At 35.5% G+C, this 144179-nt stretch overlaps 1 protein-coding gene across 1 annotated transcript in view; it reads left to right on the forward strand.

Annotated features, from left to right (window-relative positions):
- Positions 1-5447, forward strand: part of DCDC1 (doublecortin domain containing 1) — a 119926-nt gene extending 114479 nt beyond the window's left edge. Inside the window, 1 exon segment of the mRNA XM_033006914.1 lies at positions 5382-5447. The gene's annotated coding sequence lies outside the window, so the exon portion shown is untranslated.
- Positions 5448-144179: the final 138732 nt, after the last annotated feature.

Below are 144179 nucleotides of genomic sequence, written 5' to 3' on the forward strand. Positions count from 1 at the left end.
GCTTCTGACTGAAAAGTTCTGTTCTATTTAGGAAAAAAAGGTATTTCCAGAAATCTTTCTCTTCCTTAATGAATGTGGTTTGGGTTCAAATGTTGTTAAATATTAATGGGAAATGTAATAATTTGGAACTCAATTTAAAAATTCTAATATCTTCAGTATCATATAGAGCTAGAAAAACTGCTCAGATTGAGGTAGCTTTTCTGATTTAGTTTGAATTATTATAAAAATATATTCATTCCTTTTCACTTCAAAAAGTCTTAACACGACTCATTTCCCATTCCTTTTATCCAATAGAATAAGCTGCAGAAGACTTGTTACTTCTTTTACACATCTTTATTTACTGCATTAAATTCTTATTCATGGTGTTAGTTTCAGAAATCAAGTGTTTTTTCCTTGTGAAATCATGCTATTTGAAGTGTAAATGCCATTTTATCTGCTAATTTATTTTGGGGTTTTTTTGGTAAAATGAGATATAACTCTTTGAATTACTCATTTTGTAACAAGGACAAACCCAGTATCTATCAACAGTGGATTCGTTTAGGAAATAATGGCTCCATCTACTGTAAAGTATGGCACTATATCTGCATTTGCTGAATGGTGGATTCATGTGGGTTTTTTTGTCTGGCTTTTGTCAGTGTTCCCTTTTTCTATATGAAACTTTCAATGAATGATATTTGCTATTTTGGTGCTCTGATATCACTACATGATTTCCTGTTCGTGTTATTTTTATAAATATTTTCTATTTAGTGACTAAATAGAAACATACTGTGTTTTATTATAATCTCTAAAAGTAATGGAACCAGTTCATGATTTTACTTGTGATTTTTTACTTTTATTTTGTTTTTAATGTTTCGTGTCTTGAATTGTCGTGCACATTTATTTCAGTTACATAACAAAAATAGATCTTCAATCAGTATAGTAACCTGTGATAACTAGAAGTCAGTGTTTAGAATGCTAAAAGAAGTCTAAAGAACAACTGGCATCTAAAATGAGCTGTATGCTTCACTACTCCTATATAAATTTGTTAACAGAAGTTTGAAACACATTCTGGGATAGAAATTAAGTCCCTTAAGCTCAAGCTTGGTATGTTACTAACATATTCTATTAACATTTAACAGGCACAAAATACAAAGAATTTGTTTACAGAACAAACATGACAAAAACATTAGTAAATAGTGGGAAGTTCTTTGATTAAAGAAGTTAGAGGCATCATGGTTTTATTGCGAATCATGCAGCACCTTTGTGCAAAATTAATGAGCTGTGGGGAGAATTTTAAAATACAGTCCTTGATGGTGTTATGGATGAATCTTAATGAGTCTTAATAAAATCCTCTGTCAAAGCTGGTGTCCTAAAAGCTAGCACTGAATAACATTTATTTTTTTTTTCTCTTCACATCTAAGAAGAAATACCAAATTTAGAAACACCTCTGCCTCGAATGCAGTAGAAAAAGTAATTGCAACAGAAGTTTTTTTCAAAGTAATATTGAATTAGTGTTTGGTTATGCTTACTCTTGCATAACTAAAGAAAATGGCTCTCTTAAAATATATTGTTGATTAAAACAAAACATATTAAAAAATATATTGCTGGGAGGTTCCTTTCTAGTAAATTGGGTCAGATCAAGTGTTTGAATTACAACAAAAATCTGGACAGTGCAAGGGCAATGGTCTTCAGTGCACAGTGTTGACAGAGGAGCTGTTCTTTGTTCGTGTTTATTGTGGCCAGGGATCTTGGTCAGTGGCTTGTCTGAAGTCTGATGTTTTGTAGATCAGCTGATTTGTGCAAGTTATTATCAGGAATCCATAGACAGCAGTGGAAGGGTAGTAGAGTACTCACAAAAGTGTGGTTTTATCCCCAGCAGCCTTATTCTCTTCAAACAAGTAAGAAAGAGGTGGCTTTGCATTAACATAGTCCAGGGGGTTATATCTAGTGATATGTGCCTGTGAAGATTCTTTAAATGGTACCTTCTTCTGAAAATTTGAACCTTTTGAAGACATTCACTGAAGTGTTGGGAACATCTACAGTATTATATTCTGTTAACCTTGGGAAAATTGCAGAGAGCCATTGTCCAGCAGGCAGGCAATACCAGGTGTGCCTCTCTAGCACCAACCGTTCTTTTTCATCCTCTCATCTGGACATTAGCTTAGGTTCTATTACTCACACAACTCCAACAGTCTGATGAAATTGAGACTGTGTTCCCATTGTTTTGTCTGTTATCTGGAATTATTTTAGAACAATTCAGATCATCATTAAATAAAAATACAGTTGTCAGCTGTACTATTCTTTATTTTATTATGCATACTGACTATTATTTAAATAAAAAAATATTACAGTTTATATATAATGAAGAGAGAGGTTTCTAAAGTTTCTGAGAGTTAATAACTATAACACTGTTTGGTTCTAGCTTCTATTTCTTTTTATCAGGAAAAATGCCAGTAGTTAGTAGTAAATCTTTTTGGAAAATGCTATATTTCTCTCTAAATTTCCTATCACATTCACTTTATCTGTAGTGTCATGTTAATTTAAGTTGCAGCATATGTGGGCCAACAAAAACTGACACAAAGGAAAGCAGCATAATACAGTTTAATGATATGTGACACATTCAGATTGAGAAGGAAACTCACTTTGGAATTACAAACTCAGTAGTACTTACTGTGTTTGCCGTTAACATACTCTCCTCCATACATACACTCTCCCCTACGCAATCAAGGTATGGTTTACTTATGCCAGAGAATACTAGCTTGTTCTGAAAAAAATAGTAGAATCATTAAGTATTTTTTAAGATGTTGATTCACAATTCAATCCTGACTTTTCTCTCCTGATTCCCAAGGTGTTTTTATGCAGAAACAACAAATTAGTCATATTTTTTTCCCTTAGATATTTAGTTAATAGAGTAATATTTAATTATATCCATATTTGTGATAGGTCAGGTTCTGTACTCTTATTCATGTAAACTGTATGGATAATTTAAAAGTATAAGTCAATAAAAATATAAGTAAATTTTAAAAAGTGTAAGTAAATAAAAGTATAAGTCAATTATCAAGTCTATAAAATAACCAAGATAACCTAATGGTGCTCTTTAACACGCTATGAGTTTTGAACACATATTTCACAATAGGCTTCAGAATGAGTGGTGTGCACTGAAAGCAAAATATATCCTAGACATGGTGGAATGCATTTCAGACTAGAAATAAAACTTTCCAAAGTATTGTATTTGCTTAAGGGTTGAACTAGTTGGGAAATGTTTTTCTCATTCTGGCAAGGTTTGAGGCTTTTGTCGCATTCTGCTCTGGGAGTTTGTTTTTTTTTCTTTACATTCCTGAAGAGAGGTTCCCTGAATACCTACTGAAGTTGTTTAGCATAAAGGAAATGCAGACCAGTAGCCCTTGAGCTGAATCAAGCAGGGACAGGGACTCCCACACCAGCTCCCACGCTGCCTGGGGTTCTGGCACAAGTGTGCCACACAGTGAACTGGATTTGAGTACAAATATGGGTAATAACTATAATTTTGCTGTGTTCATTTTAACTTGTCTGTTCTCTGCTTGTATTCATTGCATGGCTGACAAACCCTTTTTTTCTGGCACAGAAGCAAGGATGGTATGGGGTCAGGCAGAAAAGGTGAAAAGTGAGAGAGAAAGAAACCAGATTCATTTTTCATAGCAGCACAGGTAAATAAAGTGAGCGTGAAGTGCTTGCAGAGGAAGAAATTGTTATTTAAAGAAAAGGAATCTTAGCTCGTTATTCATGCAGCCAAGTCTGAAAAACATACCAGAAATCTAAGTTAGTGTATTACATTAGAATTAAAATGCAGATAGAACTATGAAGTAGGAAATAAAGTTTCATAATATATTGTCTATACAAGGTGGTAAACAGCAGGAGAGTTAGTATTATTGATTGGTGAAGAGTTTTTCCTTAAGAAATAAAAGCACTGCACTGTTTGTTGTATTCTTGCTGTTGAATAGATTTATTTTAAAGTAAAATATAAGCAGTCCTAAATTGAAAATTTCTGCACTCATAGGAAAAGTCTGACAGAAGGATAAAGAATGGATGCAACTGAAGCTAAACCCACAGCTTTATTGTTAGGAATGCCTAGTAAAATTCAAGATCAAAGCAACATAATATTTTAATAATATAAAGTATTCTTAAGATATGAGCAAAACAGTTTTCTCAGAACTTGAGGATAGGTTTCCATTTTGGTGTTTTGCTTTCTACTTGAGCTTAGAAGTTTCACTGAATTTGTGGGGTGTACATGCAGAATTGGCTTTGGAAAATATGCCCAAGTGCTTAAATATTGAAGTGTTAACTGCCTTATAAATGAAATTGCTTATGTTTATTCACTGCTGAGTGATGGAACAGAGAAAGATGGCTCTTCTTGTACTCATGAGACACTTAATTCTGTAACCATAAGGTTTTAATAGATCACTGATTTCAATTTGTTAAGTGTTAACTGTCCAAGTATTTGAATAGCTCCTATTTTTGGTTGAGTTTAGTGTAGTCAATATATATACATTTTTTATTAGTGCAGGTGCTCACAGAACTTTATAATTTTCCTTATCAATAAAAAATATTTAATGTAAAGGAAGATTCTGCCCTTTTCATCATGATGACAGTGGACTGACTACTGCTTGAATTGAAGTAGCACCTGAGAAGCTGCCATGCAGTCATTTCACAGACTGAACTAAAGAAATAAAATTGATCATGTTACCATGGTACAAGGTCTGGGTATTATGAGGCTAAGTAGCTGAGATATTAATGTCTCAATTCAACAGAATGTAATTGTTGAGTTGTGATTGTTGTCTTTTCTCCCCTGTTCCTCCCCCCCGCCCCCCAAAAAAACCCTCACATGAAACATTTTGCCTTGTAAACAAGGATCAAAAGAGTATTAAGACAAATTGACTTCATTAATGAATTATAGCAATAAAATTTTCTTTCGTTTCAAAACCATCAGGAAGGCTTTTTCTGTATGTGATGTGTCTTGATTTCAGAATAGACTGTTTTAAATTCTTTTAATATATTACATGGAAATGCCTACCTAAATGTCACATATACTTAATCACATATTGCCTAAAGACAAGGATACAAAATTTTGATTCTTCTTATTTTAAGAATTTTCATTTTGAGAGCTGTAGTCTTTATTCTTAAAAAATATTTTAATATTGTATATCAGTTTGTTTTTCACTTTAGTGCATATGAAAAGGTCACTATCTAACACTGACTTAGAAAACTTTGTGAAATACAATGTTATTTACATGCAACAACTTTTGTGATATTGTATACCTCAATAACCACTTTTCCCATCATTCCTTGTGTTTAGACCATTGTGATTCTGCTGATGTAGCTGATGTTTTTCTTCATTATTCCTCTGCCTTTGTCCTTTCCTACAGGCTTACCCTGAGTTTGTCCTGACCTACCTAGAGGAACTAAATGAAAGAGAGGAGGTGACCCAAACAGAAAACCGCATTCACCATGGGGCCTGGACAGCAGCTCATCAGAAGATAGACAGCAGCTCAGCAGAAGAGGTCACAGTATTAAGCCAGAGGCAGGTCAGAGACAGTCCTTTCAGAAACACATTTTGAAAAGAGAAATATCAATGTGGAAGTCAACTTATTTCCTTAAATAAATAACCTCATATGATGTCTGAATTTAATAAGATATATATTAGACAAATAATAGTTATATACAGGATTTTAATTATTTAATATTTATTCATATTTGTGTCTCAGAACAGTTGACATTTTTAGCCCATGTAGAAGAAATTTTTGAAATTCCTTATTTCCTATGTGGAAAAACTCAAGGAAGGAAGAGAAACAAGCAAAAACTCACTAGATGTCTAGATTTGTGCTTCTTGATGCAGCTTGACATAGCTATTTGTATTTCTGACATTTTCTGCTAATCAACAGCCTTATTTGAAAAAGTTGACACACATTATTTTAATTAGCAATATATAAATTACATGGTTGTACTTCTGTCTCTTAGGTTCTGCAAAAAAATGTCAGCAACCCCAATCAGAAACAACTTTCAGGACCTTTGGACGCCCATTTAATGCCTGCAGATCCCCTAGGGGAGACTACACAGCTGACAGTGGCACTCGTGAGGAAACTAGAAGAGAAACATCCTAAGGCCTCAGCTCAAAGGTAAGCCACTGACAGAACTGATATTTATTGTTCAATGACATTAGATGTTTTCCTTCAGTTTCATGTAAGATTGATTTCCTGAATATTATTGAAATATCTCAGAAACCCTCTGGCTGATAAGAGATTTTGACCAAAATTAATGAAAAGTGGTGACATTTATGTGCTTTTCTATTTATTTTGAAGATTGATGTGGATGATGTTTGGTAGTAATTGTAAATTTAATTTTTATCTACAACTCTCATGTCACGCAAATTACATCAAGAAATAGGACTTGTATCAACATTGTTACACATCTCATGCCACAAGACTTAAGTTTAAATGGTAAAGGTTTTGTTAGAAACCTGAAAGTCATGCTGAGTCGAAATATGAAATGATGCAGTTGCTTTCAATATAGGACTGTGTTCTAGTTTCAGTAAAAGATAAATAGTAGTGTTCTTAATTGCTTGTGCTTACAGCAGGCAGAAGACTCTGCCTTTCTTTAGATAACTGAGTCTCTTTTACAAATGGCATTTGGCTAGTTATTTTTGAGATCTTGGGTATTTTTAGATCAAAACATTTTTAAAATGGACCTCCCGTTCAGGTAAAAGACCATGAGACATCACTTGCTATTAAAATGAATGTTGAACTAGTTGTTGTTGTTACTACTGGCAGTAAGCTGATAACAGTAATTTACAGGTGACTGTGAGCAACAACCGGTTTTGGTTTATCTAGGTTATTGTAAGTTTTCCTTGTAAGTATTGCCCTTAGAGAACCCATAGATTTGCTCCTCTGGTCCTCCTTCAAGGACTAGTATTTCTGGTATTTCATTTATTGTCTTGCAAATATTTAGTCTCTGAGTATCCAAAATATTTCTCAAATGTATCTGAAGACTATGACGTGACTGAGATATCTGAAAGTATTGGCTATCAATAATTTTTGGGTAGGTAGATGTAAGTTATCTGTATATTGGGTAATTTTGTTTTTTGATATATCAAGTAACTTTATAGTTTTGTTAATCATAAATGATTTAACTACTGGTAAACATTGGTGTACGTTTACAACATAATCAATATTATCTTTGGTATTTAATTTATATTGGCTCTTTCCAAAGAGGCCTTCTGCAATGTAAGGTGAAGGTTTATACAAGTTCATTTTCTCTACATTGTTTTGAATGTGAACTGTTATGCTCTAAATATGCAATGTGATGTCAGGATCACTACAAAACATTTCACTTAATTTAAGTACAATGGGATAAGTAAAATTTCTTCAACTAAATGTCCAAGCTTTTAGCTTCAGATAGCAGTATATAAATGTCAAGGTAAAAATCTCTTCTTGTATAACACAGACATTTTGATTTAGAAAGCTATCTGCAGTCAAGATAACCTTTAAACACTGAATGCTTGACTTTCTATGTCTTTGTGTGTCTCTTCCCACCAAAAGTGGAGTAATGCTGTCTAAAACATTTTCCTGAACTAGAATTAAATATAGAAAAAATACATTTTAATACTAAAATAGCAATATTTTACTGTCAGAAATATTTGGCATTAAATAACAATGGCAACTAATCCAAAACTTCTGCAGTTACCTCTGTTATGGGAGGTACTAAGTAATTTAAATTCTCTTTTGCTGCAATTTTTCACTAGACTGTGATAAATACTAATGTATTCTGTTAAATAGCTGCCACATTCCACTCCGTAGCTTGTAGAATGCTTTCAATGACTGAAAGGTAATGTAAGAAATAGGAGATTTTATTTATCCTTTGTGATTTGAAAAGCTGTTCCATTTCCAAATAGCAATAAAATTTGCCTTCCTTTACAAAATAACATGAAAAACTGTCATAAGCACAAATGAGGTATGAATTATGTGTTAGTAGAGGAAACTATATCTCTGTGTCCTAGAATTGTTCTTTCAGGAGTTGGTCCAGCTATATGGGTAGATAAAGTAAAGATTATTATCACTGTTCTTCTGAAGAAGTTCAACTGTTTCTTATAAAACTTTTTTTGGTTAACTTCCCTGCTCAATACACTTGTAGATTTTTGTAAAACTTTGTCTTGCTGAAAAGGGAAGGGAAGTGTGTCTCTAAAAGGAGATTCAACTGCCCAAATACCGGTGTTTAGGTTAATTTTTAGGCATTGAGCAGTGTATCACCAGTTTTCCAGCTGTTTCAGATTACTGCAAGTCTCTTGCCAGTCCTTGCAGTATCTGTGAGAACTTTGCAGATCCTTTGGGTACATTAGCAGTCTCAAATACTAGCAACTGACTGTTTTTAAGCTATTGACTTCTGACCTAAATGTTTCCTTTCTCAGCTTAGTGTTTTGGAGGAATCTGCATTTCAGAGCTGTCATTCTTGGTGTTTTTCTGGTTTGGCTTCTGAGAGTCACACTTAAATGTTGAGCTACAACAGCATGAAGTCAGCTTCATGTTGAAAGAAAACCTTATTCTACAGGATGTTGCAAGGGAAGACCCTTATGTAAAGGGCTGTTTTAGAAATGTGGTTAATTAGATCACAATTTTGCAATAGTTTTCATGAAATTAAACTTTTTGTCCTTATTTATTTTTGCTGGTTGAAGGTTGCAGTCAGCCCCTTTCTTACATGCACATTGTTTAGCAGTTGCACATTATCCTATAATATGTGATAGTAAAGGTGACAAGGAAATGAGCAAGTGTGTCCTGTCTTAGTGCTCTCAGCCAGTCCTTTGTGTATATTTGGGGACATCTTACTCAAGTGTTGTTTCCAGTGTTGTTTCTTCAATGCATTTCATACTTTTACCAATTTACATGATATGTGATACCTATAAGATACAAAAATCTGAACCTCATCTCTGATTTATCTGACTGAATCCCTGAGTTTCTGTATGAAAGGTGAAAAACTTACCCATTCCAGCAAATACCACTGAGGAAAAAATCCTTTCTAAATGAAAAGTATTGTCCCAAACAGACCAAAATCCAATCATAATCTAGTTGCTAGACATGGAGGGTTCAAGTTGCTGAGAAGACATGGCCTTTAGGATATGGATGAGTAGAGAGGTAAGCTGTATGACTGTGATTTATGTATTTCAATTAGTACACACAAACTAGTGACTTAACTAAGTAACTAAAAGCCATCAATTTTCTTCCCATCCTTATTCTCATCCTCCCTGTTCATGGGTGGGAAACAGCAAATTCATTATCTCCTTTCAGTCAAATTTTTTTTTTTGAATGGAGACTTGTAAAAAGACATTACATAGTATTATTTTTGCCTGGGTCAAGATAATAATTTAATGATTTGAGTGTTACCTTGTGGAAATGTAACTCCTGAAACTTCTGACATCATTTTATATGACTTCTTTCATTCTTATGATCTTACTTGTTGGGCCCAACTAAGAAAATGAGAGTGCTCTTGTATCATCACTGTAACAGATTTGTGCTGTCCTAGCAGTACATTCAGTGTGTGAATTGTTCCTTTAAAAGGCACTAGTCACATTTCTAAAACTATTCACCTGTTTTAATGCACTTTTGGTTTTGGGCCTTATCGGATCAATTTGCTTCCATAAATAAGCTTGATTTCACAAGTTTCTGAATATTTTGTCTCCAATCCAGTTATGCATTTATGTGTGTTCTAAGTTAAGTACATGCTAGGTACGAGCATTCTTGGATCTTAGTCAGAATGCTTATGACCTTGTCATATTTAATACTAAGAAAGATACATCTAGGACAGTTGGTCTTATTTTAATTTCTTTGAATCACTTGGACAAATTCAGTTATTACATTTTTGTAAGACTTATTAGTGTAGGAAGAATGACTAAGGAATACCCCTAAGGAGATGGAAATGTTCTCCCAGTTCCATCAATGACATAGCTATGAATTGCTACATTTGTTTGAAACAACTAAGGAAGTGCCTGATCTTGATTCTTTATACACTGTTCATTCATTTTAAATTCCAAGTGGGTAAAACATAGGTAAAAGTCATAATCTACATCTGAATTGTAAATTGATTAATCCATGAAGACAGATGAGAATGTATTAAAAATATTAATTCAAGGCTAGATTATTTTAAAAATCTATTCATACATGTTCTACAAAAAAATAACCCAAAAAAAAACAAAAAAAACCCAACCAAAACAGTTTAGACTGTGTTTTCTGCATTTAAAAAGTCTGTATTCATCTTAAGTACCGCCTCAGATTTCTATTTGTGAAAATTCCTCTATGAGAAAACCATCTTCTCAGAGTTGCAACGATTTTCCATGATATATCTGCCATGTAACTGTTCTAAACATTAAAGCTTTGAATTGGTGACAAATTAGCTTTCATTATCTGCTCTAGTCACATCCTGACAAAATTATTCTGATAGCTGTATCTGCTACAGATACAAATCTAGTTCTCTACTCATCACAGAGAGGAAATGTTATATATCCATCTGAAAATGAAAAGAAGGTATAATACACATTCCATTCCATTTTCAGAAAGCATTTGAAGATATTTGTTTATATTAGTATACCAATTTGAGCGGTTTACCTTTATTTAAGTGGAATAAGAACTGGGGGGAGGTGGGGAAGACTGTAGCAGCCGACAAAGCATGGTGACCCAGCTTGTCACCCAGTGACCTGTGAGAAGGAAATAATGAACTGTGAGTAGCTGTCATCCTAACTGTTTCTGACAGTTTGGCTATGGGCACATCTGTGTTAGTTGCATGGAAAGGCCTTTGTTGTTTTCCCACTAGTGACTTTGCAGACCGCTGTGGGGTTTGCTGGCTGCCCTACTCTTACACTTCCCCTCCTTTTCTAGTAGTAAGAGCAGCTGCTGCTGATAGAGCTGACATTTCTTTTAATGATTTACTTGGCATTTATACCATTAAAACCAAGAAATGGAATTGAAATAGAACTTTTGGTTATTGTAAATTAAAATATTGTCTATATTCATATAAGATCTGTTGTAAGTATGCCTATGAACATTCTGTCGTACTATGTAACTTGGAGCAGTGTTCAATGTCTGTTGGCACCCTTCAGTCCTAATACCTTGTCATACTGAACTATTTTGAGTGAATTATTGAGTCTACTGGTAATAACATTTTAAATAATCCAGTGTACAATGAAACTGAAGAATTTCATGATTAAATGATATATACAAAACAAACAATAACCCCCCGTCACTTATTTAGTATTATAGAAAGCAATTGCTTCCTTTTCCAGATTGACCAAAGTATGCATGTCTTTTCTGGTGTAGTAGTGCTAAATCTTGGATAACTTTGCTCACACTATTATTAGCGTTTTCAGCTAGGATACTGTTAAATATAGACATGCCTGCTCTCATATTAGAGTTCTTAGCTGATTTGTGGAAGATGATTGTTAAGAAAAACTTGAAATCATGACTTGACTTATGGAAAATGAATGACTAACACAGTAACTTATAAAGTGTAAAGCTATCTATTTTAACAAAGTGTAAATATTTTACCCAGTTGGTATAACTTATTGCTTTTATGTTATAATATGCATGGAGTAGGTTATTACAAATTACTTTGCAGGAGTTGAATATTAAAGACTTCAATCACTAGACTGAAAGTACAGCATGCTGAAGCTGAAATCTTTTTTTGTGCTAATTGTTTTCCTGATGTAGGTTTTGGGGAGCTTAAATTTGACTTCTCATATTTACAGATTTTTGCTCATTCTCTTAAGCTGCTTCATGTTCTAGGTTTAAGCTATACCCAATGGCATTCACATGTAAGGGAAAATAAATTTTTATTTTAACTCTGCGGACACAGATTTATAAATTGGTTCCTTTTGAGGTTTGTAGTAGAGCATGCAATATGATTGAGAATGCAAATCAGTCTCTTACCTAATTGTGTGGCAATGGAGTCATTAGTTATACATAGTATATGGGTCCCATTGCTCCATTTTTGCTATATCACTAGTGCAATCCTCTGTCCTTACTTATTTAAAAGTGGTGCAAAGGCACATTGTGTGAACAGATGTGCAGATACAGCATGATTCTCTAATGTGTCATTTATAGTTCAGGGGAGCATTGTAGGTACCTTCTGAATCTGTGTTTACATGTATGTGTAGCATGAAATAAGTAAAAAAAACAAACAAACAAACAAACAAAAAAACCCCCAAACCCAACACTTCCTTGAATATTGGTGCTGTTGTTTAATCACAATGAGATCCTACTTTCCTGACAATGTAGAAAAAGGTTGTGTACTCTGAGTAGATATGCAATCTCTTTATATACATAAAGCAAACTAGGGTTAGATAGAAATCATGCCAGCATAGAGGAGGTCACCTGCATGGGTTTGTTTAGTAATGATTAGTGGAATTGAGGTGCTCCAAAGGGATGCTCCAGTTCCTTGCCTGGTACCTGATCGACCAGTGTGTCTCAGCTGTTAAAAATTCTCTTATGCCTCCATGTAGTGTGTGTCTCCTAGATATGATGAAAGGATCAGTAAGCCCTGCACCCCATCCCAGTTTAACTCAGCAGGGCAACACACTTCACAAACTGAGAAGTGCAGTAACACTTGCAACTGAACTAGTTATTTAATACCATTTTTTACTATGGTTGGGTAAATATGCAGGCCAGTCCACAGAAAGCTTGCAATTTACGGAATTTCTCTATACTGTATGAAGTTGTTAATCAGTTCCATACCTCTGCATTAAGCTATTCAGCTCTAAAAACATTTGTGAAAGGAAGGTGGATGTATTGACGAAAACCTGAAATGATACATTGCTTTTACTTTCACCAGGAAATGAGAGCCATGTCACTAAGCTTTTTTTTCAAGCTCACTGAAGTTTGTTAATGCCATAAAGAAACTTAAAAATCATTAATGCCATAAAGAAACTTAATTATTGATTGCAGCCATGGAGTTGCACAGAAACATCCACTAGATTCTAGAGCTTGCTTATTCTTTGCAGAAACATTGCCCTGCTATCATATTTTTATATATACATCTCTGTATGCATACAAGGCACCTTTGCTCAGTTAAAAGCAGTATTTTTCTCACTAAACTATTGTTTACAAAATAGTAATTGTATATTAATGCATGTTACAAAGTTGCAGAGATGGTGTGCCTCAGCTTTTTTCAATAAAATGTTTACTGTTTTTATTTGTGTCACTTGCAAAAGCAGAATACATACACTGTAAGGGATGTCTTCTTCACTGAGTGTCAAGGCAAAAGAAAAGGTCTGTGGATCTTAGGACTCTACCTGAGACGTTCAGGGATTCAAATACCTCATTGGAGAAGTGACTAATTTGTTTTTTTTTTTTTTAATTGGAGAAAATGGTTTAAAGTTCATCAGTCCTCTGGGTATGTAAATTCTCCATAAAAAGTTTTAATGAGAACCAATTTTTTAAAAAATCCATCCCTTATGGGTTATCTGTTTTCTTTTCTAACGTGAAATTCAGAACAGTTAATTTGCTAGGTAACTTGCAGTATCTTGAAAAGTATCTTCATTTGGTTAGTACAATCTTGGCTGCTTGATTGTAGATTTTCAGGTTTTCTCTGGTTGTGATGAATTTCTAAACTTGACTTTAGAGAGAAATTTACTGCATGAAATACACTGATTGACCCAGAGGAAGGACACTGCCTATGTGTAGAGTGCAGCACAGCCAGAAAATACAGGGACCCTTGTTGGGAATTAACGGGCTCTTTACAACTCCCCTTGGGTTTGAGTGTGTTCACTATTTTTGTTGCAATTTAAGACTGAAGGGTTCTGTTAAATTTGTCGTATGTCTGTCAAAAACTTTATTTCAGCAAGCAATTGAATAGTAAATGCACATTTTGACAGAATTTCATTTGGAAGCTATATTCGTTTGGGCTGAGAGTTCAATAGACTTATGAAAACAAAAACCCCTGTATTTTAATATGTCATAATATGAGCAATAAATTGTTATATACATAATGAATTTTAAGGCATAATTAATGGAAGTTTTATTTGTGGTTAGGTGGACACTCACTCATATGCCTTTGTTGCTTGCAATCATTGTCTTAACAGAACACTCATAATTAACCATCAGCTGTTTTAAAAGTGATAAATTGATCTTAAATTCCCAAGATAATATATCAACTAACTCTTTGATCAGTCAGTTTTGAAGAACTTAAAGAAAATGAAAGATGAAAGTTTTCAATGAAGGATTTATAATTCAATTTATAATTAAAATTGAAATTTGCAATTTCTAGATAAGATATGATTTACTTAAATTGTATGAAGTGCTCTTCTTTTAAACTAACTTAAAATATGCAAAGAAATTCTTAAAAAAAAAGAAGTAAGTTTTTATAGGTAGATTATCCTTGAAAGCATAAACCTATCTTCTTCCAGTTTCATGTATTTATCATGTGCTTATTATCAATTGATAATAAAAACAAACTGAATGAGTTAATGAACTTGAATAAGCAAGACCACAGCAGGAACTGAGTCACTGACAGCATAACTATGGTTAGCAAAGGTTGCAGCTTTTTTAATGCTTAACATATTGGAAGAAGAGACAAAAGGGAAAAAAAAAAAAAAGGCTTCCTAGACAGCCAACATGTGTTAGGTATAAATCGAGCCACTGTTGTAATCCTCACCAATTTGTCAAAATTGAAGGGGACATGCTGTTTTACCTTGGGTGATTATAGAATAGAACTAAGCCCAGAAACAATCTAACCATGGTCTGGTCCTGTCTTATGTGAGTTGCAGCCTCTTAGCCCATGCCAGTCAGGTTTCATTATTTTGTTTTGTTTTTTTTTTTTTTTTTTACCTCACCCCATTTTTGGATTTGAGACACTTCATTAATCAATAACAGCAATATCAAGTTATTTAGTTTCATTTAAAGGAATCCTGTTTTAACAAAAACAAAAAACAAACAAACAACAACAACCAAAAAAACCCAACAACCAAACCCAAAAACCTCTTCCAAAGATATAGACAGGACATAGAAAATACCGGAGAATTTTAATTATGAAGAAAGATGGGATCTACAGAATACAAAAGAACTAAATAAATAGTAAAGAAACTTAAAGGCAGTGCACAAACACTCTCCAGAGGATTTTTTTTTTTTTTTTTGTCACAACTGGCAGTTTTTGAGTTGTTTTTCTGGTTAGGGGTGTGTTTCATGGATTGTTTTTGCTGGTTTTGTGTAGTTTTTGGGGTATGGATTTGGGGTGTTTTGTAGTTCGAGGTTTTTTCAAAATATATTTTTCTGGGTAGAGTGATATACAAGAGTGAAGAAAGAAACAGAATAATGTTTCTTCTTAGCTTTTATTTTGAAGTAATCATATCTCATAATCCAAATATAATTAAATAAATGAAGGTAAAAGGTGAGAATTTTTCCTAAATTACAGGACAAAGTAACTGATATTAGGTTGAATAGTAGTTACTAATCCTTGTTCCTTCCTAAAAGTATGTCTATCTGGAAGTCACAGTGAAACTATTGTAGCCAATGAATTGGGCTGAATTTCGTTTGACATCAGCTATTAAATACAAGATCTGGGGTGGTGTGGGTTTTGGTTTTTTGGTTGGTTTCTTTTTCTGGTTTTATGTGAAAATCCTGAAGACTTAAGGTTATCAAAGGTTAGAGAATGTGTCAGCAACTCTGAAATGGAGATAATCTGATAGATTTGTAATAGAGTATGTGACAAAAGAATTTTATGAGAAAGCTTCATGCCAGTAATCCTCATGTCAGTGAAAAGTCTTAGGATATTAAAATTGAGAAATGTTGTTTTACTTACTCACTTATCTTATTATCCTGAGCTTACAACCCCCCTGACAAAGATAAAACTGACAAATGCACAACCAACCTTCCCACTTCCAAAGACAAGAAAATTAGCTCTATGTGCTGTTAGAGTGCAACTCCAGGCTTTTGCAACAATAATAGAGATTAATTTGTGATTGTGTGTTGCCCCCTGCTCCTCTAGCCATCTGTAGATGATGAAAATGGTTGCGAATGGCAAGAAACAGGGAGGCTAGTAGGGAGGAAAACCAATGACAGACTGAGATTTCCCTCCTTGCTATGAGTGGTCTATTCCATTCATATTTATAAAATGGCAGCAATTAGAGATAAGAAAGATGTAATAGGTCATATTAAAGATCTTTCAACAAGGACAGGGTTGTTTCCTACAGTATCTTTCTTCTTGTGCATTACCTAACTCCTTTTTAAAGGACTGAAGGAATGAGACTTCTGTCACTTCCCTTGGGGGTGTCTTTTCTACGGTATAATAGTTGTCCTCTCTGTTAGGAATATTTTTTCTGACATTCAACCAAAAAATATTGTCTGCTCAATTTACTCCCATCACTCCCTTTGTATTAATTAGGCTTGCACCTTTCCCATATTTTTGATAAGAATTTATCCCACTTGATACAATGGTGAAGCCTGGTTAAGTCATACATGGTTACTTTGCTAGCCTATTTAAATGAGAAATTAATCTTTCTAAATTCCTCACATTACTTTGACTCACCTCAGTTCTAAAGGAATCTTACACTTTGTTGCAAAGGGGCTTACCAGGAAGAAGTTTGTTTTCTGAAATACTGTAACCAGTTCTTTTTCTGCTTTCCAGGTTGCATGCTTTCCTAGAGGCTGTTTTACACTATGAGCCCATTTGAGGGGCAATTCTGGCATTTAAGAGCCTTGAGAAAAAGTGTTGGTTTTTTTTTTTTTTTTTTTTTTTTTTTTTTTTTTTTTTTTTTTTATTAAGCTTATGCTCAGGTTTTCAAATGTGCTTGGAAAATGTAGGATCCAAAATTCAGTACTCAGAAGTGGCTTGAACACACTTATGCACAACTTCAATAAGCTTTCAATGGGGCCAATTTAGGGTCTTAAATATGTTATATTTATAGTGAAAGATAAATGGTAAGCACTGGCAAATACTTATACCACCTCCTATTAAAAACATTGCAGTGTTTTTAATAGGACTGGGGCAATATATTATTTTTCTAGTGCAGTGTAATAGCATCTTTATCTTAACAGAAAAAAAATCCAGTTAATCTGAAGTTTGTTCTAAACACATCCTGTGTTTCTATCATTGTTACTTCCTATGAGAGTGTACTGTACCTACTAGGGCAGTATTCCTAGTGCAAACACACTTCTAACAACTAACTTAAGCTTTGTGTCAACATAGCAGTGCATTTTTTCTGCTTCCCCAACCCTCAAGTAAAAAGTTACACTGATGAAAACATATTTACTGTTTTAATTTCAATGTCGTTTTGTTTATCAAATGTCCTGCCTTTTCTAGTTTTTGAATGATTTACTCTGCTGGCAAAACTTTGTAGTGTAGATGTGGTCTTATCACAGGGATCACTTTTCTTGGTGCAGTGGATAGAGAGGTCTGAGTAGCACTTGTCTGATGGTGACCACATATTGAGTCATGGTATTAACCATAATGTTTTTTCACACAAAACCACTCAGAAAATATTAAGTCAGTGAATAGGTTCTTGATAGTTTTGATTTTCAAAACTGTAAAAATCTGTCAGTACTACCTAGAATAAAATTGAGAATCAAATGGTGAGTTTATTTTCCTTCTATAGAATAATATTAGATTTTCACCAATCTTAAGGATTTCAACATTTCTTTTTTGTTGTTGACCAACATCATTACAGCTGTTTATAAATGTATTAAAGGTTAAACTCTGCTTTCAGATGTACTTTTATTTGACTGTTAGAATATGGAGTTGTATTTAGAAGTTAATGTGGTATTTTTAGAAATAAAAGCATCCAAAAGCTCAATACTAAAGGATTTCCCCATTTACAAAATTAGTTATTAAAATAAATAAGTGCATATATGTGATGGAATTTCTGGGTGTATAGGTGAATGTGTATATATAAAAGTTCCAGGCCTGTAAACATTTGTCACCATAGGTGGCTTGATTGGGGGGGTAGGGGGGTAATGTGTGTATGGACCAAAAAAAAAACCCACCCCCCAACCAAAAACCTCCCTGGAGATGCTCAGAGTCCTGCAGAATCTGGTCCTTCAGCTGCTGATTCCCTGTATGTCGCCATTTTGGAGGCAATAACACAGGGACTAGATTTTGCAAGTCTGTACAAAAGGAATGTGCATCTACAGACTCATCTTTATAAACAAGCAAGGATTTATGAATTTAAATTGTAATCTTCTAATCCAGATTTTTCAATCTGGTTACTCACTTCCAAGGTTTTCTGGGATGTATGGGGGAGTGCACATTTCACAGGGTGTAACTTCTGTATTTACAACTTTGAAACAACTCCCACTTGAAAAAAAAAAAAAAAAAAAAAAAAAAAACCCAAACCAAAAACAAACAAACAAACAAACAGACAAACAAACAAAAAACCCACAAACAACAAAAAACAACAACAAAAACAAAAAACAAAACTGAAATGTCTCATTAAAGACAGCCAGTAGAGCATTTTCAAAATATCGTTATAACACCTGAAGAGGTCTGTAAACTTTGCAGGAAACATAGAAAATACAGATTCAAATTATAGAAGATTTTTCCCTGGTAAGTAGTATATGCCTCAGTTTCTGTTGATCAGATTAGTTTTTGTTCTTTTTCCTTTTAACATTTTACCCTCTACATCTAATCATTAAAGTTTCCCCTGAACTGTCACGTGCCACTCCTTCTCCTGTCTGCTTCATATCTTTCCCAAAATATATCAGCATGAATGATTACTGGTATTATTTCCTACTTAGTGCATTTCATCCATCTTTTTTCTTCTTTCATCTTAATATTATGGACTTCAAAATAATGCTAGTTGTTTGCTTTCAAATAAGCTTTGTTCTTAATGTAGTAGTGCTCACTGAATTAATTTACTTTAAGATATCTTTCACCAGACTTTAAAAATAATTTTCTTACAAATTGAAACACTTGTTCACTAATAACCCACTGCCAACATGAAGACAGTAAGTTAAAAATTTCAAAATGACAGCTAAAAGTCGCTTCTAATCTGGTTTCAAAAAAGCAAAAAGAGAAGTTACTTAATCTTTACTAGGTATTAAAACTTGAATTGTATTCAGCGAAGCCACATAACTTTAAGATACAGATTTTATATTCCAATATATTCTAGTATGAATTGCTGAGACAAGAAACTGAGAACAAAAATATTTTTCATTTGCCAGACCTCCACAAATCTTCAAGACGGATGTAACCCAAATTTTTATTAGCTAAATAACCAAACTAGCAGATCTTTAACTTTCTTTCTGAAATCTATGGCAGTAATTTTTAAAATACATTTCTCACAGTGCAGCTTTTATTCCTTTTTCACGTGACTTTGCCAATAGGGACCTCTGTTCAGTGTTTCATCCAAAGAAGACACCTTTGACTATGGTTGTTCTTCCCTTGCAAGCACTGTGTCTCTGTGTCATCTCTGAATTAGAGCCCAAGCTTTTACGTTGTCCTTCAACCCCCGACCTTCTGGCCTGAAGGCAAGAATATTACAGCTATGCAGGAAATAGAGAGCACACAAAGCTGAAACAATGTGGAACCAATAAAAACTAAGCATTTCTGTATATTTTCCTCTTAAAAAAAAAAAAAAAAAAAAAAGGTAAGACCCTCTTTCTTTTCTCTTGAAGCTTGAGTCTGACTATAGGCAGCTTTGGCTTATTCACTGACCCAGGAACAAGTCCCATCATCCTCTTAGTACCCTGAATGTGAGATAACCATACCATGACAGTCTCTTGAACTACAGTGTATACATATGTTTTGAGACAAATGAAGATAATGTATTTGGATTTTTGACAGGATGGTAGTGTTTTTTCATGGTGACAATTATGATTATTCCAGCCCATTAAAAAGAATTAAAAAAAAAAAAAATGTGGTACACATAATGAATCTGCAGTAGAAATCATTCAAAAGAATGTTAGTAGTATGTGTTAGAACATATATCTTTCAATTTGCTTCATATTGTTGAAATGAACCATTACAAGGATTTATCAGCATAATGAAGCTTGCATGGAGTTTTAAAAGCCCAAGAAAAGTTTTGCTCTGTGACTTTGTTCAAAAAGTGTAATACTTTAATAGCTACAACATGTCAAGTTATTCCACAGGTTAATTAGGCATTTGTTAAGAAGCGTTCATTTGTTCTGAAACCTGTAACAGCTTGTTCCATCTTCTTATATTGCTCCTATTTCTTATATTGAAACATACAGCGAACAGTCAGGCAGTCATCCTTTAGTCCCTTCTCTATGCTCATCTAGATTTTTATCATACTCCTTGCCTTCTCTTTCCAAAATGAAGAATCGTATTCTACTCTGTTCTTTGCTTAGAAACCACTAAACACCTTTGATCGTATTTGTTTGTGCCTTTTCACATTTTTTTTTCTGGTTTTTCTCTACATTCTTTTTCATATGGCAAGAACCAGAACTGCTTTTGTTTTTTCAAGATGTTCATTTTTCATGGATTTAATAGCAGCATAGCAATGTTTTTATTTTTGTTCAATACTCCTTTTCTATAATGCTTAAAATATGATTTGCTGTCCTGACACAGATATGCTGTGCAGATGAGATTTACACAGGGCCTTCTTTTATTGCACTATCTTGTTCTTCAGCAGGCAACTGGAGTTAATTACAAAAGCTGTAGAGAGCACAGTAAGGTAATATTCTACAGAAGCATAAGACTCAGCAAAGAACAAAAAACTTATTTTAGTTTTTTTCCCCTTTATGTATGAAGATTTGTTTTAATAAGGATGATAAAATTTGGTAAACACTGCAGAAGAAGTACCTCTGCAGCGTCTGGTTAAACTACAACTGTGATGGCTGTGATATGCAGAGGTGTGCTAATGAAAGCTAGAAGGGGAGTAGTATGAGACACTGTTGTAAGTATTCCCTTCTATTTGCAGCCTCCCAGAGACTGCTCCAATGTTTAGTGTTTTGGAAATACTTCAGTCAGTTGAGCAGTAGCAAATTTACAGGACTAGCAGAGTAATCTCCTGGAATCCAAATCCTGTAGCACATCGAAAGTGCCAGAAGAATTATAAGATATGTAAGTTAGGAAGCAATATTAAATAATCAAAATATCTAAACTAAACTTATTATTGGTGTCTTTTCACTGATTGGAAAGGATTTGTCTTGCTATAAATTAATAAGGTTAAAATCAGTTATATAAAACAAAGGAGCTGAAGGCTGGAATTCAGAACAGCCAACCGTTGTTTAACTGTGTGGTCTTATTTTCCAGAACATTCATTTTTCATTGATTGTTGATGTAAAATGTCACCTACATATGAACCTTGAAAGAATTTAGTGTTACCTTAATAAAATTAAACCCCAAGACCACAGTTTGTCTTTCTGCTTTAGCCTAGTCTGGTACTGCAAAACAGTTGTAAAGGTGGCTCCCAACATTACTGGAACACTGAATGCTTCCATCAAGACTGCTCTGGCATTTTACCTTTGTTCTGTGATATCACTTGACTGAATTCAAGGGACCAGGCTTAGTTCTTGATTAAAACAGAGGAGTGGCAGTAAGATGGAAAAGCATGAGGCCTTTTAATTTCCATTCTAACTCTCTGTGTCTCCCTTTCAGCATGAAGCAACTGTAAACAAGTTAATAATACCAGATGTTTAAACATTTCTTATAGCTTTAAATTAGGGTTAATGTAACAAGATATTTTCTTCTTCTAAACCCAATTCAGTTCCTGGTGCATTCCCTTGTTTCTTCCCTGATTTTTGTATCAAGTGTACTTATTTTGGACTTTGACATTTATTTGTGATAGAACAATTTTTTTCTTAGAACACTTATTTCATAATCTGAAATAATTTTTACTCATCCTCCCTCTAATCCCATCACTTAGAGGAATGGGAGGTTGGATGAAAGAGAAGCAGGGAAAATAAGGCAGCATCCCTTTCACAGGTCCTGATTTTTAATATAGAGAGAAATTTCACAAGAGAAGATTGATTCCTTGCTAGATTATGTATTTTCAAAAATGAGATCCATCTGTCATGTAATGAAGACATTTATCAAATACTTTATTAAGCTTTGCCAATAATTAAATGCAAAAGAACACAGTAACATGAAAACAAGGAATGTTTCTTTATAGATGTTTATATAGTAAAGATCAGAATAATGTAATTATTTGAGGAAGAAAAGCAATATATTTAGTGGTCTCTGTAGTTTTGTACCTAGATACATATATTTGCAATAAATAGTGGAATTTATTGTAGTTCCAAATTCTTATTAATTTCTTAAATTAATTTCTGAGAAGACATTCCTTTCACATTTGGCTTAAATGTGCTTTTTAAAGAACCTTATATATAAGTTTTTTTAAAAAGTTCAGATATGTTCAAAAAACCTAAGTTTAGGGTTTGAATAGATGCAGCACTTTTATGTATACTTAAAATGAAACAATTTTTTTAAAATTACTTCTGAGACAATGAAAAAAAACCCTCTAATGCTTAATTGTTTTTTTTTTGTTTGTTTATATTTAAAGAACTGCTCTATTTTCCACTGTAGTGTGTTCTTCATTCAGACAGATAATTTTCTGTAATGCCACAATACCTTGCACAGATTCTGTCCATTTAGTTTAAATGAGAATTCTATGTATCATATAATCTTCTTATTTAAAATGTTGATGGAAATGGTTTGCTCAACTGTTATGACCTTTATCCTTATGAAATGTATAGTGTCTAAATGATTAATCTGAAGCCACATCCATTCTGCATATTTTCTATTGTACATTGTAGCAATGTAAATGCCTGAAGAGATATGTGTTCCTCTACCAATCATCATTTTTAATGTAAAATATATAACATGTACACTGTAAGATCATTTTTTTAGTGCACATATTCTTTTTTTTTTCCCCCTAGGAAAAAAATTAAAAACGTTAGTTTGTTACCTCATTTTCCTTAAGAATTCATTAACATCTTATTACTTTCAAGTCTAGTTTGAAATAATGTATAGTCAACATATACAGATACTATTTTTGTGCAAAACAGAAAAGTAAAATAGGTTAGAAGGAAAATTACCTAGGGAATACTCTGTGTTTATTTTGTTCCAGCGTGTTTGAATATTTAGATTACAATGATAGTTCTGGATTTAATGGCAGCTTCATAAAAATAATTGTGTAAGTAGGTTGGATTCTAGGAAAATCCTTTTCTTCCCATAATCAAGGTTATCTTGCATGTGAAAAATCTTCTTAACCTTGCTATTGATCTGTGGGCTTTACCTTGCAAGATTCTCAGCAATTTTCTCAAACATAATAAACCTTTTATTCATCCAGTTAACTGAAATACATTAATGTTTGATTTTTAGGGAGACTTTTCATATGCACTCATTTGCTTTGCTGAATGATGCCTCTTTTCTCAGTATCAAGCCCTCTGTGTAGGACTGCTGTCTGATTTGTCAGAGTACAGAATTGCAGTGTAGAAGGAGACTACAAATAGAGGGAACTTCTAACTGTAGAAAACAGCGCCTAGATCTGCTGCTTCTCTCCTTCATTTGCCTTTGCCCATGCACCTTCATCTGCCTAATTTATAAGTCAGAGGAACCCCCCCCCCAAAATTATACATTTATGTTCAATGTTTGATGGATTTAATTCTGTATTCATAGCAGAATGTCTGCTGTAAGCAGAATGTCTGCTGTAGGACTGAGATTATTCTAACTTCCGATTTGTAAAAGCAAGTTTAAAACCTGCCTTTTCCCTAAGTACTGGTAGAGCTAGTTTTTGGTATATCCACAAGAGAAGGTAACAAGAACTTTTCTGTTAACTGACACACAACAAATATGATCAGTAATCCATTTGTAAGAGAGGCAGCATCCCTATATTTTCCTTACTCATAATGAGCCCACTGGTATGTCAAATGAATATGGAAGTAGGAAGGAGGGAATTGCATTTTACACTTTTAATACATAACACATCATCATACTGAGTTATAATTTTGTTTTGCTTAAGCTCATAAAAACCCAGGTAAAAACAACTGCATTCAGAAGTAGTTTCCTGTGTTTTAACAGACTCCAAGGGGGAAATCTCTAATTTAGTTTCTTCCCCCCTCAAGCAAGCGCACAGCCTTTTATGTTATGCCCATTAATGTTCGGTAATAAGTTAGTCTTCAAATATCAATAAGATGATGTGATCTTGATGGAAGTTAAATGTCCCTAAATCCTATGAATTGATCTGCAGGAGCTGTTTTCCACATGAGCGGTGCCTTCACCCAGGCACACATCCGCAGAGCAGCGGAGGTCAGGGTGACGAAGGAGGAGCGGGCTTGGCAGCACACATGCACTCTATTCCTGACAGTGTCTTGCTTCAGCAAAGGGAAGTGAAGCGCGTATACCATGCTCAGTGGCATTTCCAAATGCAGCTCAGCTGGGGGCCTTTGCTTATTGCATCAGTGGCACATACTGCGAAAAAAAGGAAATACATAATTTTGTCAAAGTAGTAGATCACAATCTCCCCCTCCTCCTTCAAAATCATCACCAGCACACACTAATAGCTCTAATAGATACAGATTTTATGCATATTTCAGTCACAGCAGTATTTCTAATGAATATGTGAAAGGGTCCTTAATTTATGTCTACCAACTGTGTGGTGCCCTTCTTTTGGGTAATGTCATCATCCTAATGGTGTTTCTATTATACTCAAAGGTAGTAAATGAGGCTTATTGCAGGAAGGTAATTGATTTTCACTGAGTGAAAATGTAAATAGCCATAAGAAATACTATGAAAGACAAGCAGTTCAGCATTGCCAGAAAAAGAATTATTCATATACATTACTTATTGGTGTTAGTACCTGTAAAATGTTTCTTATTATAGGAAACCCACAATGACTGTATTTCACATTATTTTATTTCAAATTGAAGTAAAAAATGGAGAATTGAGATGAATTTTGTCTTTACCAGTTTGACTGTGCATTTTATGAAAATTACCATCCTGTTCAGTAAGGTTGCTTCATTTTGTCAGGTTTCTCTCAAGTGGAAGTGAATAAAATTCCTGATATAGACATGTAAAGAAAAATGGTTCTTTGGGATTTCAGTAGTAAAAAGTACTCAGTTAATGCACCCTCTTTGTGGATTGTCAGTGTGAGCTTTCCTTTGCATCTTGAAGAGTTATTTAGGATGGTGCAGTTTACTCAGACCTCAGGATTCCAGAAGAATGCATGAGTTAAAAAGAAAACATGCCTTTAATGTTCTGGCTGCATCACAGTCACAGTTTTAGGGAATTGTTTTAGGTCAGCAAAAGTAGCCACCTGTGGTTACAGTCTTTCTGTGTATTTTGCAAAGTGTGTAGGGTTTTGTTCCATGCACAATATTGTCTTCCCATTATTTTTGCTATCCACAGTGTGCTCCTGATTGCCAAAGTGATACCTGCTACAAAGGGCAAAACTGACTAGATGCACATTTATCTCCTTCCAATACTGCACTGAGAGTTTAAAGTTGTGTGCTTCTTATGATCAGGGACTGATGGCAATAGGTTATTTTTCTCCCATGAATAAACTGATTTTCGAAGTTTCCAGTGAGTAAATGGCCAGGAAATCCTGCACCTTTTAATCCTTGCTGGCTCTATACATTATCTCCGAAGACTTAGTTTTGTCCCAGCATAATTGCTTGGAGCTTTTTGTCATGTAAATATTATTTTAATAACAAAAACTCACTCTACAAATAATTTGTTCAGAATTCGAACGTTTTTGGCTTCGTAACTAATGAGTATTTTTTCTTCCACAGTTTTCTTGGAGGAAAATAAAAAGCCCAACAGAAATTTCATTTAAACCATGGAGTTGAGAATGTTCCAACTTTTAATATGGAATAACAGTACTGGTGTTAAAGATGAATGTAAGAGATCTCATTTTGAAAAGGTCTTAGACAGTTACAGGTGAAATTGTTGTTAGTTCTTTTAGATTTAATTGGCCTCTGCATTCAGTATTTTTCTGCAGATCTGTCTTAGATGTTCTGTCTGGTATATATATAAACACAGGTCAAGCTTTGGAATGTGTGTAAGTGCAAAACAAATCAGAAAGGTCTCTAATTTTACAATAACAAAGCAGAAACTATGTTTTGTTTTGGTTTAATGTCAAGTACCTGCCTCCAGTGTTACGCAACCCATTGCTCGAGTCTTACTAATACCTACAGGTTTTTTTAAAATAACTCTATTATTCTTACAAACAACTTTTCACTTTCTAATGCAAAATAGAATTACATTTTGACTTTCAGAAACACCTTGTAGACTTAACAGTATTGCAGTCTTAACTCTATATAGATGCAAATCATAGTTCAGTATCTTAGATGTACAGAGTATGTGTCCATTAGTGCCTGTTTCAATTTTATATTAATCCATGAAGTTTGAAAACAAAATAAAAATATCACTCATCAATGTTGCTTTGATTTTCATATGTGGTGTTACCAAAGCAGCAGGTCTGGTGCTTTTTAGAAGTATTTTTACAGTAAGTCTAGTTTTTGTTTCTGAAATCCATCTGCATATATTCTGATACATTTGTTTATGGTGCACTTAATAAACTTTTAATTTGTAGGTTTCCATATTAAAAAAAAATAAAAGCTTTTTACAAAAATAAAAGGATGCAGGGAAACAAATCTGAACTGCATGTTCTGTCTCCATAGTTTTGGTAGTATGGCCTACTCAGGCAGGTCTCTGATAATAAAGCTATGGAGGGATTGAATACACAACAAAAGAAGAACTTCTGTGCAGAAATATTCCACTAGTCAGCAGAGAAAAATTACTTAGATAAGCAGATATTCAGCAAAATGCTATATTTGTCCAGTCATTGCATAAATATATAGCTGTGTTATATAGCCCATAGGTATTATTGCAGCCTAACAATGAAGTTCAACATCCTATATATTTTTTCTTAAAACTGAAAGAGTAACTGGTAGTGTGTAATTCTATAGGAGATGATTGAATCTGGAAACTTGAATACCAGTAAATTGAGAGTATTTGAAACTTGAATCCAAATGCTTTTAAAAAATCATGCCATTTTGTTGTTTGACACTAATTTACTACCCAGCATGTATTAGCAATGACTGAAATTAGCTCCCAGTGAATTGTAGTTAAGCTATTTTATGCCATCTCCAAGGAGTTTCTGACGGCAGCACTATCTGTTGTGGAGTTGTTGGTTGTATTGGTTTTTGGGGTTTTTTTGTGTTTTTTTTTGTTTTGTTTTTTAATTCAATTCTCTGAGAATTTAGAGCTCATGGATGGTGAAGTTGACAACCTTGTAGACTTCCAGATTCACAATACCAATACAGTATCATTAGTGGCATTTTCACTGTTACAGGTCTTAGCCCTGACCTAGAGATGCATATCTAGTCTCTAACCTGGTACTAATTCTTACAGTTCCACGCAACTTGACTAATTCAATGAACTGGTAGTTTACACCAGATGAGGGTTTGGCCACCACTTCAATGTGGAAGTGGGCTTTACAAGGTGATGGGTGAAATCATAGCCAGACCAAGATCAACACAAGTTAGCCTCTGAATTTTGTGGGACCAAGATTTCACCCCTCACATCCTTCCTACTTAACTGTTAGCAGTAACAATGTCAAGAGTGCCAAGTCTGATGGCAAGTTTCATTGATACAAGTCTTCACTAGAAATTGCACTGAATCTATTTATCTCACCAAATCTATCTTTTTAGACTTAACTGACTTTTCTTGGGTAGTATCAAAGTAGTTCTTATGTATTAAAGAGTACATGAAATAAAATAACAAGAACTAGACTGTTGCTAAGTTGGTAGTTGCGTGCTTACTTTCTGTAATGGTTTTTGCTTGGTTGTTTTTTTTTTTTTTTTTTTTTTTTTGTTTGTTTGGGGTTTTTTGTTGTGGTTTTTTTTTTTTTTTAGCCTTCGGCTTCAGAAGTATAAGATTTCTATAAAATCTACATACGTTATCATACACTAGATGATACTTAGCATGCACATGTTTTGAACCATATTGTGTACTATAATTGAATACTTCTCTAATGGATATGGAAAATACACATATCTCCTGAAAAAGAGGGATGATCCTTTGAGCTTTGGACTTGCTGGGTTTTTATTTCAGGAATTTGAATCTGAAACAGTACAGTATAAAATCACAAAAGTTCTGTGTTTTCAGATCAGGACCTTTATTGAGCAAATGAATTTGTGGTGGTAAGATAAAGGCAGTATTTGACCTTCTCCACCATTCTCCACCCCTTATAAAGAAAATAAATTATGGTGCCTAGTTAGTATTCATAAGAAGTCACCAAAGAGATGATTTGTCTTAGAATAAATACAATTGAATTAGAAATGCACAGTACTGATACCCTGACCTCAAGTAAATGGGTTCCTTATTTATAAAAGTGTACTTAAATATATTCATCTGTTAGTCTATTATGTCCATATATTAAGTAAATATGTAATTCAATTCCAAACTTAATTGAAAGGTTTTATATAAGATGATGAAAGCGGAATGGCAGTTTATTCAGACTTTTGAAGAAACTGAGTACTCTGAAAATTGATACATATTTGCATTTTTAAATATGGAATATGTCTGCTTTTTATAGAGTAGGTCTATTATTTTTAGGACTTCACTTTAAAAATGAATGCAGATTATTTTAAACTTTTGTAAGGAATTTATGTTAAGCTTTGGCAGTGCTGTTTCTTTAATATTGTTCTGCAGTTAACATTTCTAAGCTCTGAAAAACTGATAAAGTAGTTGAAGTAAGTAAATAAGTAATAAAAAGCACATCAAAGTAGTTATGATGAGACAGCCAGATGGCAGAGAATTGCAGTTCTTTCTGTAATTTTATCAAAATTACTATTGTCATGGCATGTTAGTTTTCATAAGAATTTGTACAGTCACTGATCTTATACAGACAAATTAATTTCAGGTTCTTTCATGTGTAGTCACATAACAGCTATACTTGAGCACGCACAAAGGAAAATTAAATAATCATAGTCACATAAACTTGAAAAGCGGCACAATTTAAGTTTGCTATTCCATAACGTCTTGGGATCAGTGATCATTTTTCTTATGGTAGACTCAATTTGATCTACAGCAGCTCTGCCATTATATAGTTTCTGCTGCATTTAATCTTCATTATGAAAAGATATAGTATCATCTAATAGGGTGGAATTAGTAGTAATGCACAAGCATTGTAATAATTCCTAGGAGTTATATAATTTCATGGGGTTTCATACTTTTCCCTCTCTCATAAAGCTACTGGGATGAAAATAATTGAACCATTTAAGTTTCATAAATATGTTATCATTACATGTTCTCTTCTTCGGTAAAGGATATCCTGTACCCTATAAATGCTTGAAGAGGAGAAAATACCGAGAATTGCATATGGTGAGTGTGTAATCTTATTTTGATCCAAATCCCAGTTAGGATAATGACAGGCTTGAACCTGTTTGTTTCCCCACCACCACACAGCCCAAAGGAGGAAGCCCCATGGCAGACCACAAGGGGATTCCTATCCTGAAGCTGGTCTCCTTCAGCAACTTCTTCCTACTGTTTCTATTGTTACATGTTTCTGTGTGAATCCCCCTCCATTAAGAAATGATGGGTGAAATAGGTGTGTAGGCACATAGCATTTAATCTAGTTTTAGATTCTTGTAGTCTGACTACAGTAGATGTCTGTTGTATCCTTAGTCATTTTAAAGCAGTTTAACTAAAGACTGCCAGTTTTTGGAGTTGCTAGTCCTGAGGCTTTGGGACTAACTTCTTATAGACTCATATTTCTCTGTGTTTCGACATGATGTCCTCAATAAAAAAAGCTGAAAAACCTCATGGACAAATAATCAGGCTGACCGTGATAGACCTTTACGGTGCTGGAAGCTTGTCATCTTTCTTTGTAGTGCGAAGAAAAACAACAGAAGTAGAGAAAACTGGAATCTCAGTTACATTTTTATTTTGGTGAAGTTTTATTTACTACAATTATTAATAATTTTTAAGTGAATTATCCAACATATATTCTTATTGTAGTAGAATTACTAAATGAAGATTTTTGACTGTTTCTTTAAACATCTGTGCCAAAGTCAGGTTTTTATGCACATACTCTTTATTTTTATTGCTTTCTAACAAGTATAAAAACATCTCAGTGCAAGATTCTGTTGTTTGATGTGATGGTCATAGCATTTGACCCAAAAGGTAGCACCAATTAATTAAAATTGGTGGTGTCTCAGTATAGATTATGCTGTGCTGACAGCATGAAGATACAAATGTATCTGCCTCAGAAATCCAAATGTTTTTTGTGCTGGCTTTTTTGACTGGATTTTTGGGTAACTTGTATTCCCATTGTTTCAAAGGCATTCTTTATCTACAGAGTTCATAGGTGTTTTTTTGAGGCTTTACTGCACAAAGGGAAATGATTAAGAGCATCAGCAGGTCTCTTAGGGAATGATAATTTAAAAAAAAAAAACCTAAAAAGTAAACATGAAATACTAAGTAAAAACAAAAATGTGATTATCAAAAAATTACTCCTCATGGCATTAATATTTGAAATGTGCAAGAAATATTTCTATATACATACATATTTGAAGACATAAGAATATATACATGTATATGAATACATACCTTTAAAATTTTATTCACATATATATAAATGAGTAAATGCTTTGCTGTTATTCTAAGTTTAAAATCAGTGTAAGGATGAAAATTTAATGCTGCTCTTTGATCAGGTTTCTTTTTCCATCCCTGTGCAGCTCCCCAGTTATAAAAACTTCTATCTATGCAAAGAGTCAAATTAGGTTCTGAGATTTGTGCCTGTGGTTCTCACTGATGTCAAAATACTCTAACTATAAGATGGTATTTTAATCACTGAAATTTGTTAAGTTCTAGTGACTGTTTAGTGAATGTGTCATCACAAGAATGTGGCAAAAAATGATGGAAGCATATTGGAAGATCAGATTATTTCTACATAAACAGTTTGTTATTGACACATTTGAGAGAGTACATTTGGCATGGAAATTAATTATTCATATAATTCTAAGAGAAATTGCAATTTGGTGGGCAGGTTGTTTCATTTTAGTCCATGACCGACTTAATTTGTGAAACTCTGCAAGTGACTGAAGTTCTGCTGGACCACTATAATGCTCCAGAGCTGGCCTGAGTTGCTCCCTAGAGTACCAAACTGCAAGAAGATTATGTAAGTAGGCCTAGACTAAAGCTAAAGAATTGGCTACTGAGTGGACTTTCACACTGCTACAGGATGAAATAGCTTTTATAGAAAGCAGCTTTATTTGTCATGGGCCTTGTCCAGTTTTTATTCTGCTTGTGGTGTTTATTTAACATGAATATGGTTTCCAGTCTACAGATCACCTGCAACTTATGTGTGCAGAGAGAGAAAAATTATTTGCTACTATTTTTAAAGCCCACAAGTAAACTCAGAATGAAAATGAATGTTAATGTAATTCTTCCTGAATATAAATTCCAGCAATATATTGATTTTTATGAGCTGATGGTAAGTTTTCTTGAGATTGTAACCAATAAATAGAAAGCTGAAATTCTACTGTAAAATGAAGCTGTGTTCAGCCACATAATAATCTCACATATATTTATGCAAACCAAAAACAACCCCAAAAACCAAACAAAAGAAAAAAAAAAAAACCAAACAAAAAATCCCACCCCACTCTAACAAGAATGACAACAATCTGATTAGATTATTTTAATTTAAAATAGCAACAATAAAGAAGCCTACCAACATGATGGAAACAAATCCCTGCTTGAGAAATCTACCACAAGATAGAGTAGTTGAAAACTAGCATTGAAACACCTGGAGGGAGGGAAGATGGAAAGAGAAAAAGGAAAAATTAAACAAGTAATAACATGAGCAGCTGGAGACAAAAAGAGAAACAAAATAACAGTTGATGAAAGAAAAGAAAAAAAAAAAAAAAGAAGCATTTTGTTGAAAACCTATTATTACCAAGAAACAACTTTCAATGTGGCTGAAAATCATGTTTAACAACAAAACCAAGTCTTAATTCATTAAATACCTAAAAGCCATGAATTGTTTTTCTTGCAGGTAAGTGAAAACAGTTTTAATCATATAGTGTTTCCCTGTTGTGTAAAATTGAAATAACATTTATTTCAAACAAATGCTTACATTTAGCTGTTGCTTGATAGGTAAGTTATTGGTGGTAATGAAAAATAAGCAACAGTGAAAAAATAATCTAGGCATATGGGATAGTGTCCCCAACACCCAGCATGTTCCTGGATACTGATTCAATAAACTTTTACTTGTATAGTCACAACAATTATACAGCATGTTTTACTCAATTAATTTAGCTATACTTTAAACAATTAATGATTGAGTTCATAAGTATGACCTAAAAAAATTAGATATAAGATCTGTAATGTAATTCACCTTTACTGTCTCTCAAGTACTGAATATTGAGGAAGTCAAGGTAGATCTGTGTTTGAACAGCAGTTCACCTGCAGGAAAGACATTACAGGACTATGGTTTATATATCATAGGATCACAGAATGGTTTTTGTTGGAAGGGACCTTTAAGATCATCTAGTTCCAACTCCCCTGCCATGGATGGGGACACCTTCCACCAGACCAGGTTGCTCAAAGCCCCGTCCAACCTGGCCTTGAACTCTGCCAGGGAGGGGGCAGCCACAGCTGCTCTGGGCACCCTGTGCCGGTGCCTCACCACCCTCACAGGAAAGAATTTCTTCCTTATATCTAATCTGAATCTACCGTCTTGCTGTTTAAAGCCATTACTCCTTGTCCTATCCCCACAATCCCTGATAAAGAGTCCTTCCACACCTTTCCTCTAGCCCCCTTTAAGTACTGGGAGGCTGCTAGAAGGTCTCCCTGGAGCCTTCTCTTCTCCAGGCTGAACACCCCCAGCTCTCTCAGCCTGGCCTCACAGGGGAGCTGCTCCAGCCCCCTGATCAACTTCATCACCTCCTCTGGAGCCACCTGAGCAGGTCCGTGTTCTTCTGACGTTGGGGCCCCAGAGCTGGACCCAGCACTGCAGGGGTTGTCTCAGGAGAGCAGAGCAGGGGGGGAGAATCCCCTCCCCGGACCTGCTGGCCACACTGCTCTTGATGCAGCCCAGGACACAGTTGGCTTTCTGGGCTGTGAGTGCACGTTGCTGGCTCACAGTCAGTTTCCATCCACCGACACCCCCAAGTCCTTCTCCGCAGGGCTGCTCTCAATCCACTCATCACCCAGCCTGGATTTGTGCTTGGGATTGCCCTGATCCATGTGCAGGACCTTGCACTTGGCCTTGTTGAACTTCATGAGGTTTGCACAGGCCCACCTCTCCAGCCTGTCCAGGTCCCTCGGGATGGCATCCCTGCCCTCCAGCGTGTCCCCGCACCACACAGCTTGGTGTCATCGGCAAACTTGCTGTGGGTGCACTCTTTCTGTTTCCTTTGTACTGGTATATACATTTAGTAGTTTGACTACTACTACTAAAGCCTGGTAAAATTACTTTTATATTCCACTGCTCTTTTATATTCTCTACATTGCCATGCTGTTGCTCTGAGACTGAGGATACGTATGCTTTTACCTTCTTTAAGGGTAAGATTGCAGTACATCATCATTCCATTTGAAATTAGTTGAAATGAACTTAGCAATAGGGTAGAATATATCTAATGTACTTTAGGAGATCTGAAGCAGATATTTCCTTCTATTTCCCATTGAGTGGCTCCTCATGGAGAATCCATGTCCAGTTTTGAAAATTTCTCAGGGAAGCTTCTTGGTGGTTCTTCTCATTTGATTAATTACAAAAAAAAAAAAAATTCTTAGTGCTTTTCTCCCTTTATAAGTAATTGTGAGTCCTAAGTATGCCTCAAAGTGAGTGGAATGTATCTTCTGTAATTGAAATGTATTATGCAGTTCTATTCATTAGCTTAGTTGCTTTGGATTTTTGTTTCAGAGTGTGTTCTGAATAAGTAAGGGGATCTGGGTTATTGCAGATACCTGACTAGGTACTGTCTGAATAGCAGGAAAATATCTCCTAGAAAACATGTAGCTTAAAGAGGCAAAATTCTTCCAAAACATGTATTTTAAAAAAACAAGCAAACAAAAAAACCCAAACCCCAAACCAAACAATTTAAAAAACCCCCAACAAAACCCAACCCAGTCATAAGGTAAATCTAATTAATTTCTAATAGAAGTAATTGAGGTGCAAAACTGGTGATAAACAAGCACGTGTTGTCTTCCTCATACAAAAGCTATGTTCTGTAAATGTTGCACTGCTCATGTTTCTAGACAGGCAGGCTTTGTGGCCATCATTTATGGAAATGGCTTTGTATCTCAGTTGTCTGGCCCTCAGCTATTCCTCCTGGCATTTTTGAGAGCAGCAGGGCAACTGTCAATGATAATCAAACTTTCATCAGGAGAGGCCATATAGAGAATCTCGTGCTCACAAAAGGAACAGCCAGCCTCTGCCAATGGATGGTGCCCTGAAGGAGAGAACATGCGAAGGAGCAGCAAATAATGTTGGTGATAGTGAAGCAAGCTGTGGAAGGTATGTTTTAACAGTATTGCTTTTTGGCTTGTTCTGTGTTAGAAAAGTGTATAAGCAGTCTTTATGCACAACATACACTTCTATATGATTTTTTTTTGCCTTTTATATATAAATATGTATTTTTCTTTACCAATTTGAAGGCTAAAAAGTAATTATAAAAGTATTTTGGGTTTTTTTGTTGTTGTTGGGTTTGTTTGTTGTTTGTTTTTGTTTTTTTTTTACATAAAGGACCTCACTTAGAAAAACAACCAAGTCAAATAGCTATTTTATGTCAAAATGACTGCTGCTTTGTCTAGATGTATATAGTCACAGTACACAATACTGATTATTAATTACTGGAATAACCAGTTCCCAGTGTGGTAGAGCTTTAAGCAGGAGCCAGAGATCACAGCAATGGACAGTGAGATGTAGAGAGGCAATCCTCACTGCCTTTGTGCATTACACTTTATTGGCCTTGTGGCCAGCTACAGAGTGCTTGCTTGTTTTCCCTGGGGGAAAAATATTTTTAGATATATTAAATGAAGCATACTAGTTGTGTTGTTTTTTTTTAAAGGACCAGAAGTACACATAGCATTTTACAAATGTGTACCAAAGTAAAGTTCCTACTCTTGTAAGAACCTGATACACAAAAAAATCCTTTAACTGTATGGGCTAACTATCAGCAACTATCTGGAAACATCAGGGAGAGAAAAAAAAAAAAACAAAACAAAAAAAACAAACAAACAAAAAAAACCCACAACTTTCTTTCATTAGCTACATTAAAATAACACATTCCACTATGTATGTATTTATCTGTAACAGGACCAAAAGACTCTTCTGGCCTGTGTGCTGGTTTGTTGGGTTTTTTTCCACAAATAATAATTTTTAAAACTAATTCTGTAGGCTACACATGAAATTGGCCATTATACTCCTTGCAACAAGGTTTTTTCACCAAATTAAGAGACGATTCATGTACATTTTCCTCTACAGAGACAACACCCTGAGTGAATCATTTATGAGGAGACATGTGCCATCCTTAAATGAGATCTTGATGCACGGATATCCACATAAGAGTACATATAGAGTACACTTTTAAATTAAATTTTAGACTCTCATGAGTACCTGTGCTGATCCATTTGTGCTGCTTTATAGCTTGTGTGACAGCATGACTTCTGGGCTCTTCTGGAGAATTTGGACAACTGTTTAATTCACTGCTCCTGAAGTTCCGAATCAGTTGTATAGGCACTAGGATTCTTTAGTATTTCTAACTTCAAAACTATGATGTGACTTTTTTGAAAGCACCAGAGGCATGTTAAATTCTCTGTGATGTGCAATGTCCTCTTAATTTAGAGTTGTGGTATAGCTGCAACAAAGCGCCTCTACTGCCATGATGGTATGCAGTAATGACAATTTCTAAGGAGTCCTTCAGAAATATTTAGGCCATACTGCAAAATCTATACCATGTATTTTTTTGTGCTCTTACAAATTGTTTTTAACTAAATTACCTTATTGTTTTCATAAAGTAATCATACTTTATTAATAGAAGGCATCTACCATTCCTTCCAATGCTTTCTTATTGATTTTGCAGTGAATACTAATTGTTTCATCGGATGTTTTAATTAAGAAAATAAAATATGCAACTACTTCTGGAAAATCTACAGGATTTAGTCCAAACAGATTCCAAAAAGTTTCTCTTACAGTTTTTAGCCCTTCTGGGTCAACAAAATAGACAAAAGATCAAGAAAGTGGAGAAACATTACTGTCAAAATATCTTTGAGCTAGACTTTAATGCAGGTACAAAACAAATAAAATGGTGATGAGGCTACAATTTTGGAAGTATTTTGTAAATTTAAGTATCAGGACTACATGCATGTTCATCCTGTAAATGGGAAATTTCTTCCAAGACTAACCTACCTATTTTGCTGCCAAAACCAAGTTACAGAGCCATTAAGTTATTTCTTAGACCTCTTTTATTTCTGTTTTGCAAAGAGACAGCTAGATGCTTATTAAAGTATACCTTTCTCTCTTTGTGGTTTCTCTTAAAATTCCTGCTATGATAAATATATATCCTTTGTAGTATATTTCTATATTGAAAGTAAATTTTAAAAATATATTTTAAAGTGAAAATTATTTTCAAGCTTGTTAACAACTTTTGTCTGTTGCACATGAGAACAAAGGAGGCTGCATTGCAGACAAGCCTCTTCTTGGAGATCAGTCTTGGATATCTTGATTCTGATTTTGTAGTTCAGATAACTGAATTTGACAAAGGAAAATGTCTGTGGTTCTTATAAAATACAGTCTTCATACTGAGCCTCTAGTAACCTGGTTCCTTCTTTCATTAAAACCTGCTCAGTCTATAGGAGCAGTAATCAGTGAAAACTGACTGTGAGCCAGCAATGTGCGCTCACAGCCCAGAGAGCCAACTGTGTCCTGGGCTGCATCAAGAGAAGTGTGGCCAGCAGGTCCAGGGAGGGGATTCTCCCCCCCTGCTCTGCTCTCCTGAGACAACCCCTGCAGTGCTGGGTCCAGACCTGGGGCCCCCAACATCAGAAGAACACGGACCTGCTCAGGTGGCTCCAGAGGAGGTGATGAAGTTGATCAGGGGGCTGGAGCAGCTCCCCTGTGAGGCCAGGCTGAGAGAGTTGGGGGTGTTCAGCCTGGAGAAGAGAAGGCTCCAGGGAGACCTTCTAGCAGCCTCCCAGTACTTAAAGGGGGCTAGAGGAAAGGTGTGGAAGGACTCTTTATCAGGGATTGTGGGGATAGGACAAGGAGTAATGGCTTTAAACAGCAAGAGGGTAGATTTAGATCAGATGTAAGGAAGAAATTTCCTGTGAGTGTGGTGAGGCACCGGCACAGGGTGCCCAGAGCAGCTGTGGCTGCCCCCTCCCTGGCAGGGTTCAAGGCCAGGTTGGACGGGGCTGGGAGCAACCTGGTCTAGTGAAAGGTGTCCCTGCCTGTGACAGGGGTTTGGAACTAAATGATCTTAAAGGTCCCTTCTAACCCAAACCATTCTATGTCTCTGCATTCAAGTGCTCATGATATAATGATTTCCCAGAGACCAGGCAGCTCATCTGATTATAGAAAGAGATTATGATTATTATTGTAAGTAATCCAACCATTCATTTAATCTGAAAGGTCCAAAACCTAAATGATCTCAAGTTTAGGGTCTTTCTGGAAACTGTATACCAAGTTTGAGGTACTAGAGTTCTCGAATCATCAAGGTGTTGGTTAATTTTTTTAAGTCTGGCTTTTCTTTGTCTCTTTCTCTTAATACAAAAACAGTGAAGTTTTTGTTTTTCCCAGTCTCTTTTGTAAAGGACATCTCATCCCCCAATTATCAGACTGCTTGTTGATTTCCTTAGCAGAGATCCAAAGTGTTTGTCAGAAGAAATAGGGAAATAACTTGACAGAATATACTTCTGTTGTAAATGATGCTTTTTCTCTTCTGGGTTCTTCAGTCTTCTTTTAAAGAAAGAGAAATGGGCTGTAGGTCTTTCGTAACCTCAGGCAGGACACTCAACTCTACACATGATGTGCATGACTGGCCCCAAATTCCACCTGCTTTTAAATTGTTCATAAATTGTATGACACTCCTGTTACTGTATCAGTGAGCCTAGATATTAACTTTGAAGGAGCTGACTAAAGTAGCAGTAGTATGTTAAACCTCCATATAGTAAGCACAGTGTTGCTAACTATACTTTTAAGGACAAATTATTACGGCTAACAAGGAATTTGATTTTCCATAAAATACTTAAGCTTAGAACAGAAAAACATCCCAACAATAAAAATTAATTACTCTGTGCAGTATGAGGGCTAATAAACCAAATTTATTGTAGAACTATGTAATTGTAGACTACTGCTGGTAATATAGTTCTACTAGCTCTAATCCATAGAAATATTAGTCAGAGTGTATTGTAAAAATTAAGTAATTTAGTAAATTATGTAAGTTATAGCATTGTTCCAGTGTGGAAGGTACTACATCCCAAGCCACATAAATTTGATTATGACTAAAGCCAATATCTTACACAGAAATTAGTGTGCTAGACAGCAAAGAATGCTATAAAATTGACTGACTCTGAGAAGACACTCAAACATATTTTCCATATTCCATACCACTAGGTTTTTAGCATAATGTCAAGTAAAATGTGTTGCAATGGTAAAGGCAGAGATCAATGCTGCAAATCCACAGTATTAAACAATCATCATTTTTCCTAAAAATGTTAGAGGGAGGAATGGAAATGTAAAGGAAATCTGGAGTCCAAAATAACTTTAACACAGGTATTTCTTTACTTTCTTCTCCTGATTACAGTCCTCTCACCTTTGGTGATTATCAGTGTGTATATCACATTCTGATAAAAAGAATATTTAGAAATTAATGCCTCATTCACCTTCAGTATCTTAATGATACCACAGAGTAAGCAAGCATGCTTCCATTTAATTTTTAACATTGGAAAATAGTGGTCTTCAGCAAAAGTAAGTGGTATTTGTAATGCTAGTCAGTAAAGCCCCAAAACTTCCGTAGGGGTTTTCACGGGCCATTGGGAGCAAATGCCCAGCTTGCAGGTCAAAATCCACAGCACTGCTAGAATCTATGTACATAAAATATGACGTGCTCCATTGAACACTGTATTTCTCCTGTCTTGTTTTGACATTACTCACAGTGAAACAGCCAAATCAATCTAGATCAATTCAATCCTTTCTGGGTGGAAGAAAAGAAACCTGTTCAAATCTGTTACTTTGCAGAGACTTGTAACACTCAAAAATGTATATAATTTCTTTTAACTTGGAGATCATGGTTATTGTAGACGAAGGGCAAAATTTCTCTTTCAAACTAATAACCAGATTTTCTGCTAGGACTCAGCTGGTTCATTTCCTAGGAAATTTTGTCTTGCAGTGAAAATGAAGTTGGCAATTAAAGCCAGGTTTTATCTTTTTGCTAACTTTCCTTTTTGGGGTGAAGCAACTTCTCTAAAGCTTCCACACAGTCATGTGAAGGCGCTTCATGCCACAACTATGTGTTGGGAAACTGACACTTCACATCTATGAGCAAGTTGGAAGTGTTTAGGAAATGAAGAATGATTAGAAAAAACTGGGACAGTCTTCTGTTTGCCCACAGATAAACAGTAGAGGTTTCCTAATACCTCCAAAGAGAAAACAAGCATAGAAGAACTTGCTAACCATTGCGCATTGAGCTGTCAACTTCAATGTACCTTTGAAATACTGGCTGTTTCTTAAAGGGGAAGATGGGAAACAGAAAGTGTGTAGTTTCATTCGCGTAGACTTTGTCAGAAAGTGCAGCTGTGATATGATTTCTGTCAGAAACAATCTGCTTGAAATTTTTCTGTTTTTACTTTTGAACATGGAGTTGCTTGTCTGTATTCTAACCCTAGGTGATGGGATCTGCTGCCTTGTCAGATAACATTTGAGTTCACTCACTACCTGCTTGTTGACTAGCACACAGACTCACTGTGGTGGCAGGGAAAGCCTTAAGGCTACTCAGCATCTGTCTCTTCCTGTAATTAGTTGCAGCCCTGTGTACAGAGCAAAACAGAGATTTTTTTTTTTTACTTTTTTTTTTCTGTGAAAGAGTAATGCACACAGACGAGTTTTTAAACCACAAAAGAGTTTGCTAGTGTTTGTCATTCTTCTTTTTCAAGAATAGTTTTCTACCTACTGATAATAAAGAATTGATATCCTTTTTTTTAACTTACAGCAAGGACATAGATTTTTTTGAGGGGAAAATTAACCCCAATTGTAAATCTGAATAACTAATATTTCTGCTCTTATATCTGACGGAGTCCACGTTCATGGGAGAGCATTGGTGATTATGCTTCCTTAGACTCCTGCTCAAGTGATTTTGTTGCCCCATGCAAGAGTATGCTTTCCTTAGTAGTCTGAGGATTTGCATTCTTTAAGCAACCACCACATTCTGCCCTCACTGAATGCTACTCTGGAGAGGCCTTCTTGAAGCAAACTTCAAGAAAAAAACTTATTAGAAGAAAATGACAGTTTTGAATACTTGAATGTCTATGTCACATACTGAGAAGACAAATATATTAAGTTAGCAAGTAAATATATGTATGTATTCCTGGGAGTGATTTTGATCTTCATATAGTGTCACAATTATTTCCTCACAGCGCTGTTACTTGTTGTAGTTTGGTGTGAGAGCAAGAGATATACTCTGGATTTTTAAAAGGATTTGATCTGCTGCTGTAGGTCGGAATCTCTTGCAACATCATATTTTCTTTTTCTACTGTAAAAAATTACCAAGAATAAAAGCTGGGCATTGTGATAATGCTTACAAATTACCAAAAAGGTAAACAAGTATCTTGGTGTAACACACATAAATCATCATTCAGGACATAAAGCAGTAAACTAGTAAAGATGGGAACAAACTTTCTGGAGGGGCAAATCATTCTGTAATTGCTTGTAGTTGAATTTCTTCTACAGCAACCACCATCAGCGATGGGACTTGATGGATCTAAGTGTTGCTATGGCAGTCCCTAAATATCATAATTTTAAAGACCTTATCGTCATCAGTAACAGTAATGAGGTTTACGCCATGAAAAATAAAATTCTTCCATATTGCCCTGTTTCCCTTTTCAGGTTAAACCTACATGAGCAATAATTTGGATACTTTCTTTCTCTTACTTTTCATTCTTATTTAAATGGACACAATGACATTGGGTTTGCATAGGTAATGCCAAAGGAACTGTGGTATTTTAGAAATCTGTTCTCCAGATTAAAATCAGTTATAAAGATATTTCTAACTTTTCTTATCTAGTATTTTTTTTTATCTTAGTGCTGAAGTGAGCTAGACTTTTCATTTAGAATTTTGAGGTGAGTTAAGCTAGATTTTTGTTGTGCTGCAGCAAAAACAAACATATTAGATCTCTAGATGGCACTATGTAAATATCAGATTAAATAATTAATTATACAAGAGTAATAAAATGAAGAAATTTGATGTCCTTTTCAGTCAGCAGTTGACATTTGCTAAGTTTCTTAGAACTTAATAAGTGTTTTCAAAAGGTGGTTTAGGCACATGGGAGGCAAGACTCACTTCAAGCCAGTGGGAAATTTAGGAGAATTTTAATCTGTACTGACTTCTCACTGTGTTCTGAATTGTGGCACTAGCAGCAGACGGGTTAGATGAATATGGCTTTGTGATTAGACAAAAAAGATTCCACATAACTGGTTGTGATCCCTTGCCTCTCCTGTACTGCTAAACAGACAGGAGATTCACACAAGATGTTCTGGGAGAATTGTTCCCACTGTGTGGAACCCTGAGAGTTACTGAAGTAGTAGCATATTTTTCTTTCTTTTGATTGTGTTATTAGGTAAAGCCAAATTAAAAAAACAAAACAAAAGAAAACAAAACAAAAAAACCAATAATTTAATCCAGATTACTTTGGCAATGAGTGAATGTTTATTCCTCTAATTCAGATCTGTTAAATATATGAAGTTGATTTAGTGGTCTTAATACAGCGTGCACAGGACAAGCAGAAGAAACAGAGCTCTCAGCAGCATAACAGAAATAGTTCTGACTGACATGTATGATCACTGTCTTCAGAGAAGGAACAATATTGTTTGTTCAACCTGCTCATCTTCCTGTCCAATGCCTGTATCCTAGTTTAGTTTCTGTGGCCTTATCCTGTGAAGCTCACACACTTGGGAGTTTCCTACACAGACTTATTAGATTTCATTGTTAAGACACTTTTTTTTCCTGACATTCCTTATTTCAAGTTGTTGTTCATCACATCTCATATAGCACTCAGATAATTCTTTGTGTTTGTTATAGTCTGAAAGAACTGCTAGATTTATGGCCACTCTTGTCATCTTGGTTTAAAAGTCTCTAAGGAGGATGAAAATGATTGAATAGGCAGGGAAAATGAATTCTGTTTTACTGTCTTCTGATCTGAAGAGACACATGGACAAATGTTTTATTATACAGAACTGCCCATCCTGTACAATTTTATGCAACTGCATTTTTTTTTTTTTTTTTTTTTTCAGATTATATAGTACCAGGTAGAGAGAAATCCAGTGAAATACAGCATCAGAGCATTGATTATTAGCATGAGATGGGTGAGGATCTCGACATTTTGGAAAGCAGAACATTAGGGCAATACTATCAACATTGAGAAATTTTGAGGAACTACAAAGAAGCACCAAGACTTTTCTTTTCACCCCATTCAGTTGGTACACCTTAAAAAATTTTCAAATATTCTTATTTTAAATGTGCACTTGTATTCTAACATTTGATCACAAATTATATTTAAATTAATCATGTAGGCTATTTAAAAATTTTTAATATTTCTATATTTTTAGGCTTTTTAGTTTGAATATATAGCCTCCTTAGGTAAAGAGATTTTTTCATAGCTTGTAATGAAGATCTTCATTTATCAAGTCAGTACCTGTAATGTAAATGTTATTCATAGTATAGGTAGCCCACTGGGCAATTACTTTATAGAAACCAAAACTTTAAATGTTATATGTACTAAGTAGTGGTTTATCAAGAGAATTGAATCCAAATTTGGTTTTTATGTGTGTGGAGTTGTTAGTACTTTGTAGATGTATTAAATTAACCATGATCCTAAACATCTCTTGATTTGGTGTAAATATAAGACATGCTACTTAATACAAGCTTTGGATTAGACAAATTGCAATAATGTTCTGTATTCTGTTGTCCAATAACTAATTGGAGATATTAGGTTATTTCCTATTCTTGGTAATACAGGTTTCCAGGGGAAATACAGCACTGATGCCAAGATTGATTCCACGTGTATTCTGAAGGGTTACAGAAACAGTGTATGGCCACTGAAATGTAGTCTGAATGTATCAGTTTGAGTATGAATAATTTTATAATAACCGGGAACCTCCTACTTCTGTGATAACCAGGGTCCATTTCATAAAAAACAATGCCAGTGACTGACAGGAACAAGAAGATTGGCATTGCTGGAGTGCAGTACTAAAGACATATCTAGTCTAGAGACTGTAATAAGTATATTTGTTTCTATGGATCTTGCTCTTAGAATAACTTTTCCTAGTATTTGTTGCTGAGAAGCAACAAATGGGTTCAGAAGTTCATCCTGAACTACAGTGTGATTTAAATTCAGTTAGCAAGAACTGAGTAAAAGAAGGGTAAAGAGAGCAGAGCTAAAAAATCCAAAAGAGTGAAAAACAGGATCTAGGACCAAGTAAAACAGAAGATGAGTACAAGGAGACAATATTTATGAAAAAAAAAAAAAAACAAACAAACAAAAAATAACCCCAAACCACTAAATAAACCCAATATATATATAACTCCTGCAATACTGTGTCCTATTCATCACGGCAGCCTAGCTCTTCAAGGATGCTGTGTCAGTAATAGGGACATTCCTTTGGCTCACTAAATGGAAAAAGAGGAAATATTAAAATTTCCTCTGTTGTGTGTAGTTTACTCTGGACTAGTTAAATGATTCTCTCTCTTTTTTTTTTTTTTTTTTTTTTAAAATGTGACTTTCTTTAGAGGTCATTCTACCAATATTTTGTAGTACTTTCTGGGAAAAATGATTATATGTGATTATATAATTAGAAGTAAATATGTAGAAAATGATAAATGTCTACATTCCTTTCCAATATCACTCCATTTTTAAATATAGTCACAGAGCTCCTTGCTATGTATTAGCATCTGTCTCCCTCATTTCAAAGAAAATATTTCTGTCATATTATGAATATTAATTTTATCTTCCTGATATTTTGACAGTAATACTTAGCTTTCAATAGAACTTTTCACTCTACAATTGCAAAGGACTTTACAAAGCAAGTACTTTCTTTTTACAGAGGGGAAAACAGAGGCATAGATATGTTAAATGATTTGTCAAAGGCTAGCAAGAAACAATCTGTATTTCTTAACTTGGAGCCTAGCAGTGAGTATAGATGTCTGCATAGAGAAGCCTGAATTTAAATTATGCTGAATTTCTCTTTCTAATATATCAAATTGTCTGAATTTTTTACATTTATTTTTCCAAGACTACTTTGAGTACATGGAGTCTAAGAGTATACGCTTCATCACTTCAATTGCTAAGATGATTAAGGGCCTGGAGCATCCCTTCTGAGGAGAGGCTGAGAGAGCTGAGGCTGTGCAGTCTGGAGAAGAGAAGGCTAAGGAGGAGATCTCCTTGATGTGTACAAATATTTCAAGGGAGGGTATAAAGGAGATAGAGCCAAGCTCTTTCCAGTGGTGCCCAGTGACAGGGTGAGAGGCAATGGGCACTAACTGATACACAGGAGTTTCCTCCTGAACATAGGGAAAGGCTCTCTTACTGGGGGGTGACTGAGCACTGGCACAGGTTGCCCAGGGAGGCTGTGGAGTCTCTGTCCTTGGAGATACTCAAAAGCTGTCTGGACATGGTCCTGGGCATCCACCTGTAGGTGACCCTGCTTGAGCAGGGGGGGTGGACAAGGTGACCTCCAGAGGTGTCTTCTGACCTCACACCTACTGTCATTCTATGGTTCATTCTTAAGAGTAAAGAAATGAAGGATGACATATTTCTTCTCATTCAGTTATCAATAAACATTTTCATCAGTAAATATTTTCCCCAATGTCTTCCTCTCCCCTTTTTTATTCTTGGATTTGTTCCCTTTTGGCAGGGTAAGAATACTTTCTTGTTCTTTAAAATATTCCTGTTAATGGTATGTAAGGAAGTTGAAGAATATTGGCATATGTTAAGTAATAGCACTTTGAGCTTGAACTGACAGTGTGCATTTGGAAAATACAGAGGACTTGACAAAATGCCATCATGAGGGGGAGCGTGGAAGCAGTTACTAGGAGTACACAGGTCAGTTCAGATCAAGTGCATTTAACTAAAGAACCTACTATATTTGTGTTCTATCTAAAAATCATAGTTTATTGAATTTATGGTAGGTTGTGAACTAGCCTTTGCAACATGCTTGTTGCATCCATTTGGATAACCTTCAATAACAGAATTCCCATAGAGTTCGGAGATAACAGTAGAAGCAATAAGTAAATTATCCTGTTATATAAACAGAGGCTACCAGCATAAATTTTACTTTCAATATTCATGTTCCCTTCACTGTACTCCCTAGTAGTGTTTACACTGGTATCCTTACACAAAAGATGCAAAGTGTAAGCTAAGTAAGGAACCATGTTATAAAGAGGAATAGATTTTGTATATTGTGTCCATTTCAATTTGGCGCTGCAGGAATAATAGCGATGCCCACAGGTAGGAATCCAGTGTTGTTTAAGATGGACTTAAGGTATCCTGTGAGCTTCTGGCTGCAGCTCAGGAGTGGCATCAGGTCTCTCATAGATTGTGTTACGTCTTCTAACCCTGTGCAGATGTCTTGGCCCAACATAACTATGCTTATGCCTTCAAGTTACACAGTGTTATTTCTGACCACAATAAAATTCTAACAGCAGTATGTCAATTTATATCTTCTGCTCTAAGAATCTCTGTGCATGTTATTACTGAAAGGAAATCTTTGAGCTCTTTCATATTTCCCTTGACTACAACCTAACAGAGAAACATTAGCTGAAGTCTCTAGATGTGAAAAGTAATGCTGGTAGTTATTATTTAAATAACCCATGAAATATGGTTTCTTAGATGGTCTGTGACAAGGCAGATGAGTCCTGAGTAATTGTCTATGTGGATTAGATTTTACATACAGATCAATTATTACTTGCAGGTCCTGTTATTCTTAGAAAAGATATTCCTGTCTAAAACATCATTCACAGGATATTTGAGAAGACTGTCCCTCACAGAACCATGTAAGGCTGTCAAGCAAAGTCTGAATCCTTGCCCAGTGTTCTGATAACCCTACCTCAATCTTCAAGTTTTGTTTAACTGATAGATGTTTGGAGTCTTCCTTGACTCCAATTTGGTGAGCGAATGGTGCTTTGATCCTTAGGGCTATAGATGCTGGGTCAGATTTTACAGTACCAGTGTGTTTCTGGTAACCAGCATTTATGCACTGCAGGAAGTTCTGGCCCCATTTTGGAGTGCACATTGGTCTTGACAGGGAACTTCAGCATGGGAACCCTTTTGATGAGTAGCTACATCTGGGTTATGAGTAGCTAGATGTGGGTTGATTTGGGTTATATTTGGAATATAAGGGTATCTTACAGTTTAGAAAAAGAATTCAAAATTATATTTTGATTAAGATTGACCTGATTCTATTTTTTCAAAGGTAAAAAAATGGGTAGGGGGAAAGGGTGAGAATTAGGCAATCTGAAAACATAACTAAACATTTAATTTATGGTCATACAGAATGTTTCAAAATAGCATTTCCTCCCTTTAATCTGAAAAGTATGAATGAAAACATGATGATTTTTTTCCATATTTTTGCAGTGTGAGTACCAAACAAAAAAGTTACACAGTACAGAAGTATTCTGATATGTCAGTTCTAACAACAGCCATCCTTCATCATTTTCGCCTCATTATCTTGGCTGAGCCCATGGTAATGTCGGTATATACAATATCTGTCAAATATTAGTAACTCCACCAAAATAAACATTTAAGAATCCAGGTGACAGCAACTGGGGGTCAAGAACATGTGTGAAAAAAACAAAAGCAAAATAGTTTAGCCAAATATTTATCTCAGTAACAATTACATGCAAATATACTTTTGTCCAGATTTATAAAGTTTCATTTCCAGGTTATTCCTGTTTATTCTCTCCAACAAATATTGTAACTTAGTTCCAAAATCTTTCCTTTCCATGATACCCATATTTTTTTTTGAGCATAAAATCTCAGTTAAATATCTTTTTCTGAGCATCCATCACGGGAGAAGATATTTTAAGGACATCTAAGTTCAATTCTCTGCTTCTGGGTCACTATAGTCATAACCAGAAAAGAAAGTTTGTTGTTGTCTTCCATGCAGTGTTTCCCTTTGAGCGTTGTGGTTTCAGTACATGGGGCTAATGCCAAAGGTTGATACCTCGGCAGTTAAAGTGGAGCAACTTGGCACCTGACTCCTGGAAGAAGGGACATGTCACAACAACAGTATTTCTTTGATCATTTCCTTTTCTTTTACTCTTCTTAATTACTTTTCATAATACCACTGTCTTCCCACACTATTAGAAAATTTTTGTATTTTCCAAAGCTTGGTCCCTCTGCTTGGAGTTTGGCTGTCCCCTCGTGCCCATTCGGCATTTGAGAGCATCACTGAAGCAAGGGTGCCAGTGCATTACTGTGAGGGATGTGCTAGGTCTTCTACGTTAGTGGCAATTGTTTTCAGCTTTAAACTGCAGCTGAACCTGTTGAAATTAACTCAGCTGACAGGCCTGTGGATGCCAACAGCATGCCTTAACATACCTGTTAACATTCCTCATCCACTTCCTAGATTGCCAAAAAAGGGACTTTGTAATCCATATATATGTGTACAGAAAATCTGCATATGTGTATATATATAAAATCCTTTTTAAACATATTACTTGGATTAAAATAAAGGATACATATGGGCTTCTTTTTTAGGCCAAAATTACTGGTCTGACAAGATTTTTGCTTCTTTCTGTCCTCTACATTTTATTATAATGGGAAATACAGGCATTTGTTATATAAATGATTATATTTTTTTAATGCTATTTTACATTCCCTTGGCAAGTGAAGTACCAGCAAATGGTCTTTGAGAGGAGAGATATACATGCATTGTGTTTTATAATCCTTCCACTCCTTGCCCTAAAATGTGTTCAGTATGATCACATGCTATTAATCAACTGATATTTTCCATCCTAGAATGTGTGCCAGTGGCTGGTAAAATAATCTCCTTATGCCTCTCATATCCCATAAGATTATTGTAGTAAGTATTTGGAATTAAACACCAGGATATCACTTTCAACCTTTTCAGTTGATTCAGAATCCTCATTGTAAGCTGCTACATAGTATTTTTTCATATATTACTTATTATAATAGCAGAGCTATTCCAGTAGGGCATCATGACTACAGTTTATAAGAAATTTTATGGATATGTGTAACACAGAGTAATATATAGAAACCTGTCATATAGAGGAGGCGGACTTGATAGATCTCTCATTGTATTTCTATATTAATGCAATCATAGAGGATATTTTCTATAGAAGATGCTAAAGCTTGTTGAAAGACAGGGAATGGTAACTATTTAAAACTTGGTACCATTTAGTAGGATTCTAAATAGGTCAACTGATCTTATAATATTTTAAACAGGTTTTGCTGTCTGTATAACTTGGTTGTCTTCAACACTTTTTTTTTTTCAGGGAAAACACTGTTTTTCTTTTTTTTAAAATCTTAACTGTCTTCTCTCCTAATGCTTTAAGTTTCACGAGAATTTTTTTCTGAATAGCTGAATTGTATTGTATATGTAGTAAACCTGTAAGATACCATCCAAACTTTCCACAGTCCAGTCTTTCTCAAAACTCATCACTGGGGGAGACAGAGGAATGAATATCTAAACATTAAAAATGATGGGTCACATATTGCCTGAAGTATCTAAGAGCATCAGTTGTGGCATTCTTGGCTGCAGGCTGGAGGCTGGACGGAGGTCTGGATTCACTGAGAACAGTATCAGGACTCTTGCTGGCTTTGCTACAGTTATGATCTCATCCGTTATGTCAGTGGTTTAATAAGTGATATGGGACTTTCAGAATTTAAGAGGAAGGTCTGAGCATAAAATTGGTCCCATCCGCATGTGTGCAAACATATATTCTATTTGGATATGAAATAATGTACATTTAGCTGTACAGATTAATGAAAGGTAACTCATTAAATTGTGGATTAATCAAACCTACAAAATTACAGCTGTCATTTGTGTAGTATGTAAGGAGACATCTTTGCTCTAATGCCATAAGATCGTCTGGTACGTGGGCTTCTTTTTTCCAAACTGACTGTTAAAGACCATCTTTTCTCCATTACACATCGCATTTACTCCTCTGAGATTAGCTTTAGGGATATCGATTTGTGGAAAGACTTGTAAAATGAGTCTCTGAACCGACATTACATATTACAGTTTTCAGAACACAGTTCTGAAGAGAAACTGCCTTTTCAAAATTCAGCCTCTTTCTAAGAGAATGCTTTTCATGAGAACAGGTTCTTACACCTGGATACAAATTTCAAGTGCAAATTAGAGGGATGAGTGTTCATATTTCTGAGTGCTGTTTATCTTACAGCTGTATGAATTAGCTGTGGCTGATTATATCACCTTATTCCATAAAGAAACAGTTTGTTGCTTTCCTAAAGGAAGAGAAATATAAAGTTGTTTTAAAGTAAATAAAAAGATTAGTTTCTTACACTTGTACTCTTCATTATTAGTATTAATAATTATAAAATGTCCATCAGTGATAATCCTAATTACATGTAAAAGCTTAACAAAGTCTAAATTTCTAATTTTATGTTAGGCAGACACATGCATATAGATATATATATGTACAGCAAGGCAGGATGTATTAGTTTGTAAACAGAACTCACCTATTTGTGTGTCTAACAGCTTCTACTCTAATATTATAAGTTTGTTTACGTGAGGCCTTTTTCACTACAGTATACCACTAGATGATTTCTTGAATTCTATCTAAAAATGAAAATAAACTATAGACTTTAAGTATGCTAACCAATACAGCTTCTTTCATCACTAAACAAAGTATTTTTTTGCAAGTACATTTGTTTGTATTCTGAAATTGGAAAAATCCCTTTATGTAGCATTCCCATAGTCAGATGTTTACAAGGGCATAAGGAATATAAAACAAAGACAATTTTTAGGATTTTGTTAAGATTCATGTTTATCACAGTGTGGACAAAAATGCAAAAAGAAGCATTTTCTTATCTATTCCTGTTACATTAGAAAAGTTCATGCCCTGCTCTTAGCATTTTTCCAACACAGCTGTAGAGTAGTTTAAAGCCTATTTTTTAAATAAGTGATGCTCAATTTGTCTTTGATGATCCGCATGATTCAGGTGAGATGGGAGCACGGTCGGGCCCTTATTTGCATAAAAATTAATCACAGAAAAATGTAAATTGATAAAATTTTGCCTGGCTTTTCCCCCCTATTCGAGAACCCATGGATGGCTCCCAGAAGCAATCATCTCAGTGTGGTGCCGCATTGGATGCTATACAAATGATCACATTTGTGTTGAATACTCACTCATTTAAATGTCAGCACTGATGGGGCGGTACATCACTAGAAAAAATGAAAAATAAATACACAGCAGCTGAAGACCATCAAATCTGTGGGCACTCTTTAGAGATATATGATCTAATGTGAAAAAATTGTAGATTAATTATCCTTTTTCAGAATGGTAATTGTTTTAGTATCACACCAGAAAAAAATCTGCAATTTATTTGGAATCAAACAAAAAACAGTAATGTTAAATACATCATTACATCATTGTGTTTGTTAGAAGGCTACAATTAATTCCTGAGGCTCCTTTGGTCTCCAGAACTGCATAAAATGAAACAAAAGAACATTGCTATTAATTTTCAGACACACTCTAATCCTGCAAATAATTTACCTAACAAAAATAAAGTAGTAACAATTCAAAAGTAAAAACTTTGTAGTTTTATCTGCAATGTATTTTTTATTTTTCTAAACTATGTATTTACATGATATTGCTTTTGTATAATAGCATCTTAGAGTCCTTAATGAATTTCTCATCTTTTCGAAGGAGGGAAATATTTTTCCTCATTTCATATATGTGTAACTGGAGGATAGGTATTGTAGAAAAATTACAAAAGCTCCCCAGAGCAGGCAGCACAGAATCCAGCCCCTCTTATAATTTTATATTAGAGAACTAAACTTGTTTCTGCTTCCTTATGGTGTAAATTTCTGATGGGAGAGTAAATGAATGGGATGCCCTGGTTATGGCTCCAAATTCCTATTTCTGAGCTAAATCTGGCATAAACAGAAGAAATGGGAGTTTACACTATTTTTTTTTTTTCCTGAACCTTCTGGCTTTAAGAAGCAATCTCTAGAAAATTATAGCAACACAAGGACTTCTCTAATTTATAATCATCTGTAATGGGTCATCCACAGTGCATTAGATTACTGCATTAGATCTTCAGGGTCTGGAATGCAGTGTTTTGGCAATGCATCCTGAGTCTGAACTGAAAGGACAAATTTTAAAAGCTGTTTATTATGCCTGCATTGGAGGGCTTTGAATATTAGTATAATAAACATTCTACATAAAAAAAAATATTTTTTTTGTTTTTTTTTTAAATTTATTTAGTGGTATCTGGCAGTAGTTGCATGTGTGAATTCTCAGGGATGTGCCCCCACTTTAATTCACATCCCTTACCTTCCATACCATTTACTGTGCCAGTATATTATAACATCTATGTAATGCATACTAAAAAAAAAAAAACCTTACTATCATTTCACAGAACTACATCTGAGTTTTTGCAACTATATTACATGCAGAGCAGTAGTTCTACTTATAGAATAATATATTTATTGGGTTTTGTCTTTTGTTGTTGAAGCCTATGACTCAAATCCTGGCTACACTGAAACCAATGGGAGTTTTGCTCATGGCTTTAATTCAGCAAGAATTTCGGTAAGGGTATATATTTTCTGAATATATATATATAAATACATTTGTTTTCTGAAAAAGTAAAGTAGTTGTAGTTTTGCATGTGAGTAATTGTATTTATATACTGGAAATGATACTGTGTAGGAACAGAACATACAGCTGATGAAGAAGGCTGAAAGAGTACCTGGTAGCATGGGTGACAGCGGTGGTTTAGTGTCTTTTGTTGTGATTTGGAGGAGCTGTAGGAATTGTATGGATGGGAATTTAACCTCATACTGGAGAGCTTGGGGGTTTTTGAGATTACTATCCTTTATGTTTTTCATGTATACAGCTGTCAGTGTTGGTACTATCATAATCTTATTTTTCATATATTTCAGTTGAGCATTTAGACTGCTTTTGTTCCTTCCATCTATTGTGAATACAGATACTTCTCTTATGCTCCACTGTATAACAGCTACTCTTCTTTTGACTTCATGCCTACATATTGTCCAGTCATGCTTCTGTCCCTTATTATATTACTGCTACATTTAACTCTAATAATTGATCAATATTGATTGATATGAACAAGTGGCTACATATATAATCTGGAAATAATCTGCAAGAAAAAAAAAGCTTACACTATATGCAGCATGCAGGAATAAGTGTGTGTGGAGGAAACTGACCAGGAGCAGGAACATAACTATGAGAAGGATGTGATTAGCATGTAAGTGTCGCATGGGTAGCATGTGCGCCATGCATAGTTTACTTGAGAGTATCTGCACCCTAGGTAGTTACTTGAGATTCTGCATTCTGTATTTGGTTTTCAAACTCTGTCATTTCTTACTGTTTGATACCTCCTTTCAACCTTACAGAAGTGGGTACGTCATCAACTCTTTGGGTCACCTCCCCACTCCAACCTTATAAAAGGAAAACGGAACAAAGCCACATGCAAGGCTTTTCTGCCTTCCCCAGTAAACGAGGAATTTCAACATCCCCAGCAGGTACTTACAGAACTGTACCCTTCAGAGCAGGGTTGTGGATGCCACATATCACTTACAGATCTGGAACCTAATGCAGTGTCTCTCCCTCAGCTATGTTGGACTTCTCTAGTGGAGGAGTTGTGGCAGGAAGTAAAAGGAAGATCTGAAAAAGCAATGGCCTTTCCTAAAGATTTTATTTATAGGTAAAAGGGAAAGGATATTTTTTTTTCTTTCCTTCTCCCTCAACCCCTGCATGTAGAGTCCAGAATATCTTACTTGGTCAAGTATATTTGGAGAGATATTTTTAAGTAGCATAATACCAGACATGTGAAAAATATCATGACTTACAAGTGGAAGTGTTGTATTAGCTTCCATTAGATTTCATGAAACGTCTATATTTCATAACTATTATACATAGCATATAATTCCAGCAAATAGGTTTATTTTTTCTTAGACTTCTTAAAGTCAGTCTTTCCAAGCCTGATGTGAAAAGTGACTGGATTTTCCATAGCACTTCGAGTTTCTGATGGCTTCTAATCAATAAAGAGTCTTTGAATATCTGATTACTCTTCATTAAAGAATTCAGAGTGCAATTTTAAATACCAAGGTTTGAAAACTTTAGTCTGTCTTAAACACAAATAAACTAAAGACGGAAAAAGAAAAAAATGTGCACTGCTGTGTGCAACCTAAATAACTGAAGAAAAATATTTGTCTTTGGCAATAACAAAGTCCTAATCTGTTATTTTTTTCATACATGTTTATTAAAGACATGCTGATTGGGCTACTTTGGGTTCACCAAAGTAATTATTATATACAGTATCATATTCAAATTATATACTGCACTGTAGTTTGCTCCACTGCAGTGTTAGAAAGAACATAATTATTTCTTGATAGAAGATGGAAGCTTAAAAGCTTTTATTTTTAATCCTTAAATTCATGTCTGTCTTTCCACACAAGAAATTCATGTTACTGTCCCCATGTAAGGGGAGCCTTCTCAGAAAATATGGGAGAGGTGTTGTGGTTTTTAAAAAGCATTTATTTCATAGCGGGCTTTAAAAGAGTTCATCTTATCAAACAGGCGTATCTACCTGTTACTCAGAGTGCTTAAACTCACATTACCAAGGGGAAAAATACTACTCTGAATTTCATTCTACTGTCACCAAAATCAAGTCCAAAGCATGTGGTTACCCTGATACTCTTCATATCCTATCATGGATTCTCTGATGGTCTTTTAACTCCCCTTTCCTCTGGCTGTTGCAAACATATGTACCCAGCATGGCTTGTGGAAGTTTACTATTATCAGGAAGACAGATTGCATGTAATTACCTCCTCTTTGAAAAGGAAGTAAAGGAAGGTACCGTGAGAACATCAGGAATAGCCATAATTCAGAAACAGGCTAAAAAAAGACAAACAGAAGCTACCTAGTCTAACAGGTACTCTGGCAATGCAAAATCATTTCAAATTATAAATAAACACTGTAGTTGCTTGAATAAAACAAACCCCTCAGAATAGGTGGGTGGCTGAATAGATATCTACTTGTTTCACCCAAGCTACTCAGTCTGTAACACTTCCCCCTAGAAAAGTATAACTAGATTCAAGTTTTTTAGTAATAAGTAGTCTAATTATATGAAATATATGAATGAGTCATTGAAAAAACTAGAACTAAGAGAAAAAGCTAGATTTTGTTGTTGTTGCTGTTCATTTGCCAGGTACTGAAGGCTGAAATAAACTGGTGGTAAAATATTCTGGAAGGACAGCCTGGCTTTTTTTCATTATGCATCACAAACTATAAACACAAATCCCCCATGTCCTGACTAGCACCTTCAGAAGTCCTCTTTGGTCCATTTCACATGATCAGGTATACTTAGTCATTTGTTTTCAGGTTAGATGTCAGTACTGATAATATGTTTTAAAGACAACAAAAAAAAATTCATTAAAACTGGTAGGAGCCTTCTCATTTCCAAAATAGCCAGAATAATTCATAATCCTCATTAAATTACAGCTATGATTACTTGGAATTAGAGGGAATTGGATGGAAGACCATATTAATGATAGAAATTCCTTACCTCCAGTAGTAAATTATAGACAATTTTGGTGAATGTTTGCCAGGGAGGTCAACTTATATTAATGAACCTCAGCTCCTGACTTTCTGACCCTCAAGCAGCCTGGCCAACTCTTTTTTCCCTTTACACTAGGCAAAAAGCTGTAGGGCAGCTACAGAGCAGAGCATCATGTTCCCTGAGAGCTATCATCTTGCTTGCTTGAAAAACAACCTTGAATTTTCTTAGTTTGGATGTGCTGTCTATCATATCAATCAGCAAATTTTAGTGTATTCACTTCTTAGAGAGAACTGGACAGCCTGAAGGGGTCTCAGATAGATGAAGACAATTCATCTTTCTTGCTGTTGAGCAAAGGTCATGAACAGCAGAGTAATAATTGATACTTCTTTTTCAATTTGAAAGACGCAATAGTGCAAACAAACCCAAAAGAAATCAGCCCAAGCTGTATTAATTCCAGGCAGTTTGTGATCAAATGTCAGCTGTCTACTAGTGAAATTTGCCAATTGCATACTGTGGTTCTGCTAACTGGAGCAGACGTTTTCAAGAGGATCCTTTTGGATGTATTGTCGCAACGTAGATTTATCGACTGCAGTCAGCTACAGCTAGGCTCAGCCAAATTCAAAATTTCAAGTTTCATTGCCATTGGGATATTAGCCTACACTCCAGTTCAGTGTGTTTAAATGATTTTTAAGTCAAAACAATGTCACTGCCAGGAGGTCCCATCTTTTAGATAATAGGGAGATAGTACACCAGCACAAGAACTCCAGCTGCTTTTGTCTTAATCAGCAGCCTAAATAAAAGGACTTACTATGTGCCTGTTTTTTAACTTTTTATAATTCAAACATGTCAGATTTGCAGACTGTACTGTGTAGCTACTTTCTGTTAATGACATGCTGTCTCACATTGATGCCATATACCTTAAATCACTAGCCACTTACTAAATTTTAACCTGAAATATCTGCAAAGTGGTCTCTTGGCAGTTGTTTAATTGCATGCAGTTATTTTTCCATTGGCTTTTCTCTTTTAGTGTCCCTTAACTGTTCAAAACTAGTTCATATGAAGTTAAAGAAAGGGACTGGGTGTGTGATATCAATCATTGCTCCTGACTGGTATGTGAGAGCTCTCTCTAGCTGCTAATTGGGAGACCGTACTGTGGTAAGAACAATTAAATACACAGTGGTAGGCTCAATATATTGACTTCACGTATGGATTTATTTTTTTGTTTATTTCCAGGAATTTCAAAAGAATGCTTGATTTCACAAATACTTGATTTAATCAGGTATGAGAATGTATTTTCTAGTTCAGAAAGTAAATTTCAAAACATGGGTAAGGATTTTTCTTATGTCTCAAATAAAAATATCATCAGAGTTACTGTTACTAAATAAACTTCACACACATTAAGCCTGGAAATAAACTCTGGTACTTTGTTTATAGTTTGCCTTGAGTTTGGTGATTTACATATGCATAGATGTGTGTGAAAGAGGTTCAGGGAGATCTTCTAGCTACTCGAAGCGTGAGTAATTTTATTTCACTTTGTTTGAGACAACTACTAAAAAAAGACCACTAAACAATTGTAACCTTGTAGTCTGTAATAAACTGAATACAACAATGAAATAATATTAGCTGGCAGTAACTGTTGGTTCAGCAGCTAAAAGCGTCTGCCAGGAAGCCTTGAGTGAATCACTGTCTCCACCTAGTGCTGGCTGCAAGAAATTAGACTTCTAAACAGTGGCAGGTGACATTGCGAACATAAGAGCTTCTGTAATAATATAAATTTCTTTTGCATACGTATAGTTACTATAACTGCGGTCAATTCATTATAGTTTAAAATATGGCAGATTTTGATTTGTAACACACAAGTTTTATAAATTGACTAGAAAAAAATCACCGGTTGTTGAAATTTGCCAGCCTCATAAGGTTTTCTGCAAAGACCTTTTGGCATATGTTCAATATTATTAATATCTTCATTAATAATAACATAGAAAACTTGCTAGAAACTTCACAGAACCATAGAGTACACCCATTTCTATTGAGTGTCTGGTTCAAGAGCCTCTTTCAAGTGGCATTAGGAAGAGAAGAAAAAAAAAGTTGAGGACTAATTTCCAGCTGAAGTATGTAAATCAGTGAGTGGCTGGTACATTATGGGCAATGCTCTGAGTTAGGGGAAATGGGGAGCAATGCACAACTTCGTTCAAGTAATTAAAATAGACACAATTACACTACAACAGCTTCCTAACCATGAAACAAATATATCCTCTTGTTTTACAACATCTTTTACTCCAATACCAGATTTAAAAAATAATTGTAAATTCAGTGCTGCCTACATTACCTCCTCTACCTGCCTAAGGAACCTTCAAATCTGAAAGAAAATTGTTGTGAAATAGTATTCATTCCTATGAATAAAGCATCAGCAAAGCATACCTTCAGCTTTCTTCATAGCTCAAAAGTTATTATTGTATAATAATTCCAGAACTGACAGAAGTACGAAGACAAACAGAGACTTCAATCTGCAACGTTTTAGGCTTTTAAACACTTGCTACGAATTCTCACTACAAATTTCAGTCTTGGCTCCATATACTGAACCTAGAGCAAGTAATTAGCTAGTCTCCTTTTAAGGAATTAGAGATGCAGATAAGTGTGACTGATGGGCACATGTGAATTTGTATTGATACATACCTCAACAGAATCTATTATTTAGTGAAAGAAAGAGCAAGAAGATTTTATAAAATGCTGTAATGCTTTAAGAGGCTCAAAACCAGACTAAGTTTCATGGGGTTTTGGTGGGTATATTGTAAATTATTTTTTTTTTAAATTGTGAAAATTTTAACAAAGTGGAAAATTCATTGTAATGGTAAATTTTATTTAACCCACTTTTATCTCTTTAGACAATTTTAAAACAGTTTCTGATGTAAATTGTAACTGATTTATCTAATCTTGCTCAGATTAGATATTATCATATCTCACCGGTTTTGTACAACAGTTTACACACTTGTGCATTAACACATCAAGATTAAGGTAATAAATTTTTGCTATGAATTATAATAGGTAGGTTAAATAAGTCAAGATAAGGATAGTAATGAATTACTTTTTCTCATTTAACTCAGAATTTGAGCATTGTTTGGATGTAGTTTTACTGGTTACTATATAAAATATATGTATTAAGCAGAAAGGTTTTGTCCTTCTGTCGTTCAGACATTGGAGACAAAAACTTTGGTATAACTCTGTTTTACTGAGTCTCAGCTATAACATCAGGAATGTGTAGTAGAAACCTCAGAGTGTAATGTTGGGTAGTTTCCTACAGCTTCCATCCAAAGACAAGTACGTAAAAACAATTAGCTATCAAAATGAACATAAACTAAAAATTGGCATAATATATTCAAATAATTCAAATAACTTGCAAGATTCATTTAAATCTGAGTTTCACTGTACTGTCACATGGACCTTTGGATTTCTCCAAGACTGTCAGGTAATGATACATGGATTAGTCTGCATTTTGTCTGGGCTGAGGATGCAGCTGCTTAATCCTATTGCAATGCTTGCTAGTCTCCTGGAATGAAACAACTAGCTCAGAGACCCTTATATACCCCTTTCTGGGATTTGAAGAAAGTGCCACTTATTTTCCACAGTGTGTTTGGGTTAATAACCACAGGACTGTCTTCAAAATATGTTTGTGATGGCTGTTTCCCATTGTAAACATGTACAACAGCAAAGTTTGGGCAGTCCCTAGCAACCCAACTAGGCTAAAGCCCGGCTCTCTGTCTTTCTGTATATTGGAAACTAAGGTATATAAATTAAAATCCCCTAACCGAAGTTAGACAAGGCTTTTCATTTCTGTCACCCAAGTTTCAGAATTTCTTATCTTTACCCATCCAACTCTATCCTGTATATACACCTCTTTCCTTTGCAATTTGTGACCAAAGTTCTCAAATGTTCATCGACTAAAAGTAGTAGCCTGTAGCTACTGTAGTAAAGGTGTGTAAGAGCAAAAAAAAACCCCTATATGTTAACAGTTTGCCATACCAGGGACTTATGAACTCACGACAATAACATAGGCAAGAATAATTTCTAAGAAAACTTCAATGAGTCAATGAATGAGTGTTTTAAACAGCTTTCCAAATCACATCTTCAAGACCGGGCTCCTCTCTAAAGAGAACAGGAAAGTGGTTTAATACCGCAGTTGGTCATCTGGGTCCTCATCTTTGCCATCCATAGCAAAACTAGTGCGCTAGGCTCAGCAGGATACTGTATGGTCTGATTTTTTAAAAAAATATGTTTATATGTCTAACTCTCGTTGATTGCAATGGATTGTCTTTGAAAGCCAAGCTATAAATCAATCAACTGAAGCAATAAAGCCATATGATGAGGTCAGCATGCAGTATTCGTAACTTCACATAGAGAAGTTTCTTGTCTTATCACACTGAAGCCTGCAGTATATTAACGTGAACTGCATACATTGCTATCAAGAACTACCAGATATCTAAAATAATCTTCAATATATCCACTGCACACAGAAGAAAATCTGAAGGTCTGAATTTCTGTTGTCCTTCTGTAGACATTTTTGTTCTTGTTGCTGAAAAACTTTATTTTTAAACAGTCAGTTTGCACTTATTTGGATCTAATGTTATCAACATTCAAATTGAGGAGAATTGAACTACAGTCTCTTTCAAATGCATTTATTTCAAGTGAATTTTTTCTGAGGGTTAGATTTTATGTTCGTTTCAATTGCTGACTTTCTTTTCTTGCCAAAGTAGCACATCTCTTCTGAATTTTGCAAAGTTATTTGATCAAAATCAATAAAAAAAAATAATAGGATAACAAAACTCACCTCTTCTGAATTATTTCTTCTGCTTCCAGAACAGATTTATTTTACTTCTCTAGAAGTGAAATTGTCCTAGTTCCAGTTACTCTGACCTGTAGTCAAGTGTGACAATAAAAATGAACAGAAAACAAAGCAAAATGAAATCTCATGACTGTTTTGCTAAGCCAAAACTAAAGAAGTAAAATATATCCACAAAAAAATAACTTATTTTCAGTATTTAAGATTACTGGGCATATTAAAAAAACCCTCACATATGTAGTTGTTAAATGCAAGTACTACAGGTATGAAAGCGTATCAGTGGGCTAAGCTCATCCTGTGCTAAAAAAGTACGCCTTATTCGTGACTTTACCTGATTTACAGGTGAACACTGATGAAATAAACAAAAAGTTTCTCTAAAGACCTAAACGATCAGTAGCATGCTGTTATGGAAATAGCAGTCTGAAAACTTGGTGAAAGATTACTGGGCATATTAAATAAAAATACTGAAAGTATTTTTACTAGCCACTTGAAGTACTGCTCATTCATAGTAGCCCATTGACTATAGAAGTTCTCATTCAAGAAGTCTTGTTGCTTTATGCCTGTGAAACTACAAGTTAAATGTAATGGAGATAGAGAAAAAGCAAAGTCATCAGCTATTATTGGAATGGGTATCACAAATGTGTTAAAAATTTAGGTACCTAAATTGCACAAAAGCTCTAGCTGCCTCTTAGTAGAGTGCAGCATCTTTCAGCTGTTCTGTTTGATCTGCACTGTCATAGTGTTCTTCTACAAGGCTTTGTGAACATCCCTTGATCCCTTCATCCCATGTAAATGTCATAACAAGTGTACAGGATTGTCTTGAGTTTTTCTTTGATCTTCACTAACAGAAAGTATTTTAATTGGTATTTCCTTAAGATCCTTTACTTCATATTGCCTTTTATTTGAAATGAGATGATGTTAAATCAACATGACAACTTGACTATCACCTGTTTATTCCCTTACATCTTTCTAATACTTTATTTTAGAAGTTTGAATGTCTAGCATCACGGATAAATTATATCCTGATTTGAAGATCTTATCACTTCTGTGGATTTAACTGAAACTCTTATGTATCTAAATTAAGTTTCAGTGAAGAAAAGTGGGACTCTTAAAACCTGTAGAATTTCACAGAAACTTATGGAAGATAAAGATACTTCACTATGAATATATCTCAAAAAAAATATGCCTCAACATTATTTTAATTTAACTACTTAAAAATCATTTTCCATTGTAATTTTCTAAGACTTAACTATAATTTTAGATGGCTGTGTGGGGCAAATCATGAAGAGATGACAAAATCTGGCTAGTGGAACCATTCCAAAGCAGAGAATTCCTTGTGGAACAAGGTATCATGCATATTGCCTATCCTTCCAAATGGAGAGTTTAATGCAGTAATTGCAGCACAAGAAAAAGTAACATTTATGGTAGTTTGTTTAGTTTATGCTAAAACTAACAACGTGGAGTAGGTTTAATTTGCTGTGCAGACATATTATGTGAAGATTGCCATTGGAAAAAGAATAAATGAAAACACTCTGTGGTTTTGATAAATCATAAGAAACATAATGAAGTTTTGGGATTTGCTCCATTGACCCTTAGCGCTGAAACACCAAGTTTTCAGACTGCTATTTCCATAACAGCATGCTACTGATCGTTTAGGTCTTTAGAGAAACTTTTTGTTTATTTCATCAGTGTTCACCTGTAAATCAGGTAAAGTCACGAATAAGGTGTACTTTTTTAGCACAGGATGAGCTTAGCCCACTGATACGCTTTCATACCTGTAGTACTTGCATTTAACAACTACATATGTGAGAGTTTTTTTAATATGCCCAGTAATCTTAAATTACAGCAACAGCAGTTTTATCACTTGAAGAATACAACTTCATTCATAGTCACATTGACATACTTGTTGCAACTAACAATCAGCAAGTACAACTTGGAGTGTTTTAGGGTGACATAACTGGACTCTAAATGATGAAATTTTACAATTGTATTAAATCTAGACTTGATAGATTGACTTTGTTCGATAAAATAATCAGGAATTGAATCAAAAGTTGTTTGAATAGTTGACTGTTTTCTGACAGACTGCGTAGTTTTAGTAGCCTTCACATGCCAATACATCTATTCAAATCAAGGTAAAAAAATTACATGAGGGGAATGAAAGTAGACAGCAATAGTTTATGTATGCTCAACACTCATTAAAGAAGGGGGAAAATGCCAGTCACAGCAAAAACTGTTTAAAATAGCTGGATGCATTTCTAATAGTATTTTCAAACAGGATGTTGTACAGTCACCTCTGATCACAAAATTAGAAGGCAAAGTATTCTGCAAGAGTGAACCCTAATCCTGAAAAGACTTATGCTTTATTTCTGCAAGCCAATGGAACTCTTCATGATAGTGATGTTTAAAAAGTGTTTGCTGTGTTTTCAGAATGAAGGTCATATGTAAGATGTAATAGATCCTGTGAAATACTTATTTTGAAATTTCAGATGGTTTTGCATGTTCATTGCTTCCAAGGTTGAGAAGCTTTTTGATTGTCTGTCAGTCTGTGTGTTCTTGTTTATCAGATGTCATTGCTCTATATAAACATTTACTTGTTTACTTGTTGAGGTTAACTTTAAATATCCACATTGTTCTCTGCAACACGCTAGTAAGTCAAAGCTGAAATTGAGGTTTGTTGAAGCAAATGTATAAAATTCAAGTTATATTGTGCTCTTTCACTGAAAGTATTTTTACTAGCCACTTGAAGTACTGCTCATTCATAGTAGCCCATTGACTATAGAAGTTCTCGTTCAAGAAGTCTTGTTGCTTTATGCCTGTGAAACTGCAAGTTAAATGTAACAGAGATAGAGAAAAAGCAATTAGTTTTTATTGGAATGGGTATCACAAATGTGTTCAAAAGACAATAAGAAGACAGTAATTCATTTTAATAATGGAGTAAAATTAAGTTCTTTGAACACAGCTAACTTTAACTTGAGTACATCTTCAACCAGAAAAAAAAATCAGTTATCCATAGTTTAATCATAAACTTACTCCAAATGCCACAGTGAAAAATTCACCACTTTTTTATTATGTAATGAATTAATTTATTAGTTCAAACAGACATTGAAAATCACCCTTTAAGCTTATCTTACCTTGTCAACAGTTTGCATGCACATAGTCTCTTCCTTCAAGTCCCTTCTGTTAATTTCAGAAGTAACTTTTGCATTTCTGAGCTAGAGTTGATGACTTCTTTGACATAGAAAGTACAAGCCATATAGGACTTGGGAGGATTTTATTATTTTTTTTATATTTCTTGCTCCATTTCTGTTTACACAACCCATAAGTGCAAGGTAGTGAATATGGAAAATAAATATTTCCAATCTAAATTTATCAAAAAAGTGTTGCCTGTTGTCATAGCTCTGGTTCCTTTGGGCAGTGACTTTTCCAGCTGGCATGGTGTGTCTTCCACACTAACCTAACCCACTGAGGTTGAATTTTCAGTGGCACTGAGGGAGTTCTGGCATCATATCCACAAGTTTTTAACCTATGGCACCCACTGTGAAAATGTTCTTAGAAGGCGGCTGTTAGTTGGTTGGGCAGGGACTGAAATCCCGTCTGCACTTTACAAGGAGCAACCCTGGACAATGGAGTTGAAATTGCTGGCCTGCAAGTGAATGTTTTTCTCATTCATAGCTTTTGGACAAATAGTTTCTCATGTCTAACTGTCTTGGTCAAAACTAAGATGACATGTTTGTCATTGTGTTGGTGGCCCTGAAAATATCATAAAGGACAAAATAGAGGCTCATGTGATGGTTCTCCTAAGGTCTGCTTTGGATCTTAATAAAGAGAGGTTTACAGTATTTGCAGAAACGTGAATTATTGAAAAAACTGTCCTTGTTGGCAATTACCTTATTTGGTAATAACTAACACACTGACAAATGATTTAGTGGTGACCACAAGGACAGTCTTGTCTAAGGTTTTTGCAGCTGGCCATTTAAAATGTACATCAACTCTGAAACAGTTATTTAAATTATGAAAAAATTGAAAACCTATTTGATCCACTATATATGTGATATTTTTAATCAGCGGGATAAAACCCTACATTGTACATTGTAATTTTATGTGAAAAAGAATAATGTATACACCATGAAAATCTTGGATGTAAAGAATAAGTTAAATACATTGTTTCTCATATTGTTAGCAGAAACGTTACCTTTTGACCTTCCTTTTGAGATTTTTTAGAACATTTGGTGCTTCTGATAATAGTTTAATATTACTTTCTTCACATTGATTAAATATACTTCATACATCACTGAACAATGAGTAACATTCAAATAAGACTGTCCACTGAACTGCCTGCAAAAATGATAAAGTAAAAAATTAATCTCCAAAGTAAAGTCAAGCCTGAAATTGAAATCTTTGATGCATACATTTCATAATTAGTTCATTCTGCTATATCTAAAATGCAAATACAGTTCTCTTAAAATAATTCAGATCTTCTTGCATGGAGCATTAATGAATTGTTCTAGCTTCTGCACCTCTGACTTCAACAGATTCTGGAGTTGTTTGACTTTGTTGTCATTTTCTTTGTTAAGTTGCTGAATTTTCTCTTTTATAAGGTTACTTAAAATAGTCCTCCTGATCTCTTGTGTTGCTCTAACATTTGTTTCAGCCAGTGGATCCACCTACATGTCAAGGGAAAAGAATTTCACAGAATATGTGCAGAATCAAGGCGTAAGGATATAGTTGAAAAAGTCCCTCTGTTGCTTTGTCATCAGCTACTCGTGACCATTGTTTTAATGGTTCAACCATTTGTAGGACTATTTTCTAACCTAGAACAGTAAAATTATCCTGTCATGGGAGGTTTTGTTGGTTTGTGGTGTTTTGGATTTTTTTTTTTTTCTGCATGTGTGTATGGTTTTTGTTTTGGTTTGTATTTACATATTTTAAATTAGGTGATTTCCTAAAACAATTTACTTGGTGACCACAGCAGCATTAAACAGGCAGAAGCAAGTGTTTAAGAATGGGCAGAACTGTTGTTGCCACACTGTCTTACCAGAAATAATCTGACAGGTACAAATCTCTGTTTGCATTCCTGAAGTAAAGATCTTGAGTGATAATGTAAGAAATAGGACGTATCTGTTGTCTTTTGGATTTTCTATGTTTAATTTATGTGGAGTTTTTTAAGATCAAGCTTTGAACGTGTGTCCCTGAATCTCACTTAGATGTCCACATCATCCTTTGAATAAGGTAGTTCCCATTTCATGTGATGCGTGATGTTGGGAACTGAAGGGTTAAGTCATAAGAAGTATCTATGTTAAAATAATGAGCAGATAGTAATATTCTTTGTATGTCACTTCTAAGACAATAACTTGTTAGATTCAAGGGTGTCAAAACTGAAAATAAATGATGCCATTTTATTGATGGGCTGAAGGAAAATAAATCCTTATATTTTACCCCAAAGGACATGGCCTGCTTCACCATACAAAAATAAGTCTTCCAAAGAAAAAGTTAAATTCAGTTTAGGAATTAAAAAAAAATCTTCATTTCATAACATGTAATCTAAGCAAGAAAAATAACTACTAAAAGGAATTTTTAATGCTTATAAAAGATCAACACTCTCATATATTCTGACAAAAACCATACATAAGCTGATTAAAGCAGAAAGCTAGAAGACTGACTTCCACTCAGCTATGGGACAAATGTGCTATTTTATTTTACATGTCTGTTTCTTATTTACCCTGGCTGTAAAATGAGCTTTTATTTCACGGATGTTTTCCTGCAACATAACAAAACAGTGTTCAAGATCATCATGGAAAGCTATGCACAGCAGGCAGTATAAAAGTGTTTTTTTAAATATATGTGTAACTCTCATAATGTCAGCAAGAGAAAAGGTAAGGATATCGACAGAGTACAGGCACAGCAGAAAATTAGAATTAAAATATTTAACAGTGATGGATAAAATAGATTCATATCTCACTTATTATGTACACCTAGAATAATTCTGTAATTTTTCCAGTGTCTGTGTCTCAGAATTAGTCTTTAAGTCTGGGGTTTAGGATACAGACAGAGGAAAAAGGGTACAATAACTACTATATCTTAAAAGTTCAGAAAGCATTCTGGAGAATGTGAAGTTGGGATAAATGTTCAAAATTGTCACACTTTCATTAAAAAGTAAGATTCATATTGATTTTTATTCAATAATATAAGTTCATTTTTATCAATGCTCTAGCAATGTTTCGTAGAAACCCCTTTACAGTGGTAACAAAATAGTATCTAGTGACAACTAGATGTATCCTTGAATTCATAGCCAGCTGTGGAAGTACAGGGCAAGCACAGCTGGAGCCAGACTTTCCATGGAGGGGTGTTCTACTTTTGAAGAAGAACAAATTAAATAAGGAGCTGAAGGAAGAAACAGAAGAAAAAGTGACAAAATGGAAAATTACTTAAATCATTATTTGTAAATAATCTGGAACTGTCGTATTAGCAGTTGTAATCCATAAATTTTAGCATATAAAGGCAGATACATATAGACAGCATACTATCATGGTATTTCTACAGTGACTACCCCAAAAAAGTAGCTTTAATCTAAAGAGGCTAGTCTTCCTAGACTGCCTTGATGGTTAATACAATAATTCAGGGCCCAATGGACAAATCTTAATAGAATGCCCAGTTTTCCTGGTTGTAGATCAGCATCCATAAATTTCACCTTTGTGAATCAATGCCTTGTGGATGCTCTGATGAGTCTGTGCTGCCCATATTTGTGAACAAGGCATTTTGCTTGCGCCTTTTGGAAATAACACATTATGATCAACAGTTAACAACTTGACCTGAGAAATTAGAAGTGTGCAAGATAATCGGAATAAGCTGTGAATAAAGCAGAAGACTATAGGCACTGTACATCTTATTTGGAGTTGAAGGATTTTTGTTTTGCATGGAATTTTTTGTTTTGTTTATTTTTTTGAGCATTAAAAGATTGTATGTTGACACTATCTGAGTGAAAAAATTAAACAGGAAAATTTTTATATATAAAAATATAAAAACCTTTCTTAGATATTACATACTAGAAATTTAGAAAGAGCACATTTTAGAATAAGATTGTCATTCTTTCCAGGTTCTTCTGTATTGGAAATTCTAAAGTGTTCCTACAAAAGTCACCTCAGGCCAATTGTTTCATCATAACAGCAAGGTAAGAGTCAAGGATTTTTAATTAACAGTGACAGCACTAAATGCACTGTTTTTTCTCAGCAGCCTGGTAGTTAGCCACCCCAATAGTTTAACAATTAAAGAAATCACCCTTTGCTCAATGACATGATTCCCATAAATCCTTAACCAACCCCATTATTGAAAAATAAAAGTATTATGCTTGTTTCAACCTTTTATCATGTAAGCTCATTGGAATTCATTAAGGCACTCTAATATGAAACAGGAATATCCCAGCTGTTTCTGAAAACAATTGAATTCTTGTAACAGCAAAGGTATGCAGAGGGCAATGAAAACTGGCTAAAAAGTATAGGAATTAGCTGCACTTACTGCTTGAAGCAACAGATGGCGATATTTTCTTATATGTTAGAGTTAAATACGGTAGCACTAAAACAACTGTAAATCATTGACAGTTATTGAAATCCAGCATAAAAATAGTTTTTCAGGAACTCAGTGCCTCTGTCACTTATGGATAGATGTTAATTTTAGAAGCAGATTGCACTTTAAAAAGCCCTCTTTTACATATCCAGAATTTAAATATAAAAACATCCTAAAGCCTTTCCCTGCTAAGGTCAGTCTCTGAGTTTAATTACGGAATGGCCTTTGAGCCCAGAAGATGATATGATGTGAAAGAGTGCCAGGAAAGGGATGCTCCCCAAGGAACATTGTTAATACAAAGGATTTTACCTGTTTATAAGAGATGCAGCACACAGGTCTGCGAAAGGTGAAAAGGCTAATTTTGCTACTTGCTGAAAAAGACTCCATAAATTTCCTGTGCAGCAACTGCAAGTGTACTTGGCCTTTGCATGTGAATGTGAGGAGGCAGCTCTCAGCAAAATGAAAGACCTGTCCCTGAGTGCCAAGGCCTTGGAGTGCCCATAGAAACACATGGCAAGCTACGAGACCGTGACTTCCTCAAATACTCACTGGTCGGTGCCCATGTGAATTGCCATAATTTTTGCTGACTTGTCCATAAAGCAGACCAACTGGGAGATCAATCTTTTAGCTAGTTTTTCTCTAGTATTTTAAATGAATAAGAAGTGAGCTTCTCCTGTCTCTAACATCGAGAGGATAGTAAATCATACAAGGGATTATTACTGCTCCACAGACAAGTTTCTACTGCATCAGAAACTATACTGGGTTCTAGTTCCTGGAAAGGAGTATTCATGCGTTAACATACTACTACTGGAGATAAAAAAATATATATATATATATACACATGCACACACATATAAAAATTAATCCTTAGATGAAATTCTGAGTGTACTACAGAGAAACCCTGCCATTCACTGTAGAATACATATTTCACCGCTTTATATAAGATATAGATGTACCTTTTATTTTTCTTTTAATTTTTATTTTTTAAGCAATTCCCATACATAATCAAACCATAAAGAAGATTCTTGCTTTTTAAAACACAAATATTCCTTACAGGACAGTGTTGGTGAATTTGATGATAGGATGAATCTCCAAAAGACAAGAATGAAGAATCATTTGATGATGAACTGCTAAAAATCACAAGACAGTGATATCATTATACTTTGTTTGGAATATTTTCCTAACCAGTTCCCCTTTCTCTGCTTTTTCTGTTTTTCTTTTTAAATCCAACCTTCTTATTCTATCTCCTTGTCCACAAGTATGCATTATACTTATATTTCTAATTTAGTTCTCACAAGAAAGTTAGAAACCTGGGCCATAAAAAGTAGTGATTCCAAAGACTAATGTTTGTATATAACACTCAATATTTTAAGTTCACAGAGCATTTTATCAACCTGAAATTTAGCTGTTTATTCAGACCTCAACCAAAGCTCACTGCAGGATTTAAGAAAGTGCAACCCAGCAGTTTGAGTTCAGAGACCAGCACATTATAAGTCATGCCTTGCCAGGCTCTGTTCTTGGGAGTGGGGGATTCTGTCCTGGATGTTAGGACTGAGGTTACATTAATGGAAACATCACGGGATGATAGCACTTACAGCAGCTATGGAAAAGGAATGACAATTGAAAGTGTTATGTTTGCTTGTGTTTTAAAGGCTCAGTGTTATGAACGCAAACACTTTTTTTTTTATTTCTTAGAAAATAAATGCAACTTTATAGATAATTGTCCAGCTGTCCTTTATTGTGTTTGAGAAAGAATTGGGTTTAATGCTTTAACAGGGCCTCAATATCCTTCTGTCATTTCCTTACTTTAGTAGCCACTATTTCCTGCAAAGAATCTCACAAATTAATTTGAAGAAAGCTAATGTGCTGGTCTAATGACAGATTGCTTTCAAGACTGATCTCAAGGAAATTATTTCCCATCCAGTGAATGAATCATAGCATTCAGTAGTGGACTGTTGGACAGATATGTGAAGTGCTCTTTGCTTTAAAGCTTTCCCAACACAAGGAATGATCTTAGGACCACAATATCATCAAATAAAAAATATTATACTGCTATATATTAGTATTAATATCATGAACAGAGACACTGTGTCCTTCAAAAACAGAGAAAACATCAGCATGTATGCACCATTTGCCTTTAATCAGAGAGACATACTGACTACGCTTGAAATGCCAATAGTTTTATAGATTGCTGTGCAGTTTGCTACTCTTTTCTCTGCTTTTCTCCCTTAAGAGATGAAATTCACAGCAGCAGCATGACAGAAGACATTAAATCAGTCACTGGACCCATGAAGAGAGAAACTTCATCTTTCTGCAGTAACAACAGAAATTCAAAGTAGTTTTCTTGAATAGAGAAAGGTGTCTGACTCCAGCAGCAGCATTCCCTTTGCATGTCCTGTAAATCAAAACAAGTCCACAATACTGAAGATTTATATATCCAGGACTATATTTTCAGGTTCTTCTATATACTTCTGATAACCTGACCTTTCGTTATGTCTCAACTTGTGCAACCACTTTTCATGAAAACCAAAATCCAAAGAAAACTCAGCAGAATTCACCTTTTTTAATACTCACTTGTTGATTTTAATAAGAAAATGTTTTTACTTTCCTGAACCCCTTTTGATTCTTATCCTCTCAAAAATAAAACCACATACTCTTTTGTTTTTCTTCTGTAGGATCCAATATCCTCTTGTCTTCATATCAAATCTTCTGTTTTTCAGAGACAACGCTCTATGGCTATTATTACCAAAATACTTTGTTTTGAGCTGGCTGCAACTGTATATGTTGTATGAACTGTATTGCTGCAGAATTGCTGCTGCAATTACGCTGTAGATGCAGTTTGTGTTTAGCAAGGCAAACTTCCATCATGTTATAGAATCACAGAATCATTTATGTTGGACAAGACCTTTAAGATCCTCAAGTCCAACCATTATACTCATAACCATTCTGGTGGCCTCTTTTTGAGAAACTAAGTGCAGTCAGGCTGCTCTTACAGTTAATGTTAGTAAAAATAAATGTTAATAGAAATACTGGAATGTACAAATAACATTAATGAAAATGTAATAATGCTTTCTTGTTCATATCAGGCAGAAGCAGATACAATATGTATGTTATCAGGGTGTAAAGAATAAGAACTAACTTGGTTAAAGTAGTTTTTCTCTTGTTAATATGGGAAACAGTGCCACCTTCTCAAGCTGTTGATGACTCTCCAAAGTATTTATTGCTCAGAGATGGGGTGGGCATCAGTCTGGTAGTAGGAGGCAGCACTGCTTTTGCATCGCTTGATTTTGTGTTTGCTGGGTTTTTTCTTTACTTAGTATAGAGTCTTTATCTCAACCCACAAGGGTTTTCTCATTTTTTCCCTTACAATTCTGTTTTCCATCCCACTGGGTGGGTGTGAGTAAGCGCATGGGTGGGGGATTAACTGCTGGCTGGGGTCAACTTAGTACAATATATTTCAGATGTGGTAGAAGAATATCAGCCACTCCAATTTAAATTCCCTTTAGCCTTGCTTAGATTTACTTCTAAATTTGACCCAGTGATTTTTTTGTGTTGTTTTGTTTTAGTCCTAAAGCAGTAGGTTGCATTTTGCAGAGTCCTAAATTCCATATGGTTACCTATTCATGTTTCACAGAACAGCCTGTTGGGCAAGATGAAAGTGGCGTTCAAATGGCTTTTTCATCCCTTGAGGGTCTGATGTTATTTTGAAATGTGAACTATATCATTTTATATATTACTATTTTATTTAATTTCTGTTATTGTATAGCATGTAAAGAATGATTTCCATTGTAGAAGCAGACTTTTCTATGTCAGTATAAAATATAGTGCCTTTAAAAGTAACAACTGAGAATACCAAGAAAAAATAGCGAGGGGTTATAAGTTTTTTAGTATAGTAATACGATATGGTGCAAGGCATGGATCACATGTAACTAACACAGTGATATAGGGAACAGAGTCCATGATAAATACTTCCTTCTCTTCCAGTCTGTAAAGATAGCCACTACTTGGTAATTGTGAAAATTCCAGACACTGAAAACCTGTGACCTTCTGGGGACACTCAAACAAGAAACTTTTTAGGGCAGACTGTCTTTTCAAATTTGTTCATTCTATCAAAAAATTGTAATTACTTCTAATGCTTTAACTTGATAACATATTGATGTTTTTACATTTTCCTTTCGTAAACAGAAATTTTTTACTGTAGGAAATAGAAGGAATGCTCATTAATTTGGGGATGAACTGGGAAACCAGTAGATAGAAATATTCCAGAACTGCATTTTAGAAACTCCCTTGCCCATTAAAAAAGAAAATAACTGCTCCTACCATTATATAATTCAGAGTCTTCAGAGCAAAGACAGGAAATACTCATCTTATACCCAGAGAACAGACTTTTATCTACATTAAGTAAGCCATCAAAGGATAAGAGGAGAGAGAGAAAAGGGCATGTGTGGGAGGACAATCTTCTGTTGCTAAAGACAGTCAAAGAGAATTGGATGTGTTACCATTCATTTTTGCACCTGAGATTGTGCTGCAGTGATGACCAAAGCCTAATGATAGAAGGATTCATGAATGCAGAACCCAGAATGAGTATTTTTCTTAAAAAAAAAATAGCTGAACCAATGGGAACTTCATTAGCTGAGTCAGTGTTACTTTGTGCTACACCAAATTTGTTGTTGTTTTCCTCTTAATTGTTATTTTCCTCTTAATATTAAAAAGGATTAATGTTAGAAGATATACTATCCTCTGTACTGCAAACATTACATTCTTCTAGCACTATCTGTCCAATAAACTAAATAATAGTAACTTGAAATAAAGAATAGTACATTATGAAAGCTAGTTCAGCTGTAACCACATATATGTACAGAAACATTAATTGAACTTTAAAATAGATATCTCATTAGCAAGAAACACCAAATTTTGCAGAACTGAAACCTCCTATCAAATTTAAAAACCAGTTAAAATCTTGGTTGCTGGATCACCAACAGTGTCTATGTGCACACAGACATGAATACGACCATTACAACAAATTGTAGTTTTGACTGAATTAATTTTAAATTAAGTTCTGTACTTTATTTTAGAAATGTACTGCTCATATAGTATTCAAATTACAAAAAAATGGAGCCTGATGATATTTCTTTCTTCTTTTTTTTTTTTTTTTTTTTTTGAATTCAAGACTGATCTCTCCACTTTGGAAGTGGAAAATACATTGCACCTTCTACAAGAAGTTCTGTCCTCTTTGTGGACTGAAACCTTCTCATAGACTGTCTCAAAATAGACTTCTTCAGCTATGAACCAGAAAGCAGTAAATATAATTGCATATAGAAATGGATTTGGCTACAAAAATGGGCAGTTCATATGGACTAAGGCATTCTCTTTGGTAGGTAACAATCCTCAATGTAATGACCAATCACTGCTGCTGCCTACTTGTTCCTTGTCTGTTTTTCCACATTCTTACACATGCTCTTTAAAACTTTCTTGTCAACATAAATACTTACATTATTGCTAATAAGCCTACTAAAGAGAAATACACGATCAGTATTAAAGAGCTTACCAGCTCATCCCTCTCAGCATGTAAAGAAGCCTGAGCTGTGAAACGTTTCAGGCAGTTCAGAGAACTGACCACAAGGAACCGTGCCTGTGGAGGGCTTTCCTATCATTGAGAGTGTGGTGTCTTGGCTTGGTCAGGAATGGAGGCTACAGACTTATTCTGTAAACACTAGTAATTTTATGGGGTTGTCCAGGAACAGACCCAGTTATTGCAAAGGTGACTCTCAGTAACTTTAAACTGTTTCTTGGTGGCTCTGTGTGTCTCATCTACAAAGCCCATCTCCTGATTCCTCATCACAATCACTGATTTAGTGGATTTAAAAAGTGGGAACCCACTGTAAACCAACTCAGGGATGTCCATCTGAATATTAAGCAACTTCGAGAAGTATGAATTGTCCCATACTTTTGAACAGAATATTTGAATGCCAGAGAGAGTATCTGTATGTCAGCTAAAGCAGGGCTAATCACTGTAACAGCCATGTCAAGCATGTGTACTCTACTTCTCCCTGTTCGTTAAATATAGGCACAGATACTGAGCCAAGTAGAAGAAGCATTAAAACGTCTAGTTCTGAATGCCTATAAGGTGACAAAACCACAGATTTTAACTTTTCTTCAACAATAGCCCACGATAGTGTCATGGGCTGTGAATGAGCAATAGAAACACCCAGGAGGAGTGTGAAGGAAAAGCTAAAATCTACAACGCTGCTGAAGGAATGGCTGTAATGGGCATTGCAGGTAAAAAAAAGACAATCTTAAAGAGTTTCAGTGAACTCTTTTTTTGTGAAATTGCATATAGATTGTTTTTCATACAGCTACAATATTTTGTTACAGTGATAAAAGATCTTTTCCAAACAAATGCTTAAAACTATCTTTAGAAATCCTTTACGTTTATTTTCACTTTCTTACAGCAAAGTTAACTGTTAGAAAAAAAAATAGCAACATTGAATAAACACGCTCTTTATTTTTGTATTTTAATAGGCTCCTTTTAGTTTAATCTTTTCTCAAAAAAATAGGTCTATTGGACTAAAATTTAATTGCACTATATATAGATATTTGAAATATTTATGAAAAGTTGAAGGGAATACACCTATTAGGTCAGAGTTCTACACCATCCAGAGCAATGATGTGCCTAATTTGAGAGCATAATTAATGTCACTGTATGTACAAATTATACTAGTTGCTGCCTAACTGACCATTACTTTTACAATTTTTTAATCTATGTACACAATGGCAGTCATTGCGCAGGTTAATTAAATGCTGTTGAAAATCAGACTTAGTGTAAAGGTTATACTAAATAAATATCAGACTACTTTAAAATTATTAATTGATCAGTATTGCATGCAAGATGATATACATTTTAAAGTAAGCTTCTGAAGTATTTTTATGATATTACTCTTAATCATTTTTATTGCTTGCTTGAGACATCTGTGAGTGTGTAAAGATTGATTGTTCTTAATACCTTTAAAATAATTGCAAGAAAAAAAGAAGACTATTAGGATTGTGAATCCATTTTCTATACTAGTCAATTAAGAAAGTAAGAAAAAAGAAATAAAGATTTGAGATAAGCTGAAAGATATAACAAAAATAAGAAATGCAAAGGAATTTCATATTAAATTCACAATTATATTTTTATATCATTAATTATTATATGGATGTCAGTCACATAAATTCAGATCAGGTGATAATTACAACCATCCCAAAATATCTCTGAGTTTGTTGAAAGTTTTAAAACTGAAGTAATTAAATCGATGTCAGGAATTAGATACCACAGACAGGTGGCTCAAAAATCAGCAACTTGCTCCCTGCTTCACACAATAGCAGTTAATTTGAGTGAGTTTAAGTGATTACTCAGTCACTTAATTAAGTGATTATTCTATATATTAATAGGAGACAGAGCCTACAGATGATAAAAGCACATGTGCAGTGCATTATACCACCCTTTTGGTATCATGGAAAAATTTTTGGCTTCTGGTCGAATGCAAATTTTCTTATTGCTAAAAGAATTCTTGAGACTCCTTAGTAGTGTGTATTATTAAATTTTGAATTCTGGGTAATTTAAAAATGAATTACTCAGACACAAATTTCTGTATTGATGTTCTTTAAAACTTCAGATTAAATTAATTGTATTAGCTTTAGTATTGTACAACTGGGTTGCTTGAAAGACTCTGTTCTTTGTATACCTTATTATAGCACAAAGAATATAAATTTAAGATGAGGATGTGCTGATTTATCTGGCATTCTCTCTTAAAGCATCCTACCAGAGGTATCTTAGATGTGGTTTAAGAATAAAAATTCCAGGATTGACCAAATCCTGGAATTTGTATGCTAATGAGAAGATTCAACATTTTTCTTCTGACTGTAATGCAAATTTGGATGAACATGGTGGTTACCTGTTTGGATCTACTAATTTGTGTGGTTAAACATTTATTTTTCATTGTGATAAGCATAATGAGAGAAGAAGCAGAGTTTGGAGAGTTAATTCCTGATCTCTCTCATTTATTCTAAATCTTCTATTCCATTGTTTGTATAATGTATAATCACTTTATAAATTGTTAAAATAAAAACATTGTGATTCAGAACCAAGTACGAAAAAGTTAGGTCTAGTGAAACTACAGAGAAATTACACCTTTTAATCTGCTTCTGTGATATTAAGTTTTTAATGTTTCATTAAGATAAGAAGGTATGGAATATTATAATATTTTATACTTTTGCATTTGGACATAAGGTTCTTTGTCATACAGTTTTAAACGTAACGTAACTCTGAATTAATGCCAAAAAAAATCTACAGATTTAAAATCTGCTGTCTTCATACTTGTCGTGGTTTAAGCCTGGTCAACAGCCAACCACCGCAGCTGGTCACCCTCCCTTCCCCCTCCCCGCCTGGGAATAGGGGAGGGCATTAGAGGGGTGAAGGGAGACTCGCAGGCTGAGATAGGAACAGTTTAATAATGGTAATAAAACAAGAACAATGACTATGATAGGGAAAAAAAATATATAAACAGGCAATGCACAACGTAATTGCTCACCACCCACTAACCCATATCCAGCCCGTTCCCAGCCAGCGACCCCGAGATACCAAGATCCCACAACCACAATCCCGGAAGCGAGTGAGAGAGAGAGAGAGAGAGAGAGAGCCCCTTCCCAACCACCCCTCCTCTCTATAGGGAGCATGACGTTCCATGATATGGAATATTTCACTGGCCAGTTTGGGTCAGGTGCTCTGTCCGTGCTCCCTCCCTGCTCCCTGTGCCCTTGCGCACGGGCAGGACATGGGGAGTCGGAGAGTCCTTGAAGTCTTGGTAGCAGCTGAAAACACCAGTGTGCTATCAGCATTCTTCCCATCCCAAACCCAAAGCTAAATCCAAAACACAGCACTCATCTAGTCCCTGAAAAGGAATATTAACTTTATTTCAGCCCAAAACAGGACAATACGATAAATAACCACTGTTGTCACTGAAAAGAAGTAGATGAATAAATCTGAGTCTTTTAACCTCCCTGTTTTTAAAGCCAAGGCAAATGATGTTTATCTGGCATTATAATATCAAATGTTCTGTAAAAAAAAAAAAAAAAACAAACAAACAAAAAAAAACCCAATTGGTAATTACTGCACATTATGTTTCTGTCTTTCATCTATTTAACAGAATTGTAAGATAGTAGTTTTAGTAGTTTGTTATTACTGTTAATGTACAAAATCCCTGTATTGTGTTTGAATTAAGGTTGCTATATACGTCAAATTCAATCCCATTGAAATGCACAGGATCTTCAAAACCTAAAGAACACAGAAATTAAAGGGTTTGGCTACCAATAGTAGCTTTCTTGTACTGTATAACAGACACTAATAACCAATATGGAACACAAACATGTTGCAGGATATATGCTGTATAATTCATAGCCATGCTGTTATTCTACACTGTCTTCCCCTAATGAAATCCATGATTTTGTGCTAGAACAGACCTATTCCCAAATTACGCCATTGCTCCCTCACTGAGAGTGTGCACGCTGGACTTGGAAAGGTACTGCTAAAAAGTTATCCTTCACGTGAGGTAAATAAAGAACTACTGTACGTGTGTGACTATGGACATGGGGTCATTAGTGAGCTATGACTTGGTGGTAGGGAGGCATCTGTAATGCTGACTTTTTTCAGTTTTCATTTTCTTGCTCTTCCTGCCTTTTTACTAAATATATTATAACCCAAATAACCAAAACGGATAGACAATAAAGTGATTTTGCGGCAGTAAGTACATAGGTCCTTTTTATAAGATACTTAACAATGGTTCATGTTCATGTATATCAGAGAAAGCCAGCATCTTAAGACCCTCGGATGAAGAACAAACTGGCTGAATAGTTTTATGGACAGTACAAAAGAAAAGGTACCTGTTTTTTCCTTTGTTAAAGATCCTCACTGTTGTACACTCTTCAGCAGTTTCCTAGGCAGGTTTAATAATTTCTGGAATTTCTTAGTCTTTCACGAAGTAATTTCTGATTCGTCAAAGACCATCTTCATCTAAAAAACTAAGATTCATGACCTAAACAAAATCCATTCTCAAGGCCCCTCAGTTGTTTCAGAAAACATTACTGAAGGCATATATCAAAAGGCAGTCTTATATTCTAGTCCCAATCTTAAAAAAAAAAAAAAAAAGTATCTTTTTTTTCCTACAAAGAATTATAGTAATTTTTTCCTTCCTGTAATTAATCAAATAATTATAAAACCCTAGAGAGAAAATGAGACTTTCACTATACTGGATACAAAAATTTACTTTTCTGTAGTTTTAGATTAATTGAAATGAGTTTCAGTAAAAATCCTACAAAGGTTGTTTACCCAAATTTTCTTCTCCTTTAAGATTTCAATGGCGCACCTCTTTTATCTTCCAGCAATAATGATTCAGACTTTATGATATTTGTATTCCCATATACAGCACAGCTTTAGTAGAAAGACTTTTTGTAAATATCCACAGAGAGAGGGGGACATTTTGCACATCTTTCATTTTTTTGCATCATGGACCATTTTGCAATGTTACCACCTACCCCTGAAGTATTATTGTAGTTGTTGTTATTTTTATTATTATTATCATCTTCTTCTGTGATTTAACTACTACAACTCAACCTTTTTTTTAAGTTGTAATTTATTAGCATCCAATATATGAACAAATGTATGAAATAGAGTGTAGGTAGTTTTAAGTAAAGTAGTAAGATCAGAATAAATTATTTATTCTAGCATGTTTTAAACTTTGTTTTTGCTTCTCTGAACATACAAGAAAAGCAATAATGAAAAGAATAGAAATAAAACCACTGTTATCATTAATGACTCTGGGCAGTCTAAACACCACAGCTGGTTCTTTGTTTGTGTACATCCTCAGAAAGCTGATAGGAGTCTGAGTTTCCCATGGAGAACTTCTTTTTGGCCAAATGGTATGTATTTGCTGTGCATCCTTGCTCCTCTGTACAGTATAGAAAGAAAAGATGGGGTCAGAACTACCCTTGTGTAAAATATCTGGCCCGTATGTAAGTGGCTGCCCCTGGGAAAGGAGAAGCAATGAGTAATGATTGCCTTTCCTCAGGGGAAAATCTTGGTCTGTCTCATCAACCCTATGTCCATTTTAATGTAATTTTTAGGAAGGTAATATACCTGAGTCCTTTATTTGTCTGTCAGGTTGGATTGAAATTAGCCATCAGATCTGAAAGATGTTATGGGAGGGACCAACAGACATTAAAACAGACCTATTGCTCTTGCATAAGCCTTATTTCTATAGGTAATGAGGCTGATTTTCTGATAGTTTTCATTTGTAAGAGTAAGAGCTTTAAGCAGTGGGTAGAAGTTAATAAAATGGCATAGTTCTATCTTCACTGCCTTATGGAAGTGTGTAATACTATAAAAGTAAATGTAATAAAAATATTTAAAATAAATGCAGATATTTCCTTTTCTTATTTTTCTTTAAGGTACTATTATTTATTTAATTTCTTTTATTTATTATTTGACTTTAAGGTCCCTTCCAGCCCAAACCACTCTGTGATTCTATGATTTTTTTTTTCCTTCATTTTCAGATATTTTTGTAAATCCACATTATTTCTAGAAATTCTTTAGGAAATTTACTTTCAATTATTTTTCACTTTTCATCTTTTAAAAAGGTATTTTCCATAATAGTTCTGATTATACTGTTTAATATAAATCCATATGAGTCTATGAATGCAACCATTATCAGAAATATAACCTATAGAATTATTGTATATTTTTTATGACATATTTGGAAAAAAAGGCAAAGATATTTATCTGGAAAAGGATACATTTTTGACTGATTTAGATGCCAAAAATCTCAGGAGAAAGCTGTAAGATTGATATCATTAAACATTCTGTAATGCACTGTTATTTGTGTATTCAGGTATTTTTGTTGTAAGGTATTATGACGTATAAGTATTTTTGCAATTCCAAATTTTTTAAACACAGTTCAGCATTTGGTCACATACATTTTTCAACCTACAGAAGCCTTTGTGCTGTATGAAGCTCCACCCACATAGATTTTTGGCAAAAGGGATCCCTTAAGAGGCATTCAGAGAATAGCATTGTCTATGTTGAGGAAATAAACTGTTAGAAAGCAAGTTAAAGTATGTGTTTTCACAAATGAGGTATAACGTTTGGGCTTAGTAAAAACAGAAGAAGAGAATTCATTGTAGTCTTTAGAAACACAATATGTAACTCAAAGCAACTGGCAGGCACTTAATATTAAAGTGTAGTAGATAAACCTTAGTGTGGCAAACCCCAGCAGTTTAAAAAATACCGTTAAATATAGCTGTGTTTAATACTGCACATCGAAATGGTTGTCATACAATAGGTACTCTCCTAGTGTAATATTAGATAAAATGCACAGGCAACATAAAGAAAGTTGGGTTATTTTCAAGCAACCCCTATCCAAAAATATTTCTTTGAATACTGGGGAAAAGCTTGTTTTTGGACAACAAGACAGAAGTTAAACAAAATATGGAAAGAAAATTACATAGACTGTTTTCACTTTAACATCTAAACATTTTTTTTGTACATATGAACCCTTGGACTAATTCCAAATTAGATGAATAGATTATTTGTTCCTTTTACTTGGTCTGAAGACAATGATATCTCTATATTTACTAGAGCTTTATATTCCTGGATATTTCTTTTTAGTTTTGTCTTACAAATCACTTTTTTAGTATTTCAGGCTCAATAACCTGAAAGATATTATTTCTATCTTAGGGAAATGAGTAACAGTCTTTAAACCAGTTACGCTGGCTTACAGAAGAAGCCCTGTCCTGCCTGTGGTAGTGAAAGCCTGTGGAGGATGGACTAAGAAACTCAGGAACAAATGAAACTCATTGCAAATATACACTATACAGAGGTATTTCAATATACTACATGTTAATTTTCTACAATATAAATCTTTTTCATGTTATTCAAGAACTCTATCAGACTTTGATTTTTAAAGACCTCAGCAAGATACTGATCAGATAAATTCAACAGATGCTATATTACATTATATGCGAAGGCCTTAAGATACTTGAATATACATGCAATTTAGGCATAAATATATTTTGACTGATTAGAAGTCAAGAACTATGACATTTCCAGAGATTAAAAAATAGTCATATGGACATGTGCATGAATAATTACATATAGGACAGTAAAACAGACCTGATGGTTTCAGTGCTAATAATTCCTCAGGGTGACTGTCAAAACATGAAAAGAGCAAGGACTGGGGTACTGTTTGCTTCAGAGACATTCAGAATTTAAAAAATAATTTTCATCCATATGGATATGCAGTCAGTATTCTAGCACCTGAGGATATGTGATCAGATCTTAGGATATATGTAGTAAAATTGGAGAGGATCTTTTTTTTTTTTTCCCTTGGAAACATTTTCATCAAAACTTTATTGAAATTACATGGATTATAAAAAAAACAAAACAACAACTGGTGCTAATAACCTTAATACTATGTAGCTTGTAGATGTGTTATGTAGTTTGTTAATGGTGTTGACATCATGAAATAAGGCCCAACTAAAGATAACAAGTAATGCTTCAGGATCAGACTGGAGAGATTATCCAAACATATGTTATACAGCATAAACTGTGCACGATACATATTTCTATTCTGAATATGGAAGACACAGGAAAACCAGCAATTTTTAATTGAGCTTTATGGCAGGAATAGCTGTTTTCTCTAGTATAAGATGCATAAAGATGTAGCCATGAAATATAAATTAAAAATAAAATATTTAATTATAAGTAAGCAATATTTGGACCATCTGTTGGTCATAATCAACTTCTGTATCAACTGAATTAAGTATCACTCAGGAAGATGCTGTTGACTAAGCATATGTACCTTGGTTTTTTTAAGATACTACTGAAGTATGTAAAACTGATTGTTTTATTTATTTGCCAAGCCTAAAATCCTGTGAGGAATTTGTGAAAATTTCATTCCCTGAATTTTTTGCCACATAGACATATTACTCAGGGTTGCAATTCAAAAAAAGTTTTTCATTATTACTTATACTGCCATCACCGGAACAGAAACATCTGTATGATCAACCAGCTGCAAAAAGAATTGTGCTTATCTGAATGCTTATAAACCTGGCCAAGGAACTTATGCCTTGAGAAAAATAATCACAGAGGTAAAGGTCCTAAAAAAAGAGATCTGACTGACAAAAGATGTGCCTTGTATGACAGATCAGCTTACAAAACTCAAAGCCCACTGGAAATATATGGAGATTCAAAGGCTGATTTCTTTACTAGATTATTTCCACATATTCCTATAGTGCAGTCAGGCTGATGAGGATTTGACTAGAGAATTAGTGTTTCTAATTTTCTTGTTTATAAAGAGTTACTTTATATATTGTCTATATATTATATTTATGGTATCTATTATGTTGTATATGTGTCTATCATACAATTAATGCAGAAATGGTCAAAATTATTTTCTCATTGTTGTCTACTTTTTGTGAGTTCATCTGGTACATCCTTCATGTGTACAACCTATCAGCGATCCAAACGAAAAATTATGTAATTACCAAAACAACAATTAAAAAAAAATTAATTTCTTCAGTAGTATCATGGAAAGAATTTGCCCTAAATTTTTTGTCATGCTCTTCAAACAAATGCAGTAATAGTACCTATAGTTCTCAAGTTTACAGACTACCATGTTCTTGGCACTCTGGTCTTGCTTGTAGCTGACCCCAGGCATGTCTTGGCAACTGCAAGTTCAAGTAAACTGCTCCAAATACTGCAAAGAAATGACTTTTAAAAGCTTTTGCTGAAATATTAACTCTGCAATGCAACAAAGGAATGAAGGGAGTTTTAAGTCAAACTATAATATGTATTCATATTAATTTTCATTTTTATTAAACACCCTATTTTATAATTGGTTAAATATATTGTATGAAAAGCTAAAGGAGACACTTAAGTAGCAACATCTTAATTAAAATAGTTACAAAATTTTAAAATTTTGTGATTATTTTAGATTGTGGGCAGGATTCATCCACATTATCCAGAAATTAAGGCTGTGATAAATTGAAGTTGCCTGCCAGAAGAAAATAAAATAAAGCAAACCAGTCGTAATTCTTTTTCCACCTGGTCAATCACATCTAGTTACAGTTCTCAAGTGCAGGTGAGTTCCCATACATTGTGTTAGATAGTAAGGATGACTTTGCTGGCCAAGTATGCAAGATAAAACTGCCCCCAACCAGCAGATTGTGTTGCATCTAATGAAGTGGAACAAGAACAAATATTTGTAGCTCTGGGCCTCCTGTGTAAATCAAGGGATTTCACAAGGTTGTCATCTTTTCTGATATTCTGACCACCTCTGTCTTTTACCCTGTCATAGCTGTGCATTTATTATATTTATTTCTTTTGGGGATTTTTGAGGGAAAATCCTAGCCTCTCTTTTTGTGGTGTGAGGGTTTTAAAATGTAACAAAACTGCAGAAGCAAAGGTCAATTGTTTGTGTATGCATCAGAATGAAATATCATCTTTGATGTTCACTGAGTTATTACTGTATTTAATGCATAGATCAGAGTTCTGGGTCATCAGAGTCACTCACATTGTCAAGAGTCACATATAGCTACCCTTGAAATCACTGCTGTCTTTTCCTCCCACATAACTTACAGTCTCACCCTGACCTGCAGCTGCCTCCATCTCCTCCACCGGCCTGCCCTGCGCCTTGCCTGCCAGCCACGCTCCGCTCAGCGCCTGCGGGCCTGCAAAAAGTATCTCCCAACCGGCATTAAAGCCTTTCTTCTTCTGTTCTGATGCTGAGGGGCTTAGGAGGACATCTCGTGCCCAGTGTCCTTTGGCTGGCCCCAGTGACCTGCCCAGAGACTGGGTCTGGGTCAGCACTGGCAGGGGCCAGGCAGCAGGACCTCATGGGGAGCAGGCTCTTGTTGGGTCCAAAATAATATTTCTGTGTGTTTGGCACAATCCATCAGTTTGACTTTCTTTAGCAGTTCACATCTAATGTCTGTTAGGAATTACTGAAAAATATATTATAGAGCAACTTTTTATTCTTTATGTAAATACATATGTGGATGTGTGTTCACATGCTTACACAGTTCAAGCATTCTCTGCTTATCCCTTTCTTGAATATCAGTTTCATTACCTTTAGGAAGTAATATGTGATGTTGCAATATTTTCATAAACTATTCCTAGAATTTGTCAAATAATGACCTAGATCACCTTTCAAGACTGAATGAACTAGGCCAAAAAGCCTAAACTAGTATAAAAGAATCCATGTTACTATGTTATTTGAAAAACATTTACTATTAAAAATGTGTTAGATGTCTCTGTCTACAGTGGTAACTCTACTAGAATATATCTGATGACTCAATGATTTCTGCTAATCCTATGTTGCATGGATCACATCCAAAACGTTTTGGTTTTGTTTTATTTTTGTTTTTGTTTTGTTTTTTTTTTTACCCAGACTCTCATTAGCAACTGTAAAAGGTTTGTGCAAGACTAAGTGTGGGCCTCAACTAAGAGTCTGCAGCAAGAAGTACTGTAGCATTTCTTTTACTAGAGTGTGCTCTTTTCGATCATTATACATCAGGCTTTTTTTTTAATTTCTAGTACTTGGAGACTTTAAGTAAAGACTCTATTTGAAGTTGGTACACTAGAATATGTAATGATTAGCTTAATATTTTCTTTATTTTATCTGCTAGATAACTGCATCTTCCAGCTAAAGGTGCAACAGCCTGCCAAAGCTCTTTGTACACCAGGTGGTGAAATGCACAAGCCATGGGATGAAATAGAGAGTGGCATGGTTCTGTTTGTTTCTTCAGGAAAACCTTTTATGAGCAGAGAAGGTAATTAATCAGATGTATCCTTCTTCAAGTGAACAAGTTGCCAAGTCTTGCCAGATGGCCAATGCCTGTTATTGAGAAAGAATGGACTTAACTGTACACTATGGGTAAAACCCAAACCCTTTTGAAGCCAGGACTTTGTCTAAAATTAAAATATCAGTAAGACCAATTCACTTTTGTATAAAACTCTCTTTTATTTAACAAACACAGATTTAAATTATAATTTGCTTTAAGGCAATGAACTCCCCAGTTTCAATTTGATTCTTCTGTTTTCCTTTAATGCTTATTTCTGAGATTATTGACATTTGCACGATAAAATATCCTTATTGCAAGCAATTTATCAGCTTGGCTGCTGGTTTCTAAACTCCTAAATTTATGTTGTCTGTGACTGGATTGAACATCTGATAAGACAAATATTATAGATGAAGGAAGCTGTTCACCCCATGATTCTTTACCTTTTCAAAGGCAATACCATCATTTATCAATTTGGATATTCCTGAATTATACTGTAATTTGACTTAATAATGAGAAACTGAGTGGGAGCAAAGGATGCATGCTCATTCTCTGAAATAAAAAGTATACAGTATAGGAATTAAATAGTAAGGAATACAGGAATTACAACAGAATTCATTGATGTCTTAATCTCTTATAAAATGAAATATATTCCATTCCACCAATATGCCTGTGGTAACTGGCATCACCAATCATATTTCAAAGGAGCACTGTGAATGAGATTTACCAGAAAAGAATAGTGATTTAAATGACTGCATGTGAGGAGCACAGACAGACTTTCCCCCTCATTTATTCAAGACTGAACATAATAACCAAGGAAAACTGATGTAGCTAACCACTTCTGACTTCTGTAAATTGATATGGGATGGAGCTGTCATCTCATAATCAGATTAAGTCCTTTCTTTAGGCCATTTTTAATCCTACCATGAGGTTTTACTTTAGGGGAAAATAAACTGCTTGGTGTTCAGCTCCTAAACATTACTGATTTAATAAGAGGACCAAAAGATAATATTCCACTGGTATCTAAATATTTTAGTTGTAGTGCATATTTTGTGAATGCCTTTTCACTTGTCCTTTACAGTATTTTGGATACTAAAAGTAAAATATGAACCAATCATCTATATTGCTTTAAATCTGCATTTAATATTATAACATGGTTGGTTTTTTTAATTGCTTTGATAGAGGAAAACTTGGGACATAGTCATTAATATAAAAAGACACACACATAGATGGAAAGGTAATTTTTATTAGGTGCCTTACAATGTAGCCTCTGATTGTATAGGCAGTTGAAAGGTCTCATACTAGGAAACACCTGAAATACAGCAGCAATAACTACAAATAGTTAGGAAAAGAGAATGACCTTTGCTGTGATCAGAAACTTCACAGAGCTCTACATTGTATTCAGACCCAATTTAAAAATTTTCAGTCATCCTAAATTATCAGTGGTAGTTCTCAATTATCATTTACATTACAATGAATTCATTTACATTCCTGATGCATTACAGATGTCAGCACTTTTCTGGGTTTACTGCTTCATACTTCAAGTGGAGGCTTACAGTTTTATACCTCCTTGGTTTTTCAACCTCTATAGCTTTATAGTATTAAAATCTCCCTTATGCTAACTTAAATCTACCTAATATCCCAATAATGCCTGAATTCTAAAATCTGATTATCCCTTCCACTTCTGCAAGGGATGAAATGATGATCCTCTTTTGAGAGGTGATGAAGGAGCAATAGCAATAATTCTAGATTTTTTTAGGATTCTGATAGAGCTCTGTGCAGCCAGAGGTCCCCAAGATTTTGGGAAAAAATGAGCAAAATTAGAACGAAGCATATGAAAGTGATTTCATGTAGTCTGAAATGTTCGAACACCAAATCATGTTATTTGCTACACAGATCTCCTATGGTCCTTCTCTTGTAACTGTTCTGCAGAGATGATTAGCCTTTGGGAATGGCATGAGTGATGTCTTTGGAAAGACACGCTCCACTGAGTTGTCGGGGTAGAACCAAACAACGCTGATCTCCTTCCCTCCTAAACTGGGTCTAGTTTTTGATATTTAGGGCCAAGAGCCATATCTCCTTTCCTTTCCTTTTCAAGTGCCTTGCATGTGACAATACAACAGTCTAGCAATTCCAAAAGCCAATTTGATCTGCTTTTTAAATCTTATTTTCTACTGTGATTTATTTCTCCTTATGTACTAGTTTCTTTCTTTTTACTTGCAGCTGTCAAAAAATACAAAATTGTTTAATATTAAAATGATCAATAGGAATGTTACCAGCCTGAAATTCCAATTCATTTCCTTTAAATTCCATAGCAATTTTTAGTCTGCAATCTGTAGGATGAAGCCAGATAGTTTATGTTAATATGTATTCTTGATATTTTCTTTCATCTTGTTACATTTTTATTTATACAGTTCTGCATGTTATTGGACAGAATACAAATTAACTGCATATAATAAACGCAACTCTTTATACATTTCTATTTTAAAATATACAAATTTTACTTGTTATTCCAGTATCCAAAAGCAGCAAGATCCAGCTGCCACAGATACTGTTGTTTCTCCTCCAGAGAAAAGTAACAGCCAGGTGTTTTTATGTAGGTAGTTTACACAAAGTCTAGAAAAGATACATGGCTACTATTTTTTTCTTTTAATTAGAAAGTATTTATTTCATCACTATGGCACATCACTAGTAGCCTTTTACAGTTCATTACTACACCCTCTTACTTCAAATTAATACAGAATTGATCTCTAAAGCAATTCAGAATCAGTAATTTAACATGTTTGAAGTTTACCCTAGAATAAACACAACAGGACTCCTGATAATCAAAGATTTTTGTTTGACTTTGTTAGAAATTTGTTTTCCATTCTTTAAAAGCAACAGATGCTTTAAAATTGTTACATGCATGATAACATCCATTCATTTTTCAACAGACTCAAATGAATCTAAGATAAATTCAGTGATACTGTTTTGGAGTTAAATTAATTTGGAATTAATTGTATCCATGTCCTAGGAACTTTTGTCATATAATCTGACTGTGACTTCAAGGAACTGATGTCACTTGTAATATTTTTATTTTAATGTGATACAGGCTGCTTTCTTTTCACTAGAAGTTAAGCAATAAAACTGTCAAAACAAACAAGCACAGGAATGAAAGAAGTTCTCCAAGTAAGCAAGCAAGAATCTGGTATCTAGTTTTTCAGAAGTTTATCTGAAACTTAAAATGCACGTGAAACTTGTATTTAATGCAGTAGTTAATTTTAAAAACATGTAAATAAGGAGTCATAGTGAGTTAGGATTAATAATCAAAACCTTACTGTTACTAGTTCATTAATCTTCTCTTCCCTCATTTTCCATCTCATCTGCAAGTAAATTGCTGGCCTGCTGAATAGGTCTCATTTAGCCAGAATGCTCACTTATAAATCTCACCTACTTTCTTTCTCTAGATAAATTCTTCCATAATGCTATTTTCCCGTGTGGTTTAACTGGACTAACTTTTTGAGTGTAAATGGAATCCCCAAACTCTCTCTCCCTCCCCATGACATAAAGAGTAGTAATTCCTACTGAATGGCAAGTAAGTATCTCTCATTTCTAAAGTAATAAAAAAAAATGCAGCTGTATGAAATAATTCTTCCCTTTCGGTCAGCATGGTAAGGAAGAAATCCCAGCTTGCAAGGTAATATCTGTTGGTTCTCATCATTGATTTTTTCCAGTTTCATTAAATTTCCCATTAATACTCTGAAACAAAAAGGAGTAGAAATGTGTGTTGTGTCCAGTTCTACAATAACCTCATACTTAAGAGAAATGTTACTGCCTAAAACTCTAGAAAGGTGTTTTATATGAAGTCTGAATAATGAGATTTCTATAATGAAATAAACAAATTTGAACGTATTCATTCTTAATTGAATACTTGTCAAGTAAGTTGCATATTTCTTCCTCAAAATTACTTCAATTTCTAGGTGTGGAAATATTTCCTGTGGTTAAACCTTATATGGAATTTTCAGTTAAACCTCAGCTTGTGGGCATGATTGTCAAATACCACATTTTATCAAACCTAGTAATTTCTGGAAGACTTTTAAAATTTGCATCAACTATTTGAAAACCACAGATCAGATTCCAGTATTTTTAAATGAATGAGAAACCATGTTGTTATTAAACTTGGAAGGTACCAACATCTCTGAGCTTGACAGCATCCCATGGAAGATATATTTCCTGCTGCTACAGAAACATTAAGGTGATCCAAAGGTAAATCAGCAGTGACAGATCAGTGACCATATTGCACACTCAGCATCCTCAAGAGAACTGTGTTTGTCTGCATATCTCATGATTTTCTTGTCTAAAGAGTTTTCTTATCCATAATTAACGTGAGAATTTGATAACCATAAAGTGTTTATTTGCAAGGTGTTTTCAAGCAAAATAAAAAATAGTTCATGCTGTGACTGCCTCCCTTTTTGTGACTGGACTACAGGTTTGGGCAGAGTGGTATAAATTGAAGTCTCTGACACTTTAATGTTGCTGTAGCAGCTTCAAAACAAAATACATTGAAATCAATTATAGAAGCAGCTGAGATATGCATTGCAATATTGCAAATATGCAAATACAGATCAGGAGTTTGTTGCTTCTCTTATCTCTATAGACTTTATATGCTTATTATCTACTGATAGAATAACTCCATATTTATACATATAAATGAGATTTAAAATTATTCATAATTTTAAAGGGACATTATGGGTAGCCTTATGCCATGGCTTGAATTGTTTTATAAAGAATATGTGATTACTCCCACAGGAGCTGAAGCTGTTCAGTTTCCTTAATAAATCATGAGCATTTTGGGATGTTTTGGGATGTTTTTCTAATAATAAAATGTTAGTTGCTTCATGTATGCTGAAAGAAGTTAAGAAAACAACGTTGTTCCAAACTACTGATTTTTAATTTTGTTTTAAACAATGTCTAATTTAAGAATACAGAAAATATTTATTAACTTTATGACACAATTATGATTATTGTAAGTTTATATTAATGCCAAAACTGCCCGTTTACTTCTAGCTTTTAGTAGCAGTGCCTGCCTCTGCTTGAAGAACTAGGTAAGCAGCAGATGCTTTGTAACAAATTGCTCAATATGTGATTAGCCAAGCAACCAATAGCTTTCTGAGTCTGTGCATAAAGTCTTCAGTAATTTTACCAAGTTTAATATCAGGCTGGAAACAATATTTGTGACAAAATTTGGACAGAAACAGAAACAGAGTTGGTGGCACAATTATCACATATTTAACAGCTATGACAGTCTACAGAATGTGATAGCAACATGAAAACTACTATATCCTCAAGGACTTGGTTTCCATAAAATTGTTAAAGAGGAGGACTTTGTAACTATCAAGCAGGTTCAGACTTCAGAAGGAGAAAGGATTTGCTCAGTGCTGTGGGCCTTATTTAGCAAAGTTATGTATCCACTGTGCACCACAATGAAATTAAACTCACATACTTTGCCAAATTGAAGCCAAAGCCTATTACCAGCACCTGAGCAAGCAAAAAAGCATGGTAGAAAGGATGGCAACTATAATGTATCTTTTTACATCTGGGAAAAAAAAAAGGAAAATCCAAAAATCAGTACTGTTAAGTAGCTGTGGAAAAGCAGAGGTTCATATATGGTTTACAGAACAGATCTTAGGAGAATTACTTTGCTGCCCTCAGTAGAAAGTATCTTAGAACTGCACAATTGTACAGGATTTCCTCAGAGAAGATTTTGCATTGAGGGACAAGTAAATCTTCCATTTTTTTTTCCAGTGTTGATGAGAAGGTGCCTGTACACTACCACTAGATGAAAAAATTGTTACAATGCTAGAAAAACTGATATACAATGTGAATATAACCCAAATGTAGAACCTCTTACAATTTCTGAGGAAGTATTGTTTTTTCTAGCCAAAACAAATTGTCATGCTCAGGGCCAAAGCATGATGCAACAGAATCATTAAGAACAACCGTATCTTTAGCCAACTTGAAATGACAATTGTCTTCACTGGGACTCTTTTCTGCTTAAAATTAAGGAATTTTTTAAGTCTTGGAGAATAAAAAAACTAATCTTAGCTGCTTATGTGATTTTTCAGTACCATAATGGTTAAGCACTTCATAGTTGTTAACGTTGTTAGCAGTCTTGCCCCAAAACAGATTACTGGCTACATGAGGCTTGATAATTCAGTTAGAAACCCACCTTATCGCAATAAGATTCTGCCTGTCATTGGTAAAGTATTATATTAAGAACTCGGTCCCCACTGGGGCATTAGCCTGGTATTTCAGGACTCTTGGAAAGCTACATTTTGAGGGATCAGCATCCTGCTCATTATTGCATCCGCTTACGAAAGTAGTTTCCCAGTAACTACTACCTTTTCTATGAGAATACAAGAGATACAAATTGGTAAGAATGGCGTGCCATATACCATGCTTTGGGGGGCAAAACTACATTGTAGGAATATTTGAGTTTTGCCTGATGTCAGGTACATGTCTGTAGATTGTTAGAGGATAGTAGATGTGCTAGAAGGTTGCTAAGACATAGCCTTTCAGGCACTGTGGCCCCTGTATCTAGAGCACAAGTTAAGCCAGACAGAGCTCAATCCACATTTTCATCAGCTGCAACACTACTGTAGAAGAATCTAGGACAGATGTTGCACTCAATAGGGCAGTCCTGCCATGACAGGAGTTCTTCAGGTCGTGTTCTCTCCCTCCTTCCCCTCCTTCATGGAGTCTCAAATCCTTGTGTAGCAGACCTGAGATGACACAGAGTGTATTCTAAACGGGTGCAGTTTGAATATGTCAAGGTGGCATACTGTGAATGAGAGAAAAAGCTAAAACATATATGCACCAACTGTGGGAATGAATATGTAAGTAACATATCTTTAAGAATTCTTGTTATTTGTAAGTAATCTCTTTTTCTGAGGGACACTAATGTAGAAAAGCAACAAAAAAGTGATGTATTCTCATCCAAATATTATTAGTAGTATTAGAACACAATTAGTCTGAGTGTCACATTTAATTAAAATTCCAAACCCTCCCAGTGTATTCTCTTGTAAAGGAAACATTGATTCGAAGGTGCATTCTATTTTCAAAAGACAGAAAAAAAAAAAAAAAACCTTGAAAAACCTTGACATTAACCTCTTTAAGGATTAATCTTGCTCTTATTCATTATTATTAGGTCCTGAAAATAGTAAAGATACTGCATTAGATGACTTGAAAGGACCTAAAATACATCAGTAGTTTCTTCTTCAAAGATGAGATTGAAAAAGTTACCATGATCATACCTACAAGAAAAAGCGGTATAATACTAAAAAGTTACCAGTTAGAATTTTTACTTGTCTTTCTTCCTTTGATGGAAAAAAATCTTTTGAGAGATGAATGTAGACTTAAAAACAGTGAAATTACGAAATACAGTGGTAGACTTAACCTTTTGACTTCTGCCCAATGTCCCCATACCTACGGAAACTGCTCAAGGTGATTCAGTGAAACGACTTCAAAGCACTAACATCTCATCTGCAACTAAGAGTTGAAATAGCCCTTTTACTTCAAAAACTTTCTCCTTCTATTTCCATATTCTTCCTCTTTCGTTATATGATGTTCTATTCTTTCTCTTAAACTCAGTGATTTCCCACATCGTTCCCAACTTTCAATGCTGAAATTCCTAATGGCACTGCTAGATCACTTGTTTCCATCTGAGCTGTCAATCCTTTCTCAGCTGTAATTCCCAACAGTGAACAAGGAAGTTCTGCTTGCAGAAATGCCATGTCAGCAGAGGATGAATCTACTACCAGAATCTTGGAAATTATGAAAAAAAGTATGAAAAAACATGAAAGCAAAACACTGGCAACACCACTTACAAAAATGGGCTGTATTTATTCCAGTCATGGCTACTGACATGCCTATTAAATATTGAAACTGGGCAAAAATGCAATATTAAGAAATTCTTTGAAACTTTTTGGTAGTGATTTTTGATTAAGAATGTGACATTTGAAAAAAAAAAAAAGCTAAGCATCTATATTAAATATTAGATATTACATTTTCATAACATAATATACATATTTATAGTATATAAATATGTAAATATTTATATACTATAGTATATAGTATAAATATGGTATATAAATATGTAAATATACATATTTATAGTATATAAATATAGTAAATAGTATCAGAAAAATCTGCTCAAACCCTGAAGTAAATAATATAGAAGGAAATAACTGTCATATGTTTCCATACTAATTATTAAAGTATCACAGTCAATGACCTCAGAATAATGTCTTGCACTAATGTTTCAGCTATAATTGGAACTCTCTGGTGTTAGTTATTATCTATTTTCAGGTTTTACTTTTAAAAGAAAAGGTCCTGCCTTGTGAAGTTTACAGTACAAGGGCATAACCGCTTTTTACACTGAATTCAGTGGCTGTAAGATGAGAAGGAAATAGAGCACAGGGAGGCAACAAAGTATTCTTGTCTATATTACTACTGAACTTATGAACATTGAATGAGGAAACCAAAGATTAACAAAGAGATTGTTTAACAATAATCAAATACTAATAACAGTGTTGATAATTCTTATGAAGACTGTCAGCTACAACTGCATTGAATCAGTTATCATAAACTCTAAAATATACAAATAGAAACAAATATATTTGAATCTTAAGTTGCTAGTACTACAGCTTTCATTTTAACATGCTTCAATCTAGTCACCTCCTTGTAAAAGCTTTCTAGCATATAATTGATCCCCTCTGGCCTGTGCTTGGATGTACAAAATAGATTTTAACTCTGTTAGCAAAATAATTAAGTAAAAACATCTGAAGGAAAAAATATCTTGATGGATAGAGAAAAATGAAAATCAAGACCTTTCATGAAAGAGTGAACAAGCTTTGTAGTTCAGTTGGATCCAGACTTCGTTCCCCCCCTCATCTATGGAGCACTTAGTGGAACCCGCTTCTGGACATGCTGCTCAAGTAACATCTGCAAAGAACATGGGCATCACTGAAAAAACAGCCATGGTTCTTTGTTGTGTGCTGACTGCAAAGAGTTTCCAATTAGAATTACAGCTCATCAAGACAGTGCCAGCAGGCTTCTGGGTGGTTAAGCCTCCAATTTTAATTGAACTGCCTTTAGCTGGTGATAAAATCTGTCTTTTTAAGCAGGCAAACTGCATAGTTCCTGTAGGAAGTTAAATTCAAGTTAGGTTTGCATTCAGGATAATTACATGGAGTTGGATCTAATTGATTTGGTTGAAATGTGTATTTTATTCAGTGAAGTGCACAAAATGTAATTCTTTTATTTGGAGTATCCTGCTTTTTTCCATTTCCTATTTCTCTCCTCTATTTTTCATTTCTTGTCATCTTGTTCTTCCTTTCAGAATAACTAATAATTAAGGAATAAGACATGAGAAGAGTTTTCTGGTTGAAAATCAAGGTTCTTCAGAATTCCCATACACATGGAAAATTAGTTTAAAGACTAAATTTAATTCACATTATCCATTTTGTACTGATAAAACTATTCAGCACTGTATGAAATTTAGAGAAATATATTGAACTAATTTATAAGATGGTAATACCAGCCATCACTGGAGTTTTCCCAGCTTCTTATACAACAAAAGAAGGAACAAGATGAAGTATATTTTTTCAAGACATTCACTAACTAATGCATATTTTTAAAACAAGTCCTCCAGGAATAACTTGACAATCTTTAAAGGAATGAAAACATTCAACTATAATAAACACATCAGCCATGTATAAATAGGAGTATAATATAGTTGAGGGGGGAGAGGAGGAAAGTGAAAATGGAATCAATAAATTCTTTAAATTTCATCATATGAATGAAGTTGTAAGTATTAATTAAATAAAATAATTAAAGAGGTAGAATAAGTATATCTTCCAACTATTACAGGTTTTTAAAATTCATGTGGTGCGATTGGGACAATATGAAACCACTCTATGTGGTGTAGTTAAGATATTTAGTGTTAAGAAATCAGTCTATCCCTATCCAGCAAAACCTGTAAGCCCAATTATTACGTTGAGTGCTCCAGTAATCTCCTCAGTTATATTTATTATATTCTTAAAGAAAAGAGGAGATGACCAAAAAAGTATGTTTTGCTTTCTGTCTGCATTGCTGTGCAGGCATGTCTGACAGCATAATAATCTGCCTGTAATATCCTGGTTCACTTGTCCAAGGGGTGCCATTTAGCTAGAGGCCTAATTTGTAGCTGATCGAATATGTGAACATGTCATTATTTTTCAATGATGGTGAGAAAGTAATTATTGATCTTCAGTTGCTAAAGCAATATTCAGAGTGAAAAAAGTGACATTCAGCAACAAAAGCTAACAAATGCAGCAAAAATTTTTCCCTAAAGTGTGCACATGGTTTATTAAAAACATTTTTAAAATCAGATTTTTCTATCCAAAATAATCAGCAGTTGAAAATATGACTAATGATCTGTGTTGTAATCTTTTCAGGACAGAGGTGTTCAGTGGAGGTATCCAGAAGTTATTCTGAGTGTACACACCTAGAATACTGCATAAGAGTTTATTTTCTTAGAATCATAGTCTCCTTTCCAAGTTTGTACCTCAGGTGATATCAGATCTAGCATGCAGGATTATCCCATCGTAAGGATGGTCAAAGTGCTTTTACAGCCCCTTTTGCAATGCTGGTGGAAGCCCAGAATTAAGTCGTCTGTTGTAATGAGTAAGAAATCAGAGCAACAAAACCCATTGCAAAGTTGGAACACATCATCAAAGATTGCTAAGATTTTTTTTGATTATTTATTCCTCTTCCTTTTTATGTTTGCCTTCTTTTTGCTAGCAGTTAAGTTAGATGTTAATGGAAAAATCATTTCAAAAACCCTATTATCCTATGAAGAAATAAATGAATGCGCTCCCATGGAAAAGGAAGACTTACCAATCAATTTTCAGGTAAACCTTCTTGTCTGATGCTTAGAAACAACAGAATGCATTTTTATTACTTGGCCAGGTAGTTCAGATTCCTGTTCACTCTTAGTAAAAACCTTTTTTATAACATTTATAAAACTTTATTACAGAGTTATGAAAATAAAATTAGATTTCATAACTCACATGAGATCTTGAGGGATCTGCATCTATAAACTTAAAAATCATTATTAAACTTAATGCATCTACTCCGATAAAATGTGTGTTTCTTCTAATTTCTCTGAAAATCTTAGCCATATTTTTTTCTTTCCTTGGACAAGTAAGATTGTCCTTGGTAATAATTTACAAAGTTATTCTATTAAAAAAAAAAAATCTGATAATTATAATTAGTTGATATTTTAGGTCAGTTGGAATTTACATACATGATCTTTTGAGGAACTTTAAAACTAAGCTAAATCACTGTATAGTTGATAACACCTGAACTCCCTTATGCAATTGAGTGTGTTTTAGGAAGCTAGTTGCAGTTTCTGTAAATGTATACAGAGTAACTATGAACAAGTATTTGTACATTCTGTCTCAATAAAAGTTGTGAATTGCATATGTTCTAAATTACATGCAATAAATTAATTATAAAGATGTCAAAATTAAATAGTAGTAAGCGATTGGAGCATTAGGAAGGAGTTATTCCCAGTACTGAAGATTATGTGTCTGCCTGAGGTTCAGTTAACAGAGGTTCCTCCAGACGAATATTTAGGGTTTGGAGCCCTATCTAGATTCTCCAAACTAGTCCCTGGGGGACCCTGTCTGTATTTACTATATAGACAGCTGAAGGACATCAGCCACATAAGTTAGATTTTTCAAGTAGGTACCTAAATCTAGGTGGTATGAGTATCTTTTTACAATGAATTTTCAGTCTTCTTGCAAATCCTGTCTCACGTGCTTTGTAGTTTACTATAAGCATTTAAGTAGTATGTTCTAAGAGACATGTCTTCTGTAACACAGAAGATGTATTCTAGCTCTAGATTTAAAAAGTGCAAGTAAATTAGGATGAACTATGTAATATATCTACTAATAAAAAACTTTACTCATTAAACTTGGTTTAAAGTCTTTTGAATCTCCTTTAGAATTACATATTGGGCTAACATTCGCAGAGGTAGCCTTATGAGGACTAGTACCATTCTTATTCTTGTTGAATAGATTAGTGTTTTCCTTGAGCTAACTAGAGAAAGCTAAATATCGAAGATTCAGTGACAAAAAACATGTAATCATAGACTTCCTTGGAAAGTGAAGAAATGTTATAAAATCAGCATCATCATATCCAAAAGTATTTTTAGATGAGAGATACTAGGTCAGATCGTCACTAGAGGTAAATTAGAAATGTTCCAATTAAGTCAACTACACTACAACTTTAAAACTTGTAATTGAAAACAAGTTTGTTTCTTTTTCAGGCTGTATTTCTCAAATGAGGCTTCTAGGGTCCATTTATCACATTATTCTGAAAATTCCCTTTTCTTCAGGTCATCTCTGAGTTTAAAGAGTCTATTTCCAACTCAGCTCAAACTATGACTCATCAGGTAATTTGTTCTCTCAACTTTCTGCTGTTCACACATTGGGGTTTTTTTCCACTAGAATTTCCACTTGTCGCATTTCTGTTACAAAGTCTTACTTCCAAAAGCAGGAAAATCCTAAGGTTACACTAAATGGATTGAGGTGGAGCTTTTTCTTCTATTTAAAATACTGGAAATCCACTACTGTTTTAGAGGACAGATTATAGCCAATTTCCCATTGTTCTGACGACTCATGGGTTGCTTTTTTAAATTATTCCAGATAATTTTCTAATTATTATCATAGATATCATAATTTCTGCACTGAAGCAATCTATGTATTTATGTTACCATAGAGTCCTAGCAACAGATGCAGTCTTGGAAATAACTGTGAATTTACAAAACTAGTGTTCTTGTTTTCTAAGTATTATTAACAGTTTTCTGCAATCCTTAGAATTTTGTTAAGTCTGCACAAAACTGGTTATCCAGAGGAGAATATACAGATATTTATTTCCAGAATCCATAGCTGAAATAATTTGTTCTCCAAATAGGACTGCTGAACCAGAAAGTTAAAATTCAGAGTCATGGCGATGCCAGCCTCCTCCATTACAGATTTCTTCAAGCAATACAGAAGAACAGCACAGGATTCTGGGTAGGGATTATTCAGATAAAAAAAATAAATTTTAAAAAAAAAAAAAAAAAAGGAAGAATAATTTAAAATAATAATAAGGGATCAAGGAGAAAATTCTCTGTTTTTCCTACTGTCTGAAAATATATACTGAAGGAGAATACATTCAAAGGTAAAACTAAACACTAGAATTTGAAAAACCAAGATACACATTCCTTATAGTTGTGGATGTTTGGATACACCTGACTATTAACTGGTTTAAGATCACAGCCTACTTTCCAGATGCAGTTCAGTAGTATTTATTTATTTCTTTACCAAGCTAGTCTTGTATTTCCTTCTTTAATTATGAGTTTTCTCAAAATCTTCTATTATTGTGAGAAAATAGTTTTCAACATGTAACATGATATATTCTTTCACTAAAGATTGAAGAACTAGAGCTTATTAATATGGCAAATTTTATTACTGTGGATAACATACATAGATTTTCAAAACACAGCTGAAATGTGGTAAGGAAATGGAACAATTGGGTTTATGCATGAAGAATAAAATTTTCATGTAGTTTAATGCAGTTTTTAACACAGGTATGATAAAGTTTTCTCCAAATGCACAAATGATTTGGCTGGAAGTTATGGTTCTTCAGCTTCTATTACTTAGTGTGATTTAAGCAGACAAAACTCGATAGTCTACACATGTTGTGTTTTAATTTAAATAGTTTTGATCTCATTATTTTAGATTATGGTTAAAGTTTTGAGGGTATATTAGGAAAAAAAAATTAATCAAACAAGAACAAATAAGTTCTTAAAAGTCACTTTGATTGTTACTATGTTAGATCTCATTATTAAAAGCATTAAAGAGAAATCATTTTCCACAGAAAAAAGCTAAACTTGATGCCCACAGTGTTCTATTACGCATATAGCAGCAAGTGGACAATGATAAGTCTCTGATCTTCATACTATTATAAGATAATTGAAGTTGATGGGGTTATTCTAATGTAACTAAGAAAAGAGTGAGGCTCAGTCTTTTGAATTGTCTATTTAAAAATCATGAATGAGAGTAGTTTTAATAAGAGGAGTTTCTGTAATGAAACATAATTTTGATTGTTCAGAAGGCTGGGCTCCCTGGAAGACAAGAGATTTCCTGAAATTTCCCAGGCATAAAACTGAAAATATTACATAGATGTGACAGGAGGAAGCGTGGCTTCTCATCTTGGAAAAATTGTAGTCTTGCAGTCTTTTTAAAGCACTTGATTTCAAGGCAGTGTTGATATAGAGATTACTACTCATTACAGCATAGTTTTATTGGACATAAACATTTATACTAGGCTGACATAATGGCAAGCTACAGTTTTCTCCATAGAAAATAGGAGGCACGAATACATATGGAATAATCTCCAAGTAAAAGTATGGGTAAGTTTTTAGAGTCTGTTATTGTCTACCCTGAGGTGTGGGCAGTGAAGACCTTGACACATTCATATGCATATTCAAGGGAATTCTACAGGTATTTTATTTACATCAGTTAAATAAATGTGGTTAAGAGAATGACTCCCACCGGAAAAATAATGCAAGTATATAACTTATCAATAGAGTTAAATTAGGAAGCTGCTTAAAAGCTTTACTGAATCATAATCTTATAACTTTCATTTTCCTGTAGTGTATTAATTGAATAATTGTTTAGTGATTTTTTCAAATAACCATATATATAGTATGTGCTGTTTAATGAATGAAAGACAATGCAAACTATTCTTTGATTTTTTTTTCACATAATTAAATTTTATTTATAGAAGTAATTATATTTAAATCAAGAGAAGTAGTATTGTGCTTTCTCCTATGAACAAGGCTTTCAAGGATAAATGGAACATTATCAATAAATGCATGCTTTTTATATTGGGGAATAATTTTAATATCTTAATATGTGTCATTTTTGTATGTTTGTCATATATGACCTAGAGTTTTTACAGGATTTATAGATAGTAATTCCAGCTTTTTAAAAACATTATACAAGGCAGACTGAATGTGATTGGCTTCTTTGGCAAAAAATTGAATTTTCTGTTTGTTATGTCTCGGTTCTATGATTAATAATTCCAGTGATAACGAAATTTGGCATGGATGTAACATGTGTTTCTGTGTTATTGTTGCTATATGTATATATTCTTTACTATTTACATTTTTTTTATTATTATTATTTTGAGATGGAGCTTTGCAAAGCTTAGCTTATAAAACATTAGAAATACTTTAAAAAGTTGACTCTGGCTCCAGATGCAAAGCATACGGTCTTTGCAAAGTAAAACTAGAAAGATGTAACAGAGAGATGAAAAGCAATGATGTCATGAACCTAGTTGGGTCACACTGATAACATCACCCTGAGTCATGACCAAGCAGTCTTTTGTACCAGCTGTTACCTTAATGCCCTTGCATAGGAAAGTATTTTTACATAAGAAATATAGTGAACAGTGAACCAGCGAGAACAGTAAGATCATACGTTTGCTGCTAATTTTGTACCTACCTAGGCCTCAACATTTAAGTGTCTTAAAATCAAATGCAGATTCAGATGCAGGATCAGTTTCTCTGTCAGAAAAGACTTACAGATTTGGTTAATACTGTACAGAATAGGTGCAACTTAAAGTCCAGTGAAATAAATTGGAGAGGGGGTTATTGGTTCGTTGGGTTTAGACCTAGTTCCAGAAACAGTTTCACTGACATCAGTTCACATTTTGTAAAACATGTACATCTGTCCTTATACAGTCAGGGTCTGACCTTGAAGCTCAAATTATGAGTTTAAAAATGTGGTATAGTTACTGAGCTTTTAAAAAAATATCAGTGTGTATCTCAAAATCCCTACATAGAGCGATTAATAAAGGAACAATGTTGAAGTAGAGGAGGAGGTGTAGCCAAGAAGCAAGGTGTTTGGCAGAACCTCTGATGGACTTTTATTTACAGTAATTGACTACTTGGATACACTAAATTCATGCAGAATCTTAAATGCAAAGAAAAGTCCCGTGACATAAAAGGCCATGGCTTCTTTTCCTTCTTTTTTCTCTTACTTAAATCATAAAAATTATTAATTTGTCAAGTTCAAGCAGAAATTGAACCTTTCTTCAAAGTTCTAACTACTCTGATTTAGTGTCTCTGAACCTTTTTAAAGAAAGATGAAGTCTTGACACATTGGTAGGTTTAATATGTTAATATGTAACAGAGATTCTTAATTTTATTTGATTCATACAGTATCTTTTATTAAATAAAAGCTATTTTATTATTTCTATCAAATTAAATTATTGCTTTAAAGGTGCTATTAGGGCTTGTTTCTGAAAATAACTGTAGCTTTTTCTGTAGGAAGAAGAGCATGCTCTTAGTCCTAGGTACCTACAAGAAGTTGGTAAATTGTACTAATTCCTTCTCATATTTTTGTTACTTCTTTTATGGTAATGATGCCTGAATAGACAGAGATTAGTTCCTTTAACTCCTTTCCATTTCAGTCTTCAGAAGTTCTGCCATTCAGCAACTTGCAGGAGTGGGCTCAGGAGGAAGACCCCAAGATACGAAAGGTTAAAAAAATGGTTTTTTTCTATAAAAAAAAGGACTGGTGTGATTCAAGCTGCTTTTATATTGATCATAGTACTTGTAAGTTTCTCTATGGTGTATTAAAAGCTATACCTGTTATCAAAACAGTTATTAAGATAGGAAATGCATTAGTGCATTTCTGAAACACACCTATCAAGGGGGAGTACAATAGAACACAAGCATATCACACGTAAATATTTTAAATAGGTGTCAGGAAATAGTATTTGCTACTCTTAATACTTAATTTCTGTAACAGCACACACAAAAAGCCAAGAATGCTTAGAGCCCTTAAGCAAAATAATGTGACACCAGACTTTTCATTCACAGTCCTTAAGATACAGAAAAATGATCGTTACAGACTTTTGCCTTATGCTGACATCTAAAACTCACATGGAAAATACACCAGAGTGGCCTATCGTGTTTGTACAGAGAAAGGAGACTTTTAAAACCAAAAAGAAAGTACTGTTAGGAGCCAATACAATTTTTTTCTTTTTTTAATTGCCATGTGGTGAATAGGTTGTCTATGACATGCTATGCCTCCACCCTGCGCAAGACTGATGCAGCATTTAAATAACACTTTAAAACTAATTAGCCATTTTTTATTATTGTAATAAGAACATGTCTCAGTTGCTATCAAGGCCCAAGTGTGCAGAATGCTAGGGTATGTGAAACATACAACTCTGAAGAGCATCTCTTTGGAGTCCAGAAATTAGGTACATGCCATAACTCTACTAAAATAATTGATCAAATTATAATGGCTCTCCACCATGTTACTATTCTGTTTCTTACGCCTCAGATCTCCCCCTCATTTCACAGCCAGATACTCTCTGCACCCCATGCACGCAGCTCTCCAGGCCTTCCATGCCGGGACTGTTGGGCAGCTCTGTACCTTCTTCTCTTTAAATAATGTTTTTATTGTGATACCTCTCACTTTTGTGGTTGATCTATAAACAGCCAGAGCAATTGGGTAGATGTGGCCCAGGGATCAGGGTAACTGTTTGCAAAATGACACTATCTCCTTCCCCAAAATTTTCTGTTCTTGCCCAACATTTTGTTGGACCATTGGACTGATGGGAAGTCCCAATAATTTCAGAGAAGTGCCAGAAATACCACTTCTCTGAGCTGTAGAGACACCAGGCCTCGACAGCAGGCAGGTACCCACACTTTGTCCATTGATGCTGAGGTGAGGGCAGAGACCGCTGCTGGCCTTTTCCCTTCCCTTTAAAGAGGTAAGGAAATGCCTTCCATCCCTCTGGGTCTTAATGTGCCCTAAGTATTTGTTTTTGCTAATCCCAGGGAAGGGGTTCCCCCTAACTAGGGAAGCGCTGTTTGCACGGGGCCTGCCGCCATCAGGTGTGAGGGGGGGACCCCTCCATCGAGGTTGTGATCGAGCCCCATGGGGGGGGCCTCCTGCGGGTGGGCCGGGCGGGAGGCTGGCAGGTGTTCACAGACTGTTTCTGCAGCTTTTCGAGCTTCTGCTGAACGGCCTGCGGAACACAGGCATGCAATTGCTGCATTAGGAGGGGAGAAAACTGAAAAACCTGTAGGTTTTTCTGATGGAGTTCACGGGTATCCAATTTATGGCCAGGGCGTCTCACTTTTTTTCTGCAAACTCCCGCAAGTCTTGGGTTGCTTATGGTGAGTTGTGGTAGAGGAAAGTTGTATGACAGACTAGAGATTTATTCCATTTGTCTAAGGAAAGACTTTGCTTTCAGGTACTGTCTAACACCCCTCTGTACTTGCTTAGAAGATTTAGTTCTTAAAGTGCAGGAGTCTCCAGTTCATATATTTCAGTGGGCTTTTTCTGACTTGTTAGTTGTGGTTTTGAAGTCACCAGATTTATCCTAATTGTTCCCAAATGCATAAATATGACTCCTCTCCTAGGTGGGCACACACTTAAAATATATGTATTCTTTGGCACAAGCCTGGTCTGTGAGCTATGTAATTCCTTTGGGAGTTTAACGAGCACTGCAATGGGCTGTGACAGTGCAGAGAGCAGAGTGTGCTGTGTACACGGGAAGGTACGCAGCAACTCCACTGCCCGGTCAATAAAGGTTTTATGGTTTAAGGTCTCCTGTGTCGAAGTCTTCTTGGACAGAGGACAATATACTTGTATGTTGATATATGGTTGCACTAAAGCTTCAATGACTTAGATTTATTTCCAATGTAGTTCATTAGCCCCTTTGCATGCAGTGAAAGATATATCAATCGTATTTATTTCTCAGATGTTGCTGTTGGAGTAGTAAGGCTGAAGGGCACAGATGGGCTGGGTCGTTGGTTGTAGATTGACATAGTCATGCATCAAATATTACTTTTCATAAGAAATGGCCTACTTCCAAGTGGCTATGCCTTTTGTTGTGATGCTTTTTTTTTCTTGGAAAAAAGAAACATCTGCTTGTGATGTAAGCCTTTCCTCAAAATAATGCATTTGGGGTAGGATATGGTTCTACCACAGTCAGCAAAGACAGAAAAAATCTATGTATTTTGGGGCTGAAGTACTAATTAGGAGTCAGGGAGCTCAGCTGGACATTCTCCATTTATATGATACTCAGGCACTTCATTTTCTTAATGTGTTTTTTCTCTGCCTGTTACAGAAAGTAGCCTGCAATTTGTGTGCCATGAGTACTCTCTATTGAGTCAAGCATGATCTGGTCTTTTATTTACAATTTCTAGTGAACATACATGAATAGATATGGCTAAATTGTTTTGCATTACTGAAGTTGACAGTAGGTATCATTCTCAACTCACTCATTACTCAGTGTGATGAAACTTTTCTTCTCTCTCTTTGCCTCTCAGGCACACCAAAGTTATTACTGTGGGTAAATGGTATCGTCACTATGTGATTTCTTCAAAAATCATCCAGCCAAGGAGGACACTCTTCTTATGGTAATAAGAGACAATTATATCCCCCGATGTTCTTTTCATAAGCCTAATGTAACTGCTTGAGGGGAGGCAGGGGCAGATTTAAAAGCAACTATTTTAACTAGCTTGTGGCATTAAATTGTTTGAATTTAAGCTTTTTCCTTTTTTGAGAGAAATTAATTGGTAAAGAGTTAAAGTTTAGATTGACCATATAAATATATCTTGCATTCATTTTTCATGTAAATAAACTCTAGATCAGATCAGCTACTGAAATAAAACATAACTGTGCTGGCATCAAAATAGCTGTGCTCATTTGTACCAGCTGAACATGTGTCCCTGTATGGTCAAAGCCTACATGTGATTTATTTTTCAGTAGAGGACAGAATGGCCTCTTGGTCAGATACAGGATTCATTGTCAGGAAATACAAGCTTTTATTTCTGCCCTGGTCCTGTCTTCTTGTGTAACCTGGAGCAAAGACATAAGTCCCTTACACTTTGCCTATAAATTGAGAACAATTCTTTCCCATAAAATGGGATGAATACTTTGATTAAAGTTGGTATGCAGAGTGTCAGTCAGAGTATGAAAATACATTTTAAAGCTATGGGCCATTTCCTCAGCCAGGTTAAGCTGAAATGGTTTCCTTAAACCCCTGAAGATATGTAAGTTCATACAAGCTGAAGGTCTGATCCATATGTGTTTCTTGAGAGGTCTTCTTTCATTCAGCCTACACAAGAATATCGAGGTTCGCATAATGGAGATGCTGCGAAAGCTGGAAGGACTCTTTAAATGTTACTTATTAATGGCCTCTACTAATAGAAAGAAACAGGCTTCTGTTAAATTTTTCAAATGGGCAGTGCATTTAAGACTGAAGTAAATTTGATTCTGCTGGCTGCACGTAAGTGAAATAGGTCACCATCACTACTACTCTGGTGGGGTTTTTTTCCTCCTTTGCTTTGATGACACTTTGCAGAGCTTGAGGAGAAAAATTATACACAGCTGCAGTATGCTTACTTTATTAAAAAAAAATAAAAATCTATGTGTGTCTACTCTAAAGGAAGGAAATAATAAAGCTGAGGAAACACCAAAGTATCTGCAGGCTACTTTGCTGTGGTAAAATGGCTTTGCTTTGAATTCGTATATACTGTACGTGCACAATAGAATGTAAAACAGCATTTATTTACTCTGTGATGCTGGGTGACCCACTTATTTCTGTCCCATATTAAATGGCGAGAGGGTTGAACGCTATCTCCAGGTGAATATTTCACTGTTCTCCAAGGATTTTTGTCCTTGTCAAATATTCCACAGCTTCTGTATATGGCTGAGCTATTCTCACTAGATGTGGTTGGATGAGAAAATTAGTTTTGGCCCATGCCATGTAGACCTTTAAAAGTAAAGGCCTGGGGGGGAGATTTTATTTAATAACCCTTTACACCCCTGCATAGCAATCAAGTGCTTCAGTACAGCCAGAAATTGATTTGTGCAGCTGTGAAAGGTATTGGCTGGTGTGCAAAGGACAGTCCAGCTCAGAGGTAGGCTAATAGCGGCACGTCCCTCTAGTCTTGGACTGGCGGAACTGGATGGAGAGTCTATACAGTGGCCTCTGGTCTGGGGGCTGTGCTATAATCACACACTGCAGGTGTCTTTACAGTCATTGGGGTTTTTGCCTGTTGCACTTTTATCCAGCTCAGGGCAACTAGCTGCTATTTCAAAATCCATATAAAAATGATTGTAGAGTAAGGATGCCACTCATCAGTGTTTTGTGTTCAACTCCATGCTCTATACGTATGCAGAGCACCTGTCTTCTATTTCTTAGTTTACATATGTCCTCTATTATTTCTTTATATTTGATCAGTCCATTTCTCTTCAGTCACTGTGACCAACAAAGGGTGTCTGGCTGACAGAGTAATGGAGATCATTTGCTTCACAGAAATGTGTTGCTTGTTACTAATACAGTCTACTAATACTGCGAATATTGGGGTATTAAGAGTGAATAATGAATGAGGATGAAGGCACTCCCCTTTCATATAGACTGATTGATGTGCTGGCATTAGGCATTCAGCAGTCTCTAGCTTTAGGATATCCGTGTTGGAATAAATGTAGCAAGAAGTTGTCTCCAGACATCTTGTCTATAGGCAGCTATCCACATCAAATGAGGAAAGAGTAGGAGGGAGAATAAGGTAGAAGCTAGATGTCTATCCCAGGCGATAATAGAAAAGCATGTATGCTATTCTAGTTGATACTCTGAGAGAATCTAATTTATTTTTCCCCTCCTCCTACTGTAGGTGATGAAAAACGTCGAACCTGGTTTTATTCCCCCACTCCAAGGGTTTATATAAATATATCCACACAGCTTGAATCTGAGGGCAAGTTTACTTTCCCCCGTCTGTTCTTTATACTTAGCCTATTTACAACTCTCTCTGACATTTTGCCAGGACTTCTATTGCTTCTCTTTCATCAGTATATGTTTTTTATTTACAGTAATCTCCTTTTTCTCTCCTACATCTTCCGGAAAGATACGAATTTGCATTTTGCTATACCTCTTGCTATATGGGTTTCCTTCTCTCAAAGAAGCATAAGTTGGGTGAAAAGAAAGCTACTATTTTGTGCTTTCTCCTATTTTGTGTCATTTTGTTCTGCTAGACAAACTATCTTTGATTTAATGGGGTTGGGTATGAGTGCATAATAGATTATCTGTCACTGGACCAAATCAATCATGGTTAACAGTGTATTGACAGAGCATATAGCAAGTATCCTTGACCTGAGGTTGAAAATACCTGTTATCAATGTCATGTGATTCCTGCTGCTGCTTGGCATGAACTTTGAAGCAGAATATTTTTTATCAGTTTTTTTCTTTTATTATATGTACTAGTTTTCTCTCTGAGCCTTTTTGAACAAATAGAGGCTTCCTTCTTCACTTGTGGAGCACAGAAGAACCCAGCCAGGTATGTCTCAGACTTTTAAAAGTAAAAGAGAAAGAAACTCTTGTGCTTTAAATAGAAGTCAGCCTTTAAATGTTGAGGTTACAGTGATATTTACACTGTAGTTAGGATGCCATTTAATTGCCAAGGCCAGGGTGTTTTAGATACTCATTTGTGGTATCTAATACTGTGTTGGAGGGAAAGTATGGAATTGATCTTGCCCATTATGGCAGTTCCTTTGCTTCTTTATTCATTTTAAGCATTTATGCTTAAGCATTTCTTTCACACAGCCCTAAGCAATTCTAATAGCATTTTTTAGTGCTATAGCAATGTTCCTGCTGTTTGTTGTATAGCATCAGCACTGTAGTATTTTCTGTGGAAAAGTGTCTTCTCGCTCCTCAATTAGGGTGTTTTGGTATTTGCCCCTGTGCTTCTGCGCAAATGAGGGTGCTTAGTGACTTGTAAAAGCAGGAGGTGACAGGGTCAGATTGAACCATTGCACTCAGGTGAGGTATATGCTCAATGATATCTTGTTCCCAGTGATACTGCTGTTTATGTCTAAATTCAGAAATCAGAAGGGTGATTTGAACATATGAACAGCCCAGCTGAATTTATTGGTACTTAAGTTCAACAGGTGCTTAAATGCTGTGCTGAAATAGGAGCTTATTTTGGGTCTGTATGTGTCTGTACGAAGATGGAATGGTGATATGGAGTAAGTAAAGTAATTACTATCAAGCGAGAAATAAAAGAGTTGGAGGAATATTATTGATGTACTTTGCTACTTCAGGAAAAATGTATTTGGTAAGCTTCCAGGCAAGAAATGTCTTTACTGTAGTTTGGCTTGTGGTTTATAGACAAATGAAAATATATTCTGACTATGAACAACGTAACTAGATCTTCTTTATCTTAATTATCAAAACATACATATATTAATGCAAGAATGACCCAAGTTCTACCAGAATAGATTTTTCTTCATTGTTACCTATTTTGTTTATGAAAATGCTCTCTTGTGTTGTCTCCTAATCCTGGCATGAGAATGCTTTCTCTGTGTGTAATCAATGATATGTTAATATCTTGTCTGCTCCTTATCTCCCAAGCAAGGAGTGTATGTTTTCTGAAGGGGAAGGTGAAATGTTTTCTTATGTGAACCAGCTTGTAAATACATGTTGTTGGCAAGGACAAGGTTATAGTTTGCTTTCCATTCCGGTCAGAAGCCAGGCAGTTTATGGTAATTCTTAGCTCCTGCTCTTCTGTATTTGTTTCAATTCCTTGTTTGATCTGTGCAACAAAGAGAAGCTCGTGGCACAAAGTTGGGAGCATGGCACTATTGGCCTAAATACAGTTTCTCCCAGTGCCAGGAAACCACATGACAAATGTTGAATCCCAAAAGGTCTGCAGAACGTCTGCAGCCCAGCTACACAACTGTTTCTAGTGCTCTGTAACGGGGTCAAGATATATGTGCAACATTTAGCATTTTACTACATAACATAGCATCTTTGGTTTCGTGACTAGTGTTGGGGTCCTGGCCTCTGAAATACCTGGGTTTGTTACAAATTAAATTCACAGATGATTACGGGAAGCAAAAATTCCCCCATGCTGTTGGTTTTCTTTTTTATTTTTTATTCTATCATTGCAATCTGACCTACAGAAAATTCTGTCCCCAAATTTCTCATCAGTTTAAACCTTACCACAAAGGCACAGCCAGGCACTGGAGGGTTGATCTCCACCTATATATCCCGCTCTTTTTGGCGGTCATGTTCCTGCCCCATTCATTAACAGAAATACTGACATCATGCCCAGTTGTCCGTGTGCCATGGCGGGGAAGTTAAACTGGGGGTGGTGGAATGCCTGTGTATGGAGTAATCAGATGATGGTTTGTATCTGGAGCCCATGTGATGTTTCAGATGAAGCCCAGGCTCCTGCTGCTATGAAAACAGGTGGAAACTGTGAGCTTTACTCACTGTTTGAAAATGTCGAGATGTGAAATATGTTTTGTTCCCACAGGTATTGCTAATTGGCTGATTTTTGTGAGAATCCTTGCATGCATACAAAAGGGTAATTATGTAAACCATACTCCTAGAAATGTTTCAGACATAATTCTTAGGTGAAACAATATCAGGCAATATCACTTGATTTGTATGTGGACATCTAAACAATAGATCATACTGTAAGAGGACCATGTATTGGAAAACTGCAGGGTTCCAGCAGATTTATACTTTGGGACAAAGCTGTGGAATTAGGTAATTCTGTCCTTCTGTGTTTCTTATGACATAAGTGCTTAGCTTCTGTCAGTAGACAAAACTTAAAGAAAATTCGAGCAACATCATAAAAAAACTTCAGGCCACTCCTTTTGCCAAAAACTCCTAATGAATGAATGAATACAAAACATAATATCATTTATCATAGTAACCTATAGACGAGCACAGAGTAGTTGAACTGAAGACACAGGCAGAGAAACTGCATTTTACATACTTTATGTTCTTCTCATATAAGATTTTGAAGACACTCAACTGTTTGAGTTTAGTGTTTTGTTTTGGTTTTGGTGGTTTTTTTTTTTCCTTAGCTAGATTCATACTGTCCATATATTCCTCATGTCCAGAACAGTAGAACTGAAATAAGGACTTGGCACTGTGTGAGACCTGTGATGGATTTTATAACTGTGTTGCAAAGTTTCACATCCCTAGATGCCAGACCGGGGACCTAATATCCATTTCAGAAAAATGAGCTCACAGCATGCCTACTGTGTGATTTGTGTACCAATCACACCTATCACTGTGTTCAGCACACATGCAATGCACCTCTGTATTTTGCTTGGCTCAAGCCTGAGGGAAGCCAGGTTATAAGTGTTTAAAGTTTTTATTAATGCACTTATTATAGTGTAGTATTGGAATATCACCTAACTGTTCCTACTACCTCTGCAGGAGCCCAAACATGAAAACAGTTTTGTGATGTCCAAATAGTACAACACTGGTTTCACAAGAGATGAAGGAGTTTAAGTGGAGAGCCTTGATCATTCTTTATAGTAAATATGAAATAAGCAGCTATTGGAGGGCAAACAGACAATGTGGTAAGAAATGCCACTGACCTTTGTTTTGTTCTGGGCAAAATAATGAAGCCACTACTTCTAAATGCGTGTATAAAGCAAAGACAGAATTTGTGTAAAATATGCAGAACTGACTTCAGTACTTATTTACAGTGACATAACCTTATACTTTTTATCCTCTATTTCTTTAGGTGAAATGGCTATGGTATTGATACAAGTAAAGTAGATGCTGGTTGTTTTAAGTTTTCCCCATTCCCCAGATAGAAAAAGACTTTTTAATGTAGCATTCAAACAGCTACTTTCTCTCATTGCTATAAGGTAAATCAGAGCTTGGTGGAGGTTTCAGGAGGGAGAGAAAGAAGTGGATGTTTTGTATATGTCATTATCTGGGTTTATGACAGAGGTGATGTATGTGCATACAAAGTTATAGGAGGGCATAAGCTGAAGACAAAAAGAAAGTGTCTATGGAAAGCACAGCTTTCTATTATGGGATTTTGTAAATGCTGGAGCTTTGGCACCAGTTGCTGTTGTAGAGAGGATGGTATGTTAGATCACAGATTTGACCCAGAATTTATCCATTTTTTTTTCTGTTAATATTGGAGATAACCAAGAACTGAAATTTGTACTGTTGTTTTCAGCTGTTGTTTGCTTTTCCATGTTTCCTCTTCATGTGTCACTGATAATCTGTTCCACTGTTGATTTCCTTGTTGTTCATTCACTAATAATCTCACAGGAGTCTATGAAGAACTCAACCATTTTTGGTAGTGAATTTTATGATTGTTGAACTTTGTCTGTATATGAAGTATATAGTGCATCCCCTTCCTTTCACTCCATCTCTTCTGGCATCTGCTTGTTCCTCTAATGACATTCATTGTCATACCACCTCTGCCAGCCACCACTATTTCTCCTTTCAAGAGTTCAGAATGCTCTCGCTCAGTCCATTTGTCAGGACCAGAGTGTGAGCACGTGCTGCTTTCTCAATAGCTTCCCTACAGGATTGTGTTTACATACAGCAACTTTTTGTTGTTACAAATAATTGGTAGTGTTATGTTTACCATTTCTGAAAGAAAATGTTCAGTAGAATCAAATTTGATCTAACCTTGGCTCAACTGAAATCCCACTGGGAAGTGAATTGGTCACTCCAGCCTGGAATCAGCAAAGTTGTTAGAAAAAAAACAAAACAAAACAAAAATCAGATAAAGAGAAAAGCAGAACTGCAGTGGGATAACTGTCATCCAACCTAAAACACAACACTTTAGAAAAAACAATGGTACAGTACACAGTACAGCGAGATTAGTCTGTCATCCAGTTTCTCAGCAAGCCCACATGAGCCTGACAAAGAGTTTTCATAGAAGTCAGATATAGTTGAACTTTCTTCTAGGTTAAAAGGGAGAAAATAATAACTCACTGTATTAATTTGTAGAGCACAAAATGCTCCTAACAATAACATTCCAAAGAAGTGAGATTACCACAAACGTGAACAAATGTTAATCCTTCTCAGACTTAACCCAAAAAGGTAGTACCGAAATGCTGCTCCTTTGTCATCCATGGGGGCTGGTGGGGAAGGTTTGGATTGTTGGGAGATTTTTTTTGTTTGTCTGGGGTTACGGGGGTAAAGTGATATGCTACTGGAACTGAAGGAGCTACTTTATTGAGATATTAGTTTTCTTCAGACTTAAGGATGAGGCTTAATTCTGGATTTTCTTTAATGTTATCTCTACTGATCTGTTTTAATTTGTGTTCTGGTTCAGCCCTAGCTAAATTCAGGCAAGATTTCAGTTTAAAAAGCAAGCAAAACAACGCTCTCTATGATGTATTTTCTTTTTTCTAACTGCTTGCTTTTAAATGTCTTTGTGTGAATGTCTGGTTGATATAGAGTATTACAAAGGAGATGTAAACTCTATGGTAATTAGAGTTTAATTTCTGTGAAGTTTTTGCCTTAGAACTATAAGCAATATTAAATGGAAGGTCTTTCCAGATGTGCATGTGACAGGGAGAATCAAAATGAATGTGGTGAGCAAAAGGAACCAGAGCACAGCAAGTGAAGAGACAAGAGGACCTGAGTTGGGAGGAATTCACTGTACTTCTGAGGACTGATGGCCACATTGTCTGCTAAAACATTGCCTCAAAGTTCAGGGAAGCTCATGTGAGAGCGTCATTGTCACCTTCATACACCCAGCTGCTTCACATGTCCCATTGTTTCGAGCATCTGTGGTGGACTTGTGGTTTTATTTTGTGTTGTTTGATGTTACTGTTCTGTTATAGTTGAATACTCTTCACAATTAACATCTGCTGAAGTTTTCCAAGCATGGTGGTGGAAACCAGCTGATTATGGAGAAGCAGTCTGGGCTGCTGCGGTTCCTGTCATAAGGTCTAGTGGAGAGGAGATGCGAGAAGATGAGAGAAGGCTTTAGGGTCTTTTCTTTTCCCATGGTGGTTAAATACCAAGGCTTTCAACAACTTCAGTTCCAGCTGGGTCATTGGGATTCTGAACTATGTACTTCAGCATAGTTTATGGATTTTAAACCTGACACATTGTACTTTTATTACAGATATGGTCCTGCACTTGCAAGCTGTTTTCTTGATCTTTTGCCAGCAAGGCTTTTGTATCAGTCCTTGGAAGATATACTGTAGCAGTTCCCTTTTATAATATCTATCATTAACACCTCTTTGGCATCTGTAAGAGTTTCTTCTTTGCTGGAGATTGGAGCAGTTGATTAAGCAGCCTTTTGCTGTCCACAGGCAATTTCTCAGATTTCCACCTTGTTTCAAATCTACCTTTCTAGCAAAGGTCCTGGAAAAAGGTTGTGGCAGGGCAACTGCAGCCCTTACCTTCGTGGTAATAATAAACTGTTTGAAAAATTTCAATCAGGCCAAAGCAGTGAGACAGCTTTAATGAGGATTTGTAGTGACCTTCTGTTTTATAGTAGGTGGATTCTGGCACATTGTCAATTTTAATTCTTACTGATCTTCCTGTGGCTTTTGATACCAGAGATCATAGGTTTCTCTTAAAATACCTGTAGAAGATCCTGAGCCCTGTGGGCACTGTTCTGACATTGCTTCATTAGTATTTGCCTCAGTGGTGCCAGTTTGTCACTGTAAATATCTCCTTTTCTGATATTGCCCCTGTGAACTGTCAAGTTCCCCAGGGCTATGAATTGGGCGGGTCCCTGGGGTTTCTCTATGTATATATGAGCTGCAGCTTGCATTTTCAAAACTTAAACACATTATAATGGCATGCAAAAAGTGCTTGGACATGCTTATTTCTTAAAAGTATTTCTGTGTGTATGACAGCAGTGTTTGCCTGCTAAAGTTTAGACCTTAAAATGTTGCAAAAGTAAATGCAAACAAAATGGAGCTATGACTATCTGTTATCTCCTTTTGGATTGAATCACATTGATTTAGTCTTGATTCAGTATCATAAATCACAGAAGCAGTCTAAGCATGGGGGATGATTTTTAGTCTGTTTTTGGTTAGTCATGTAATGCTGGAGAAGTATTTCTGGATGCCAAGAGGCAGCAGAGACTGACTCCTGTTACTGCTTGAGGTAATAATAACAGTAAGACTTGCTGATGGAAAAGATCTGCTAAGTCATCAATTTTTCCTGTCTAGCAGAACTTTACTTATGGGCCATCTGTTAGAAGCTTCTGCCTAATCCTTAAAAAAAAAAAAAAAAAAAAAAAAAAAATTAGAAAAATGAAGAGGTGGCACCTTTATTTCATGTGTAGAAGGAACTTTTTTAGAGTTAATCTGATATTGTTTTTTCCTTTACTCTTAGTTATTCTTCTAGTGACTTGAGGTAGAGTTAATCTTGTGTTGAAGGTATCAGTAGTTATATAAATAGTTACCACTGGGCTAGATATCTCAACTGTGGACTTCTGTCTGTGGAAAGACAGAATAAAACTGTGCCATGATTCATTTCGTCCATAAGAAGGCTTGTACAGTGTAGACATTTAAATCCTTGGCCTCAGCCAAGGAACTGAACCATCATAGTTTGGAGAGTGGGTGTATATAGAAGAATGTGGTCTGAAGAGTTGTAGGCTTGGGAAGCCAAAGCACAAAAAGGCAAAATGTCAAGGGACCCACAACTAGTTTGTGTACTGTTTGCATGTCACTAACTTCTTAGCAGTACTACTTTTGGTAATCTTGCCCACCCAGGGTGTACAATGCATCTGCCAGGATCTGTGGTGTGGATTGTCTCAGTGAAGTGGTTGGGCTCACTTCTGGGGAAGTTATTTTTTGGGGTGAGGGAAGAGACATGGGGAAAATTAGTTCCCTGAAGAGCTGCTGTGATGCAATGCAGAAGTCAGGACAAGTGACCAAAACATGGAAGGTGCTTGTATTGCTGCCAACTGCCCATGGCTTCATTTCACCCCTGCCACTCAGGCAGTGGTTTCAAAACACCATGTGTCTGAGCTCCTGGTTCATCATGGCATCCATTCAATCAAACAGTCTCTGTCCATCTTAGAAGAAGGGCTAGTTGATAATTTACCTTGTGATTCAGTGTATATATGCTCAAATTGTACTTGCCTGTTGGGATCATATTTCACTTCTAAATGATTTCTAAGGTCTCTTATTCACAAACTCTGTGGATTTAGCTGTGGCAGCCAAATCTGACAGGGAATATTAATTGGATCCCTCCACCACCACAGTTCACAGTCCAGGGTATTAAAGTGAACTGAAATCAATAGTGGTTTACATTATAATGTGCCTGGCTGTGAACTGGAAACTGAAGAATGAACACATCACCTGGTTTGCCTCTTCAGCTTTCAGCAGAAGGTAAGGTGGCCAACACCTTAGTACTTGAAAGTACTTGAAAGTACTTGAACTTTGCTTAATAGGACTTGGAAGAGTTCACAAGGAAATGTTCTTTGATAGTTTGCTTTCTGTGTCGCTTGTTCATTTCTTCCCTCTGTGCTTCATATTATATTTGCCATGTATTAAGGTTGCATGTGTTTCTAATTTACCTAGTCTCTTCTATTTTGTAATCTCATGCATTTTTGCCATTTATCTCAAATTGCTACCAGCTGTAAATATCATGAGTACATTTTTCACACTGTTTTTCTAATTACAAATGAAAATGCTATCTAAGACCAAAATAACAATCCTCCTATTCCACATGAAATGACTTCTATATTTAATACCCTGCTTCAAATCAGTTGTTGTATGGTGCTAGATCTATTATCTGTATAATTCACTGTTCTGTCTCCACCAGTGGTCATGAGTAGAAAGGACAAGGCAGCAGTGCGCTTAAATACGCATGTAGAAATTGTGCAGCGATTTCAAGTTATTTTGACTGTTTTTAGTTTTATCTGGCTGGCTGTCCTGGTTCGGGCTGGAATAGAGTTCCTGTTTGTTTTAGTAGCTGGAGGAGTGCTGCAGCACCCTGAGACCCCAGGGGCTCCCCAGGTCCCAGTGCCCTCACCTGTGTGCGGGGGTGGGGGGAGCACAGCTGGAGTGCTGGGCCGGGATTGGCTGATATCCCATGTCATGTGACATTATGCTCACCATATAAAGGCAGGAGAGGGCTGGGAGAGGCTGCCACTTCTGGGAGTGTTGCTGTGGTGGCTTTGTGTTTGGGATTGCTGGCCGGGAGCAGGTGGGTGTTGGTCGGTGGGTGGTGAGCAGCTGTATTGTACATTACCTACTGATATTGCTGTCAGTGTATTATTCTGTTACTGTTATTAAACTGTTTTTATCTCAACCAGCAAGTCTCCCTTTGCCCCTCCGATTCCCTCCCCATTCCCGAGTGGGGGGAGGGTGGGTGAGCGGCTGTGTGGCATTTAGCTGCTGAGTAGGCTCAAACCACAACACTGGCTTTTAATTCCTTATTGTCTAATTAAATGTAAAAGAGATGATAGTATTCGATGCTTCACCTAAAGAAAAAAAAAAGATTGCATTCACCTAATAGAACATTATTAGATGAAAAGAATGGATTAGTAATTTAATTAGATTTGAAATAGTCTCTGTAAACCAATGTTATTCAGTAGATACTATCCTGCTTCTCTGAGTTCTTTTAAAGCTTGAAAGTCCATAAATGTTGTTCCTACATAATGATGTTTTTGTAACAGTAATTATTAGGAGCACACCTGTCTTTCTGGTTCTTCTAAACAATGCTGTGTTTTCTTTTTTCTAGTTTCTCAATCTCTCCCAGCTGGCTATGAGTTTTCAAAAATCCCTGTCAGTGCTGTGGTAACTGTGGCAGTAAATTTACTCTGAGCCCCAAGATGTGGACGCCTGAGCCAACAGGTATGTTTATGCTCTATTTTCAAGGGCTGTCTTACCTGCTCTTTTCTGTAGTTGTTTCTGATGAATCAAAGATGCTATGACCATCAGATAGCATTGTTGAGCAGTAGTGTTAAGGTCCTGTTTATTTCCATGAAGCAGAAAGACAGCAACAAATCTTATCACCTGAACTAAACACTCACAGCACAGTCCCCTTCCCCCTGGGGCTTCACTGGTTTTGTGTTAAATAGCATATTGATTACAAGATTACAGCATTTTGTGTATAAAAAGTGTATGGTCATGGACCTGTAGATTTCAATTGCCTATTTATCTCTGTGGAAAATTGTATATATTCACAGAGGAACTGCTTGGGGTGGTTCAGAACAATGTGGGGGGAAATTAGTTGGGACAAAGAAGATATGTGCTCTTGTGGGGACTCTGTTCTTCAATAGCCTGCTGTACCTCAGTGTGTGAACATCAGCAGCAGCAGAAAGGGTGTCAAGGTTTCGCCTGTGTTATCGCTGATGCACAGTGTGGTGTCTCCCCATTCCTTCCTCTCCCCACCTAGCCACTAACCAAAGCACTATATATGTAGCTGTGAAGCTTTTGTACTGTCCAAGGTTGGGAGAGTGCCGTTATCTTTCCAGTGGATACACCCACTTTCATAGAAGGAATCAAGTGTTGGGTTAAAGTTACCCCTAGCATCATGTGTTTTATGAATGACTGGGTAAAGCAATTTCCCATGCAATTTGGGAATGCCCAGGATGTGGAGCACCTTGCATGTGGATTGGCACTGGTACAAGTAATGTACATATGTATAATTTGCAATAGACCATGGTCCACTTCATCTTATAGTTGTAATCTAGTCCATTTGGCTGCTCAGTTTATAGATGAGTTAAGTATGGCCACTTCCCGGATAGTATAATATTTCACACTGTGGTGAATTAACTTAAAATCCTGTCACTGTTCTCCTGTAAAGTGCCTGCCTCACTTTCTTTGAAGTGTTCTGAGGTCTGGCTGGCTGCAGCAGTGTATCTACTTTAATTTTAAAAATAATAATTTAATTCCATATTATGTGAACATATTTGGTCATTCAGGGCAAGTAATAATAATGTAATTTCTCACTCTAGTTCTCAGGTTTTAACTCCTAGCTTAATTTTCACACTATTCCTCCAAATTTTCATTAAAACTTTGAAAGGCTAACTTAATATTAAGATCTAGATGCTAGTATATGTGTTAGAAATACTGAGGAGAAATTTGAATCTGTATAGCTGTATGCAAAACTGAAAAGTTAGCGAAAAGTGGAGAATGGCAGATATTGATAATTTCCTGATGATTTGGATGCATCTGAAGTATTCTCTTGATACTTGTACACCATCCATGTAAAGAATATTTATTTGGTTATACAAAGGTCAAGTACAATTCAGCAGCCATGAGAAGTGCAGAATAGGCCTGTATTTGTTAGAAGAAATGTATATTTTGAGACTTTTGCAGCAGGAGATGCAGATCTACTATGATCCCAGTAGGAAAGGCACTCAGATTCTGTAAAGTGTCATTTTAAATGGTACTTATTAAAGCTGACACTAAAAAGAGAAAGTGAATGGTAAAATCTTACATCCCTTTAGATGATGGGAAACTCAAGCTCTGTCACCTCAGAATGGGCCTCTGATCCACATACAGCACACTGTGCAGACCTGTCCATGGAAAGTGTTACCCCATTTTGGTCACTCAAGCTATTACAGCACTTTCTAACAAGAAAACAGCTCTATTCATCGTTCCTTCTGTCAAACAGAAAGGATGTTCACATGAGAACTTGGTGCTGCACTTGTTAGATAAAGGCAAGGCCAGTCAGACAGCATAGTTGCTGGTACCAAGTGGGAGCTGCCCACAGGCTCCTCCATTACAATTAGCACTAAGTTTATTCTAAGTTTATCCTGCAGCCAAGGGATATGCACAGCACATCACAGGTCTGAAGGCCAGGCTGTACAGGCAGCACAGCACAAGCCTGGGGCTGCTCAGGTTAGCTGTTAGGTGGATCACTAACTCCTCAATGGACGGTGATCTTCTGGTCAGGATCACTGCAGAGACTTTGTCCCCTTTATTCACAATTCAAGACTGTAGTATCAAAATGGGAAATATAAATTACTGGTCAGATGGTACCCAGAGTTGCTCATCTTTTGAAAGGCCCAGTGTTAGCCTAGCACAAATGCTTGCTCTATGCCTCTGAATGAGATTTGGGATCCCAACAATGTGTGTATCTAGTCTGCAAAATTGATTTTCAGTGTTCTGAAATCAACACTAAGGATTATTAAAAAAAAAAAATACAGGTCTTGGATGCAGCTTTAAAGTTTTATATGCATTATGGCAACAATACCTCTTTAGAGAAAGGCAAGATAGTCACCAGCTATTGATATACTAGAAAGAAAAGCTTCATTAATATATTTTATGAGTGGGAGGAATTCAGGCAATGTCCCAATATGATCAATCTCAATGTTACTGCGTTGTCACAGCTTGAAATGGGGAAAATGTTGAATTAATTGAGTCTGAACTATGTCTTTGGACAAAGTCACAGAAAGAATTGTGCACATTAAATCTTGATGCTGACCTTACTCAGGAACTCCACCTGCTCAGTCCAGGCTGCCTTTTCACTGTATAACATGAACTCCTTTGGTATGCAAAATGTTCTTTAATGCATACAGAATGAGTTTATAAAACAGCAAGAAATGAATCTCCTAGTTATGCTCAAAATACAAAAATCTATTTCAAGTATTTTGAAATATTTGAAATTTACAACACTACATCTTTCCAGACATCATCATCTGACTTACAGATCAGCTACTGAGCAGTAATAGTAGCAGAATATTTTTAAATATTTCAGGTTATCAATTCCAATCAGACTAAATGTGAAATATGTAATTTACAAGAACATATCAGTCAGCTATGAAATTATGGAAGTGGGAAAACTTGAATTTGCTTGATAGATACTGTACTAAAGTCTTGATTATGTTTGATGCACCTATTATCAAAAAAGGCTGATTTAAAAAAAAAAAAAATAGTTGAAGATGTATAACTATTATTGTGTTTTTGCATGCATAATCCATATCATCAGGTAACTTGTGCAAAAATTGAGGCAGAGGAAAAGGAGATATTAGAAAATTTGCAGCTGGGGATTACTGGAGAATTAAGGCTCTTGGTTAAACTTTTATATAGCCTGAGCTGATACTTGTTATGAGATATTGTGGGGAAGGATTTTGTTTTGCCACTGAAAATAGTCTGCAGGTTATATGTATGAAAATATAAGTATTGTGACTACTGCAATGAGTATCCTTCAGCCATAAACCTTAAATGATTGTGCATATACATATACACACATATATATATACACACGTGCACATACATTTGCCATATGCAGCTGCTTGGTTTACATTCTCAAATGGGTTTTGTAGCCATGCTCGTTGCCAGATTTTCCATTGCCTAGATTGCTGTTCATCATGCTCTGTTTTCCAGTGCAACATCAACTGTAGTGTGTTATCCAGCCTGTAAATGCCAACATGTAATTAGTGTTTTAAGGATAAAGTGTTCTGTGACAAGAACTACAGTGCCCTAAGCTGTGGTAGGTAGAGCAAATAGGCTGAACCATAGGGGAAAGAGCTGTATCTTTCAGATTACACTGAATCACCTGGATTTCAAAACTTAAAGATTTGAGATTTTTTTAAATACAGTATGTTAAACCAGATGGAATCCTTTTTCTGCTTCAAGATGGTTAAGGATATTTTACTTTGGAAGGACTCCACAAAGTAATTATTATCCACTTCTATAACTGTTACAGAATACAGGAAACTCAGAGAAACTAATAATTAAAATCTTAAATGAGTGTGGTTTTGGGGCTAGGTTATTTTTCGTCTTCCCTCCTAGAAAATTCAATTGTTGGAATGCCAGCTAATTAAAATAGGGATGGTCTAGATTAGATTACCTTCTCTCCTCCTCCTTTCTGGTGTATTTGGAGAGGTATGTTTCAGATTATTTACAGTCTTGAACTGGTGAGATATTCCCAAATGTTTCACTGGTTTTTTTTCCTGATGTTGCCCTAGATTTAATATAATTAGTTCTCTCCTTTTCATTAGGTTACGCAGGCTGATGTATATCCTGGATGAAATCTTATTTTATATTTAACTAGTAGTTATAATATATTTAACCCAATAGGATTTTATATTTGTCTTGCTGTTTTAAATCTCTATCTTCTGCATTTCAAAAATGTGGTGTTAAATTTGTAATGATACCTTAAATATTCAGTTTGATTTTAATCAAATATGTTGCTTTATGGCATTATACAGTATTTTGATATCCTCTTAAACTGTTTGTTTGGGAGTTTTGTTGCCATCTGGACAATATTGTTTTAAATTTACTCTGAACATACACCCAAACTGTGCACAGCACTGTTGAATCTCTTCTGTTTTTGAGAGGTATGAGGCTTTGATTCCTGATTTTTTTTTTGTTTGTTTTTTGTGAAGATTCCCTCTCTTCCGCTGTCCTTTGTCAGTCTGGTCCCTTTCACTCCTTGTGGGGAGTAGTGAATAATCCCACTATTAAGATGAGGATATACAATCTCTATTTTTTTCCTGCCATGTTCACAGCAGTCTCCCTTCCAGTTGCTAAATGTTTTGTCCTGTTGGCTTTTTTGCAGACCAGGTTATTAGGAAGTAGAATATTGATTATTTAGGATGAGATTTTCAAAGCTTGCCTAGAGGGTTGGGGTGTCCAAGTAGAAATTAATGACCCAGAGGCAGCTTTGAAAATCCCACCTGTAGAGTTGAAGCTTTTAAATGAGTCTGAAGTTAAGAGTGCAGTCATAATGAATACACAAATAGTGTGATATTTTCCTGTGATTTGAAGGAGGGTTAAATAGCAGCTCTCTATCCTCATGTCAAATGATCAAGAAAGTTACCAGAAGTAGACTTCAGATCAGTAAACTGATCCTCTTCTCTTTGGAACAGGCTAAGGGGCAGTTATTTAAAAATACTAAGGCACAGTACAGCCCCAGTAATGACAAGTTTTGTCTAGGAAGTCTGTTGTATCTGTTTTGTGATGACAGCTAATCAGAAGTTTGAAATAAGCCTAGAGCAAGAATAAAATCAGGAAATATAGATATAGCTTTTTTTTTAATAGAGTGAATAATATTTTTTAGTTATTTTAAGAGGTAAAAGAAATAGTACATCAGCTCTAAGAATAAAACTAAAGTAAGGATCTTGTGTGCCAAAGATATTTTTTTCTTTTTTTTTTTAATGATTCCAAGGGTATGGCAGGTGAATCCATTTAGCAAGTCTAATGGCTGGAAAGTGGAATGTTTTTCAAATAGCATGGATGAAACGATCTGTAGCCCATCAGCGTACAGCTGGAATGATGTCATACATGGTTATGTTTTAATTCTTCCTGCACTGCTAAAGGGGGAATGGGGTCTGTAATATCCTCAGACTGCCTTGTTGAATGCAAATCCTCAGGCTGGAAATGGAGAGCCTTCTCTTTCTCCACATGACTAATGTTAATTTCTTTAGCAGAAAAAAAATTAATATGTCTCTCTAATGGTAAATTACCATTTATTGTAAATGTGCCACATAAAGGAAGTAATAAGTCATTATTATTGACCTATTACTGTTCTTTCTGTTTTACCTTTAATTAAATAAAATTGTGCACTTTTCATATGGTTTTTTGTTTGAATATTCTTTCATTAGTCCAGAACTGGTGCTGGTACTCTAACACACTGTAGTAATTAAAACTTCACCTTTTTGCCTAAGCTGGAGGTGAAGTTTTCATCTTAGTTGTTCTCCTTTAACTAGACTCCCCCACCCCATTTCTCTTTTTCTGAGACTTCCAGTCCCAAAATTGTATTTTCAGGTGATGTTTCCAGTCACTTGTTTGCTTCTCAAACTCAAAGGTGGAAATTTTTCTGTGGGGAGATAGTGCTCTATTGAGCTAATGATAACTTATTATATGTTAGTGTTTAAGAGTGGATTAAAATATAGAAAAACAAATGAGAGTCATTATAAAGGAAAACCAGAAATTTGCAGTGTGTGAGTGCAACTGGTGGAACAGCTGAATGATTGAGGTGGTGGAATAGCATGTATGCCGAAAAGTGTTAGAGAAGAGCCTCAGTTCTCTCAAGACAATTTATGCATTTACAGAAAACTGCCACTAGGGTAGAATTTATCCCAAAATAGGCTCAGGAACTGAGATCATAGTCCGGGAACCTAGAGGCTAAGTACCCTATATCTAAAACTAGCTATGCTCCTTCTTTCTCATGTTTTAGTTTGGTTTTGGGTTTGTTTTTTGTTTTTCCCCTTGGGTCATTATTTCCTTCTGCATAATAATTGCAGGGTTAGCAGGAGGAATCACAAGAATCATTTTGTAGCTTGATATAAACCCTGGGGGAAAGGAACTTTCCTTCTAGCTGGAAAACATAGACTTGAACCTTGTTAGATAAGGAAGACACTGGGCCTGACCTCTTACACCCCAAGCAAAGGTATGAGTGTTGTGATAGTATATGAAGGTGAACAGTGCAATCACTGCCTTATCAGTCACATTTAGAAAACCTCTAAAATAAAACAGGAAACCCTGATCAAATCTCATAAAGAATAGATGCAAAAGCTTACCCTCAGAGGAAGGTCCAGTACTCTGTGTGCTAGTACTTGTCTACATCTCTGAATAAATGTATTCACTCTGGCATTTAAGATGCTCTGTGCACTCAGATTTTTCTCTGGACTTCAGTGCACTGGTTGTTTTGAATCCCACTCTGAAATGCCAAGTCCCTCCATGCATTGCAGACATCAGACTCTGAATTGCTTCCTTGGGATCAGAAGTCTAGAAGTTAAGTGTCATTGCTGGTTCTTTAGGGAGCCCTGTGTCTTTTTCTGGACATATGTAATCCCAAGTGTATAGGCAGAGTGCAAAGACAATGTTACCTCATGTCTCTTTAGTGATCCTGTTGCAGTAATTGTCACCAGGGGTCCTCTGGGGTCACCCTTGTTCAACTAAATGTTGGCAACAATACTGTAACTACAGTGGGGCCAAATCTTTGCTCTGTAGCTCTGTTAACTCTAAAATATGCTGATGTAAAAGTAACAGTGCACCAAAATTATCATAGTATGATGGAAATGCAACCACTGAAAATTGATCTTCAGCTGATGATAATGAGCACATTAATAAACGTTGGTACTTTCTAAGTCAAAATTAAAAACTGAGCCCAGTCTTTGTTCTCCAATGTACATGACTAATCCCACTAAATTTGGATCAGTACGAGCTCCCTAGCTCCTTTGCATTTTTCAAGAAAAGATATTACAAAGTTCGGAAGTCAGAAAATTGCTGCTCTTACTTGAATGAGAGATGCTAAAGAACATTGCTAACTGAGGTCTGTAAATCCTCAGACTGTTATGACTGTTGATGAGTATGGCAAACTGTGGATGCTGCTGAAGGACTAAGAAAACCTGTTGAACCACCTGTCATTATGAATTTCTCCTTACACATAGATATTTTTCTGAACTATGAAGCCTGCTGAAGTGCTGAATCTATTAAATTTGGTTTCCTGGTAGCCATAGTTCCCTTTGTCACCTCTCTCACAGCCTTTCTGTTGCTTTCCCAGTCTTCCTACACATACTCTGCTCCTTCATTTGTTTCTGAAACAAACCTCTGACCTTGATCTCTTTTCCCAGACTTCAGCCTCTTATTTCCACCATTCCCCTGGTACCCTTCACTCTGTGCTTTTGTTCTTTCCTTCCTTCATGACGCTCATGGGAACTTTATGTGAGGAATACTTTGAGGAACACAGATAACTGAGGCCAGATAGTAATGGAATAATGCATTTTATCTAACTGCCTCTATCCAAGGAAAAAAAATCATTTCTGGCACAAGTGGCATTTCCCCAGAGTGAGAGCTCTTGAGAAAGAAGAAAAATTTCCTAGAATTCCTACATGTCAATCTATTCAGCTCAAACTTTTACAACTCTGGTGACTGTATTGGTAGTCTTCAGCAATAGTCCTTAACAAGATGGAGAAAAAATAGGAAGTATAATTTCTGTTTTAATGCTTTTTGTATAAGAGTTCTGATGTAGAAAATCAATACTTGCTATTCAAAGGAAAGCTATTGAAACAAGTATTACTGATTGGCAGGCACAGCAGGCTGTTTGCTTTGATTACATTCTTTCTGACATAGTACTGCACTGGTGTTTAGAAAACCCAAAACCGATTTTGAGTGCTTATGCTCTGAAAGAATTTGAGAGATTTAGTGTTTGGGATATAGTTGAAATAAATCTCAAGAACAGGTGGGAATATGTTCTTATTTGTGATAAAGAAATTTTTGTATTAGTGAGTGAATATATTCTGTATGTTAACTGAAGGACAGTTACTGTCCCACAAACCCTTTATTACAGTAGTTCAAGGTTTTTTGGTTGGTTGGTTGGTTTTGAATTTAAGTTTGTTCTTTGTTGAATTCTTAAGTGAAAAGTATGATACTTGGATATTTTTAAGATATGTTTTAGCCCATACTTAATCACAGGCATTTTCCTTGTTATATCTGGAACACAGATTTCTCAATGGTCTTTCTTTGTCTGTGCCAGCTCATATAATTCACATTTTTATTACCCTGATCAATTGAAACATTTTATTAAAGGTCAAAAGAAAAGAAAAATTGTAAAATTAGAAATGGAAATGGATTTGATTAACGATTGAAAGCATAAATACGGAAGCAAATGATCCAATTTATTACCTTTTTCAGTTTAATAAGTACTTTTGTCTTTGATTCTAGTTCTACATTTTACTCCAGTTGCTTCGACTATGTGTCTATATGTTCTTTTTCTATCTAGTCATTTGTAAGCATGGGAGAAATCCATGTTGACCTATGCCTGTGTAAAATGGGTGTTAACAATGGTGGTATATGATGTAGTATTAAATGTGATCTAATGTGTTAAGCGTTCCTCTTTTGATTTGCAAATTCAATACAGTGCTGAAACGGTGTGAGATTTTTTTCCTTGAGCCTTAAATTGTAATGCTAAGCATTTATTACTATTGAAAGCCTATTTTGCAAACAGACTATGTATGCACAGTGCTTAGAATAGCAGTCACTACGATTGTGTCTACACTGCAGGGGGAGTATATTCAGTGGTGCTTTGTGATGCTGGTGTTGTCTGTGCACACAGACTGTGGATACTGAGACTTCTGCTGGCAGTCACTCAGACCTGACCTGAGCACCCATCATATCCCATTGCTGTTGCTTTCTTCTGGAAGGAGATGGGGTGTTTGAGCAAGAAGGGAGCCAAAGTACAGTAGGTCAACAAATCTGGTGATGGGGTGACCAGGACTGGGGAGTCTTCTGCATATCTGAGCATATTCTAATCCACAGTGTAGGTTACTCCAGTTCAGTGGTGGTGGTGTAACTGCTGGGTTCAGTGGTGGTAAAGTGTTTAATGGGTATAAGGTAGTGGAAAATGAAACCATTTTAGCTGTGTAGTAGAGGGTGTTCTCCCTGTTAGTGCCCAGGTTCAGCAAAATACTGGGTACTTTCTTAACTTTCAAGTGTGTGAATTGTGTCCTTGAAGTTCATGTCAGTTAAATGTGAGCATAAGTAACATGCTGAACTGTAGACTATTTTCTTTTTCTGGTTAAGGCTCTAAGGGGGCCCTTGAGACACTTTGGGAAAAGGAAGCCCTCTAAGCAGTCAATGACCAAAGCATGAAGCATGAGAAAGTGCACCCTGTTCATGGCATGCTGTCTGAAGTGCAACCAGGTGCCCTCGGAAACTTGGCAGAAGGCAGCTGGTGAAGGCAGTTGGGTTTAGCAAAGGAAGCTGGGCTGATGCTACAGCTGGATACTCCTCAGGAAGCTGACCTGGTAAGGCTTCATTCCCCATCGTGACCCAGCTGAGATTATTTGGAGGCATCAGAGTCCAGCCATCCCTGTGACACAGGCTGGGAGAGATGTTTCTTCACAGATCTTCAACTGTCCAGCAGACAAATGGGTGACTATTTTTATGCTCATTGTGTAAATAAGGCAGTAGTACATAAAATAACACATAAATAAGGTGCAGATAAGCACTTCCTGGACTCTTAATTACACAAAACAAATTGACAGGTATAGTGACATTAATGTTAGCTGAAGACCAAAACAGTCTCAAGTCTTTTATCAGTGATCTGAGTGATGACTAAATTCAAAAGTGAAGGAGACTGAGGGTATTTTTTTTTTCTGGAGTAGTAGTAGTGGATTTTTGGTATTGTTAGGAATCATGGTACACCAAATTTAACACTATAAACCTTATAGTTGTTATATCCTTATAGTTTGTATACATATATAGCCACTATAGCCTTATAGTTTGTATACATGTATTTCTATGTAGTACTTTATCTTGTAGTGTGAAGTGTTTCTCTTAGTGCCTACTGCTTCTATCTGACCCTGAATTAACAGCTTTATCATAAGCTTTTCATTGATGATTACAGCTACATTATTCAGTACAGCCATGCCTCCAGCAGTGACTATGGCTCCAGTGGTCCTCTTTGGCTGCAGTTATAGCGCTGTTTATGCTCCCAAGCCTCAGTGAGCTGGGGTCTTTCCAGCTGGTCAGGTGTTGATGGTAGAGGTGAGAACGTCCAGTGGGAAAGCAAGAACTATGAAAGTTGGGGATAAGTAGGATGGGAAGACAGTGCTAACAAGGGTTGCTCCAGAAGAGCTCGGAACCACTGCACTGATTTTTGGATACTGAATATAAGGTGCATAGTGCATCCACTTCAGAATACTTAGTGGCAACAAGCACTTCATATATTGAAAGCTCAGCTTACATGGAGGTCACTTCTGAATGTGCTCTGTTTGCAGAACTGTATTTGCACTTCTGTAAATCAAACCCCATGCCCAAACTCACGACTGACAAAAAGAAAATTCAGGAATTAGTGATCGTCTGAGGGTAAAAAAGTGGTTCAAGTGATTTATGTAGCATCTTATAGCATCCATGGCATGTGAAGAAGTTGTATACACTTTTCTGGTCAGCTTATTAACTGACATATCCTTCATTTTGTATCATCCTGATCTCTTTCAAAACGTAACTTTTTTTTTTTTTTCCACAACTACCAAGGTTCCTTTAGTTATAGCTCAGTTCTTTCACCAAAAAACCTCTACCATGTGCAATGAATGAGTCAAGAGACTTGTTAAAATATCATTACAGTCTGTTTTGTACATGTTGCATCATTACACACAAGGGATTGAATGGAATTGTATGCTCAACCCCAGTTTGATATTTCTCAGGTTTGGAATTCTGGATTTTTGAAAACTCTGTTGTAACAGACCATACTCATACTGTTGTAAGACAAGGGGGGTTTTGTATGCAATTATACAGTACTCCAAATATGTTAATATGCAGTGGTTGAGAAGATTAATGGATTCTAAATATATCAACAAGGAATTAACTCAGGGTATCTCAAGGGGTTATTTTAGAGACAAAGAAGTCAAGACAGTTATTTTGAGAAACAGTCATATAATTCTTTTACATGGAACAACTCTTTGAGAGATGTCTGATTCACTGATAATTAAAACTATAAATGAGTCTTGTTTGGCCTGAGTGATTATGTTCCTGCTTCAGTGACCATGGCCTCTAAGTACTAAGGCATATAATTAGACCCTTCTTTGACCTTTCAATATCATGTTGACCATATCTAGGCTATAACAGATCCATAGCCTAGATAGTTGTTTAGGGCCAGATGGTGTTTTCATGCAAAATTAACGCAAGAGGTTGCTTCAAAGCTCCTTGTTCCATGCATAGCACAAGAATAGGTTATTGAAACAGGGGCTCTGGTATGATATAATGAACTGTAACTGAATTTACTGAGGATGGGCATTTTGTATGTACCGTCTTCCTTCCTGTCTGGTCTCCATGTCATTCTAGGTGATTTAACTTCTAATTTTCTAAACATTTTCTTTTCCATTCAGCAGCAAGATGTAAATTTTAATCTGACATTAAGAATAATTAATATATTTTACCAATAATGATGTTTTTTGTGTTCAACTAAATATAATCTGCTTTCAGGATAGAGTGACAAGGTACGTAATTCTCATGAAGAGTCTATGTACATTGTACATACAAAGTAAACATTACCTTCCTCAACTGCAAGAAGAATAGGGGGGGTTCGTTCAAATGTAATTATATAGTGTGGAAGACTTTCACATAAAAAAATCCAGTTATTAATTCCCTTTCCTGAAATTTTAGTCTGGCTATTTCCACTTCAAGCATTTTAAATTTTGGCAATTTTTGTAGAATGAAGGGTCACACTAAGGAAAAAGACAAAACACAGGACACTAACTACTTTCTGAAAGTTCAGGCTCATTGAGATATTTCAAGGGAAAGTTTATCTTGTCTGTCATCTTTGAACTTGAGGAAATTTTCAGCAGTGTCTAACAGACTTGTTAGTGTCCTGTGTATGAACAGAGCATTTTTTAGGTACCCGAGTATACAAATGATCATTATGAAAGTTATAATGAGCATGGAAATTATATAATAATTACAGAAATAAAATGAAGTTATGAAATAGAAACTAGGGAGAAGTACATATGAGCTCTACATCTTGACTGCAGCTGTTACTTCACCTTGCCTACTTAGGAATTCATCAAGAAATAATGAAAATCCTTAATATTCCATGCAGTCTTTAAATCTGTGCACAGGAAGGCATAAGACGCAGAATTTTTATATATTCATTGATTTGATGCTAACAAGTTGACAAGATATTGGGTTAAACTCTACCTTTATGGAGAATTAATATTGCCTGTTTTTTTTTTTTTTCCCTAAAGTCAGCTGTAAGAATTTCTGTAGTGCACAGTTTCCTTTTAATGCACTCGGGCAGACTTTGGAAATGAGGTCCAGCAGTAACTTTTTCTGGCAGTGCCTCCATTTTCCACATGTTCGTTTAAATGATTTACATCGTCTTCTACCCTGTCCCCAGCCAAAGTCTGCATTCTGTACCTACTGCTGCAGCTAATGGGCCCAAGATGTATTTAGAAGCCCAGATGAGGGGTTATTGAATTTACATACTTTGCGTATGAGACATACAAAAGTAATATAAAATAGTCTGACTGATGTCAACCACATAAAGGACTATAATACTTTTCAGTCTTTATTTTAAACTAGCCTTTTGGTAAACATGCCTTTGGTTCCGATGTTTCTGGCTCTTAACTGTTAAAGAAATTGTTGTGGGTTTTTGTTTGTTTTATTTGTCCTAATCTGTTTAAATGGGGCTTCTATATATGCTGTCTTTACAATGGTAGATCAAGGGTTTTCTGTTTCCTTTTGTTGGTTCCATGCATAAGTCAGGAGTAAACCACTAACTTAACAGAGTTACAGTAGCTTTGTGTGGTTATGAAATAGATGAAGATTTGGTCTCTGTGTTAAGTATCATTCAGTTTTATTGGGTGTAATTTCCTTCATAAGTATATATTATGAAGTCTGACTTGCTGGAAGTGGAGTGCCTGTTCATGGCATGGAATTGTTTCACGAGCCCTGTTCCTCCATCCCCTGAAACTCATATGTAACATGTACTGTGCAAATCATCGCTCTACTGGAAAAGTACTAGTAGTCTAAGGTTGTGCTAAAAAGGTCTGAATAAACTGTAATTCTTCAGCTATGGGGCTGAGGGTACTGGAAAGTGCAATCTGAATTTGAACCTTTTTTTAATTACTAGGGAAGATTGCTCCTAGTTGTTGTTTAATGTAACCTTTCATTCTAAACCACTGACAGAAGTTTGTGTCATCCACTGCTGAAGCAGATCTAACACTTAAATTTAAACCATGTTAGCAGCAAGAAAAAGGTGTTGGTAGGAGAGCAGTGGAGAAATGACCCTTTACATAACTGGATTTTTTTTTTGGAGTTTACCTTTCTTAGGAAAGAGATTCTAGGAAAACGATGGACACACAGATTGGTGGGGAAGGGCTTCCTATTGCCCTTTTGGAAATCTGTGCATGTTACCCGTGTGTGCCTGGGGAGCCATGGTGTGCTGGGAGCTGTTGGAGTTGCAGCTCCAGGGAGCAGGATATGAGAGATTGGGGCCAGAGTGGCTCCAGAAAACACTGAACTTCAGGCAGTGAGTGCCTGGGAGGTCACTCAGAATTTGGGGTCTGGCCAGTTCTGTAAAGGATGGATCTGGTCCTCATATGTTTCTTGTTCCATTTCTGTCACTTCTCATGAGTCTTGTCAGCTTCCCTGACTTTTACTTTGAAAGGGACAACTCCTGTTCATTCTTTTGTGCAGGCAAGAGATGAGGTTTGGCCTGGTAGTCCAGGAAATTTTAAAGCCCCTCTGAGAAACAGAAGATCTAGTATAGGAGTCCCTAAGAAACATTAGTAAGGTGGCTTAGGATATAATTTTCTAAGAAGATTTTTTACTAGTGCAGAACCTGCTTTAATTACCACGTGGTTTCTTTCACTCTTTTATATTTTATTCGGTTGTATTGGTACTGTCATTCAATTTTTCAAAATATGAATATTTTCTTTTTATTATAAAAAGAGGATTATAAAAAGAGGATGCTTAATTAAAGAGTACACACCTGCTGTGTTAAGGCCTTCCCCTCTTTGTTGTTACTTGGAAGAGTGCTGTCCTAAAATAACCCCTCTTCCAAGGCAAGCATATCAAGAGCATCTCTCTTCAACTGATTGTATTTTAACTATTGGCTATGAAATCCTGATTTAAATATGAATAGATGTAAATATATTTTTTTTTTTTTCCTGGAGCTAAACTCTTCTATTTCATTTTGGGTCTTTCCTTGTGTATTCTCATTTGCAAGGCAGCTGTTTAGGCTTATGCAATACTAGATAATGCTGACTGAACCTCATGTGTTTGTTTGCATTATGCTTTTGTTTTACTCTGCAGTTCCAAATGATAGGTTGCAGTAAGTATTCAATTTTCTGATGAGGCTTAAAAGAACTTTGGCTCTCCAGTGCACCAGCACATGACTCCTGTTTCACTATGATAAGAAAGTGTTTGCCTTTAGGGAAAAGGAAAATGATTGAATGCGTGTGTTTTACATTACTTGAACCATGAGCATTTTACTGAAACAGGCCAAGACATTAACAAATGTTTGGCCATGAGGGAATTAAGAGTCAGTCGTGTCTCTTATATCCTAGTCAAATGTCGTTTTTCTTTAAAAAAAAAATAGTGCTGGAGTTGAATGCAGTTAGTCCTATATCAACATATATAGATAAGAGCATATGTGTGCCCATTAATGTGCATAGGTGGCCTGTTTACAACATCTGTTTATAAAGTACAGTGTTATCACTGAATGCTAATAGTGATCCTCAACTAGCAAAATGTATTTGGAGAAAAACATACCATTTTAGGCATTTACAATAGTGGTCAGAAGTAATGAAGAATGAGGTGTGGTTATACCAAGTTTGGTGTTGTTATTTATATAGATCTGAATATAAATCAAAGGTATGTAAAACTGTGTTCTTTGTTTTGGATTTATTATATTATAATTCCTTGGTAATTATTTTAGCCTCCATCTAGACTTTGTGTTGTTTTCAGAACTTAAATCCACTGTCCTTCAGGAGTTGTCTGGCCACAGTCTTCCTTCCTCTAAATATTTGGGGGGTTATCTTTGAAGTCTCCCCTGAGCTGTATCCAGAAGTATCACTCACTGCTTATGAGTCATTGAGATTTCACTTGTCACTCTACTCCTTGAAAAGTTGGGAAGCCACTCGGATGGCAGTTCAGATGATAATCTAGGTGTTGTAGCATGATCCTCTATGCTGTATCGTCCATCCATTTTCTTTCAAACAGTAGCTGCATTGATGTCCTCCTGTACAGCATGATTTAAGGGGCAGCCACTGGACCATTTGTTCATATTTTATAAGAAGATATGTTCTAAAAGACAAGGCTTATTTGCAGCGGTACTTCATAACCAAGTTGCTTCCACAGACTAAACCACACCAATAAATAGGGCAAGGAAAAGTCAGTCCTGAAATCTTCCTACCAAAAATAGAATGGCACCTTTCACAATGCCTTGTCATTTCAGACAACGATATGATAAAAATTAATCTTCATTAGATGCAATTCAGCCCTTCTCCTAAAGCTGGTAGGGCACTAGTGTTTTATCATAGAATCATAGAATTATTTAGGTTGGAAACGACCCTTAAGGTCATTGCGTCCAACCATTAACTTAACACTACCAACTCAAGTTAAAAATTCTGGAAATGGTTACCTGATTGTTTAAAGAATGATATTGCAAACTCTTGGAGGTACTGGGTCACCACCCCTCTGGGAATCACCATATAGACCACTGAAGTTTGTGCCAACTCTGTGTTCTGGGGCAGCTCTAGGATTAAGCCTTTAGCCAAGCCCTGTTACTTCATGCATCCTGGTGAGACAATGGAGACAATGTGTTTCAAAAATTGAAATGGTTGCAGTCTGCATGTTTATATTCATTAATTACATGGACCAGATCCTTTAGCTGTTTATGTCACTCTGTGCTGATATAGTATATGCATCTATTTATTTTTCCTGTATATTTTGTTTAGTTCTAATGATAGACTTTGTGAGACCACAGCTTACAACATTTCCTTGTATGTGCCCAGAGTTTCATGCACATCTACAAGATAAACTGTTTAGACTCCAGCCAGGCTTTCTGGTGGTAGATTTTGGTAGTTTCTAAGGCCTGTTATTTTCCCTGTGCTGCCAGAATTTCCTAGGGGGAACACAGGAACTTTAGGCCTCATGGAACATGCAGAATTAACCTGTGAAATCAAGATTTTCACTGCAACATAAGCTGTCACCCAGGAAAGCAGTGTACAATGCATTTGTGAAATGTATGAAAAGAAGTCCAGGAATTCAGTTAATTAACCACATCAGTTTCTTAACGTGATCAATTTTAATTAAACTGAATTTTAATAGAGATCTGTGTAGTCTGTAGAGAGCAATTGCTAATTCTACAAAGCATGTGCTGCTTTTCACTTCAGATTTGCTCCCATCTAATTAATATGGATAGGGCATTAAGCCTTTTTGGACTCTGGTGGTTTTCATTTCATGACTATTAATGATTTTAATGAACTGGACTAATTCAGTAGTTTTCATCCTAGTGTTTCAGAGCTTTGTTCATCACAAATTTCAGGTTTATAATTGGTTTCCAGGTCTTAACAGTGGTCATTGATCAGCTTCAGCAGTTTCTTTTACAACCCAGCAGGAACATAAGAAAAGTTTTTAACCCTTTGCTAGTGCAAGGGCACATCAAAACTAACTCAGTATCCAGAGAAAGAAGACAGGATCTATGAGTTCATTGAACATGCCAAATTGTGTCTGAATGCAAGTTGTGTAGAAATGTTGCCATTTAAGACAAGACAAATGAAAAAGCAAACATACAGGGTGAAAGTCTGTCAATCTTAACGTATAATTATGCTCCACAGTTTATAATACAGAGGACCTGATTCTGTACTGTTCCTTATACTAGTTTTTTATACCAATACAGAACTATCTTAAAGTATTGCTATTTTAAAAGTGCATTATCTATCTGATTTATATATATGTATTTATATATGTATATATATATATTTAAAAAATGGTTTTGAAAAGTGTGGAGACTGCTTGTTCATACAGGGCCATGTGTATTCAAAACTTTACATTAATGAACCAGCAGAACGTTTTAACTCTTTTTGTACCTTATGTCTTTAGATTAGAAATCCCTTATAGGCTCATCTCTCTGGATGCACAAAGACTGTCACAAAGCATCCTTCTCCCAGTAGAGGCCTTCAGTGTGCTATGTATTATTACTAATATCAAACATCTTATTTCAGTAGGACTTAACTGCTGTTGAGATAAGTAAAAATGCATATATATTATTTTTATGTTTAGAAATTATAAACATTTTCATTGGGGTTTGAACAAGAACTCTTGTACCTGTAAGACAAGTTTTATTGATTCCTACATAAAATATAGTGCTGGAAGTTCTCTTTCAACAAACAAGCAAAACCTTTTTTTTTTGTTCATTCTTGTAGCTGCCTGCACTGCTTTCATGGTCCTTGAGAACTTTAGGACAACCAATTCAGAGGAAGCAAATAGTATCAAGTTTTGGTTTTTTAATTGGTCATCTTAGAATTGGGAAAATAAAAAAATGGAAAACAATATTATAGATTTGTTTTAGGTGTAAACATTTACTTTCATTTACAAGCTACATAGAATGCTTTGCAGCTAATACAGACAATGTGCTGAGCCAAGGAAATAAGAAGCAGCCATATATGTCCTGGTGTCATGGTGATGGAATTGTTTTTTTGTTTGTTGAAAATCTTGACCATTGATTAAGACTGAGTGCAGAAGGTAAAACAGAGTTAGCTTGCTTCACAGTGTACTCAGCAGTTACCTGGCTGTTTTCAGATGGCCATCTGCAGAAGGACACGGCCCACTGTGGGACCACTGCTCATTGGCATGAGAAGGCAACATGGTCTGGTGAACTGAGCTACATGTGGACATTGACTTCCTCTTAGATGAGTCAGGAAGAAGCTGTGCTCTACAAGGCTCCTATTCAGTTGTGTACCAACTTTTTATTTCTCTTTCTCGTGGGCCATGCATATTCGGAGTCAATGAAGATGAAGCATTTCACACCAGCAATTTCCTAATGCTTATATACATTTCTAGTCTTCGATTACTTGATTTCTAAGTGTTAATGACATCTTGGAATTATATTTGCAGTCTAAAAAAAAAAAAGTACACATCTTGTCTAGAGGCAGGTATCAGAGACCCCAGATGTGAACCTTCTGTAAAACATCAGGAGCCTATGAGTTAAGGCTGAAAAATAATGTGGTGTGGTTTTTTAATTTTTCATTTAAATTCTAACAGAAGAAATAATAGCAGCTTTGATACAACACTAGAGATATAGCTTGTAGGTTTGGTGGTGAATGGAACTGTATTTGTGCCACTCTACTAGTATCGGTTGGTACCATTTACCCATCATCTACCACTGCACGTTGCATAATTGTGTTCATGTTCTGAATGGATAAAACGAGTTACAAGAGAGAGAGACTTATGTGTATTCAGAAGATTAAACAATGATCATAACTATTCCTTCTGGTCCTGTAATCTCTGCAGGCATTAGCACAGGGTTCCCACTCTACAGAAAGACACCTTGCTCTCTGACAGAAGAATCTCTTTCCTACTGCTGCCATCTGTATTCTCTTTGGTTGTACCTGAGATGAGTATCCAAGTTATCCAACTGTGCTGTGGTTTGGAAATATCTCTGTTTCAGCACTGATGTGTGCAACTCTATCAGCTGCAGTAAAGATCCATCGTATTTTCCAAATGTCTGTTCATCCCACTTCAGTCCTTGTCAGAGTTTGGTTTTTTTTTGGCTAGTTCTGTAGTGCTTCTTAAGAATATAATATACAGATGTGTAAGACCAAAATTGTTGAATTGTTAAAAAATAAAGATGAAAAATATGCTAATGACTTTTAATATTCTCTGAAACAGTGCACTTTTTTTGAGCTTTTTTTTCCATTCACCTAGCATTTTTACCACTTTTAACATTTCAAAAACAGTGCTGTCTGAGTCAGAGCTAAGAAACATGCTGAAGTAGTAGGATCTAGTGAGTGGGGTAGTGAAAGATGGTGAACGGCATTTGACACTTAATAGCTCAACATTTTCACAGAAAAGTGAAGAGAAGCTCTCATTTTATTTACTTGCTGTTTGTAAGGTTTGAGTTTGTCCTTGGTCTAGCAAGCTTCTTTTCTAAAGCACTGTGATGATTTCTTGGAGTGGAGGTAAGGGGAGGATTTGACCATATGCTTATTACATTTCAAGAAAGAGCAGTTATCCTTGGATTTCTACTCTGTCTTGAATAGATTTTGAAACTACTAGGACACTGCATAAGAAAACCCTTCTGGACAAAATTAACAAAGCAGAATGCCTCTGATTCCCGGTTCCTTTCTCTGTTTGCTCTGTCTGCCTTCCAGAACAGAAGCCTGGGAGGTGAGCAGTAGTCTGACTTTATGATGACTTGCAGCAAGATTTGCATGACACTATCTGTGTGTGTGTGTGCATGCTCCCCAGGCAGGACTTATTCATTTCATGTAATTTACAATATGCTGTGAGGATTCTGTAAAGTCAGGAAGCATTCTATATAGAAGGATTAATAGCCAGGTTTAGAGCTGTAAGAAATACAGATATGTAACCATGTTTTATAATCTATTAATTCCCTTTCAATGATGAGTGTAAATGTTAATGTGCTGACATAAAATCCATTGACATTGAGACACAACTGTTAAAGATATTGTATAGGTAAATTCTTCATCTTATATTATGGTCCGCAATAGGCTGGGAGCTGTTTTAGAGAGAGTGTATGTAAGGAAGAGTATGGTCTCATTAGAAGCAGTTTACCAACCAGATTTTTACCATTATGATTGGTTGGCTGTTATGTCAGTAGACCAAGGTGGTGTTAAAAAATCAAATGCCAATTTATTCAGTTAAGTTGGAAGTGGCTTCTTCAGTTTGCAGTTTCTCCCTTAGATATAATGCAATTGCTACTTAAGACAGTATAACAAAAGGAGATTAAATAGTGGGGAAATAAAGACAAAATAATATTAAAATATAACAGACTGCAATTTGTTGTATTTAAGGATGTGGTTTTGTAATCAAGGGTCAGAGGAGAGGAAAAATGTTAAAAACAGCACCAGAAAGGGACAGAACTATGTTATATTGTATATCTAATACAGTCCTGAACATAATGTTGCTGCACCACAGAAAGCAGCTGTGATTTAGAAAATGGTCACGTTTGAGATGTCTAGATTCCAGTTTTCTTTTTTTCTTTCATCACTGCAGTCAGCATAGTAACAAAAAATATCTCTCATGATGTCATAAACCTTACTGAAGAAAGCAATGTCTTTCTTGAATTATTTATTTTACATAAAACATTTATAAAGTGCTACCAGACAACATGTAAGAACAGTATAATAAAATCAATAAGTATTAAAATCAGGATGAATTTGGGCACCTCATATATTCTGTGGGATTATTTTTCAACTATGCCCTTTATGTGTCTACAAAATACCTTTTCAGCTGTCCTTGATCCTGTGCCCTCTCCAGGGAGGCTCTTGATATTTGAACAATATTGCTGGACTGTCCTCAGCCAGTTCCCAGCTATTGTCAAGGGACTGTGTCCCAGCTGGGGGCTGCATGTCATGGTGTCTGCTGGCTTCACCATTCTCCCCTTCCCCACCTCCGGTGCCTTTCTCATGTTGTTGAGCGCCAGTATTCTTGCAGAAGTTTGAAGTGTAGCACAGAGTTGACTGACTTGGCCCCTGAAGCACTGTCCCTATGGTTGGGGACCTCCAAGCTGCCCCTATAGCAGAGCTTTAGGTCCCATAAACTCCCTTGGAACTGCAGACTAAGGACCAAGGAAATGACCAGTGAACAGTGATCAATGAACAGTGATCCTTAATTTCAGGTTGAGAGATGATAAAACTCTCAATGTAAGAAATAAAAAGCAGCTAATCAGTTTAAGTAATGTGGAAAGGAGATAGGATAGCTTTTGTTCTTACTAAATAAATACATTTTTATTTATCTGAATTAATATTGTCACACAAATACGGTATTTCTAAGAAATTACAGCATTATATTGAGCATATAAGCATAACATAAATTACACCACTTTGTTTAAAAGCTGAGTGTGTACATGTGTACAAGACAGAGGCACTAGACTTTGCAAATACAGTTTGGCAAGTGAAATTATATAATTTTGTCACACCAGTAAAAGATTTGCAGAGTGTACTCTGACGTTATAATTCCATCACAACATTTATTTTTCAAATTGCTGAGTGATAGTTTTGCTGTGAGGAGGTGCTGGTGTAGCCAAATAAATCTTTGAGAGTGCTGCTTCATCCCTTCATACTCAGTTGCATCTCTTCAGTTCATCCTCTGGTGAGACTCAGACCCTGGTGAGGAGGTTATCATGCTACCAACTCTTGTTGTGCTCAGTATTTCTCATCTGCTGTGTCATCTGTTTCAGAGCTATCTCTGGGTTTCCTGAATTAGTACAGTGTAGTTCCCCTGAGGCAGTATTGGTATTGCTTTCTGATAAACTCTCAATAGGTTTCCCAATAATAACCTGTCAGGTGCTATGTGTTCTGGTGTGATTTCTTGTCATGTAATTTGTTAGTGGGCTGTTTAAGGTCCGGTCTAGTTTCTAGACAGTACCTGCCAACAGATGGTACTCATACTCGTACCTCTTCTTCTTGGTAATCCCATTGGTTCCAGATCGCGATCACAATTAAGTATCTGGAAATAATTGATTTCCTTTTTATAGAGTCTTTAGGTCAGCTGCTGAAGGGAAAAAATCTGGCAGAAAACTGACTTTGATTTGGAGCAAATCTTAACTATTTTCTCATCTCAATGAAAGAGGGGAAAATTGAACAAGGCAGATCATTCAAACTTAAATGAGCACAAAAAGATGACTGCTCCTTCACTGCTTTTCCCACAAGAACTTGAACTTGTGTCTCAGAAAATTGACTGTAAGACCAGGCAATAGTCACTTTCTTTCAGATGCTGGGGGTTTTGTTTGGTTTGGTTTTGTCTCAGTAAATATTTACATATTTTGCACTAACTGAAGGAGTAACAACAGCAGAAGCTGAGACCATGTAGACAGAGGCTATTTATGGCTTTGGTTTGTGGCGTGAGAAATGAAGGTTCACATTTGCCTAAGCAGAGAAATACACTGAATCTGGCCTTCGGTTGCTGTTCCTGGACAATGCTGCTGACAACTCCACTGAAAAGTTAGAAAAATGATCTTCAAAAATGTTTTTTTACTCTCCAAGCCTGTTCCGGTGGGTTTCTCACAAATTTCCTATTAGCTTTGGCCCATGTAGTTTTGGGTGGCCCAAATGAAACCTTCCGGTAAATAACTTGGATGATATTTTCAATTTTGCATGTATGTGCTTGCTTGGGTTTTGTTGTCATATTTTTTTTTTAAAGGGCGTTGTCTGCATGACAGTCCTCTTCAGCAACAGCAAAAATATGTGGTTAAAGTGATGTTTTGTCAAATTTTGCTGTTTGTGAGTATATTAAAGACTCAACAGATAAAAATTTTTAACTGTACAGGAGGTATTTACTTTCAGAATTGCAACAGTCACTGGTACTGATGAATGTGCTTTGTGCATTATAAGAAGCAGCCTAATCTGCTAATTTTTCCATAGTGTGTTTTGCTGGGCTGATCAAAATGTACTGGTCTCATGACTGAATTGCTAAAGCACCTAAAAAGCCTCTAAGACTTGATGGAAAAGCTGATTTAGTGTATGACTGTTGCATGGTTTTGTATGCAGGCTCACCAATCTGTGTGGGTTTTTGTTTTTGCAACCTTACTGTATCTATTGCAAATCCAACAAGAGATCTGCTTGTTTTAACTACAATTTGTAACACAGCAAAGCTCTTTGCATACTTGTTGATCTCAGGTAAGAGTAAAAACGTTGGAGTGGTAGAATTCTACCTGGAATCGGGTTTTGTCCATTTAAGCACTTGCCAATAGTCAGATATTACTATAATTGAGCTCATTCTTCCTTTCTTTGCATGGGAAAGACTCCTCCTAGCAGGCAGGAAGAGTTTTGCATAAAAGAGGCAGGTTGCAGTCTTCTAAATGGACAGTATTTTTGCCAGAGCTGCTCTATGTATTTGTTTTCTGCCTTCAGCCTGTCCCCAATACATATATGGTATATATAGCTCTATATACCATAGGCACCACCAACCAGCCCCTCCAGGTTGCTATATGTCATGGGCCTCTCACTAGTAATCAATACCATGACAGAAGGACTCAGTAGCTCAATTTGGATAAAGTTCTGAGACTTCATTAGTGATCTCATGGTTTCTGATGACTTGGGATGTTCAAGATCTGCTCTGATGCAGGAAGTTCAGTGCCTTCAGGTCTGCACTCCCATCACAAAAACAATAGAAGTCCTTTGACTGAAGTGGTTTGTGGCAAAGTGCCTCTTCTCTTTAAAATCTGACACCACCCAAGTGGCAGATGTGATCTGACGAGGATGGGTCAGTGAATATTAAGTATCCTGGCAGAATATGCAGTTTGGGAGTAGAAATACTGAAAGCTGCTTATCAGCTTTTCCTGTCAGTCCTTGCCAGTACACCAAGTAGAGTTTGCCCGCATGGGACAATGGACACATGCCTGTTTCTCTCTTCTTGAAAGGTGGTAGGTACTATTGGTTTGTGTCAAGTCCTCTGGGCTAGGGGGGAACCCAAAACTGGTACCCGAGTTTGTGAAGAAACAAAAAAAAAAAAAAAAAAAAAAACAAAACAAAACAAAAAAAAAAAAAAAAAAAAAAAAAAAACAACAAAACCCCACAACCAAAACCAGAAATCCCAACCTAATTTCTAGATTTAGCACATTAGCCTGTCTTGTAAGGGTGAAAAATGGGATTCATTTTTAGAGCTTACTGAACAGCTATATGTTATTTTAGAATATTTATTCTAAATAATGTCTTGTTATTTTAGAAATCTATACTTTGCCAGGTTCTCTGGTTCAGTTATAGCTGGCTGGTTGGTTACAAGGCAAGTACTTTGAAATCTACTGAAATAATAACTAGAATAATGACAAATAATTTCTAGAATATGTAGAGTTTATTGTCTGGATATGGTGTGAGTTTTGTTATTATTGTTATCTTTAAAATAAGCCTGTCTGTTCTCTGAAATTAATACATAGTATAGAATTATTACCCAATCAATAGAATCATCTAGCTAAATGTTAAATATAGATACAGTGCTAGTTAATCAATGAAACTGCCATTCTCCTTGAAAGCCCAAAATCTCTTTTTTCTGTCATCCATTGTTCAGTTTTGTACACAGTGCCTAGATAAACACGCAGGGATGGCTTTTCTCTAGGCAGTAGCATTGGACTACTGTAATCTATGAACTCAGCCTGTGCATGCCTCCACATTGCTATTTGTTCTTCTTACTACTGCTGAGCAAAGCGTGGGAGTGCAAAATGGGATGACAAGACAGCATTGCAGAGCAAGGTCACCTGGAGCTCACATTTGACACCTAAGCAGGCTACTGCTCTTGACTAAATTCCTGGTGAGTTCACTGCCTTGAAGAGTAGGTGGCCATGGCAAAGACAAGATTTGCTTGCTTACTTTTGGTAGGAGGATAAAGGTGATGCTTTGTGCCTGAGAAGAGACAGAAGCAGTGAATTCTGTCTTGGAAAGCTTTTATGGTTTTTCTTAAGGTGGCAAAATTCAGTTTTGCATGTACTGTATGGAGCCGACCATATGACAACGATACTTTTAGACTTAATTTTAGTAAGTTATGAGGAATGTGGAGATGACAACTTTGACAGAAGTGATCACAAGTGATTTGTTTTAAATTACATGGAAGGATGTACATAAACACCAAAGTAATTTAAGAAGGGAAGAATTTGAGAAATGTATCAATTAAGGATCAATTAAATGAACCGGACTGAAGAATTTAGGGAATTGAAAAGTGTTCTCGAGCTTCAATTTAAAGAAATTCCAAGGTGCAGTGTGAAATTTGCAACCAAGGACCTAATTACAGAGCACTACAGTTACTACAGAGTTAATTTAGGGCCAAAATTAAGGGATGCAACCCATAAACAATCATGTTCATTGTGTACCCTGAAACTATAATTAAGCTAATGCAGATTTGGTGAGAGAACAAATGTGCATAATTTTGCTTTGAATAAATTCTGGTTGAAAACTAGCTATTGAGATTCTGGCACAGCTCTCCAAAAGAAGCATTGGGACAAAGAAGACCTAAATGGAGTTATGGTGGAGCCCAATGCAGTGTTTAAATGTGTTACCTAAAAAGAGTGTGTAAACCATATATGAACTGTAAGATGCCTCTGGTATTTTTCTGCACAATACTGTATTGTGCACTGTAGGTTTACCCTCAAAATGTGTTTGCTACAAACCTGCTGTACTTTTTCAAGATTCTCATTGATTACAAACAGGCTTTGAATTATGTCCTGCAGCAGCAAGTGGGGTTTAATTTGCATAGCTCCTAGTAACTCAACTGAAGGTACTCCTTATTTTCCATTTCTTGCACAGTAAAGCCAGCCTATCTTATGCCTATCATCTGCAGCTGATATTTTTAAAAAGAGGGGAAGAAAACAGGCATAGAAACACAATATGAAAACCAGTATCAAACTTGACTCTGATGGTTCAGTCCTAGTGCAGGCTGTATATGCATGTGGGAGTGACCAGGGAAAGGGGGACCTGAGGTCCTGTCTTCCCTGGTGCCTTTCTTCCTCTTCAGTGCTCAAGAAACTCTATACCTCTGTTTTTTGTAACACTTATCTAAAAACTTGCTTTAAATGAACAGTATTTTAGAGACGTACAGGTTATTTTATGTGAAAATAATGTAAGTGTATAGTCATACTTTTTTTTTTCTTAATTTCAAAACCTGTCTAACAGTAAGCAAGAGGTAGTCCCATTATAATAAGAAGGATTTACATTGAGTAATTTGCTTAGTTGACGTATAGAAATATCCAGAGTCCCAATACTTAAGAAATCAGCATTACATATCCTGTACCCCCTTCATGTTTTATATTTTGGGAACCCAGGGTTGATATATTTTTCAAACATATTTGAAATCAAATCTAAGAAACAATATTAGCAAAGCTTCTATACAGGATGTAATACTTAGAAGAGAGAGAACATTTGAAACTATTAAATTATTATCTACAATATTACCTAAAATATATTAGCTAGATCTGTGAGAACTTTGAGATTTGCTTTAAGTGCTGTATAGTTAAAGACTTTCTAAATGCACTGCTTAATTTTTCCTCACATTGTAATTCATTGTTGGCCTTTTCTGCAATGAATTGTTGGGATTAACCAATAAATCAGTAGAAAAGACATGCCAATTTCCTCAACAGTTGACAAATTATAGTGTGAGCAGAGTATTATATGGGGGGGTTATTTTGTGTTATTTTATTTATTTCTTGAGGAAGGAGAACAATCAAATGTCCCCAAAATGTGGGTTAGGTGGGGGTTTTTGGGGTAACATTGCATTTAATTATGGTTCACTGTGTCGTGATTTAACCCCAGCCAGCAGCTAAGCATCACACAACCACTCGCTCACTCTTCCCCACTTCCAGTGGGATGGAAAGGAGCATCAGAGGAAAAGTAAAACTTGCAGGTTGAGATAAGAACAGTTTAATAACTAAAATAAAGTATAGTATTAACAACAATATTAAATTATAATAATAGTAATGAAAATTAATATAACAAAAAGAGAGAGAAAACCCAAGAGAAGACAAGCAATGCACAATGCAATTACTCATTACCCACTGACTGATGCCCATGCAATGATTGGCCCCTCCTGGCCAATTCCCTCAGTTTCTATACCAAGCATGACATACTATGGTATGGAATATCCCTCTGGCTAGTTCAGGTGGGCTGTGCTGGCCATGCTCCCTCCCAGCTTCTTCTGTACCTGCTCCCTGGCAGAGCATGGGAAACTGAAAAATCCTTAATTTAGGTTGAACACTACCTCACAACAACTGAAACATCAGTGTATTATCAACATCATTGTCACACTAAATCCAAGATACAGCACTGTACCAGCTACTAGGAAGAAAATTAACTCTATTCCGGACAAAACCAGGACACACTGTTTCTCAAGTAGCGTTTGTAAATGTATTGCTAATAGTCATTACTGATATTAAAGTAATGTTTTCTTCATTTTGCAAATATTTACTTAGAAAAAATATTATTTGGGAATAGATTTGTAATTATAAGGTTTTTCTCTCTAGAGCTTCATGTTAATAGAAGGCCTTTGTCTTGGTTGTATTTTTTTCGGAATAGCTAAAGCAGAACTTTGGGTTTGAATACTGTAGTTCTGAATTATTTAAATACTTGCATTCTAGTTTCTATACATTCATTATTTCCTAATGTTTTAGGCTTGTAGCTGTGCAGTCCAATGAGGCACAGTATCTGCCATGTACAAATCCTGTATCTGTATTTACAAATGGATATTTAACAGGCCATTCATAAATAGCACTTGCTGTGTGTGAGAAATAGTGATAAATAATCATGCAAATTAGACCCTTAATTGTGCCTTGCCTTGGATTTCTCAGTTCTTAAATATCATTGTTAAAACAATAAATACAATATCATTGCTTGTCAGGAATGTAGTCTCTTTTGTCTTTATCATAACAAACCTATTGTTTAAGACAAGCTTTTGTTAAGTGCTTAGAAAGTGCCAGTAGAGAGAAAATGTTTCTGACCTTGGCCATGTACTACACTCTCTGAAACTGTATTAGCTTTTATACTGCATGATGTATGAGCAGCCTTTTGAGATCTAGGAGTCTGGAATATGATGCTGAAAAA

The sequence above is a fragment of the Tyto alba genome, unplaced genomic scaffold, assembly GCF_018691265.1.
Source record: "Tyto alba isolate M040663 unplaced genomic scaffold, T.alba_DEE_v4.0 Super-Scaffold_8, whole genome shotgun sequence".
NCBI lineage: Eukaryota > Metazoa > Chordata > Aves > Strigiformes > Tytonidae > Tyto > Tyto alba.